This window comes from Natrix helvetica (genome assembly GCF_964273705.1).
Source record: "Natrix helvetica genome assembly, chromosome: 2".
Taxonomy (NCBI): Eukaryota; Metazoa; Chordata; class Lepidosauria; order Squamata; family Natricidae; genus Natrix; species Natrix helvetica.
This window is the reverse complement of record NC_138552.1, coordinates 71468069-71612247: the sequence shown is the minus strand read 5'-3', so window position 1 is coordinate 71612247 and position 144179 is coordinate 71468069. Positions and strand designations below refer to the sequence as shown.

The 144179-nt window shown below is 39.3% G+C and overlaps 3 protein-coding genes across 4 annotated transcripts in view; 1 reads left to right on the top strand and 2 right to left on the bottom strand.

Annotated features, from left to right (window-relative positions):
* TRPM6 (transient receptor potential cation channel subfamily M member 6) overlaps positions 1-30414 on the bottom strand; it is an 86490-nt gene extending 56076 nt beyond the window's left edge. Inside the window, exons 1-19 of one of the 2 annotated variants that reach the window (XM_081942024.1) lie at positions 30202-30414; positions 23487-23566; positions 21388-21435; positions 20391-20429; positions 18488-18668; positions 16797-17010; positions 15982-16106; positions 14667-14838; positions 13415-13589; positions 12660-12783; positions 11611-11683; positions 11405-11505; positions 11102-11236; positions 10056-10109; positions 8770-8910; positions 7578-7712; positions 5434-5714; positions 4053-4281; positions 1350-1505 (exon numbers count right to left, since the gene is read on the bottom strand). In XM_081942024.1, coding sequence (XP_081798150.1) covers positions 1350-1505; positions 4053-4281; positions 5434-5714; positions 7578-7712; positions 8770-8910; positions 10056-10109; positions 11102-11236; positions 11405-11505; positions 11611-11683; positions 12660-12783; positions 13415-13589; positions 14667-14838; positions 15982-16106; positions 16797-17010; positions 18488-18668; positions 20391-20429; positions 21388-21435; positions 23487-23566; positions 30202-30219 — 2481 coding nt within the window. In that variant the 5' untranslated portion in view covers positions 30220-30414. Of the gene's footprint in view, positions 1-1349; positions 1506-4052; positions 4282-5433; positions 5715-7577; positions 7713-8769; positions 8911-10055; positions 10110-11101; positions 11237-11404; positions 11506-11610; positions 11684-12659; positions 12784-13414; positions 13590-14666; positions 14839-15981; positions 16107-16796; positions 17011-18487; positions 18669-20390; positions 20500-21387; positions 21436-23486; positions 23567-30201 lie in introns of those variants that run through there. The other variant, XM_081942025.1, reaches the window with a different exon arrangement.
* A 13882-nt stretch (positions 30415-44296) lies between these two features.
* CARNMT1 (carnosine N-methyltransferase 1) lies at positions 44297-78264 on the bottom strand. Its single transcript, XM_081943832.1, has 16 exons — positions 77961-78264; positions 73915-73957; positions 73202-73292; positions 71909-71957; positions 69597-69765; positions 69448-69519; positions 67713-67819; positions 67240-67320; positions 63525-64053; positions 61516-61711; positions 59796-59959; positions 52058-52198; positions 50972-51150; positions 50083-50196; positions 49181-49284; positions 44297-48015 (listed from the first exon to the last, which is right to left on the bottom strand). Exons 1-16 carry the CDS (start codon positions 78022-78024, stop codon positions 47905-47907), a joined length of 2214 nt encoding a protein of 737 aa, XP_081799958.1. The 5' UTR covers positions 78025-78264; the 3' UTR covers positions 44297-47904.
* A 150-nt stretch (positions 78265-78414) lies between these two features.
* On the top strand, positions 78415-121023 carry OSTF1 (osteoclast stimulating factor 1). The gene is made up of 10 exons (XM_081942030.1): positions 78415-78621; positions 95002-95048; positions 108212-108262; positions 108367-108430; positions 111295-111348; positions 116078-116185; positions 116894-116943; positions 117067-117145; positions 117446-117544; positions 119121-121023. Exons 1-10 carry the CDS (start codon positions 78588-78590, stop codon positions 119177-119179), a joined length of 645 nt encoding a protein of 214 aa, XP_081798156.1. The 5' UTR covers positions 78415-78587; the 3' UTR covers positions 119180-121023.
* The last annotated feature ends 23156 nt before the right edge of the window (positions 121024-144179 follow it).

Here is a 144179-nt window from a genome sequence, read left to right as displayed (position 1 = left end):
GGTCATTATTCGAGGAGCACCTGTATCATGCTATCTGCCTTGTATTTATTTATCACATCTGTAACACACATTATAATTACGGCAATTAGAAAATGCGAAGCATGAGACTGACACTTTTGCTGTTCTTAGTCCAAAATCTCCCATTCAAGAGAAAAGTCACATGTGAACAATCCATAGCCTAGCTAGAAATTAACATAAAGATTTCAAATGGCCACAAACTCTCAAAAGAGCAAAATTCAGATCCTGCTCCGAGGAAATAAGATTTGTTTAAGATCTCATAGTCTGAAGACAGTATGTCAGGGGTGTCCAAACTTGGGAACTTTAAGACTTGTGGACTTCAACTCCCAGAATGCTGGCTGGGGAATTCTGGGAATTGAAGTCCACAAGTCTTAAAGTTCCCAAGTTTGGACACCCCTGCAGTATGTTATCTATAATATGAAAGACCAATTCTCAGTATACTGTTAAGTGGGCATGCACGATTAAAAGAGAGAAAACAGGATAAGAGATGAGAATATACCAAAGGAGAGTGGTAAAGCCTAGTGTAATGATATAGTAAAGATACACAAACCAAGGGGTCCTTGGTGCTGTCTGAGCTTGTTTGTTTTCTAGCAGACATTTCATTAGCCAAATTAGATAACATCAGCAGTGCTAGCAAATCTAATCATGTTACCTAGTTTGGCTAATGAAACGTCTGTAAGAAAACAAGCTCAGAGAGCAACAAGGACCCATCATGTCAACCCTGAGCTACAAATATTCTCCTTTAAGCAGAGAACTCACCCTTCCAACAAAAGTATGTATAGCCAAGGGTTGGACCCTAAGAAAAGCTAAGCACCAAAGAATTGAGGCCTTTGAACTATGGAGCTGGATAAGACTCCTGCAAGTCCCTTGGACTGCAAACCAATCAAACCGGTCAGTCCTAGAGATCAACCTTGACTGCTCTTTAGAAGGCCAGATCCTGAAGATGAAACTCAAATTCTTTGGCCACCTAATGAGAAGGAAAGAGTCTTAGGCTGGAGAAGAGTCTAATGCTGGGAAAGATTGAGGGCAAAAGGAGAAGGGGACGGCAGAGAATGCGATGGCTGGATGGAGTCACTGAAGCAGTAGGCTTGAACTTAAATGGACTCCAGAGGATGGTACAGGGCAGGAACGCCTGGAGGAGTGTTGCCCATGGGGTCGCAATGGACTGGACACGACTTTGCAACGAACAACAACACGACCCTAAAATTTTCTAAGCTTTAGATTTTTCTTGTGACACAATATTTAGACCAGGCATTTTCTAACAAAAAATATATATGCTTTTGCTTTATCCAATAAAAAGAAATCCAAACCTGATTGGTTTACATACTCACCAACGATAAGTTATCTTTTCCACTGGGGGTGTTGGGATCACCATGGTACCACGTGAACTGGTGAGGCTCCTGAGACTGAGGCACGTGGGACATTTCGGCCTTGCTTTTAAAGTCCAGCATCAAAATAGTGGGAGGTAGAAGAATACTTAGAATCACCTAAAAGAGCATCAAATTCTTATTATGAATGGTTTTTTTTTTATTTTTAGTATCAGACAGCAATAGTTATTATTGGACAATAACTACACAACAGCTTCTAAAAAGCAAATCCCATCCTGACATTTGCCAAAGATTAATATTGGCTAGTCTAATCCAATATTTTGCACTGAAACTCATCTGATTACAACTCAGTTGAATTCACCTGAAATAACAAAATAGCATTTAAAATATCAATAGCAGGGATACATCGTTCTGGATTATAGTCATGGTTGGAGGGACTGCAGAGTCTCAACCTTTTGCCCTCCTTGCCTTCCTGATTGGTCTGGAGGCTGGAAATTTCCTCCCAGGGTTGGAGGAAAAGCTTTGTTCATATGACAGTTTTTCTCTTATGGGAACTCTCTCTCCAGTGCAGTGCCCCTCATGCTGCAGTTCCATAAACTGTTTTATCTCAGTGCACTTTGGTTCCAACCAACTGATTCCTGGGTGCCTATCTTGGGCTTCATTTGCTTTATTTATTTAGCAGATTTGTATACCAACCATTAGACTTGCATGCCTCTTTTATGGTCATTTATAGAGAAAGCAATAAAATGATATAAAAACTGCAAGTAAAAACAATTCAAAAACTACATTAAAATATATAATGTATGGGTGTGGGTGGGTGGGTGGGTGTGGGTGTGTTTTGGGTGTGCACATATATGTATGGTTTATCTTTATTTATTGATTTGATTTCTATAGCCATCCATCTCAGCAAGTGACTGACCGGCATGCATCACAAAACATAAAAACAATTAAACTATTACAATAATGCAAAATACAAAAAGACACAAAACCAACTCTTCATGGACGTACAAAAGGCCAACAGGGTTGACGTCATCCTGATACAGAGGTGGGCTGCTACGGGTTCGCCTGGGTTCAGGAGAACCCGTAGCTACGTTATGGCTGGTTTGGAGAACCTCCAAATCCCACCCCTGGCTGATTTCTCTCTGTCTCCCTCCCCGCCTCTTTCAGCCCAACCCACATCACAGGGTTGTTGTTGTGGGGAAAATAGGAGGAGGAAGGTATGTGGATATGTCTGCCACCTTGAGTTATTTGTAAAAATAAAGGTTAGATACAAATAAAACAAACAAACAAATAAATAAATAAAATAAATCTTAGAGAAAGAGGTGAATTTGAATGTATACTTATACCATTGTAAAAGGACACTGTCACTTCTTTATATATATTTTTCTTTCTTTCTGCACTTTTTTCTTTTTTTTAATCTTATTTTTTATTAGTGTTTTCTCCTTTTAATGAAAAAAAATCAATAAAAATTTTCTTATAAAAAGCAAAGTTACTCTGAAACAATCAAATGTAGGACTGTTATAATCTATGTTTATTTTGGCAGCAGAGGCAAAGGGCTTCTGCGAGACTGCGAAACATACCGTAAATGAGTTTTATGTTACAAGAGTACAGAGTCCATTCCTTCCCCACCATAATCCAAGGAGGAAATGCTTTCAAAGAGATAACCAACATTCAGGGCTTGAGAAACAGGAAAGAATGCATTATAAGTTACCATTGAGTTCTCATTTGTTTGTTGTGTTAGAGAAATTATGTGCCGTTTTTCTCCTGCATTTTTTGTCACTTCATCAGACATTGACATTTAAGATACCTGGTGTTACCAGAATCTTAAAAAAGTATGTGTAGGTGTAGACAACTATGGTTCCTTTTACGGCTTGTGGACTTCAACTCCCAGAATTCCTGAGCCAGTATTCCCAGAATTCCAGAGACAAAATTCAAGAATTCTGATAGTTAAAGTTGACGGGTTGTAAAGAGGCTATACTTTTCCACCCCTGGAATAGATGCATGTATAGATGGTTCAGGCAGTTCCTCTGGATACACCTCATGTGGACATCCACTTACTGTTCTCACCTGCTGTCCAGAACTCACAGTTACGCACTGTAGACCTCAATCCAGTAACTGATGAATCATGTACTATTTAGGTATAACAATATCATGTGATGTTGGATTTGTGGTTGTTAATTAAATTACTGACATGATCAGAATTATGAAACTGACAAAAACTTTCCTTATCCTGCATTGGTACAAGCATATCCTGGAATACATTTTCTTTAAATCGTCTCTTTCCCAATGATGTTGCTTGTTTTCATTCAATCCATGAATGAAACAGGTCATCTACAACTGTAGTGGTGTTAAAAAAAATATTTTTCCTCATATTCTGACACTGACCAAGATGTATGAAAAGGATTAAGCTTTAGCAGCTATTACCTTTAGAAGGAGGTTAGGTGATTGATAGTGATTGACAGGGACCAAAAAGAGGATCAAACAGAATAGAAAATGTAATGGCAGCAATGTACTGTTAATTTCTCAATAACAGTAAGTGAACAGTATTATGAAATTACCTCAGCAATGAGGGCTTTCTCTCTTGCAACTAAAACCACTGAACTAAAATGAAGGAATCCTTCATATAATTCCAGTCTAAACACCTCCAATTGTGTAGCCCAAGGCTGGAGAAATGTTTTTGGTTTAGACAAAGAACAAATTGTTTACCTTACACCAGGAATTCTTTCTCATTTTCAGACGCCCCATCCACATATCAGTCAAAAGCATCTGGGTGCATGTGTGAGACACAAAAGGTCTCAAACCCACTGATACAGCCAGTTTCAGACATGTTGAGTTACTCCAGTTCTTCAGCTCATATGTCAACAGCTTCATGGCCATCTGCTCATTTTGTTTGAATGCATTATCTAACACATCTAGAGCAAGCTGCCCAAACTCACTGTAACAGCAAAATAAAATAGGGCAGGAAGAGGAGAGTTGTGATTGTTAGAATTGAATTAATCATAGTAGCCAAGGCTTTGCATACATCTCTGTATTATATGTGCAACATGACTCTAAACATTTTCTTGAATGAGAATTATGCCAAGTGCAATTAAGAGAGCAGTCATATACAACATTGTTGATTTTCTACATTTTTAAATTAAGCTATTTATTTCAGAAAATCCAAAATCCTTTTATAATTTATTCTGAAAATCACAGGCTCAGATTATTATTATTTTTTACTTTTTACTAGTATCAAATACATGTATGAAATCTACAGGGGAACTACGGTAGTTAAGGGAGGGCCATGGTGTCTCAGAATTTAAAATTTTGCTTTTAAAATAGGTTTTATGTTTTCTGCTTCAAAATGTCAGGAAAACAGCCTTGGTAATCTTGGCCAAAGGAGGGAAATTAAAAAGGGCTCAAGACTTTTATATATTCCTTAGATGCTTATTCCTGATTTATGGTAAAAGTCTCATCAGATTTAATAGATTCCAGCTATATTTTTAAACCTATTTTACTACACTCATACACATAATTGCTCTAGCTATTAATCCCATTATGTCTAACAAGACATAATCTTTCACACTTCCTATCAGACTCTATTAATCAGATAAAGTGAAGGAGAATCAGAGATAGGAACAGTAAGAGTAAGAGATAAGCTTCACGCTAATACTATGAGATAATAACTGATTTTAGGGATAATACCAACATTTCAATATATTTTAACCTAGGCATCATTCAGATACACGAAATAAAGCATCTCAAATAATGAAATTAAACATCAGCTTAAACATAGTTCATAAAAATATAGTTCATAAATAAACCAGAATTTGTATTCATCATTTTTTATATAACGTGATTTACTGCAGCATCATAAAAAATAAAGAATGCACGTAAGACATGAGAATTCCAGACAAAAATGTGAATTGGTGTTTAGAGATGATTACATATATTTCAAGCCAGCTCTTTACACGCAGAGCCAAAATATTTTTCAGATCAGATTTCACCTGCCTTAATATAAAACTGTAATAAGCAACCAAGAGAAAAGTGTCTAATCGTTGTAAGTCTTGCAGATCATTATTATCTGAAATGAAAGGCAAGTTCTTACTTTGAATACTTCTTCAGTTCCTCTGCTGTATCATCCTCCATGTTGCATTGTTTGGCTTCACGTGCCATGGCTCTATACAGTTTGCAAGCTACCACAGCCTTGACCATTGCTTCCTTTCCATGCTGCCAAAAGAACATAGCCATCTTCTGCCTTTTCATCAAAACCGCCCAAACCAAGAGATCATTGTAGGGGTAAATAAAACCAACTGACTCTTGGTCATCAAATACTGTGAATTCATCTTTGACTTTCTTCTTGGATTTATGGAGATTTGTTGATTTTTCCTATAAGTTAATGAATAAAAAGTCAATATAAGACATTAAACTTTTAGCCTTTTGTTCCTATCTTTTTTCCCCCTCCGTTAAGCTTTGCTTTGTGTCTTGGAGCTACAAAGTTAGAAGCAGAAGTAGGAATGTGTAATATTTAAAAGATTAAAAACATTGTATGGAGAATTGTAAGTTCACAAATGGAGCTGCAATATATGAAACAACTATCAGAAAACTGTATGCAATAATTAATATTAATGTTTTTTGTAGTTGGCTTGTATCTAGGCAATTAAACACACATAAGGTGTATTTGAAACATGTACAAGTACAGATAAATACAAAGTCCACAACCCAGACCACAATTTCAACAGCTACAATTAAAAACTAGGGAAACCTGTCAAGTGGTAAGTACTAACAGCTTTATTTTGTTGCCTTATTCTGCTTCAGTTATGAGGCCAGTGAATACTGATATCCTTATATATTTAACCTAAAACAGATTAAGGAAAACAATTGGTGGATTTTCTGTCAATGATTTTTTTTTTAAACCCACAATCACTCTCTTTAACATGTGATGCGGCAGGAATGGGAGAATATAGGGAAATGCTTGAATGGAAAATGGACAGATGCTGGAACATGTTTATGCTTTAGGCATCTGTCACATTGCCTGACTAATAGGTTGCAAGCCCAAAATACTCTAGATGTGTGGTAGTTGCAGGCACAGAGAAGGGAATGCATGAAACATCATGGTGCTGAGTCGCACGTCACCCTCTGCACTTTCTACCATATCTGTGACCCACCAGTTGGACTAATGGATGAAACGGATGGATGTGGGATAAGGAATAATTGATCAAGAGACTGAATGCTAAAAATATGCCAAAGGTTTCATAAGGAGTCCATGTAAGACATGACTAGCGCTTTGGAAAGATATTAGATGGGCTGATGCTTCTGCAGAATCCAGGTATCTAGTCTCCTCTGCAGCCAAAGTCAAAATGGCCATGGAGAGCAGTGCAGAGGGAATGGAGAAGAAGGCTTGTTCTTACAGCAGCTAAGGAACAGGGCATGACTTACGCTCTGTCAATTATATCAATAAAATAGGCTAGATCATGACCCTGACAAAAAAAATGTGTTGGGAGCAGTGAGTAAGCACCACTTTAATAACTGGACCAGTTTTACAGTTCCGGTAATGATGATTTTAACCTGCTCCGGTAGTGAGCTGTCAATGAGATGAAAGCAATGTCATAAAAAATATTGCTGGAACATGTTTATGCTTCAGTTTTTGTATTAGGATATGAGGATCAGCAATCAGATAGAAACTGTCTAAAGAAATATTTATTTTGCATTAGAAAATACATCAGGGGTCAAGCAATAAATAATGAGCCATAATTCTAATTCTATAATTTAATTCTGTAATTGGCAATATTTCTAATTCTATCATCAGACATGCCTAGCAGGGGGGAAAATGAATGAAGAGCTTCCCAAAGACTTAGGCGAGCTGAGAATTATTCGTTCTCTTAGCAAAATCCCATAATAACAAGAACTGTTGAAGACAGTCAAGTCTTGAGTTATAGCTGCTCAGTCTATTCCATAGCTTAAGTTAGCTCAGGCAGGTTAAAGTGTTTCCCAATGATCTCTGTCTCTTATCTGACTTCAGCAAATAGCTGAAATCTCTCTCTACCTCTCACTGCACAGACTAAAACAAGAGAAGTATTGAAAGCCAATAGTACTTCTAGCTCTTATCTGATTCAACCTTGTTTCAATGTACTAAAGAAAGAAAAATTTAAGCCAGTATGCCTGCCTCTTTCATCTTCTCAAGTGAACAAACAGGATGTCCAGTCTAATGCCCTTTTAACAAACTGCACAGGTAAACAAGATTCACAGTACTTTGTATTTGTATGGCTGAGCTGTTCTGATAAACTGGGAATGCAAAGTATTTTCAGCAGTTCCACTTCGACTCCCAGTCTGATTAACCTGATGAAGTGAGAGGTTCGGGGCCAGCCTGGAGACAACTTCCTGATTCTAAAGATTCATAATGAAATAAAGAGAAAGAGTTTAGTTAAGACTAGGTTACACAAGCAATATATCCTGGTCATGACAATGCTGATTAATGCATAAAGGTAAATGTAAAGGTTTCCCTCGCACATATGTGCTAGTTGTTCCCGACTCTAGGGAATGGTACTCATCTCCATTTCAAAGCCAAAGAGCCAGCGCTGTCTGAAGACATCTCTGTGGTCATGTGGCTGGCATGACTAAATGCCCAAGGTGCACAGAACGCTGTTACCTTCCCACCAAAGGTGGTTCCTATTTTTCTACTTGCATTTGTACATGCTTTTGAACTGCTAGGTTGGCAGAAGCTGGGACAAGTAACGGGAGCTCACTCCGTTACATGGTGCTAGAAATTCAAACCGCTGAACTACTGACCTTTCTGATCGACAAGCTTAGCGTCTTAGCCACTGCATTCTTCAGATTAATGCATGCATGTATGAAAAATGGTCCTTTCCCACCCACTAAATGAAATGATGTGCTTATAAAACTATACAGAGTTTAGTTTGCTTTACAAAAAAGCAAGCTAAGCAAAAAAAAATCAGTACAGCAATTCTTCAACATTTCTTGGATATCAAGGAAGTACATTGTAAGCTAAACTCAATGTTTACAACTAGCTTTTGAAAATAGCCCTGCTTTATTTCTTCATTAGATTTATATCTCAGTTTTTGTACAGGAGTTCAAAGCAGCATTCTTAGTGCTCCCTCCTATTTACTGCACAGCTGCAACTTTGTGGTATAGATTGGGTCATATTATAAAAGAAATAGTCACACATCTGAAATATTACACTGATTGTGTGCTGATCTAATCAGGATCATATGTTTATTGTCTATGTCAAATTTGCACTTAAAACAAGAGTAGAAATTTTGTGATTCTTCCGTCTCTCACCACATTAGTTGAGCTTCCTATGGCAAGAATTACAAAATCAGCATAAGGAAAACATAAAGGAGATAAGAAATAATGATGATCTGTGAACGAGGGTGCTCCCCATACAATGTAAGAAAATATGGCATGGAATAATGCGCTTGTTTACCTTATGTTTCCTGTAAATATTATTGTATAAAATTCTGAAATGTTTTCTTGTGTAGCTGCTCTGATAAGCTCCACCAATCAAGTATTCTATAACCAATCCAATATCAATCAATGATATTTTATTGTCCACTGGAAGAGTACTCTGTAACAGAAATATTTAACATCTTACATTGCAACAAATACTTGTTTTGTAACTTATTTAAGAATTTGTATCATATTTAAGAAATCCCAGAAAAATCTTTCAACAGAATTATTCTTCCCATCTTGTAGTGAATTTAAGACATTAGTTTTGTTAAAATTTTCTCTCATCTTCTTGATTAAACTGTGATTAATATAAAACCTTTCTAGCCCGTAGTTTATCCATTCATTTTTATTTCCTGGGCCAAAATTGAAGCAAGTTAGCCAGTGGTAGGCTGCTAACTGGTTTACTACAGGTTCACTCGTGCACGCACACACGCTTGTGCAACACTTCTGCGCATGTGCCGAAGCATCCAGGTGGGTGGGCGGAGCCTCCCGCCGCTGCCACTACTGCTGCCACTAACCGGGCCGAACCAGCAGCAGCCCACTTCTGAAATTAGCTATGAAACGCTGTAATTTAAACAATTATTTGACAAGATTTTAAAATAGAGTAAACTGCCAAACAAATAAAATAAAGATATAAAAGTCAAATTATCTATCTGATGGCCAAATAGAGTCCCTGAAATAAAATAAAATATTTACTATATAACTTCATGCTTTTACAGAAAGTTAACTTGAATATTGAATATAAGAATCAACTTTGCTGTTACTTTACCCACTGAAGAACACTTAATTAGAACAAAGTTCCACAATTCACATATACATTCATTGAAGTAATAACTTATGGGCAGTTAATAGCTTTTACCATTTTAGTCAATACCATAGTCCTGAAATGTTTACATCTTTAATTAGAAAATACCCAGATATCTTCCACAGTAACAATAGTTCAAGACAAAAAGGAATGGAGAACATTTCATGGAGGAGTTTTCAATTAGAAAATTTTATTTAGTACCACATTGTTTTATTACAGCAATTGCTATGGACCAATAGAATTATAGCACATCTAATAAAGATTATATGTACCAAGGATGTCCAACATTGGCAATTGTTAGACTTGCATGGCTGGCTGGGGAATTCTGTGAGTTGAAATCCATATGTCTTAAAGTTGCCAAGGTTGGCACTCCTGATATACACATTTGTTAATAACAAATAGGGATAAACTATTGCCTATAAAAGCCCTTGTTCTTCGTATTTAAGAAGGGAATTTACCTGTTTCACGTCACAAAGAAGATGATGCAAAAGTAGATTTGTTGGCCCTTGTTTCTGGAATGAAATTAAAAAAATAGATGAATAGCATGAATAAATACCACTAAAAATAATATTTAATTACAGCATTTCTGTAATTGTTCATGAGCTTTCAAAAGCTTTTGAGAGACTTTCATGAAGAAATTGTGTGAAAAGTTCAGAATCTCACAAGACATCAAATTTCTTTTACAAGAATTTGCAAAATCTCAGTTTGTGATAGTCAAAAAGTATTCTTCAAAACAGAAAGCAATTATTCGGACTGAGATCACATTCTGGACCTCAGAATCTAAAAAAATGGCCAGTCAGAATGAATTCAGGAAGACTATTTGACTTTGGTTTTCAACTCAAGAGAGGACAGTGTAAAAATTGGGAGTTTTCTTGTTTCTTTTTTATTTAAAAATAACCAGCATCCATCTTAATCTCTTTTTAAATATGTTGTTTATTTATATCCTGCGTTATTATTTTTCAAGGATTTCTAAAATTATTGCTGTGGGTTTCACAATCCGAGTCGCTTCCAAATGCTGAAAAGAATAGAGATTGTTAACATTGCAGTCTTTTATTAGTTTTGCCCAATTCCCTCTACCATTTTATATAACATGGGGGTATAGATGTCACACAAAACAAAATAGAGCTGTTCATTAGAACAAAATTGGCAATGGAACAAAATTACTCTTAAGGCTAAATCAGAAGTCACAATATAACAAGCCAATTTTGGGGATTTCCCCCCTCTATTTTATAATAACATAATATTTAAAAACCCTAGTGATTACTATACATTTAATATAAGTTTTAGCTATTTAGTGCATGTTTTTACTTCCCCCTTAGTTAAAGAAATATTTTTCCCTAGGAATATGTACATTTCAAGGACCTAATATTTTTATGGGTCTTTGTATCCTGCAATCTATTTATACAGTAGTGACGAAAGCTGTGGTACTGTTTTGTTTCTTTGATTCTATTGTTTAAAAGCCATTTGTCATTATTAAAAGCAAATCAGAATTTCAGGCACTCACAGTATTGTAAAGCTCTTCCAGCCGTGATATTGTAAGGAACCGGTGTAGATTCACACCATGTTCTATTAGCAGTTTCACAAATTCTACCCGATCCATTATGAGGGCATCCTGCATTGCTTGTTCAAGGGAGCCAACCTTCATACACAATATGGGGAATGCAAATTTTTGTTAATGTCATCACAGTGCTGATGGCAATTCATATACAAGATGCACCATAGGTAAGGTAAGACAAGTAAAGCATTGCATAAAAGCAGAACTGATGGTAGCCGTATGCAACAGAAAGAAATTAAATATGAAATTTACCTTCCAGTGTTGCCCATAAACCAATATATGTTTTTTAGCAATGTCCAATCTGTTCCAAGCCAGAGCCAGATTGAGCTGATCTGGAGCAGACATATGTGTGCCTACGAATAAACACATTCTGTGTTAAGTTTTATACCTGGAATAATGTAACTTCTACTTCCTGATTTGATTTTGGAAGTACATGAGGAAAAAATGATATAAAGTACCTTTCAAGAGTGCAGTCAGGATTGCGAGATCCATGTCCTGATGCTCCTCTGATTCAGCATCAAATATTGTTATCTGCCAAAGAATAACATAAGTTACCAGAGGAAAGAAAAGTGAACACCATTAGATGATTTCTAAGATCACCTAAGTTATAGAGAAAAAGATTGACAGGAAGGAAGGGAATCAGTGCCTTGAAAAATATGACAATAAGATCAGAAAGAATAAGCTCAAGTTGGCATGGCAGAGATATCTAAGACAGGGGTGTACAGCTGTGTGAAGAATAGGAAGCGAATGCTGAAGACAGATGGAGTCTGCATATATAAAGGAAGACTTCAAATCATTTCATAATGCATCCATGGAAAGAATGATGGGCACTTAGTCATTTCATATTTTAAGCCACATTATCATAATTTGTGATTCCAATATCAATATGCAAACTAATATACAAATTGTAGCAATCAAAGGATTTTCCCAAAGTACCCCAACCAAGGAAAAAGTATAAGAGTATTGCTATGCAAGTATAACAATGGGTATTACCACAAAAGTGCATAATATTAGGGAGATATGGTGCATAAAAATGTGCATATTAGAAATGTACAAAAATGTACTTCATTGCAGAATGAATTTATTATGAACACTGTATTGAAAAATGCTGTAAAATTTGGGCACAAACAAGCAAACTGAAACAAAATGGCATAGGATCTATGACTGACTAAATGATGAAGGAAGACATATTGAATTCAATAGATTTCTTCATAGGTGTTCCAGATAAATATCCTAATGCAATTGATCAAAATGTATTGTGAAACTACTTTTCTTCGTGGAAAATGAGAGAAAGAAGAATGTTAGGGTTACTGGTTTGTATCATTGGTGCAAAAATGTCTAACCTTATCTTGAAGTATATAATAATAATTATGACGTATTAATAATTATTAATTCTTATTTTTCCATTAATAATATTAATTAAACAGTATGTTGGTATGAATAATAATTCAGTGACAGAGAAGAGGATGGGATTAATAAAGAGATACCATGAAATCAAGATACTTACAGAATCCCTATGTTCCATACATTCCATCAAAATTTTCAACAAATGATGGGACTGCTTTTGCCCAAAACTGAAGCTGTTCTGAATCTTTAATAATATCTTTTCCTTAAGTTGAGCATTCCAGTTTCTGAGAGGAAAATGAATGGTCAAACAGATATTAGTTCATTACATGCATTTTGCCTTATTTCCTACAAGCGTAAACATTTTCCAATAGCTCCAGCAATGCTTGTTACACTGTACTTCTCCTAAACAGACTTTGTCTTGCAACCATTCATTTAATAGCCTTTCAACACTACAATGGCACTGAAAAAAGTGGCTTATGGTTCTTTTGCACACTTATGACCATGGAAGCATCCCCATGTGATCAAAATTCAGATGTTTGGCAAAGGCATTTGTGAAGGTTGGACTGTATGATTTGTACCCTTGAAGCAGGTTTCCAGCAAGCAATTTTGATGGGGGAAGCTGAATTTGCTTAACAACAGTGTGAGTCACTTAATGGCTGCAGTGATTTGCTTAACAACAAGGGCAAAAAAGATCATAAAATGGGGCAAAACTCACTTAACAACTGTCTCCCTTAGCAAAAGAAAGTTTGAGCTCCATCATGCTCATAAGTCAAGGACTACTTACAACCAAATATGTTTTAGACAGAGGTTGTCTTATGAAACACTATTTCAAGAATTATTTAAAGATTTGAGCTGTTTATTTTGGTGCACTATTTTTTCATTTGATATTTGCAGGAATGTCTTGCAAATACTCACGTGTCATCTGTGGTGTGTTTATAGGTAAATGCAAGCAGGTCAGCTGCTCTTCCGGTTCCTTCACATATTACTACCGGAACAGCAGGTGTATCCCTGACATATTCCCAGACTGTCAGGATTTCATTGGGACCGCCTTCTACCAGTAGACCAACTAAGGGCACACCTTGTCCCATTCCTGTTTCAAATCACACATAAATTTTAACCATTAATTTAGGGCACTCAGTACTTATTGAAATATGTTCCTGTGACAGGATTGAAATAATAACGTTTTCTCATGTTACAAAATGTTAGAACTGTAAACTTGAGAAGAGCCTAATGTGGGAAAGATTGAGAAAGAAGAGAATGAGGTGACTGGATGGAGTAACTGAAGCAGTCGGTGTGAGCTTAAATGGACTCTGGGGGATGGTAGAGGACAGGAAGGCCTGGAGGAATGTTGTCCATGGGATCGCAATGGGTTGGACACGACTTTGCAACTTAAACAGTAAACTGAAGACTTCTGTCTTGATAAAAATGGCACATTTTAATAAGTGACCCGTTTCCTTTGTTCAGTGGGATGAATGTGGGTATGAATAACAGCTACTTTCAGAATCAAGAATTATATTTCCTTTTTGTTTAATAAAGAGTATCTGCCCTATGATAAGCTTTTCATCAGAAGATGCTTTTTCTTCCAGCATGAAATAAAAAGAAGAAAAACTTTAAATGCGTGTTTTAATGACTACATTGACAATTATATACATAGTAACTATATGTTAATTTAAAAAGAACAGAAATATTAAGACATTATTAATAAAAAAATGTTGTAAGACCAATAAAACAAACCACTTCATTAAAAGGATTAGAATTAGAGTTGAGGTGGGGTTGTGGTTGTGGTTAGGGTTGGGCTTTGGGGTTGGAGTTAGGGGTAGGGTTGTGGTTAGGGTTGGGCTTTGGGGTTGGAGTTAGGGGTAGGGTTGTGGTTAGGGTTGGGGTTCAGGTTTGGATTAGGGTAGGGGATAAACATCTCTACCCCTAGGGTAGAGTAGGGTAGGAGTATTGGTAGGGGTAGAGATAGGGTAGGAGTAGGGGTAGTGTAGGGGTAGGGGTAGGGGTAGGAGTAGAGATAGGGTAGGAGTAGGAGTAGTGTGGGAGTAGGTGTAGGGGTAGGGGTAGAGTTGCCAAAATACATAATCTCTCTATCCCCAAAAGATCAATTAGAAAAGTGCACCACTAAAAGAGGTTCTCACAGAAGTAATAAAGAATAAGGATTTCTTACGGGTATGTATTTTTTGAAGTGATAGATACTTTTCCAGACTTCTCCTGAGTTTCATCTCACTGCCGTACTTTCCCACTGTGCCATCATCAACCAGTATGAAATGGGAATGCATGCTGTTGAGGGCGCTCAGCTTGCTAAGAGGATTGCCAAGTGTCTGATACAGGCAGACTACCTAATGAGACACAAACATTAAAAAAACAGTACTTCCAAAGCAATATTTCACAGCCATTAAGATGGTCTGCAAACAAACATTTGTAGTTCAGGAAGACCATGGAATATTGTCCGTGCTTAATATCAGTGCCCTGATACCTAGCAGAGAAACAAAAGTTATCCTGCTTCAATTATGATCCTTAATGCAATTCTGTGCTCATCCTCATAAGAAGCTACTTAGTTTGTGAGGTTTATCATGATTGATTAATTTTCAATGCAGAAATATAAAAACTCAAATGGTATCTTACATTGCACAATGAAAACAAAAACGATGTACTTACATAAAATCTGAAATGAATCATTCATAAATAGTTCCAAATATTTTTCGTATACTTTGAGACACCTTATCATTATACATTCCACAATAAATCATACAAAAATAAACAAAGTATATTTTTCTATATGGAAACATACAGTATTTCCTCACAAATGTAAAAGATAAAACCCTCAATGGAGTATAGAAATAAAAAGACAAATCTCACCTGATATTCCCCTATCTTTAAAATATATTATAATTATTTTTTTTAAAAAAATTGCTGTTTGAAAATTGTTCAAATGTAATGAAGAAAGGACTCTCCATCCTATAATATTAACATCTTTGTTATACAAACTTTAAAAACCCAAGTTTCATTTCTAAAAGAAGTATTTTTACAGCTTCAGGGAAACAATATAACAGGTATAATTGTGAGTTTCTAGGTTGTAATAGACTAGCACTCTAATTAGATGACAATCTGTGTAATATAAGGGATGGAGTGAATTTGGATCAAAACCAGGGGGCTTCTCAGCCATATTTCTCTGTCCAAACTATTTCACAATGGGAGGTTAAAATAGAGATATAGTTTTAGAAGTTGAAGATGCATATGATAAAGAAATAATAGGATATTTTAAATGACTAGTAAATGACCAGTAATATACAGGATAAATGTCTAGACATTAAAATTTGCAGCTACATAAAGAAGTAAATAGAAATATTTATCCTCATGTATACTATAAGTAGGAAATTAGTGGTGTTCTCCAATCTCCTTGTCTCTGATACTTACACAGTGCAACAGTACAAAGAGTTCATTAAGAAAAAAATAATTTAAAAAACCACTTGGGAACTCACATCTTTGCCAATAAGTTCTTTCTGATTTTCAATGATGCCCCAAGGGGAAATTCCAATAGCACAGATCTTTCTTAAATATTGAGAGGCATGGAATTTCAATGCATTTCCCACATGTTTAGATATTCCTAGACAATTACATTGAAATAGGTGACACATTATCATCATTATACATTTATAATATGATCAGATTACAGAAATGAAATATATTGTAACCCTCCCAAATATAAACAAGAATCAGAGCAATGTCGAACCTGATGGAATTACTACATCTTAATTATGTACATCTGTAAAACAACTACACAATAATGTGGATTGGTTCCTCACTTATAATACATGGTATTTTTTCTGAAGAGTGAGATGGCACAATATTTTCCTGCATGCTTTATGTTAAATATGATTGAGAATGCTATGTGGAGCATAGATGCACATTTAAGTTTAGTAGTAGTATTGAGCTAAGAAAATGACCAGCTTAAGGCAGGTCTAGAACTCACAGTCTCCTGGTTTCTGGACCAGTTCTTTTACTCCTACACGAAACTTTAACAAAACTTTATTTCCATAAGTTAATATTGTCCTCCAAGAGTGCTTGGAAAAAAAATGCTACAAGGAGGTAAACAATATATTTGGGGAGAGTACAACCCTTTAAATCAGCTCTGTTGCATGCTTATGATAGACACAAGCAGCTCTTGTTGCTACCAGGTATAGTCTTAATATGCTTAATATGTAATTTTAACAAACAGAGTGATAGCAAGACTATTCTAGTGTTCACAGATCCCAGAAACGTTTGCCAACCAAATATTAAAGAGAGATAAGTTTACCAGTGTTAATGCCTTCTGTTAATATCCAAGCACCCGTAGTTTCAGCAGCTTTGACCAGTCCTTTGCTGAAAAGTTGTACCAGTTTAGATGGAAGTTTGAAATTTTGGATGCCACCATGAACCGAAATGACCAATCTGGGAAATTCCATCTGCCATTCTTTAATCATGAGCTGCAACAGCTGATCTAGCTTTATGTCGTAAGAGGTTCTGATATACTGTGGAATTTAAAAAAAAAAAAACATCTGTAGTTGCCCAAATGCAAAAGCAACAGGGATAACTACAAGTTTACAGAAATAATATAAATACTTAATTCTAACTTCCTCAAGCTGTTGTGAGTTCTAATCATTGTCTTGCTTTTCTGTCAGCCCTATGAGGTAGGCCCTAGGTCAGGGCTGTCAAGCTTGCAGATGCATCACACATTGGCCATGCCCACACCTGGGGGGGAAAGTGTCGGAAGAAGGGGGGGAAAGTTATGATATATGACGACACCATAATGATGCGAGTTTGAGACCCCTGCCCTAGGTCGAAGAAAGACACTCTACAAGTTTGACTGGAACTATACTCCATTAATATAGGCTGTGCTGAAAGAATTTTGAGAATTTATTTTCCCTTCTCTCTTTTAATACCCCAGAGAATTATAGTGGAACCAGTTTTAGCACTATCTCATGTTACCTCTTAACAAAGCTTTTGTCTTCATAATCATTTCTGCATATTTTGCAGCAAGGTCATTTCTATAGCTCGCCAAGCTTCAAGACTTCTTCAACCCTGTAACATTGCCTACAGTTTTCAGTTTCATGCTTCAAATCATGCTTCACTTCCTTAATTGTCTACATGAAGTCTTTTCCTTTCCCAGTACCACATCGACAAGAACAGAAATCCACTGATTGATATGATTTAGCTGATGTTTTCCAAATTCCTGGTTGGAAAGGTGTACATTCATCATAAAGGGAGTGAATGTCTTCCCTGCTTTGATTAAATTATTTTCTAGCCTATTAGATGAACCAGACCAGGAAATCAACTCAACAAGAAGGCTAAAACTAGTCTCATTAAGACTGGCTATTATAACAGAATCTTGCAAGTCTGATTGTGTAAATGTCTATGGAGATTCTCAATCATCCAGATCATGGTTGTGCCAAAGGTGTTTTTTTTTCCAAAAAGCAACTGGATCTTCTTGGGTTTTTTTTTCCTTTGAAAACATTTTACTTCTCAAAAGCAAAACATTTTCAAAGGAAAAAACCCAAGAAGGTCATGTTGCCTTTGGGTCTGATTGTGCATTGCCTCCTGCTTCTTATATTTCAGTAAATTAGGAAGATGTCTATCTGAGTTACTTCTGAATGTTATGTGGCTGCTCTGAACTTTAAAAAAATGCTTGGTACCTTATGCCTAGGCAATAGCTCCTTAATATCTCCATCAAGGTCATGTTCCTTATTTTCTACAATTATTACAATTGAGGTGTTGACTGCTATTTCCATCGTGCTTCATATGAATTTTTTCCTGATATTCAGCTTGGCAAGTTGGGACAAAACATTTAAATAAAAGCACATTTATATATTTAGATTCTCTTTATTCCATCTCACAGCAGTTTTATGTTTAGCACTAATATTTGTTTTCTAGAGTTTCACAGCCGTACTTCTACAGAATTCTGGAATAAACTCAACAGTGTTACAAATCCAGATTTAAAATTGTACAAACCTTGGCATGGTACGTGTGATCACTGTCTTGAAAATTGATTGTACCAAATGCATCAGTTGGACTCATCTTTGTATCTTTTTCAACAGACCATTCCACATTATATTTTTCTTTTTCAGACTGAAATACAGGGTAACCATAATCTATCCCGTGGTGGTCACCAATTAGCCGACCACAATAACATCTCAAATAGAAAGATAAAGTTTCTATTAGTATTAATTCAATCAATGTTGGTGCTCTTTTTTAACCTTAAATCACCAGACTAGCTACTTCAGCTTAGAGTTTAATATTAAAAATATGTGCATGATTCTCGTGTGTTTCTGGTGCTTAAAACCAGAAATATATTTCAATGTATGAAAAACATGGCAAAATCATAAAAGATGTTCATGAAAAGACCTAAGTTTTTATTTTATTTTAAAGTTATCTTTTGTAAAACAGAAGTCTCTCTCCCCCTCATAAATTGTCAGTTCGACCTTGTTTAATTGAGTCTAGATGAATTCAGTTATTGATTGTTAAAAAAAAACTGATGACAAGCCACAGGTAAATAACTAATTTGGTATAATTTTTTAAAAATATTTCTAGTACAGAAACATAATAGCCATATTGGAAAAAGGAATTGCCAAGATTGTATTGTTAGTGCTCAGTATATCTTTGATTACATAGAAGTTAACCATAAAACCATTAAATTCCATTTTATTGTTACGTTACATTATTTTAATAATGTCATTGAGCTAAGAGCCAAAATTGCCTCTATTTGTTAAGAACACAAAAGAAAAGGAAATGAAAAGACAAAAAAAACTACTTAGAACACTAGATAAATATCAGTTCCTAACTTCTCCTTTGTTGTACTCAATTAGTATCCCATTTATTACACTTATTACAATTATTATTAAGACATTTATTTTTTTCTGTATCCTTGATTTCAATTCTTATTCAAGAATTGAAGTTTCAAAGATAGAGTACCAAAGGTAAGGGTATTAAAACCATATTCCAGATATTTATGTTTGGCTTGTTGCATAATATAAAATATGCATTGGAGCCATTTTTGCTTCAATTTAGTTAAACTTCTGTTGTGCATATATGCTGCTAGTTTTCCAAATTTGAGTTCCCAGTCTGATATCTTCAGTAACAACTTTCTTTTCTAAAAATTAATTAATGCTAAATTAATGCTTGCCTCTGTCAACATGTATCTTAGTAAAATGATATTTGCGAGTAACTTTTTTTTTTTTAGAGAAGTGGTGGACAATCTCACTCTCTACTCACCCTTTACTCACCATTAAAGTAATATCTGGGATTCAAAATTTTGTTTTCTCATTAGGTTGATCTAAACAATCTTGCCCATTTTGACTGCAATGTTTTACTTCTTTCCACATTAACTTCCTAGACAAAGCAATGAATTTACAACTACGTAAGCTAGTTGTTACCCTAATCTTTAATATATTTTAGAGATCCCTTTAATAGCAATTCAGATCTTGCACAATGATCATGACCTGTGCCTAGCATAAAAAAAGTTGCCATTGGAAACTTGGCAGACTTTTTTAATGCTATTTTTTCTTTCTTGCAATAGCTAGTTTTCCCAGGACTGTTTTCTTTTTCAAAGAAGTTGAGGGGAACACAGTTACATCATTTCTCTGAAATATTTTTGTTGTATTCCATTTCTAAGACAAAAGTAATTAATATCTTTGGAATTCAATTTGTAAATCATTACTATAACATGCTCACTGGCAAATAAGTTATTCCTTCCTTCCTTCCTTCCTTCCTTCCTTCCTTCCTTCCTTCCTTCCTTCCTTCCTTCCTTCCTTCTTTCTTTCTTTCTTTCGAAGAATGCTTAAATAGTAATTGCATCATCTGTTAAAAATACTCCATTCTTTGTTTTTGCAGATGTTGAGATTTTAGATGGTCTTACCGAATTAGATTCTGGCATACTTGACATCCTGCAGAACCTCTGAAAAAGAGTTTCCATAAAATTGCTGGTACATGCACAAAACATTTAAATCAGTTAACATGAACAGTTTTGTAGTACTTAAAAGACTTGACACATTGAATGTGGCATAGGGTTCCAGGGACTTGATTTCATAAGGTTTTTGTTTTTGTTGTTGTTGCAACAAGAGACTAACACAACTACCCTGTTGGAATTATTATGCATGATTTCAACATGGTAGTTGTGTTAGTCTCCCAATGCAATAATTATAAAATATACATTCTGTTTAATAAATACGCCTAAAACTGTACATTATTGTGCATGCCATTCCTTAGGATTTAGATCCCATTCTTCAAATATTAGACTATAAAGAGACAAGCATCATAAAAACTTTGATAACGAATTGCTAAGTAATAGACTGAAGATAATAGCAAAATGAAGTAGAGTTTAAAATATGAACCCACCACATGAAATATTGGCATAAAAGAAAAAAAGAAGGCTGAGCAGAAAATGTTCAGCATTATGTTAAACATTTCTTTATGTATCCAATATTATCCTTGGATTACAAACAGTATGAACTACGTGTTATTAGGCACAAAGTCAAGTATGATATAAGCAATATCATTATTATTATGTATGACTGGTCACTTCCCAAGGACCAGGGATGTAATATGTTGTAATATGCCAACTGACTGAATGAATTTGTCAGTGCCAAGCTCCAGATGTTTTGAGATTGTATTCAAGGTGCCTATTGCTATCAGTATTGTTCTATTTTTATTCCCTCTTATACACACACACACACACACAAACACCACAGAGCAATGAATTTACTTAATATTCCTCTACAAGAATTATAGAAGAATTATAGAAACATGGAAGGAACCACAATAACACATTTTTTTGGCTTGATTGGTACATATTGTTGGATAAAATGGGCAACTCAAGAGAATAAAAGATTATTGTACATCAAGAATAAACTTACCTGTACAGTGGTCCACTGGACTGATGGTAACGTGAATGTTGAAAACATCTGGGTTAAAATAAAAGGATAGGTTAATAGAAAGGATATCTAACTACGAGTCTGCTATAGTTGACTTAACGAGGCAAAGGGGGGAGATGTAGATTTATTAAAATAGTTTGCTTAAGTCTAAAAGAGTCCTGAAGTCATTGTGACTCTAAATAAGGATGTATATTAGGAATATAAGGAAGGGTTAACAGCCAAGGAAGTTTACAGAGCTCAAAAATGCAACAATGAGGTCAGAAAGGCAAAGATAGAAAATCAGCTAGCTAGAGAGACATATAAATAATGTCAATATTATTGATATGTCTCTCTTGCCAGCTGATTTTAACCAATAAAACAGTTTCCTTGAAGATGTCATTAGTAAGGGAAACAGACGTTTTGTACTCAGTGCTTATTCCAAACTGGTCAATCTTAACAGATGACCAAGAAAGCAGAGAGAATGCCAATGTTCCTTCTGCCTTTAGAAAGGACATGGTGATTTTCCGTAGTGTAGACTGAGAAAATATAATAGGGTTGGATGCCAGCCAGTAAAGATGTAGTAAAGGATATCATAGTTAATGTGGATGTTTTCAAACCCCAGGCCCCAAAGAAATACACCCTCCAGTATTGAAGAGATTGGTTGAAGAGCTGTTGGGATGTCTGCCAACAACGTAAAGAACAAATGTGGTCTATTATTCAAGAAAGGGGAAGAAAAATATCTCAGGAGTGATTAACCATTGAACCTAACAAAACCTAAAACTATATTACAGCATATAATGAAGCAGGCCTTTAATAAACCTCTTGAAGATAATACTTCAGTTTGTCCAAACAAGTAATATGAGATAAATCTCATTTCTATTTTTGACAAAATTTCTACGTGAGCAGACAAGAACAATGTTTTGGATATAATCGCCCTTCATTTCAGCCAAATTTTTGTCATGGTTTCATATGACATCCTGCCTTGTTCCTGTCCTCCACACTTACTCTCACCCAGAACCAAAATCAGCTCTTTCTTTCTATTGAAGAGGAGCTTCACTGCAGGGTACAGCTGACCTCCTGCCGCCTTCCCCACCCCCAGCTATAGTATCTGTGAGTTTCTTTATACACATCCAGCCTGCTAGACAGGTCACGTCCCACAGCAAATAAGCAGGTTCACTGCAGCAATGTCCCATACGGGAAGATTCATTTTCTATTGCCAAAATATCAGGGGTCCTCATATCCTATATCAGGGGTCCCCCAACTATGGCCCGTGGGCCGCCCCCCAACAGTCTGAGGAACCGTGAATTGGCCCCGTTTAAATTATTTCAGGACCCCTGTCCTATATGCTGATTTTCCAGGTGTAAATTCCAGCAGAAAAGCAATGTCACGGTTGCCTGATTTTCATTTAGCTACCAGTTCACTTAACAGAGTCACCAAAGCCAGTTGTGGTTGCTAAACAAGGACTACCTGTATCTAATGATTCAATGCTCTTTATGCTAACTTTATTCCAGCTCAGGCAAATAAACCTAGTTTATAGTTGTTGTTCGTTACAATAACTGAATTAGCATATTGGACACCGATCTATCATCTCTCATGCTGCATTTTATTTTTATTCATTTGTATTAATTCCTTTGAGTGAATATAAGCCAATCTAAATGTGCAGAACACTGAAGTACCGTAATATGTGAAGAGTGTTTAATCCATGATAAATGTATTTCTTCAAGTGCCATCTAGTTTGTAGAAATATCACTTATAAGGGAAACAGTCAGAAATGGTGAGTTAAACTATAGCTGCATCTTTAATTATTTACAGAAATGAAAATGATAGTATTTAATTGTGTGGTTTAAATATCAGGTCCCTCACACAGGCCACTGTTTCATTTACAATCTTGACTATTGAAGAGCTCTGTCTGAAAAACATACATATTTTTATTATTTGGCATTAACGTAATGGTGCTAATAAGATTTGGGATTTGTCTTATGTCATCATGTCTAACGTTTCTCTTTATGCAATGAATACTGACACTGTTCAGTATATATTTATACAAAATACACTAAATTCCTTGTACGGGTCAAATGAAAAAACAAGAAGAAGCAAAGTACCTGTGAGAATCTTTTGAGCTGGGTACAATTTTTGCACATTCTCTTTTACTGAAGGCACCTTCAATCCAAGATTTCTGGGACTGAACAGAAATATTACATCTCAGAGATTTTCTAGAAATCTTTGATGTACAAAAATAAGCAACAATTCTATAAGATCATAGAGAAGTTAATACTATGGTATATTGCAAATATTAAAACAGAACTGAAAAAAGTGTAGAAGCTGTGCCTAAGACCATTACTTTACACAATTCTTGCCCTCGCAACCCTTTTTAAAACTCACTCAGGCCTAAGGATAGAAGCAATCTTGCAGATCATTGAATAAAATAAGAAGTAATGATAGAGAAATCTTACGTCTCCAAGATGAAAAAACATTAAGGTCCAGCATATTTCAGCAATGAGAAAACCCTTTATTGAAAGCAATATTCTGCTCTAAATGACTAGCACTCTGCTAGTACGGCTTTATAAATAATGACCATATAAAGAAATGTTTAGAAGAAATGCTGATTTATAAAGATTTTAGCAAGCCCACGGATTCTTCTTGTATCCATTAGATAAGTTGCATTGCTTATTTGCAAGGGTGGCTCTGTGGCTAAGATGCTGAGCTTGTTGATCAGAAAAGTTGGCAGTTCAGCGGTTCGAATCCCTAGTGCTGTGTAACAGAGTGAGCTCTTGTTACTTTTCCCAGCTTCTGCCAACCTTGCAGTTCAAAAGCATGTAAAAAATGCAAGTAGAAAAATAGGGGACTACCTTTGGTGGGAAGGTAATAGCATTCCATGCACCTACGGAGTTTAATCTTGCCGGCCACATGACCATGTAGATGTCTTCAGACAGCCCTGGCTCTTTGGCTTTGAAACGGAGATGAGCACTGTCCCCTAGAGTCAGGAAGACTAGCACACATGTGCGAGAGAAAACTTTACCTTTATTACTTATTTTAATATAGGACAAATGGGGAGCATCCTAAAATCTAGGAGTCTAGGGCTTGGTGAGCAACAGCTTTACCAGGTTGCTTTGTGATAAATGGCTGTTTGGTGGCAAATAGTAAAATAGGTGATAGCAATAACTTTGTGACTATATAGGTCTATCCATCTCTGTGATAGCCAGTTTTTTTAAAGCATTTGTGCCATATAATAAAGTTTCAGATGTATCTACCAGTTCAAAAAGTTTTGAAATGCTTAATGTAGGCATTTATTTAAATTAACATTTGTGTTCTATGGGTGACACTTTTAAAAATCCACAGGTAATTCATAGGAATCTCCCAATGAATCTCTGGAAATTCTTAATAAATGGCTATTGACAATTTACCAGAAGGGCAAATCATTTATTGCAAAAGTTGCTGTCTAGTGGAATCAGTATCTAACTAGTGAATTGTGAAATCATGATGTATTATGCTAGAATCCTCTATAAAACTATTCTTTCAATCAAGCTATTGAACTGAGCTAGAACAGGGAAAAGAGCAAAATTCCAATGACTTGGTTCTTTGCAATGAATTTATCCATCCAAAATTGTTCTAGAATACAGTTGGTTGAACCTGTAGTTCTGTAGATGTTGCTATGCAGCCCCTGTTGGAAGCGCAGGAGTTGTGTACAAAACCACCTAAAAGATCACAACTTCTCACACTGTTACTCCAAAAGGTTTGAACCCTCCAGCAATTAGAACTCCATGGTTGGAAAAGGATAATGGCAATGAGCTTAAGACATTTGACTGTGACAAGGAGCCTTGTTGCTGGGCTGACAAAGTATGCCTGAGGCAATGCAGTTAATGATAAGCTGGCAAGTAATACCCATTGAAAACTATGTTAAAGATCCTGCTCTTGCTCCCAGTGGGTTTCTGAATACAACTGAAGCTGCTAGTTATAAAGCTCCATGTGGCTTGGTCCCTGGCTATCTTAAGGACTGTTGCCTTCAAGTGGAATTGATCCATCAGACTAAGTTGATAAATGTCTATGGAGATTCTCAGTCATCCAGGACATGGTTGTCCCAAAGGTGCTTTTCCCAAGAGGCAACTGGACTTTCTGGTATTATTCTGAAGACGTTTCGCTTCTCATCCAAGAAGCTTCTTCAGCTTCTTGATAGTAGTTGAGAATTGATAGTAGTTCTCAATTTTCCAATGCGTAGAACTGAGGTTCACTTACATTAGCAACATCCCAGGTTCACACGAGCACCATTTGCAACCTTCCCAGCTAGCTTCCAATAAGCATGGTCAGTTGGGGAAACTGGATTCACTTAATGACCGTATGCTTTACTTAACAACTGATGTGATTCGCTTAATGATCCCAACAAAATGGGTCTCAAAATTGGGCACAATTTATTTAACGACTGCCTTACTAGGGATGGGAGTTCTTGTCCCAATTGTGGTTGTAATAATAAAATAATAATAATTTAAATTTATTAGCCGCTCCCTTTCCGAAAAGGACTCGGGGCGGCGTACACTGGAGTAAAAAACATATAACATTTACATAAATCCATGACATACATAAGTACAAAGACACACATGTTCGGAGGAGGTTAACAGATACAATACATAGACAATTAAAAACCATTAAAATACCCTAATTATAAAACCCCATGTACAATCCAAATTCAAAATGTTAAAAACAGACAGTCAGGAGGGGTACGAGCAAATTACGGTTGAGCCAGGCCAGATAGTTGGAAGAGGTGGGTTTTCAGTTGTACACGGAAGGAGCGGAGATCGGAAGTAATCCTGATGTCCCGGGGGAGGTCATTCCACAGGGCTGGGCCCATCACAGAGAAGGCTCTGCTCCTGGGTGTCGCCCCCCGACACTGTTTGGCGGTCGGCACCCGGAGAAGTCCCTCTCTGTGAGAGCGGATTGGTCGTAGGGATGTGTGGGGCAGGATGCGATCCTGCATGTAACTAGGCCCTGTGCCATGAAGCGCTTTAAAGATCATAATCAAGACCTTGAAACGCACTCGGAAGACCACAGGAAGCCAGTGCAGCTCGCGCAGGAGAGGTGTTACAGGGGAGAATCTAGTCCTCCCCATGATCACCCGCGCGGCCGCGTTCTGGACCAACTGTAGTCTCCGAGTGTAAGTTGAGGACCTCCTGTATTTTCTTTCATAATGGCCACTGTTTTATGGAATAGTCTCCCCTCCAGAGACTAGGTCGGTGTCGCTTTCCATTTTCCAGGAATTCAGTTACAAGTTCAATTTTCTGAAGAAAGAGATGCCGACAGCTGTTGTTATATTGTTTGTATTATGAGATTTTTATGTTTTTGTTATATGTTCTTATGGTGTTATTCAATCTGTTGTTGACTATCATGATACATTTACACAAGTAATTAAAGTAATCTCCAGTCTAAAAAGGCAAGTTTGACTTATCCTTAAGTCACACTTGTTTGTAAGTCAGAACAGTATTATTGTTTAATACTGTATAAGTAGCATTGTGGAATGAACTTGAGCCATTGTGTATTCTTTCCCTTTTTTCTTGTGAAGAGATGGCGAGTAACTTAATATCATTCAGTGAGAGTCGTAGCTATATGCAGAATTGAGTCTCCATGGCTTAACACTGCCACAATCACAATGTTTCTTATATCATACAAGTTACGAGATAAAGAAAGCATCCCTCCATGATATCAGAATATTGTAATTTTCATGTTTTAACAGTTTTCCCATTTCCAACTCTTGTGCAGATTCTTTTATTGGTCTTTTCACCAACTGCATGGGACATCATGGCACTCCCCTGGAAAAACTGTCTCTCATTCTATTTCCTTCTAGCAGGATAGGAGCTAATTCTCGCAAATAAAGGATACTAATATCCCTCTTCTTTCAAAAATTGCTGACTGAGGTTCCTGAGAAGGCAGTAAAGTCAAACTGCTTTGTAAGTATGTGCCTTGCTACACCCATCGCTCCACTTTCACTGTTGTATTTCAGTTGTACTTCTTTCTTACCATGTAAAGACTCAAGAATACATAGAACGTAAAAAAGAAAAATATTCTTTCCCTCCCCCCCGGCAGCTTTTTTTTAATTAAATTTTTAAATAAGTTTTACAATTATTACCCCTTACCCTTCCCTCTTCCCCCATCCCTACCCCTCTTCCCTCCCTTCCTCCCCCCGACCTCCCAGAGCAAAATACAGGGTATAAACATTTAACAACCATACGCTAACAGAAGCTAACATAATTTTAACATGTTACTATTCTTGTGCTTTACCTCCCCCTTTATTAAACTTTATTTAAAAAATATGTTTTGTTTTTTTTTGAAACAGAGAAGGAAAAGGATCAAGAAATGATATTCAACGATTTTTGGGCTTGCAGAAATACCACCCCAAGAAAATATAAATTAAGAGCTGGAAGAGACACCTGCAACAATAGAAAAAGAAAGGAAGAGAGAAGGAGAGGAAATGAGAGGGAAAGGAGGGAAGAAAGAGAGAGGTGAGGAGGGGAAGATGGAAGGGAAAAGGAGAGAGGCTAGGAAGGGGAAGGGGTAAAGAGAAGAAGGGGAGAAGGAAGGGAAGAAGGAAGAGAAAGGAGAGGAGGAAAGAAGAAAGTAGAGAAAGTAGGGAGGGAGAGAAAGGAAGAGAGGAGAGGAGAGGAGAGGAGAGGAAGAGGAGGGAAGGAAGATAGAGAGGAGAGGAAGATGGAAGGGAGAAGGAGAAAAGGAGAGGAGAGAGGGTAGGAAGGGGAAGAGGAAGAGAGGAGGAGGGGAGAGGTAAGGGAAGAAGGAAGGGAAAGAAGGAAAGAAGGAAGTAGAGAAGGGAGGGAGGGAGAAAAGAAAGGGAGAAGAAGGTGGTGTCAAAACAAGCGAGGGATAGTAAATAAAGCAACCCAAATGGAATAGTATCATTCTATAAATGGAATGACAAATGTATAAGAACCATGAATGTAAAAAAAAAGAATAATAACCATGTGAATGTATACCTATAATTGTATATAGAAAACAAAAAAGAATACATAGAATAATATATAAAAAAAGAATACATAGAATAATATTTTTCTGTTTTAAGGTTTAGCTTTCAGCATTTCCAGACCTTGTTCTTGATCTACTATACAACCAATTAGAGTGGATATTATGTTTGCATAACCACTCTGAAAGACAGATTCAAAACATTCAATGGAGATTTGGCTGAGAAAGGAAACCAATATTTTCCAGTTTACATGTTTATCATCTCAACTGTTGATTATGTGAATGTTTATTTCCCAAGAGTTGCCATGGCAGAAGAAAAATTAAAGTTGATCTTGGTAGACTTCTTAATGAAAGATACACATAAATGCTGATAACAAGTTTGTAGGTCCTCCAGAATTAATATTGCTCAATTCAAGTTATTGCACATGTACAGTATAAGCGTAACCATCCAGAAATTGGTGAATTGGAAAAAACCTAAGTTCCAAAATATTTATATTAATACACACACATATACACATGCAATGAGTAGGTTCACTAACTGACTGGCTTTAAAGTCAGCCCTATCTGGATTTCTTAGTTACAGATGAGTTTATTTTACATGTTCTCTTGTCTATGGGAAAATAAAAAAGTATGTACATGGTGAAAATTAAATATTCTCTTGCCATCTATAACACAATGTGTTACTGTGTCTTAGTTAGTGCGGGATACACCAAGTTCACCACAGCAAATAAACTATTATTCTTAACCAGGAAGTCTGTCCTTTCATATATACAAATATTGGTATACACACATATTTGACTACACAAACACACTATGGATAGGGAGAGTGACACGTAACAGGTATAAATAATGTTCAATATAAAGAAAATGATCATTTACACATATACAATTTGGACAATTCTACAGTAGAGTTATATTGCTTGGTAAGTTACGATTTATTGGCTTCACATTTGTCTCTTTCTAGAATTCCCTTTTATAAGAATAGAAAAGTTCAGGTCACTGGTAAAAAGCTATGTGTTTTTTGGAAGAGTGATATATAAAGTTTGATCTGAAGAACCATGAATGAGCCCCGGGTGTTCAAACTAATGTAATTAATATCATATAATATCCATAGAGCTGGCATTTGAAGTTATGACAGTGATAATTTTTTGTGTGTTTAGCAGTCTTAAAATACTAGCTGGCCTATATGAAAGGAACCTATAGAGAGAGTACCTTTAATCTCTGGCAGTCATATTGCTGAACGACATTTCCTAGCTTTCCTAAGAAAATTTGTGAATAGCAATGAATGCTAAGCATCTTCTCTTCGTTGAAGATATGAAGAGCTTCATAAGGTCCGGTCACTTTGTCTCCTGCATACCCAGAACTAAGAATCCCAAGTACAAATCTGAATTTGTCCTTTTTGCAAATATCCCTCCCTCCCCCCACAATGATTATATCTTCATACAAGACTGTATCTTATTTTCCTAACATAGAAGTCTGAAAACACCTGAACATACTTCTAAGGCCTGATCTGCATTCTGTCTCTCCACACTTATAGCTACAAAAAGGACATGCCTTCTGAAAAGAAGAGCCAAGTAAATAACAACTTATCTAGTCCAAACATAATAATACCCATGTTCATACACATATGCTACATAGCTTTTCTTCCAGCTCTTCTTCTTGAAAACAAGATCATCTAAATACATGAAGCAGTGTGCAAAAAAAGTATCTGCCATGGAAGAAGCAAGTTTGAGACATACTTTGAGTTAGAAAGATTACCAGCTGCCTAAATGTACTGCATTAAAATGACTAGCAAAAAACCTCAGTCCAAACTTGTCCATCTGTCCAATTCTGGTAGATTGGGTGTTTTTCTTTTACCTTCACTTGAACTTTCATCCTGTCTGGTGTTTCTTCCTTACTTCATAAATTGGAGCTTCACAAGCTGGAGTTGAACTCATAAATCAGTGCCGCACTCTCTCTTTTCCAGTCCCTGAAAGCTGCTTCAAGTATCGCAGACACAGAAAGAAAGTCCATTCAAAACTCAAAAGAACTTTGCTTGATCCTTGGACTACACCATTGGTTAATGTTCCACTTTCTTCTATCAGAGCCTGGCAGCTGACTTTATGACCCAAGTTCTTTTGAGGATTCTTGAAGTTACATACTAAGGCTATCTTGCAAAATACATAAACAACAGACAGGCCAAGGGGCAGGGTCAAACTATCCAGTTTGGTCTGTTATGAAATCCAGCATGTACTTCTCCACCTCAGATGAAACACTGCATGGTTCCTCCCTGCCCATAAGTTAAAATAATATATGTGAAGGAGTAGAGTTTCAAACTTTTTGGAGCTTTCCTACTTTTGGGAGGAACTGATCAGACACCGCAAGTAGCTAAACCTGATTTTTCAAGAGTAGGGTAAGATAGAATAACTGCAATCACATTGATAGGATCCTCTGAAGCAAACCCTGGAAGCCAAAATAATTTTCTTTTGATATCAAAGTAAAACAGTGGTTAGGCTTATACCATACAAAGTTAAGATCTCTCTCTCTCTCTCTCTCTCTCTCTCTGTGTGTGTGTGTGTGTGTGTGTGTAAAAACCTGAATATCATAAGTGCCTTTGGCACTATCACACATTCCACAAAGGAAAAAAATAGCTAATACTTGAATTTTTGACCTTAAATTCTTTGCACAAAGAAAACAGATCAACTCAGATTATCACACCTTCTGAATGTAACTCAATATAATCCTTTAGTCTATTTTCTTGACATTTTAACAAGGGATGCACAAAATTAAAAAGAAAGCTGTATTTTGAACGCTGAGCAAAACTTTCTCATATTGTTATACAAAAAATAGAAAATTGAGACAAGTTGGGGGTTCCTCTGTTTGTTTGTTTTTTGTCACAGAGGCAGGCAGGCAGGCAGGGTCAAGGCACATCAATAATCCATATATTATGTAATGGCCTCAGAGATGACACTAAAGAGAATATGCATCAACAGTCACAAAAACAAAAACTTGCATTCATTCCAGGATATAGAGGTATGAGAAAACTCAGACAGGATCCACTCTAATTCACTGACATGTAGAGGAGGGACTAGAAAACACAGCCCTTTCAGATTCTGTTATTATAGCCTGGATTAATTCAATATTTGTTCAATATTTTTCCCTGGTCTATCTTAAAGGGATGATACTCAATTTACAGAAAAATAGCCACAAAAATAATATCTATCTATCAATCTATCATCTATCTATCATCTATCTATCTATCTATCTATCTATCTATCTATCTATCTATCTATCATCTATCTATCTATCATCTATCTATCTATCTATCTATCTATCATCTATCATCTATACACACACACACACACACACATATCTTAGCCTGGCCTTGTACAAATAATCAGACTTTGTGCTCAGATTAAGCACAGCAAATAATGGTTAATTAAAAAAAGCAAGTCTATGGGAGAAGAAAAGCTTAGGGCTAATACACATACACCTTGCACGTTTAGCTTTCATCTTTAATCAACAAATCCTTACTGTTTTGTATCTGAAAATCCAAAAACTCAACAGGGCAAAAGTATCTTCAATATGCATACATCATGTACTTCTGCTTTTGGCAGACTTCCAAAAAGTGTTACTCACACAACCCATTGACTAAACTGCAGCAGAGTGATGGATTTAAGGACAACAAAAGAACCAGTTAACGATCTTTTTAGTCAAGAGCTCTATGATGCATTTCACCAATTCAGCTTCACTCCCACTTTCATTTTTCAAGTAGTAAGGGCAGAACCTATTCCTACTCTTTTATTAGCCATTCAGAACATCCCCATAGCTCGAAAATTAAAGTTATTCATGGGATAGCTGAACACTTTAGAATAGTGGACAAGTTCTGCTTTTTCGAGCTCTGGACCAAACTCTGGAACAGAGAGATTTATTTGGAGCATGGAATATTTTGCACACCTGTATTCTTTAAAAAAAAATAAAAAGCAAAAGCAAAGAAGCCATTTTATTCTCTCCCTGCAAAGTCAAGTTTTCAGAAGGTGGTTTAATGGCAAAACAGAATTTGGCAGATCCTCAAAATTCTACTAGAAATTCAGGACCACCATACTGTGCTTCAGAAGCAAGTGTCAGATTCAGTCAGAATCACAAGAATCTGGTCTGAAAGAGGTTTAATTCAACAAAGATTTCTAATGGCAAATATTTGCAATAATCCACCTTTAAAGTAAAGCTGCTTCTTCTTGCTATTATTAATCCATAGATTTGAGATAGCAGATCTAAAATACTATTGAATAGTAGTCTAATCTGACCAACATATTCATTACGTATTTTTACTTTCTTAAAAATATGGAACATTACAAATTCAACTACCTAAAACCCCAATTTTTTTCCCATTCAAAAATTTATTTGGCTCAAGCACCTGACACAAAACTAGGGAGCACAGCTGGTTTTCACCTGCATATTCATTACTTCAGAAGTTTAAGAGGTTTCTACCTAGAAGCTAAGATACAAACTAAAATAGAAGCATAGAGTATTGTTCAAATGCAGACTATAGCTGGCATGAGAATTGAAGCATAAAACAACCAACTCTTCCCAAAATAATTGACTTGGCCACTAACTCATTTTTGTTTCATATATTTCATGATATGTAAAGCTATTCTATCATTATTTGTCCTTTGTACAACATTGAGCATTCCAAAGGTAAATCCTCTGAATCATGAAATACTCATTTTTTCCCCCCCCCAGAATATACCCAGCTCTGTATTTGTGCATCACTAGTGGAAAAAGGACTTGTAATTGTTTGATGTACTGGTGACGTATGTAAGAAATATATATTGCATTTTTCCACTTTAAATATTATTCCTTACACAGTAAGAAGTAACATTCCTTCCCCCTCCTCAAAAATCAGTGATCACAATTCTCTGAAGTGTTCACAGGACAACCTACATGTCTGTTATAGACAAGACAGAAGTAAAACTTAAAAGAGCTCAAGAATGCAAAACTCATTTGACATAATTTAAATCCCAGAAATAATTTTATTTACACTTTTATCGATCCTTATACATACAAATCAGTAATATGTTAAAGTCCTAACATAAGTGATTGACACAGCTGGACTAGTCCGAGAACTCAGGTAACTTTTCTTCACACGTGGTTTTATCCAGTGTTGTCTTTTTCTGAGAGGTATGTGCCAAAACACCAACAATAGGTAAGAGGGGGGAAATCAGTGCTAGTTTTCAATCTTTCTCTGGTTCTTAATTTTTCCACATGCTGAAAACATTTATTCATTCGACATTGAACTCAATAAAAACTTTACATAATTTTATTCAATGTTTTTCCATATTGAAGATGCATACATCACAATAGAAAAGTCAGCTTACTTACCTTCTTCATTCTCATCACTAAAATGAACTTTCTGTAGGCTTAAGCCACTGGATTTCATACTGAATTTTCCATCTACGTCACAATCAGATAAAACCTGCTTTGCCCTAACAGCTAATGGAAACAATGCTGAAAGTAATGATTACAATTGTCCATGTGCTTGCAATTAAAAGTTTTAATGGGAACAGGGAAAAAGATGAACTCTGAAAAATCTGGTGACATACTTGTACTGCAATTAAACTGAAGAGACTACAACTTAAACTCAAAAACATGTGACAATCTGGTTTCAAGTTTATATACATTAAGGAAATGATTAACATTCAGAACGTTTCTTGTTTATTGTTTTAGGTAGCAGCTTAGTGCAGAATAGAAGTTTTCCAATGGAAAAATATCCAACAGTTCATTGTGGATCTCTTTTACTAAAATAAGCTCTGCCTTGTTCACTCTGAGATAACCAAAAAGCATTTTTACTATTTTTCTTGCTAACCTAAATGCTACTAAAATATTGATAGAACAATTATCATTAAAAAGCTTGTTGTTTGTATATAGGCGAGTGGGTCCTTACAAATATATTTTTGTTCAAGTAGAATGTATGTACTGCAGAAAGCAAGAAAAAAGTCAAATATCTGATTTACAATGCGTGTTTTAATTATTAAAATACAATATCAACTTATGGCTATCAAAGAATGTGTTTCTAAGTGACCTTATGCATTTTTCAGATAGTAGTTCTTTTACAATGGTAACTTCTTTTGGTAATTTGTTCCTCGACTTATTCTCCCAATTTAGTCCATGACTCAAAATAATGAAATAACGCTGGTAAAGGAACAGGAATGTTTAGGCTGATGAAATCTTGTAAGAGTAACTTTCTGTCATTCCATAGCAAACAGAAAAATGGAGAAGAATGGAGGAGAAAGGAAACGATATTTGCTTTTTCTTCTGCATTGAAGAGTTCGATAGTGAATTCTAACGAAATACAGCAACCCAAATTTAAGTACAAAATAAAAAGAGGCTGCTATACAGCATTTGTATTTTTAAGAGGAGAAAAAATCTGCAATTGCTAACCAAAACTTAAGCATCTTAGTACAAAGACTAATGTTCAGTAGCCTTATTTTTGAATAAGCATGCAAAACTAACATTATAGCTTATATGCAGTTACCAGTATCATTTAACATAAAAATAAATTGCATAACTATTAGAAAAAATATGGAAAGTCAGTGAAATGTCTTATTATAAGTCTTATACTAAGACTTATTAGGTAAGTCTTATTATATATTACTTTCTACAAGGGAAATTATTTCAACACACCTTATTTTAAAAAGTCTGCAAACATTGCCTATGCTTGTTTATCGACATGTAAGTTTACTGAAATGGCAAAGTGAAAATACCATTATAAATAAGAAATCATTTATGTGAATTATTTTCATTGTATAAACAGTAATTCTTTTGTTTTTAAGAAGTCAGTAGAAATTTTATTAGACAGTGAAGATAATTTTAATATGCTCAAGTTATGGTGTATATTTTTTAAAGCCTTGTAATCTGAATAAAAACTAACAATTGTCAGAATTCTACTGAAGATATCGAACAACCATCATTAAGAAAATGATAGCAAAGACAGTATTTAAAAAATAATCAAACTTTTATAGTATGCACGTTTTTAACTATACAGTATGGTTATGCAAAATATTCAGTGCATGGGACAGTTCTGAATATTCTATGCCAGACTAAAACTCCTATGTTTGGTCTGTGTACAGATCTGGAATCAGTGTTTGGTGTGAATAAAGAACACATGCTCTAGGTTGTGTTGGGTGGCAGTTGAATGATCAGGAAACCACTGATGGCAACAGGCATCTAAGGGAAAGTGTGAGGCAAACTACGTGAACACAGGCAGCATGCAGCTGAAGAACACAATGGGAAAGGAAGCACAAAGTGGAGGAGGAGTGGACCAGTTGAATATGCACTGAAGGGGTGACTCAAGAGAAAGTATAGCAAGACTGGGGTAATGGAGAACACTGACTTGTATCTGAGCATGATGGTAGTAGTGTGCAAAACAGAGCAGGTAGAGTAAATAAAAATAGGGCAGCCATGGGGACTACATGGATAGGAAGAGAAAGGAGATTTAAGTGTACTAGCTTTACTTTATTCATCCTTTAAGACTCTTCTAGATTTGTTTCAGTCTAAATCTGTTAAAAATTAAGACATTCCAAGCTGACTGCAACTTCCCTCCTGGTACAATCCAGTTTCAAGCCACCTTCTGTAAATATGGCCAGAACCTACATCAGTTCATGTAGGTTTCCTATCATCTTCCATCATGATTCTTCAAGTTGCCTGAAAATTGCTAGAACTTCTTAACATTATTACCCAAGTAACCAGTTATAATAAAAACAACTGATTTAAATTACACTCAGCAACAAAATGTATTACTATGGAAATTCTTGGAAGAAAGTGTTGGCTATAGAGATTTCAGTTTTGCAGAGATTTGGAATTTTAGTTTGCTGTTAATCTTTTCTAGCCATAACTAAAACACACATATAACTTGTACTCTTTTCCATGGCAGTATAATAGCACATACCCCTTTTTAGAACGTTGCACACTTTTCATTTATACTGGCAATGAGCTAAAGCAATTTTGTTCATATGTATCAGTTTTTGTAAACTTTTTTAATCCTCTAAATTTCACAAGCTACTGGTTTACATTGATAACTTCTCTAGTTGAGTCTTTGATGAATTCTATAGTATACGATGCCTTCATTTTAGAAGAATTTAGAAGTTATCCTTTATTCAAAATATATTTAATACCTTTGTAGTTTCAACTCTGCTTACACTTTCAAGAAACAACAGTGCAAAACAGTAACCATACTCCATAATCTATACCAACAGATTACTCTTCAGGTTTCCATTTCTGATAGTGAGGTGTTACTGGAGGATCTTGTTTCTGTTATGGAGCCTTTTTCTAATTCTTGAATATCAGACAAATCAATGGTAGGTAATGGTAACTTCCAGAACTGGAAGGAGTTGTAGTGCCAAACGTCATCTTCAGGCTATGAAAACAAAATGTTCAAACAGATTTAACTGTAATGAAAAACAAAACTCACCACCAACAAAATCTAATTAAAATAATGCTAGAAATTAAGACCTCATAGACAAAGAAAGAACATAGTATGGAGAAATAGTCACACAAATATTCAAGAGTTCTCTTAGTTTCCATCATTGTAGCAGCTCAATCAAATTAAAATTGATTTACAACAATGGAAACAACTGCATTTTTCTGTGAGCACTTTCTTTTAAAGACTCTTACTTGTATTTGAATGTGATGTTTTTATGTGTTATATAGCAATCAAAGACAGAAGTTGCTCAACACAGAACTTAGAAAATTTAACTTGTATCACCCTCTGGTGGCTTGAAGTAGCAAAATAATATTAAATACTATTTTGCATTCTGAATAGTTCATAGTTCGCCAAAAATTGTGGTTGCCTAGAATTAATATTATGCCTCTTCATTAAATGTATATCTAATTTTTGAATCTGGGAAGACACAAAAATATTATGCATATGAAAAAAAAATCATTATGTGGTAACCAGAACCTGGCAGATCATTCACCATTAAAAAGGAATTAAATGTTTCTATTTCTCTCCTTCATTCTGTCTCTTTGAGCGATTGACATTGTACATTGTATAACAATCTGATCAGGAGTGAACAATGAGGCTTTAAATTTGTTTATAGACAAGCTATGGGATGAAATCATTTATTGCATTTTAAGAGAAGGGGATAAATTACTAAAATAATTTAAATTTGTTGTGTTGAAGGGCATTCATTTCTTTATATATTTCTTTTCTTTTTCTTTACTATATACTAAAAGACCGAACAGTCTTTTAAAAAAATTAAATGGTCTGAATTAAGTGGTTAATCTTTGGTTGGGAAACCATTAGGTGATCCAGCCTACAACAAGCAGCCCCAAAGAAATTTATAGTCAATTCACTTCCTAATTAGCAACATCACAGTCACCTCCACAAGAAGTAAGGGTATATTCAACAAATGAGTTTGTTGCAAAGATTAGTTTATGTATCAAGTCTATACCAGTCACCCATCTCACAAATGTAACTTTGGATGATATACAGTGAAACAGTTATCAAAAAGCAGGCTTCTCTATGGAGGTTCTCAATCATCCAAATAAGTCATGGTTGTTTCTCGGGTGCTTTTACCAAAAGGCAAGTGGACTTTCTTGGTTTTTTCTTTTAAACATTTTGCAGCAAAACCAGTTGCCTTTTTAGAAAAAACATCTTTGGGGTAAGAAGAGGATTTATTCACAGAGAATTGTGGACTCCTTTCCAAGCGTAGTCTTTTAATAACTTTGTGACAGCCAAAGCCTCAATAGGGCTCTACCACCTTCATTTTTATCCAGCCAATTTAGGGAGGTTTTTTTTTTAAAAAAATCCTCAGATGCCCTTAATAAACTAGTATAGGCAGTCCTTTACTTCGTGTCTGTTCAAAGTTACAACAGCACTGGAAAAAGTTACCTATGACCGTTTTTCACACTTAAAACTGTTGCAGTGATCCCCACAATCACGTGATCAAAATTCAGGTGCTTGGCAACGGATTCATATTTATGGCGGTCGCAGTATCCTGGGGTCATGTGATGTCCCCATTTGCGACCTTCTGACAAGCAAAGTCAATGGGGAAACCAGATTCACTTAACAACTGTGCCATTAGTTTACCAACTGCAGTGATTCGCTCAACAATAGTGGCTAGAAAGGTCGTAAAGTGGGGCCAAACTCATTTAACAGATGTCTCGCTTAGCAACAGAACATTCTGGGCTCAATTGTGGTTGAAAGCTGAGGACTACCTGTATTCCCTTTCTGCTTTTGGGCCACAACGTCCCTTCCCTGGCCAAGGCTGTGCCTCACCGTTATTCCTTTATTTGTTAATCACCAATAGTTTTCCAACCAAGGAATCAAACCAGAGATACCGCAAACCATAAAGATTCCGAGTCGCCAAAGTCAAAAGGAATCCCAAGGGCGTTCTCAGCGACCGTCCCTTCTCAAGCAGCCCAGACAGAAGAGCCCAAACGGATTTTTTACTCCTCGAGGCCATCGCCGTCCTCCACTACAGGAGCTTTCCCGCCTGACGCTGTGGCTCGCCCGCGCGCACATCCCTGGAAGCAACAGACGGACCGCTAAACTAGTTTCCCAGAAGCCCCCCCCCCAAGCACAGCTGGCTTTCTTCACCTTCTCGGGCCCTCCCTGATTGCTCGTTGCATCTCCTCCGGCGAGAGCCGCCGCTTCGGTCGCCATAGCCGCGGCTACAGGACGTCGTTGCTCAGGTTCCCGCCGCGCCGTTCCTTCCGCGAGCCTCTTGCCGCCGGCGCCCGCATCGTCGCCTCCCTCCGCGACAACGGTCCATTTGCGCTTCTTCTCCCCGCCGTTTTCCCGCCAGAGCGCTGCGCCTCGCGGCTCCCGCCGTTCGAGATCGCTCCGCGAGCGCTTGGAAGGAGGCGCGCGCGGAAAGGAGCGCGGCTGGCAAGGCGCGCGACAGGCCACCGCCTCCGCTCTGCGCTTAGCCATCAAGGCCGTCTTTGGCCGAGCTAATTAAGCTTCACTGCGCAGGCGTCACTGCTGAAAACGGGGGCGGGGCTACTGGAAGAGCGCACAGGACAGCGTGATACTTTTGGTTTGTACTCCGGTCGCGTGCGCCCTCTGTCGGGGACGTAATAAATAGCCGTGTATGTCCGGCTTCCTTGTATTCTTGATGGCTTGAAAATGAACTAAGAGACTGATTGTCCTTGCTAAGCTTGAGGTGGTTTGTTGTTGTTGTTGTAAACGTTTCATTACCGAACTAGGTCACATCATCAGTGCTACTGGAGTTTGTTCTGAAGGTTTGTCCTGTCAGTGTGGGTGGGAGTGGTTTTGGTAATTCCTTGGTTGGGCTGTTTACTGTCAGCTTGCTTGGGGCATTGTTTTTTTATTAATGCCTAATGCTAATCTTTGTATTGCTCTCTGCTCATCTGGGTGTTAGATTGCTATTAAGGAGGTGTTTAGTCCTCTTGTTCCCTTTTTGGGGTTGTTGATTGCCTCTTTTGAATGGTTTGTAGGTGTAGCTCATATCTGTGTGCCTGTTGATGGCCGATTTGTCAGAGGGCCACGTTTCCAGGAATTATCTATGCATTGAGGACTGTTTAAAAGAAAAACTGGCATTTTAAACCCAAACTCTTTGTTCAAATGGTTACCCAAGCCGCTTCATCAACAGGCACAGCAAAACAAGAGACCCAAAACCAACAGTTTCAACTGCCAGTAAAAAGAAAGTATATATTGAGCTTCCGTTTAAGGGGGATCAAATATTGTGCCTGATAACCGGACGTTTAAAAACCTTGATTGAAACAATGTTCAGTATGGCCGAGCTTTACATACTGCATCAAATCCAGAGGCTACTACTACCATCAATCAAGAAAGCACAACCCATCAGCACCAAAGCCCATTGTATTTACCAATGTGTTTGTACTGGAGATAATTACATCAGCAGAATCAGTAGGTGCCTGGCATGGAATGAAGGAGCACTTTCCATAATGGGTTCAAACAGATAGTAGTCCAACCACAAACCAGGGCTACAAAATGCCGCCTTCTGCTATCACAAGACATATACTAGCTGGTCATCAAGTCGATTCAAACACTGCATTCCAGGTTTTGCTGCGCCACAGGAACTCTAGTTTTCTCCATTTCATGGAAGCAATTCAATTAATTGAAGCCTCTTTTCTGTGTGCAGAAACACCTGTACGTCAATCTATGCCAGTGATGGCGAACCTATGGCACGCGTGCCACAGGTGGCACACGGAGCCATTTGTCAGGGCATGCGAGGCGCTACTTTGTCAGCTGGCCAGCTGAATTCACCCTTTTTTAAAGCCATTTTTCGCCCTCTCCAGGCTCCAGAGGCTTTATAGGAGCCTGGGGAGGGTGAAAAGAGCCTGCCCCGCTCCCATCCGGAGGCTTCATGAGCTTCTCTGAAGCCTCCGGAGCGCAAAAAACAGCCCTATGGGCAAACCGGAAGTTCGGGAATGGACTTCCTGTTTGCTCGGAGGGTCGTTTTGACTGCCCCGGAGGCTTCAGAAGGCTTCCCTGAAGCCTTCGGAGTGCTTAAAACGACCCTCCGAGCAAACCGGAAGTCACTTCCGGTTTGCTCGGAGGGTCATTTTGACTGCTTCGGAGGCTTCAGGGAAGCCTCCTGAAGGTCCCAGAGGGCCCCCGGGGGGGCGGGGGGGCTCTTTTCACCCTCCCCATGCTCCTATAAAGCCTCTGGAGCCTGGGGAGGGCAAAAGAAGCATGAAAAACGGGGGGGTCACACCTGTAGTGCGCGCATGCACACTGGGGGGATCGCGCATTGCATTATGGATGTGGCATGCCTGCATACGACCCCCCTATGCTCCCACTTATGGCATGCGAGCCAAAAAAGGTCCGCCATCGCTGATCTACGCCTTCCGTGGACGTAAGGTGTCATGGGCTGGTTTTCTGCATGTCACGTTTAACTAACACTCTTGCTAGACCCTATGTTCTATGTTGCTTTTAACCGTGTTATTGTAAGTTTGATACTGACAAGTGAATACAAAATGCTTGCATGTACTGCTGTTCATTTTTTAACTGCATTGCTTAAATTATTAAAGGGGGGTGTTTTAAATTTCTAACTCAGCGATGGCGAAGCTTTTTTGGCTCGTGTGCCATAAGTGGGGGAAGCGCAGGGGGGTCATGTGCGGGCGTGCCACACCCATGATGCAATTCTCAATCCCCCGTGCGCATGAGCGCACTACACGCACGACCCCCCAAAGTGACTTCCAGTTTGCTCAGAGGGTCGTTTTAAGCGCTCCGAAGGCTTCAGGGACCTTCAAGAGGCTTCCCTGAAGCCTCCGGGGCAGTCAAAACAACCCTCTGAGCAAACAGGAAGTCCGTTCCCGAACTTCTGGTTTGCCCGTAGGGCTGGTTTTTTGCGCTCCGGATGCTTCGGGGGAAGCTCATGAAGCTTCTGGAGGGGGGCGGGGGAGGCTGTTTTCACCCTCCCCAGGCTCCTATAAAGCCTCTGGAGCCTGGGGAGGGTGAAAAATGACTTTAAAAAAAGGTGAACTGCTGGCCAGCTAACAGGGCAGCGCTTTGTGTGCCCTGACAAATGGCTCCGTGTGCCACCTGTGGCACACATGCCATAGGTTTGCCATCACTCAGATCCGGAGCGGATGGGCCCCCTCCAGTGGACCGGACGAGCCGTCAACAGTGAGTCTTGTGAGACCATTCTGGGAGGAGTTTGACTCTGTTGCCCCCGAGGATTTGGACAGGTTGCGTGGACGGCTGCAACCCACCACATGTTCAATGGACCCGTGTCCCTCCTGGCTGGTACTGGCATCCTGGGAGGTGACACGAGGCTGGCTTCTGGGCCTGGTGAACGCCTCATTGGGTGAGGGATCCTAACCAACTGCCTTGAAAGAGGCGGTGGTGAGGCCCTTACTCAAGAAGCCTTCACTGGACCCAATGGAGCTGGCTAATTATCGTCCAGTCTCCAACCTTCCCTTTTTAGCGAAGGTTGTTGAGAATGTGGTGGCACAGCAATTTCCACGACACCTTGACGAATCCGAATATCTAAACCCACGCCAGTCCGGCTTCCGACCCGGGCACAGCACAGAGACAGCCTTGGTTGCGCTGGTTGATGATCTCTGGAGGGCCAGAGATAGAGGTTGTTCCTCTATCCTGGTCCTATTAGACCTCTCAGCGGCTTTTGATACCATCGACCATGGTATCCTATTGCGCCGGCTGGAGGGGATGGGAGTCGGAGGCACCGTTTTACAGTGGTTCGGCTCCTACCTCTCCGACCGGTTGCAATGTGTGTTGACAGGGGGGCAGAGGTCGACCCTGAGGCCACTCACTTGCGGGGTGCCGCAGGGGTCGGTCCTCTCGCCCCTCCTGTTCAACGCATATGTGAAGCCACTGGGCGAGATCATCCGTGGTTTTGGGGTTGAATACCATCTGTACGCTGATGATACTCAGCTGTACGTTTCAACCCCAAACCACCCCAGCGAGGCTGTCGAAGTGATGTCCCAGTGTTTGGAAGCCGTTGGGGTCTGGATGGCGAACAGACTCAAACTCAACCCCTCCAAGACTGAGTGGCTGTGGCTACCGGCACCTCGGTTCAGTCAGCTGACTCCAACGCTGGCCATAGGGGGCGAACAACTGCCCCCTGTGGAACAGGCGTGCAATTTGGCGTCCTCCTAGATGCCCGGCTGTCAATGGACGACCATGTGGCAGCCGTGGCAAGGGGGGCGTTCCACCAGGTTCGCCTGGTGCGCCAATTGCGCCCCCTTCTGGACTGGGATGCCCTACGCACGGTCACTCATGCACTGGTGACGTCTCGCCTAGACTACTGTAATGCTCTCTATATGGGGCTTCCCTTGGGACGCGCCCGAAGACTGCAGCTAGTCCAGAACGCAGCCGCGCGGGTAGTCATGGGGAGTACTCCCACGTAACACCGCTTCTGCGCGAGCTGCACTGGCTACCAGTCATGGGGAGTACTCCCACGTAACACCGCTCCTGCGTGAGCTGCACTGGCTACCTGTGGTCTTTCGGGTGCGTTTCAAGGTTCTGACCACCATCTTTAAATCGCTCCATGGCTTAGGGCCTAGCTACCTGCGGGATCGCATCCTCCCACACACATCCCTGCGGCCAATTCGCTCTCACAGGGAGGGGCTTCTCCTGGTGCCGTCCACTAGGCAATGCCAACGGGCGACACCAAGGAGTAGGGCCTTCTCTGTGATGGGCCCAACCCTCTGGAATAACCTCCCCCCCCCCCGACATTAGAACCACCACTGACTTCCGCTCCTTCCGACAGAAATTGAAGACACACCTGTTCCGACTGGCTGGCCTGGCATAATGATAACGTCTACCTCCTGGCATACATATTTCTTACTGGTTTTTTAGGGGGATTGTTCTTTTAAACTTAATTTTATAGGATATTGGGGTTTTAAATTCTGTACATTTTAAATTATTTACTTAGCAGTACAGTTCTGTATATCTTTTTATCCTCCTCTTATTTATGTATCTATCCACTTAATAATTTTAATTGTTTAAATTTTACAGTTATTTATGATGTATTTTGATATGGACTGTACACCGCCCCGAGTCCCTTTCGGGAGAGGGGGCGGTCTATAAGCGCTAAGAAATAATAAATAATAATAATAATCACTGTTCTGCTAGTTGTTGTGCATGGAAGTGCTCGTTTAGTCTTCTGCCTTAGTTACTGTTGTGTAGGTCAGAGGTCTCCAATTTGTCTGGCTTTACGGACCAGAAGGGGGGTGGGGAAGGGATGGTTCTGAGTAAGTGGTAGGCGAGCGTACACATACACAACTCCATTTGCGCAAGCAGCAGGCATGCAAGCATATACCATTACACTTATGGAACTAAAATTTATGCAGGTGCATTTGTATGTATGTATTGAGGAATGGAAACAAGACTACTGAATGCTGCCAGAATTTTTCACAAATATAGGAAGTGGTGGCAGGTATATCAAAACACTTTTTAATTTTCTTGAATAAAGAATAAAGATGTGGAGAAAAAATAATAAAAATCAGTGAAAAAACATTTAAGAAAATCTTTTAATGTATTCTTCCCTTCCTTCCCATTTATTTCCAAACTGCTAAATACAACTTAAACATTTGCACTTTACATTGAACATTGATAATGGCTAATAGGTAATTTCATTATTATTTTTGATTCCATTCCTAGAAACCTAAATTTTGTTTGCTGTAGTTTATTATAGAACCTTTCCTGCTGGAATTTAAATTTTAATTATGCATATGCACAACCCTATCAATTTTGCATTATTGCATATTCCAATTTCTCCTAATCTCATATTATCAGCAAAGTTTTTTTCCTGAATTGTTGGGTTTTTAAAAATTTTTGCAGCTATTAACATGTAGCTTAACGAATTGTGCTATATTTCATTTAGGTCTTTTCGAATTATCTAGTAATACAATATGGGGGTTTGATTAAAGTTTTGTCTGTAGACTTTTGCAGTGTTTTGATATATTTCTTTCTACTTGCATTTTTTTTTCTTTTACATGACCACAAGTGGTAAAATATTCCTATTTTACTGAAGCATTTCCAACATTGAATGATTTGTCTATTTTAAAAACTGTTGGATTCTTATACCCTGTATACAACATTTTACATTATTTTTCCCTTGAATTATATATTGGAGTAATTGCTAATGATTTTTTTCTATAGCTCGCCTCATTGTTTTACTCCAATTCGTCTTAAAATTTTGGAAACAAACATTTTCTTTAGTTTTCTCCCCCCCCCCCCCCCAAAATCATTCAAAAATGATTTTTCAAGGCCTTTGGGGGATATTGTGTTGTTTACCAAATAGTGGCACTATCAATTTTTTGGGGTTTTTTTTTTTAGATCCTCCAAAATCTCTCTTGTTTAATCCATAACACACCTGCATTGTGAAAATCTAGCTTTGATACTAAATACCCAGGATTTTGTTATTTAAATGAGCCAGGATTCACAAGCTTTCAAGGACCACGATATGTCATTTTCAGCTAATAAAAAGATGACAAAAAGATATTCAGAGATAATTTACACGATGGAAGCAAGGTCAGCACTACTGAAAAAATAGAATAGTGGTCAAAATTCCATTATAGATCAATAGAAAAAAATAAAATTTTACTTGCATTATTTGGAAGTAATATTCCAGATGGTTGTGACATTACTTGGAAGTAATATTCGCAGATGGTTGCACTATTTGAAATAAAGGATATTTTACATTTTTAAATTTACTTTCATTTAATGGGGCTGCATACATACCTTTTAATGCTATATATCACATGATCATAAAATGATCACAACTGGTAGCCTCCTTTGATCAAAATAGATAATTTTCTCTTGTGTGCAAATATACAAAAAGTATGCAAACATACATACAAGAATTTTAAAAAATTAACCCATTATAATTCTATTGTAAGATACAGAATATGAATTCTACATATCAGTATTGGAAAATGAATCCTAATTCCCAATTTTCAGTAATCTTTGCCATATTTGTATTCTGAAAGTATTGAACACATGTAGAAGAAGAAAAATGTAATATTCCTCAAAAATTAGAATTTCAAAGTATACACAGAAGTACTTTTCATGAAAACTGAATGTCAAATTGGGAATGGAAAAAAATAGGAAAGAAAATGTTAATTTAATGACTTAAAAGGATTAATACCTGCAATTTTAACAAAAAAATGTAAAAAGCAAATAAATTTAATGAACTTAAGACACTTGATGTACAATAAAAATTATTTGAGCATTGATGCATAAATTACATTAGTTCCAAAGTAGTTTCATACAGTTTTAAGCTATAAAAGAACATTTTCTAGGGTAGAAGTAGACACAGTAGTTGTGTCCTGCATTTAGCAAAGATAGGAGAAAAATATCAATAGAACAATCCAATATCCACAGAGAAATTAACCCCACCTACTTCAATGAACTTACTTCTCAGGTAAGTCTGCATTGAAAGGCAACTTTGAACATATATCTACATGAGTTATTGGGGGTAACAGAAGGGCTACAACTTGCTCTAATATGGGAATTCAGTTTTCCTTAAAAGATCTATTTAAAAAGCACAAAGGTTTCATATTCTGCAGTTTATATTGAGCCAAGGAAGTTAACAAGTCAATTTGAATTTTGACTTTTTGCACTAAGACTTTAAATAACTAACAACATTGCTCATAGAGCAATATATTCTATTTCTAGTTCAAGTACAGCAGGAAGCAAAATTATTCTTTAACCTTTTGACTTGAAAAAGGACACATAATAGTTAGCTAGGCCTTACGAGCCTAAGAGAAAACATAAACCTTGATTCGCTTGCATTATTGGTATCTCAAAAGCCAGTCATGTGTCCTAGATTATATCTTCTTAGCTCAATTCACTGGAAGCATCTTGGACTAGTATATTTGCAAGCTAAATCAATATATTAAGTGTAAAGAAGAATGCCTAACTTCTTTGTTTTGAGATGGTATATTAATTCCCGTAAATTTACATAGGATCAATTTTAAAGAGATCTTGCATAAATTGTACTTAAATAACTAGAATTCATGGCAGTGAGTGATGCATAAATCTGAACAGAGCTGGTGCTCAAGTTATGCATTGTAAAGGCATCGTATGGTAATTAGTTCAGAATTATGACAGATTCCAATAAATTACATCATGAGATCTAAGATTGATAGTACATTTCTTAAAACATAATTATCCAGTTCGTTCGGGTACATGTGTCAGTATATCATAATGTGGGGCAGTTCAGGACAATTACCAATAGCACTGTCCTAAAATAATTTGTTTTTTACCACGTATGAACTTGTTCTATGAAAAAATAATGCCTCCAATGACAGTATGAATCAATGCCAGACATCTTTTAGGAATACTTCCAGATCTTCATTGTGGGATTTGTGACAAAATATTACAAAACTTACCTACAGTCTCATTTAGACAAGTAGTACATTTATATTAATAGCTTCCATATGTCAGTGTTTCAAACTATTTATCCATATGTTCAACATGGTATGAGCAAAACCAATATTGATTGCAGCTCTATGTATCAATCAGTTTTGTGTATAAAATTCTTTTGAGGACAAATGTGAGGGTTTTTTTTTTTACAAAAGTTTTCTTACTATTTCTAAAGTTTTGAGATGTAAACAGCCACATTCACATGATGCTTTTTTAGGTATTTGCAATTCTTTGGGGGAGGGGACCCTTTTAGAAAAATCACTAAAATACTGATCAAAATACTTTGAGATTTGTATTTGTTTTCTAAGCAATATGTCTGTGGGCAGGGCGTTCAATTTTGTATCCAGGAGTGTTTCTTTCATACAAATGTAGTAGACATTTCTGTATATTACAGAGAACCATGAATGTCAATAATGTATTAAAATATCAATCTTTCCAAAATTACATTAAATAAAACGGAAAGAGCAGATACATAAATATTTGAATTCCACATTAATAACCCAAATATAAATAATGCAGAAATGCATGTTTGGATATTGTTAAGTAGTGTAGAAAATAAAGAGAGTTACATTCTGTTAGGAATAAAAAGGCACCACTAATAAGAGGCTGGGTCCAGTCATCCCTTACAGGCCACTTCATGTTCTGCTAACATTGTTAACAAAAATGCCAGCAATTTTCTTTTTGGACAGTCTGTTTCAGATACTGCTTTCTGGTTTCCTAACCACAAACATCACACATTCATAATAGTATTTCATCATAGATAATTCATTCACAGTGTATGTTGTCAAAACAGATTCATTCTCCATCTGAAAAATAAACAGTATTTTCTTTAGTTATCTGCATTTCATTTCAAACATGAAATGATACTGTAATGCTACACAACTGAAACTTGTCAGCAGGTCAGTATAGGACAGCGATGGCGAACCTTTTTTGGCTCACGTGCCATAAGGGGGGGAGCGTGGAGGGGTCATGAGCGGGCGTGCCGCCCCCACAATGCAATGTGCGACCCCCCCAGTGTGCATGCGCACATGAAAGGCGCTCCCTCCCATTTTTCCATGCTTTTTTTTTTGCCCTCCCCAGACTCCAGAGGCTTTATATGGGCCTGGGGAGGGCGAAAACTCTGGAGGCTTCAGGGAAGCCTCCGGAGGGCTTAAACCAACCCTCCAAGCAAACCGGAAGTCACTTCCGGTTTGCTCGTAGGGTCCTTTCTAGTCCTCCAGAGGCTTCAGGGAAACCTCCTGAAGGTCCCTGAAGCCTCCGGAGGGCTTAAATCAACCCTCTGAGCAAACTAAACTGGAAGTCCATTCCCAAACTTCCTGTTTGCCCATAGGGCTGATTTTTTGCGCTCCAGAGGCTTCAGGGAAGCTCCTCAAGCATCCAGAGGGCCTCCGGGGGGGGGGAGCTCTTTTCACCCTCCCCAGGGTCCTATAAAGCTTTTGGAGCCTGGGGAGGATGAAAAATGGCTTTAAAAAAGGGTGAACTCAGCCTCCCGTGCCCCGACAAATGGCTCTGCATGCTACCTGTAGCACGCGTACCATAGGTTCGCCATCCCTGATATAAGATGAACAATTATTTAATCTTGTGTTCTTCCCAATTGCCCTTCTCTTCCTTAAGTTAGAGAATGTCTGTAAACAATTAAGAATCATTCACTATGCCTCTCCTGCCCCCCATCATGAACATTTACTTCCCCCTTCTCTCCACTAACACTTGCATGTTCCACTTATCCTGGGAGTTGACAAGTTCTTTTATTCTATTTTGTTTTTATTCATAGTCCCAATCCATCCATCTTTGCATGTTTAGGCAGCTCTAAATATGCAAAAAACATATTCTTTGATTTTTTTAAAAAATGGAATATTGACAAATTAATCACCTTGTTACTATCATAGTAACTAATCACGCGATGAAGAACGAACAGAATGAGGAATTATCTATTAACATTAATATTGGTATGTGAAAATCAACATTTCTTACCTCAATATGGAATCCATATTGTAATATTACATTTTTTATATCCTCATAGCTCAATTCAATAGATAATTCATTTGCTAAATTTTCAAAATGATAAAGAAGAGGACCTAGGACATATTAGAAAAAGCAGTAACTTTATCAAATCCTTTTGAGATCAAAAATAATTTATTAATTCTTTTTTAAAAAGAATTTGCTTAGTAGCTGAAACCCATCAGACAGTTTACAATAAAGCACACTAAAAATACAGTCTGAATAAAAAATATAAAATATAATGCAAAACAAACACACCATATAAATTAAGACAACTCTACTGTGCTCAAAGATAATGCAAAGATAGACAATATAAAAATCCTGGCAAAATAGAAAGGTCTTCATTTAGCACTGAAATGCTGCTAGTATGGTCATCAATCAAGCCTCTTTGGGGAAGGAATTCCATGAATGGGATCCCACCACAAAGATTTTCCCTCTGACCTTACTTCCTCTAAGGAAAGGAGTTGGAGGAGGGACTCAGTAGATGATCTGAAGGCCTGGGTAAATACACAGGTAAGTAAAGTCTGAAGCACATTTGCTACCAATTTAAAGGTAGATTCTGTTGTTCTAAAATGTTTTATAAGATGCATCTGGCAATCTACTTTGAATTGCAATGTCTGAAATGGTATACCGTTTCCTGCTGGAGCAGGGAGTTGGACTAGAAGACCTCCAAGGTCCCTTCCAGTTCTATTCTGGTTGATTTAACCCCAAAATGAATTGAATTACAAGACTATCAAAAGCTTTAACCTATAAACTGACAATGCTCTTAATTCAAAGGGCTTAGATCAAGCTGGAATTCCCTTGTATCATACTTAAATTAAAATGTACAAATACTACAGTCCTTTCTAGTGAACTCAAAAGATCTAGTAAATTACCTAAATTGATCCATATTCCTCCCGGTTTAAGTATTTTCCATATTGTATCAATGTAATCAATGACATTGTGTGCCGTGTCTATGAAGAAACAGGTTGCTATGCAGTCCCATATATCTGTATATAGAAAGAGGAACAGAGAATAGTCTAGCTGTGTAGTGAAGCTTGCAGTTTGCCATCATAAAGAAGATTTAAGAGTAATAGTTATCCGCGCTCAGTTCAGTGCCTTAATTTTCACCCATTTCTTTGGCTGCAACTATGTATAGTAAATGGTAAATTCCAAAGAGTATACTTATGCAGAACAATCTAATACATTTATAATTTGTAGAATTGAACCATTTGAACTAGCAGAGAAGCTTATAGACAGGCGAGAATGTAATGAGGCACTGCTATTAATAAAGTGTGAGCAGATCACAATCATATGATCACAGGAGTGCTGGGATGGCCAGAACTCCGAAGCCTGCTTGTAACCATCATTTGTTAATCATCATCATAATTTTGAATGGTCGCTGAATAAATGGTCATAAGTTGAGAACTGTCTGTATTTATTTTCTATCTGGGTGAAAAGGAATAAGAAGCTGATCAAATCTTATTATTTTGCACAAAGACCTTCCTGCTCTCTATTGTAATGCTAAAGCATGATCAAGTCTTATTTGCTAACTGACAAAACAACCCCCCCAAAAAATGAGATCAGAGAGCCTTCTAACTACTAAATATCTTTCAGTAAAATTATAAGACACTTTAATAGAAAAACAGAGATCCATTGTTTTTTTTAACTTAAGGCTTTTTAAATTATTTACAAAAAATAATTTTAATTATCTAATATTGCCTTGATTTTGAGGATTTGACAAATTTCATTTTCCAAGTCTAATTCCTGCCCCTCCCCACTTACTACTCTCAGAGTAGATTTCTCGAAAATCGCCTGCTGTCATAGAAAAGTTGGCACCAGGAGGAAGACTGTGAGGGTCAACATCTGGGAAATAAATTGGCTGTATTTGATCAGCAGATCTCTTGTTATTGCTAAACTGGTGAATCCAGGGATATAATTTACATGAATTAGTTTCACAGCATCTGTAACATAATTATCAAAAAGTTATTTATTATTAAACAATGCAAAGTTTAATATTTTATTTTGTGTTCTTTCAAACACAACTTGATAATTAACATCAACATTTCTTTCTTAAAATGCAAGGTTTCACTTATTATCTGTAACCTACTACAAAGAAGCAACTACAAAAACATTTGCTTTTTAAAAGTTTAAGAAGACTAAGAAACGGAGTTTAGTTTTAAGCAACTTTGAACAACTTTTAAACAACTTTATTCATTGCTTAAAATTAATCTTTATTTAATCTTTAAAATTAAAACAGATTGCAGACAACTCAAATGTCTAACCTCTTGTAGGTGATCTAGAAAGGGCAGGCCCATTTTTTTCCTCTTCAGGGTATTCAGGAACTTAAAAGTAAGACCAGTTTGCCTTTCTAGAGTTTTCCACTTTTATTTATAAAAAAGAACTCTGGAATCAGGCAAAGACAGGGCAATTTAGTGATGATTGTTGGGGTTTAAGGTTGGAAGAAACACTTTAACCATTTTGAAGATGAATTTTGATAGCAGAATCTTGATGTGCTGAGAAGCACCATGCAACCCATGGACTGCCCACCATTACTATATCATTTCCTATTATATACAACTGAAAAATGATTTAACCAATTTGAACACTGTTTGTCACCCTGAAAAATGGCATCTGAAATCAGTAAGCGTAGCCGATTAAATGAGCACATATGAAATACAATAAATTTCCCCCCATATAACACCCATAAGGCCTATTAGTTTAGCATTTAAATAATTTAAAGAAGCATATGAAATATCAAACACCCAAACATTTAACACTCAGAACCTGAGTTTCATGAAATAAGAGTGTCATTGCTGGCCCGTTGAAAAACACAAGCGTAGAACTACATGTACAAGATGGTATATATACCTGTTCAGTACAAAATTAGAAGAAAAGAGCATAAAGAGGCTCCATTCATTTCCTTGGCAAGTGTAACCAAGCATAGCTATTTCCCAGGCCAATCTACCTAGCCCAGCACCAGGGACCAGGACATTTATTCTGGAGAGATCCCTGAAACAAGAAAAAGGGTTAATCTTTAATTAAATATATTTGAGAGAAATAATGCCAATTCATTTTGGATCATGTCTTCTAGTTCCCAAGCTTGCTTTATTCTAGCAAAAAGTCATCATCAACATGTCTACTTATTCTACACACAGAAAAGTATTCATTATTTTTATTTAAATTTGCTAAACTTACGTTTTTACATTGTATTTTTTTTGGTCTGAGTCCTGCAAGTGGCCTGACTCTTTTAAATGCTGTAAAGCTACTACAGCAATATAAGTTAGAGAAAAGAAAGTAGCTTTTTAAAAGCTACTGGTTTCATTCTTCAGGTTGCACTGAAGAATATTTTGATTTTTGTTTGCATTTTGCACAAACTTAAAATGTAAAGCCTGTCCTTGTCTTGTAACATTTTAATTCCACTTTATTTAAAGGGATTTCCTCCCAGGTAAATTTGTAAATAAATAAATGAACAATGGTAAGATTATGATCTACTCAGCCTTCCATCCAGTGGTGGGTTTCAATTTTTTTTAGAACCTCTTCTGTAGGTGTGACCTGCTTTGTGGGAGTGGCTTGCTGGCCATGTGACCGTGCGAGAGTGGCTTGCCAGCCATGTGACTGAGTGGGAGTGGATTGGCAGTCACGTGACTGGGTAGGCGTGGCCAACTTGTAAAATGTGGTGAAATTCACTTAACGCTCTTGCTTAGCAACCAAAATGTTGGTTCAGAAACTCTGGCATTTGAAGCACGCAAGTCTTAAAGCTGTCAAGTTACAAGACCCTTGCACCCCTAACCCTTTAGGAAAAAAAACCCGGGGTTATTCATTGACTGCTTTAAGATTTGTGGACTTCAACTCCCAGAATTCCTCCTCTTGCTCTTCATCTTGATGATGTGCGGATGGGCGGGGGGGGGGGAGCTGGAACCGGTTCTAAACAGCACTATAGATTTGTGGAACCTCTTCTGTAGAAGAGGTTAGAACTATCAGGAACCCACCCCTGCTTCCATCCTTCCGAGGTGGGTAAAATTTATTTATTTATTTATTTATTTATTTATTCACATTTCTAAACCGCCCCCTCTCCCAAAAAGGGACTCGGGGCGGTGTACAGTCCACAAAATGAGAACCCAAATTGTTGGGGGCAATATGCTGACTCTGTAAACTGCTTAGAGAGGGCTGTAAAGCAATGTGAAGCAGTATATAAGTCTGAGTGCTATTGCTAGTACTATCTAGACTGGTGTGTCCAACCTTGGCAACTTCCAAGACCTGTGGACTTCCAGCTCCCAGAATCCCCTAGTCAGCTATGTTATACTTTGTACTTAAGACAGTGATTTATTTTCAAGTTTACAAATACAGCACTGAATAATTAGCTTGGTGAATTTTTGAAAGTCTGTAACATACCAGAGACCAGTTACAACCATATCCTTAACCAAAATGTTCTATTCTACTACTCTGACATCCATACCATTCTATGAAACACTATCTTACTACTTGGTGATTTAGATGGATCCCAACAAATATAGCACTGCTATTCAAATTCTGCATGCATGTTTAATTTTGCATTACATTCTATTAAGAGCCGTGGTAGCGCAGTGGTTAGAATACAGTATTGCACACTAATTCACTGCTAAGTCAGGAATTCAATCTGACTGGCTTAAGGTTGATTCAGCTTTCCATCCTTCTGAAGTCGGTAAAATGGGAACCTCAGATTGTTAGGGACAATATGCTGACTCTGTAAACCGCTTAGAGAGGGGCTATAAAGCACCAGGAAGCGGTATGTTAGTCTAACTGCTGCTGCTATTAACGGAATGAAGCCGGTTTTACGATCCTCCATCTGTCATGCTTTAGGAAAAACTTCAAATACAAATCTTGACAATACTGTAGACAGCCCATTGTACAAAATGATTCTTTTCTTTCTACAATGGTACATATTAAACTCCCAGTCTTAAGCATTACCATGTGTTTTGAGGCATGTTTGGAATCAGCCTTTCCCAGCTTCTGCGCTGTCCAGATGTGTGGAGTTAGTTTCCAAAATTCTCAACAATAGTTATGTTGTCTAAGAGCTGAAGGTCAGATATATACACTATCTACCGTGTTTCCCCAAAAATACGACATGTCCTCGTAATACAGCCAGGCCACATTTTTCTGATGGGCAAAAATATAACCCCCACCCTGCATATAAGCCCCCTGGATAACCCCCCACCTCCGGCCAGGCAGAGCACCGCTCAGCAACCTAGCAGTATCCCAAAGGTGACAAGTCACGGGAACCCAGGGGGAGGCAAAGGTGATCATGTTGCTTGGCACCTTCGGGATACCGCTAGGTTGGTGAGCAGCAATGTGCCCAGCTGAAGAGGGGCATTGCCGGGCGGCTGCTCTCTTGCTTGCGGGCTCCCAAAGAGCCGGGCACAGCCTCATGGGCGAATGGCTATGTTGCGCTGTCGCAGCAGCGCAACACAACAGCCATGAAGCGACCACGCTCATGAGCAGCCACCAGACAAACCCCCTTTGCAGCCCGGCACAGTGCCATTCATTGACCTAGGGGTATCGCTAGACCGCATGAGCGCCTGTTCGCCGCCGCCCGGCTCCTGCGGCTTGGCGCCTTTCAAATGCCAGTGATTGGCGCTCTGCACGGCTGGAGAGGGGGGTTGCGCGAGCGGCTGTTTTGCTCTCGCTCACCCACCTCCCAATGCATGGTCCAGCTTTCATTGCAGAGCCAGAGCACCTCTACCGCTGCCGCCATCCCAGCCTGGCTTTTTCTGCGGCTTCCAACCCGAGACTTTTGGCAGTGGCCGCTCTGGGCACATGTTCTATGATTGTACGCTCTGCAATCAGCTGGCCCACAAACATAGAGCATGGGCCCAGAGCGGCCGCTACTGAAAGACTCGGGTTGGAAGCCGTGGAAAAAGCCAGACTGGGATGGCGGCGGCAGCAGAGGTGCCCTGGCTCCATAATGAGAGATGGGCCATGCATCGTGAGACTGGGAGGCGGGTGAGCGAGAGCAGAACAGCCGCTCGTGCAATCCCCCTCTCCAGCCGTACAATGCGCCATACACTGGCATTTGAAAGGCGCCAAGCCGTGGGATCTGGGCAGCGGCAAACAGGCGCTCACGCAGCTTGGTGATACCTCTAGGTCAGTGAATGGCACTGAGTGTGGGTGCTTCATGGCTGTTGTGTTGCGCTGTTGTGACAGGCTGGAGAGGGGGGTTGCACGAGCAGCTGTTCCGCTCTTGGAACATGAGGCTGTGCCCAGCTCTTTGGGAGCCCACTTGCAAGAGAGCAGCCGCTCGGCAACCCCAAAACAATAAACCCTCCCCCCCACATAATAAAGCCCAAGCCATATTTTGTAGGTAAAAAGAAAATAAGACCCTGTCGTATTTTCGGGGAAACACGGTAATTTAGGAACGTTATTCTAAGCCAAATACAGACATCAAGCCAGAATTATTTCAAGAATTAAAACAGTCAGTTGACTATTCTCCAGCAAAATAACTTCCTTTCCCTGCATATGAAAAATATGCTCTGTAAGCTTAAATAAACTTTAGACAATTGCTAACAGTTCTGAAATGACTATGTAAAAATTACAATAAGTTTTAAAATATAAAATGATACAACTATGAATTTATGGGAAATGCCTTGGAATCTGAAAACTTGATACTGGACAAAAATGAACATTCTAAAAAATAAAATAAAAATCAATTGGACTTATGGTCATCAATTAACTTGTATCCCAGTTAACTCATTAAAAAACTCAATGGTTGTGTCTTGATTCATTTGAATGTTACATGAAAGGTATTAGAACTTTTATCATTATTGTTCCTAACAAATTTCTTTCAGTACAAAAACAGGGACCAATTTGTTTATATTGCTCTTTGCCCATCTTCAGGAAAAATCTCTATACACATCTGAATAAGGCAAGCATACTAGGAAAGACTTAGTAAAACCAAATGACTAAATAGTGACTCAATCTTTAATCAAGTGAAATGTATAATATAAACAATCAGGAGATGCTGACATTTTTTTAGACACATAGCACTAAGCTATATAGGCTCATCAGTATTTTAAAGAACTCTTTTATATATTATTTTTTAATACTGCCTTATTACTTTATAAGTAACTCAAGATGGAAAACACATCATGTATATCAGTCAGACAGTCATCTCCCTTCATTCCAACAAGTCTAAGCAATTTTAGGAACTTACCACTTTCTGTTAAAATAAAACAAATGATCTCTTTTTTCCATGTCCCATATCTTATCAATAAACAAAACTTTAACTGCCTCCTCATTTCAGTCCTAATCAGCAAAATGTCTATGAAGAGTTACCAGAAATAGCAGCATATCTATTTTAACCTTGGTCAAAGAAATCAATTTTAGAATTCTTCCTTTTTTTGTTAACAATCTTGATCCCTTCAAATAATGTACTAGGCTTTATTATATTTCATTTCTTTGATCCTTCTCTTAAAAGCTTTAACAAGCCTCTTTTGTAAATCCAATATAAGAAACCGGGCCACTCTTGCTTTATTATTTGTATATCTTTTTAATTATAATTAAAATATAATAATTATAGGAGCATTAATAGAGCAGCTTTTTCATATCATTCTTGTAGCCTGTCATTTTTAAATAATTATAACTTACATAACTTCCCATTTTGTAACAAATAAAAAATAATTTTAATTTTAAAGTTTTTTAAAAATCTAAAAATTAATTTGACTCCATTGTCCAAAAACAGTCTTCAATATATCCAATGTGAAATATTTTGCTTCATTCTGTATTAATAAATCAAATTTAAGTATTAATCTCCTCTAATTATAATCTTTAGTTCCTTCTGGTTCTCTCTCAACCTTCCCAATCTAATCCTTTTTTAAAGAATTGAAACCAAAGCATTTTCCCGCAAAAAATATTCTTAATTCAAATCCATCTGGACCCTTCTTTGTAACTTTCAAAAATCAAAGTTATAATCACCCTTTTGCTGCTTCTTCTAAAAAATAAGGTATTTTTGTAAGTCCGTAAACTTGCATTTAAAACTTATTTTGCTAAGGATTGAAGAAAACTCACCCAATGCTGTAAAACTTGTCATTGCAAAGATTCTTAATAGCTGAAAAGCAGTTAACAAGCAATAGCCAAAATTGATTTGAAAAGTATGTGAGCCCAGTGTCCTTTTTAAAGGGACAAAGCACAATTTCAGCAATGGTTGTTCCATTGTCTCCCAGAACTCACAGGTTCTGCAAGGAGTTATCTGTATAGAGCACTTGTGGACAATCTCAAGTCCTCTCCTTGTCCAGAGAATAATTACAAAGAGCCAGTGTACTTGCCTAGGTTGTTGCCTCCACTTTTGCTCAATTTAAATCCTAATATTAATACACAAGAATAATATTTACTGTATTTCTTTTGCAAAACCCCCAACCAGTTTGAATTTCACCAAAGTTTATTATGACTATGGGTATCCACCAATATTGTACTGGATCCAGTATCATTCCACTGAAAGATTCTATTTCGGTCAGTATATAGGATTATTAATCTTAGCCTATATTTCTGTGTAGAGGTTCAAGCATGTTCCAGGACTAAGACCGTCTGTAACAGATTTGGAGCAGGTAATCCTGTATAAACAGAAATCTGCTCTTGGAATATTGAATATAATCCAATATTCAGCTTTCCTAAATTCCTGATTGAGCAGAAAAGTTAAATATAAATTGAATAAATTTGCCCTTGAAAAATCGAAGTCTTTTTCCAACTGAACAAACGATTACACTTATTTAGACTAGTCAAATTCTTTAAGAAAGAGGTTTTCAAAATGTGGAGCATAAAGAAATCTGAGAGGATTTTAAATGGAGGAGGGAAGGCTCATTCTCCCTGGACAACTGTCAGATTTTCTACAGTTGTTTTGAAACTCGATTCAAAATAAATGTGAGACAAGAAGTTAAATTAGCTTCCTCAAAAATAAAACCCATATCTTAAAAATTATTCAAAACTAAGGAACACATTCTTCCCATTAAAAATATACTTTTTGATTCTTCCAAGGAAAATAATAAATGTGAAATGTGAACTTTTATAAAGTCACAATATTCTATCATTTTATTTGCTATGGAGCATGGGTGTCAAACTCCTGTCACGGGCAGGATTGTGACATTTTTTGCCTTTGCAGAGCTGCGTTGGGCATGGCCTGTGCATGATATATCCCGCCAATGGGCCACCAGTTTGAAAGGCTTTCTATAGAGGTTCTTAATTAAAAAAATAAGTGGTTTAGTTTATTGCCCAACCCTCACCACAGTATTTATCACTAATTATAGCATTTAAAAATTTTCATCTGACTGTGGTGTTTTGATATTGTTTAGACAAAGAAGTAAACATTTAGAACATTCTGCTTCAATATGTGTGCTAAGAAATGACAATGTATTCCTTAACTTTCCAGATGAATAAACCACATTACATTCAAAGAACATACTTCTTTAAATAAAGACATATCCACATAGAATGTTTCTATTTTGTTGGTTCTTGAGATTTAACATTGTTGTCTTTGACTTTTATTGTGCAGAAAACATGCCAATGTGGCTAATGATTTGGCTAGCCACACTATTAACTTTGCTGAGACTTTGCTATATTTTGTCTATAGGACACAATATTTCAAAATAGATCGCAGATGATCAACCCCACTACCTAGTTAAAAATATATATTTTAAAAAAACTTACGGTATGTACCGAAGGGGGGGAAAAACCCTCTATATTTCAAAAGAAGGAAAAAAGAAAAATGCTAATCCTTAACTACAGTTAAAAATTCACACACACATATCCCTTTTTCCACAACGCTAAGTGGGAAAGTGGGGGTTCTTGAGAAAGTCAAACCCTTTTATTTAAATATATAAAAACTTACCGTATTTTTTCTATATTTGAAGACATTCTTGAATGCCTTGAATCTAACAAGGGAAGGGTATTCATGTTATATTATGAATGAGCTTTTTAGCTTTTTTTCTTCAGTAATGCAGTAGCAATTACAAGCTGTGTTAAAGTAAGATTAAAACAGACTTCGTTTTTCCACCTTAGTCCACCAGTTATCAAAGGAATTCTCTCAACACAGACAAGGGAAACATTGGACTGTGACTCAAGACTGCTATGCTATGTCCTTTTAATAAAGAATCTCAAATCTCACCTATAAAGAGATCACTAATACTACTGCTATTCCCTTCCAATGATTTATTTGCTCTCTGCTTGAGATAAAATATGATTGTTAGGTCTCACAAAAGAACTGTGGTAACGAGAGCTTTTAGTTCCTTTCATCTCTGGCTCTTAAAAAAAATTAAAAGGAAGATATATCCAAGTCATCTTGTGGTCTTCTCAACATATCTTTCCAAATTATAAAATGCTGTTATAGCTAATAAAAGAGCTATCTTATCAAAGTTAAGTGGTATGTTATTCTTGTAACTATAAACTTTACTCTCTTTGCTGATCTGTTTAGTAATAAAAATTACATTTTAAGCAAAGCCATTTAAAAAGACGGCCGACATTCATGATGGTTTTTTTCCTTATGGTCTAAACCCATTTTCAAAGACCAGTTCCAGTAACCTTTACCAGAAATGCATTATTGTGCATATCTTCTCTTTAAATAAATATTTTAAAAGGTATTTACCATCTGTCTTTTGGAAAGTTCTTTACAATTTCATTAATGATAGGCTGATAGCAAGAATCTCTCTCAGGTTTCCCAGTTTCACTCCAATCTCTTACAAATTGTTTCAGAGTGGATTTTAATTTATCCATGTCAAAAGTTGAAGCTGGTGTAATCTTTCCATTTCCCTAATTTAAAAAAAGTTAGCTACAGATTAATCTGATACATTATCATAACATCTTGGTTAATATAAAAATGTAGGGCTAATAACTAGAACCTAAATTAAGACTGATATCCTAAATCAACTCTTCCCATATGTTACATGATACTGTCACACAATATATATAACACATCAAAAAGTTGACATTCATTGTTCGGAATAGAAGTTGTCTGGTGAGCCTTTTCTCAGCAATAGCTTCTCATTGCTACTTCATGTGTCCCTATGTATATCCAAAAATAAGTCAATACTTGCTTTGTTGATAAGGTGCTGAGAGTACATATTATATTAGTTTATATTTAATAAGAGGACTGATAAACATGGACTAGCAAAGAGGTAATTAAGGAGACTGAGAAGGTTAGAAATGGAGGTCACAACTGGCAAGTAAATGGTGAACATGTGTACTTAGATATGTCTAGTAGCTGCTAAAAACAGCTATTAGTTTAAAACCAGAGAAAAAGGACTAGTGATCCTAAAATGAATCAGGCAGTATTTGTGCTGCTGAAAGTCTATTAGATCATGAATCATCTCAAGTCCATTAAGTGATCCAGGAGATAATTCAAAGTAATGAAGAGGAAGAGGACTGGCACAGAGATCTTATTTCACAGACATCTTATTTACTCTTTAAATAGGATCTAAAATGATGGAAAAGAAAAAGATAAAAAAGATTTTATTAATCAAAACATCTCCAGTTAGATCAAGACCAATTAATAATAGATGTACCTGTGATTAAATTTGGGAAAAAAATCCACTAATATTTGTAAGGTCTTTCTTAATTCTAAAATTAAGTAGAATTAGGATAGAGCACACATAAGTAAAACTGGACAATAAGCATATATATATCCATGCTTTGTTCTAACTAGAGCTGAAAATGGGTGTTAAAAAATCTTCCTTATACTACTAAAACATGATCTTATCTGAAAAGGGGAATTGAACAATTCATATTGATATGAAGAGCATTTGGAGCCTGTTAATCACACTTGAAAAGTTTAAGACTAAAGAAAAGAACCATTGTTTATGTCTTGAAGAGTAGTTTAAATGTAAAAGGAAAAATAAAAACTGGAATACTGTTTTGCACTATAAGCCTTCAGTAATTCCCAGGACATAGAGATAAACTGAAAATAATAGTGGGCACCTGTGGAAAGTAAGAATCAGCTTCAAGCAAAAAATCAGGGTAGAATTGGAAAAGATCTAATTACCTTTATTTCAAAAGACAAGATCAAATTTGAATGAGTGGGCATAGCTTTGTAGAAATATAAATTATATATCTTCTATTTGTGGGAACATTTCTCCTTATCACTAATGAAAAAGAATAATGGTTTACTGGAATGGACTAGAAAGGTATTTCATTTGTAAAATCCAAGAAAGTGTTTATCTATTTTCCTAGAACTGTCTTAATTTAACCCAAGTAATTTGAAAAATATTCCATGTGTAAAAAAGCCCATCTATGAATCACTAAAAGAAATAAAATTAAAATAAGTTTAATACAGCACAATTGCTCTTTTAGAAATAAAATGCTAAACATACATCACCATCATATTCTCTATTTTCAAACATTCGGGTACAGTCATTCACAATAGACTGCAAGATCCCTTGATTGTGGTCAACACATTTTCGAATCTTGTCAAGATGTGGGAGAAACTGAGGTAACAATTTCTGTTGAATGGCTGGAAGTGATCTAAATTGTCTCTCCGCACGAGTCACTCTTTCATGCATATTAATTCTAGAAATTAAAAAAAAACAAGTATCAAAAATAAAGAATAAAACAAAGTTCTCTTGGTATCAGTCTTACAAATTTTCAGTAGATGCCCATTTGGAAACATTTTTAATCACATATATAAATTTATCAGATATAATTTCACTCCAAAGTCAATATGCCAATACATGAGAACTTAGTTAGAATCCTGTCAAAATTAACAATTTGGGATCCCATGAATTTCATTGCTAGACAGAACAATGTTCCAAAATCTATTTTATATTAATAACAAATATGTTTCAGTTACTTGGATCACATTGTTTTAGATTAGAAGAAATGACAAATGAATATGGCCTGTCACCAGTAGCCATTTAGATTTACAAACTTTGTAAAACAGCACACAGATGTTGTTTCAGAAAACGTTTAAAGCAGAAGATAAATATATATTTAAAACTTTTGCTGAATTGTTGATTTTATTTAAATGAGTTTATTCTGTGGCTGTTTCAAATTGTTCTAACATATGGAGAGACAATGTATTTTATAATTTAAATTCTAGATATTCCAATGTAGAAATGCAATTAATAAACATAACATTTTTTATTAAAAATGCAATTAAAAATCACCAATAATCTATACTAAGATGAGCTGCAGATTTGGCAGTTCCATTACCTTCACAGACAGAATTGGTACAGGCTGAAAAGTGTTAAAAAGACGATCCTGTTGAAATTCATCTTGATGGATTACTAACACTAACCATAAACTGAAACAATAAATCAGTGAATATGGACATGGCAATGCATTTGGAAGTGGTAATTTAGAAAACTTAATATGCTGTGCAATTGACACTGCTTCATCTAACTATGATTTTGGAAAAAGAAATGAAATGATAAGCATTTAAACAATCCTGTCCAAAACTACTCCGAATTTTGCTATATTCAATAGGTCTTACTGCCAGGAATCCTTAGCGTGTGTGTTTGCATTAAAATATAATTTAGTTGCATACAACTTTCAAAGGTTTATCGCCTCCAATAAACATTACATAAACTGTTTGATTTATTGATAAATATGTTCTTTATGTAATCCAAGATATGCTCAACAATTTTTCTGGTGGAACAACTCGAAGAGATCAACCCTAAGAGTTAGGCTTCAAAACTTCTGGATAGTGCTAGATTGGCATGTTACTTCAGAGTGAGTCCCAGTGTACTCAGCAGGGAGAATTTCTGAGTAAAGATTTATTAAATGGGTATCCCAGCTTTTTCCCTGGAGCTTAAGGTTGATTGTGATGCAAATTGGGCTGAAAGAAAGTGAACTGGTCAAGTCCCTCAATGTGTTTCCATGATTGAGGCCAGGCTTGAAATGGGTGCAGGTAGTTCTTGACTCACAATTGAGCCCAGGATTTATGTGGCTAAGCGAGAAATTTGTTAAGCATGTTTTAATACCATTTTACCACTTTTCTTGCCACATTTGTTAAGCGAATCACTGCAGTTGTTAAATTAGTAACACGGTTGTTAAGTGAATCTGTCTTCACTTATCAGAAGGTCGCAAAGGATGCGTCATAAATATGAACCAGTTGTCAAGCTCCAAACGCAAATCACATGACCATAAGAGTGAACAATAGTCCCAAGTCCCTTTCTTCAGTGCCATTGCAACTCAAAGGGTCAATAAAGGAACTGTTGTAAATCGAGAACTACCTGTTATTTCTAGCCCTTGTTCACTGAACCCCCCACCACCACCCCATCCTCCTGAGTAGATATTGCAATGAACTGGTGGATCCGAGTTAGAGGGTCCTATACTGCACAGAGAGTAAGGTATCAGAGTAAGAGGGGAGTGAATCGGTTACCCATAGTAACGGAAGGCATTGATAATTCTCCGGAAGTGCTCCCGTTCCTGCTTCTCCTCCTCTTTCCCGTCCAACTTCGTGGTCGCCAACTGCGGCAGAGAGTCACACTCGCACAGGGTGTTCCCTGCCGCTGCTTCTCCATCCCGTCTGGGCGGCTCCGCCTGTTCTTCGTCTTCTTCGCTCTCCCGGCTGTCCCCGTGCATCGCCTTGACCCGCGGTGGCGGCGGCAGCGGCAGCGGCGGCTCCTGCCTCCCTAACCGCGACAGAGCGCACGCGGTGGGCACCGACATCTGGGCGGCTTTTCTCCGACGCCGAAAGCGAACGGCCGCTCGGGCTCCACGCGCCCTTTTCCGCGCATGCTGACGCGCTTCCGGATTCATAGAGAAACAGCTGTTAAGGCGGCGGCTCAGCCAACCGCCTTTTCCCGAATACGACTCTGCCGCTCTCCCCCGGCCACGGCTACCCGATGCGCAAGCGCGTGACACTAGGGGAAAAGGGGGAAAAAAGCGGCCGACCCTACACGCATGCGCGTTTCAGAGCCCGCGACTGGTTTGAGGTGGTGAAGGATGGAGGAAATCTTCCGTTTCGTTCAGAAAAAACGAGCCGAATGAAGGTTGAAGCTCTGCTGGCTATAGCTGTGGATTGCTTCCCGTTGATGGCCCGTGCGATTTGTTTCCGACCTGGCTCAGCATTTCGTATCCATTGTTCCTAAGTCAGACACGAGAGGACGGAGTTCTGCATTTCCAAATCCTACATAAAAGATAGGACTCTCACGTTAAATATGGGTGTGATTGAGCTATTCGCCATGAGCTCATCCTGTTTTGAATATCTGCAGAGGTTCCTCTAAAGTTGCGATTCTTAGCCTACGATGTACCTCGAATTGCCGTCAGGGGCGCTTTGATAACAAAGGATTACTATCCCCCTGGAAGAAAACAATAGACTGGTGTAAATTTGCATGGTATACCTATCGGGAAAAGAACTCCTTTTGAAATGGTACTATAGGGTCTCCTGCCTGTGCAGGGGGCTGAAGACCTCCAAGATCCCTTCCAACTCTATTCTGATTGAATTGATTGAATTTCATGATAGGGGTTTGCTCAGAAATCTGCATGGATCAAGTCACAGGAAAAATATTCTTAAATTAAGGACTGAAATTACTACTACTCAAGGATACAAAGATGCATTAATAAATGCTTTTTCTTCTTCCCAAAATGTGAATTGAAAAGACAAGTTTCCATTTTTTTCTCTTAGAAAAACCAAGCAAAAATGTAAGCAATAGCAAGGACATATTAGAAAATCTTAGCCAAAGTATTTCTTCCTTGAGATCGCAATGTATTCTGTAACCTAGTGACAAAATTAGATTTCTTAATAGTGTACATAATGGTAATTATAATATGACAGAGACAATATTGATGGAGTAATGTTAGAGCTACTACGGTATGTAATAATTTCTCTTTAGCCCCCTTTTTATATATGCTGCTGTTTCAAATGATTTAAGTACTTTTTACATACGTATAAATCTTTTAATGGTCAACTACTGTCATTTAAGAAAATAGGCACTTTAGAACTTGCCTAAAACAGTAATTCATTTTTCAAGGATGATTCTCACAGTCCCTTACATATATATCTATAATAGAAAGCTTTATTAAATTTCAAAAAAATACAAACGAATATATAGGGAAAGGAGGAATGGGATAAAAGGGAAAAGTTAACAAGTGACCAAAAAAAATACATAAACAAATATATACAAAAAGTGACCTCCAACTTTATTTAGTACAGAGACAATTATAAAATATAACAACCTCTTAAGTTTTTGACAATATTTATTAAGAAGAAATGAATGGAGTTACAGGAATTGTAGCAACTGATTTGGTACTGAACCACAAACAATATATCCCATAGTACAAAAGAGCCAATCTTCATTTAATTTTTACTGTTTTTCTGTCAACTGGCACTGGTGGCCTGGGATGTTCTTCAGTGATTCATTAAGGAAGTTACTCCCCAGGCTGGGAACCAGTTTTATGCATGCATAATAATGCCTTGCTCACCTATAGAAAAAAGAACAAAGCATACATTAGTTCAAAGATGTGCTGTAGCTTTTCCTAGTCAATCTGTTTCCAAGGTTAACATATCCTTAAATTATTTTTTAAAATTTTAGAATGAACTATGAAAAATGTATTTATCGTAGTACCAGGCTTCATGCCTAAAGTAGAAATTTATGCAAAGGGGTTTATTTTATGTAACCTTGCAAATTTAATAAACCCAATTTTGGTATAACTTGTTAATCAAATATATGCACATAAGATTTTGGAAACTATAATTTTACACAAATAATAATGCAGTCATTTTCCTCATAAGTAACATTAAAAACGTATAAATTAAATTGGAATGCTCACTTAAGTTTTAGCTGTAAAAGGGAAAATTTAGTGCTCTCGGAGATCACAATAAACCTGTGTTTAAGAGGCATTTTCTTTTTCAAAACCACAATACAATGATATTAGGAGTACCAGACACAACTAGAGAAAGATAAGGATAAGGACTGTGCTTCTGGCACAATAATGATACGTTTCTGAATAATGATGGGCTTTTTCCAGCGACTTTACTAATACCTGTATGCAACACATGGAGATTACTGGATATATTTATTACCTGAATGACCTAATATTCTGGGCATTGGATTTTTTTTAAAAGGTGAACATTTAATAGCTGCCCCCAATCTGCCTATACCTGCAGTAGGATTTAGTGGGGAAAAATGATCTTAGACAAGGCAGTGAAACACTGAAGGCCTAGCAGCTGTCCAAGGAAACCAAGAGTTGAACTATACTTCTGTGGGACCAGCTTATGTTTTTCAGATATAATGGGAAACACACACACACACAAACATAAAAATCTAATGATGTAGATAGCATTATTTGCAATTTTCTTGATGCAAATGATCCTAGGCCAGCGATGGCGAACCTTTTTTGGCTCGCGTGCCATAAGGGGGGGGGGCACGGGGGGATGCGCGGGTGTGCCGCACCCATAATGCAACCCGTGACCCCTCCAGTGCGCATGCAGCATGAGAGGCGCTCCCACCCATTTTTCTATGCTTTTTGCGCCCTCCCCAGGCTCCAGAGGCTTTATAGGAGCCTGGGGAGGGCGAGAACAGCCTCCGGAGGCTTCAGGGACCTTCAGGTCACTTCCAGTTTGCTCGGAGGGTCGGTTTAAGCCCTCCGGAGGCTTCAGAGACCTTCAGGAGGCTTCCCTGAAGCCTCCGGAGGACTAAAAAAGACCCTACAAGCAAACCGGAAGTCCGTTCCCGAACTTTCGGTTTGCCCATAGAGACGGTTTTTTACGCTCTGGAGGCTTCAGGGAAGCTCCTGAAGCCTCCGGAGGGGTGGGGTGGGGTCAGGGAGGCTCTTTTCGCCCTCCCCAGGCTCCTATAAATCCTCTGGAGCCTAGGGAGGGCGAAAAATGTCTTTAAAAAAGGCTGGACTTAGCTGGCCAGCGCATGCATACGCGCTGGCCAGCTGACAAGGCAACGCTTTGCGTGCCCTGACAATACAATACAATACAATAGTAGAGTTGGAAGTGACCTTGGAGGTCTTCTAGTCCAACCCCCTGCCTAGGCAGGAAACCCTATACCGTTTCAGACAAATAGCTATCCAAATGGCTCCACGTGCCACCTGTGACACGCGTGCCATAGGTTTGCCATCCCAGTCCTAGGCTAACTACTTACTTGTCTTTTCCAATTCCTGCATTATATCATTATATATCCTTGAACAGAGGTCTTCCTGTGGTTTTGTTCCATCTAAATAAACTGCAAAAGGTGGAATACAAATGCAAATTACTTTCAGGAGAGGAAAAATTTCAGAGTCAGTTTACTGCTGAGAAGTGTGGTATATGTATACATTTAATAAATATAAATATAATCTAAGCACTAGCACAGTTCATGCAAAGAGATATAATTTAAGGTCCCATGAAATCTGAACAGGTTGACCATTAACAGTGTGAGCTTGTAAATCATACATTAAGAAAACATTTGGGAACTAGAGACCCTCTTATCACACTCGTAGCTATTCACCTTTCACATAAATGCAAAGAAGTATTGAGAATTTTTTTTAAAAAAATACAGGAAGTACATAATTAGCTATGCAATATTTATGGAAATATCACAGACACCTGACAGAACTAGAAGAATGTTAGCTGTACCGATGCTTGCTTCATTTTCTTCCATTTCTCTCCTGTGTTTCTGATACATAGGCCACACGTGTCCATCAAAGTAACCAGGTGGGTCTGGTGGATTGTATATTCTGCTGCTACATTAAACAAAAATAAAACCCAAAGTAGTTCTTATTAGTTTGATAATCTTTAAATGGTTTCTTCTTTCCGTATTTCACTCCTAGATTTTATAGTCACACATTTGATATTGTTCAATACTACTACTTTTAAGCCATTTTCATAATTTTTGTCACAGTCCCTCAAGCCTAGTGGGACATTTAAAGAAATTTAACATGTTTCCAAGTATTGATTCTTCAAACCTTTGTAGCTTTAGGGCAGGGGTGTCCAAACTTGGGAACTTTAAGACTTGTGGACTTCAACTCCCAGAATTCCCCAGCCAGCCATGCTGGCTGGGGAATTCTATGAGTTGAAGTCCACAAGTCTTAAAGTTCCCAAGTTTGGACACCCCTGCTTTAGGGGAATGAGTTGACCACTTAGGACTTTTTCAATATAGCTAAACTACAAGTGCCTAAAAGGCCCAACTATCATATATTGAATTCTACCATCAAGAACGTAGGAAGGGTCACAAATTAACCATCCTCAAATAAAACCTTTATTATAGCTATAAAGCCAGCAGCTGCCACACCCTGTGTTCAGAGATAATCCTCATAATGATGTGCCTCCAGTTTCACTAGCAAATAACAAATAATAGAACTGTCATAAGAAAAGATCAGTCATGCTGATCTAAGTAGATTCCATGGTGTTTTGGATTCTATTAAAAGATCTGTGCCAAATGTCTACTGTTTCCTGAAGCTCTGTCTAGATTTTCTTCAATGAAAAAAATACTGGAAATGATCACCCTCCATTGAGAAAAACATCCTGTCAGTTCTGACTCAGCTTGCCTCCCTGAGTAAAAATGACCCTTGGCTTCATTTCTTGCAAAAGGTACAGTTTTATTAGAAGGCAAGTGAACTGCAGTAAAGCAAAAGCCAGAGACCTGTGCCAAATCCCCAAGTGTAATTCCCCCCCCCTTAGGCATTTTCCACTACTGCCCCCCCCCACCTCCATCATCCAATCAGTTTTGAACAATACGTTTTCGAAACAATCTTGGTATAGGCTGGTTTCCATTACTTTCACTTTCCCCCTAAGCCATGGGTACCCAACCCCAGGTCTGTGGATTGGCACCAGTCCGTGGCATGGCAGAAGCCGGGTCGCACAAACACCAAATCCATGAGATGCCGGCGGCACACGAAAACACGCCCCCTCTGATCCACGGAAAAACCTCTCCAAGGAACCAGCCCCTGGTGCCAAAAAGGTTGGGGCACTACCCTAAGCACTCCCCCTCCCCCTTTTCACCCTCCCCCCAGGATCCATGGCAGACTGGCACCTAGCGACAGCAGGAGCTCAGAGGTGAGGTGGCAATTCTGACACATTCTTCTGCTGTGAAGAAAAGCTTTCTTTTTCAGAAAAAAAGTAAAGAGGAGACAATCAGGAGATGAGAGGAGACTTTATCTTTCTGAATGAAGGACAGCATCAATTCCAAATGCCGCCTGACCAAAGAGAAATATGGTCCATGGGCTGAATATAGTCCTCCTAATACACAGACAGTCTAAAAGTGGAACTTATTTTGACGTATGTATTAAGAAGAGATGCAGTTTTACAGAGAAAGAAACAATGGACAAAGAACAAAAGTTTTATATTAAGCATTGCTTTTAGTATACCATACCTTCTTCGCCTTTTACATTCTTCATAGGGAATTGTTAAGAAATATTTTTTATCCCATATATCACTAAGAGGCCTGCAAGAGTAAAACGACAAGTAAGGCATGCTGGCTTGCCCTATTGCAGTTCTTGTAAATGTTAAACAACTGCTTACTTGTAGTTAAACAGAAGGAAACCTTCAATAATTAAGACCCGAATATCTTTTGCTCCTGTCTGATCATCATGTGTATTATTGGGTGGTCTTGGCAATGCAGAGTCTTCTGGTTTTGTCATCCAAGAACGTATGCTTGCCACCATTGTCTCCATGTACAAGGCATCAAATACTAAAAGAGACACTTAAATCTTAAAATGTAAGGCAATATTCCCAGTCTTCACTCATTCTGTTCATGAGACACTCAAGAGCCAAAGCTTGAAGTATATACTGAACAGAATGGGAGGGTTAGGAATTACTTTAAATGTTAGAAGATTTTGCTATTTTGAGGATTCAGCACTATCTGAGAAAATGCAAAGTATGTTTAGTGTTGATTAATCAGGACTGGAAGCAGGAAAGTTTACAAAGTGATAGCAAAGTATAGGAGCAACAAATCCAGTGATCTCACTGTAGTTCTCAAGTCTATGAAATTCTATGCAAATAGCAGACAAATGGATTGTAATGAATTAAGGATAAATTAAAAAGAAATGGCAGATTAATCATTTCTAAACATTAGCAAGCAAAAAAAAAGATGCTTTCAGTTTCTCATACATAGTATGGCTTATACCAAATTTTAAATCTTTACCATTTAGTATATAAAGTGAAACATTATGTCCTCTTTAAGCAAAATGAATTAAAATAAGTATATGAATTCTTTTAAGGCAGTGGAATGTCATACTTAGTTGATTACACTTCATTATTCAAAACTATATGAAGGAAGTAAACTAACAGATTTATTTATATAATCAAAATGTATTACTGGGGGGTTCCCTAACTTTAAAATGGCAAAAAAAAAGTCTGGGCAAGTTTCTCTGTTTGGCAAAAGTGTGGAGTCAAAGTATTATTTTTCTAAGTTTGAGATGAACATCCTACAGTTTAAGCAGTCAAACTGGGGCAGAGTGTTACTAATTTCATTAATGCTATCTGTAAAGTTGCTTACTGTATTTTCATGATTAACTGGTTTCCATTTAGCTACTGAATGAAAATATTTATATTCCAACAATAAACTGAATTTTGAAGGCACCCAAAGTCTTTTCGAAATCCACACAGCTTTAAGAGAACCCTAAAGGTTTTATGTAAAATATTATCTTTATCCTAGAAAGAGTTTAATTCCTTTGTCTTTTCTTTTCTCATATCTATTTCTTTCTGCTAGTTCAGATCTATGAAGGAGGTGAAAATGGGATGCATCTCATTCATATGCGATGACGTTCCACAATCCCCCAAAAGCTGATTATGCTTTCCTAAGCCAATTCAATTTATGGTGAATTCTTATTATGTTGCAATTCAAAAATGTAATAATTGCCTGCACTGCACAACAATCGGCGCTGTCTGAACCTGAACAAGTTGATCATGTACACAGTTATTGACAACTATCTTATTTATATTAACAGCTTTTAAAACCAACTAGTTGTTTTTGTAGGCAAAGGTAGCACATTTGCATTCCAAGAACAGGATATTTCCATAACAGAACAAGCTTTATAAGTCGTTAAACAAAGTAAAGGGCAGATTTCCTCTCAACACTTGGTGCCGATACAGGACATCTAGGAAAGGGGAACCAGATTTAGCAGAGAAGATCTTCACTGGCTAGAAACAAAAAGGGTCTTTCTTCTCATTTATAAATAGGATGCCTTTGTGCTGTGGTACAAATATTGAGATCATTGAAATATCTATTGAAAACTGTATTTTACAATATTACAGTTTTTAATTTATTTATACATTTGCAGGTACACATATACAATTTAGAAGCCACTGAACTCCTGATTGCTCTTATGTGGCTTACAGATGAAAACTAAGAGCAATACAAAAAACAGAAGAGAAATTATGACTGGGCCAAGAAGTCCATCCAAAAGGGGTACAACCATCATTCTGCCCAAAACCTTGGGGAAATATCAAGGCCTTTTAATAGCTTTTTGAATGCCATCAGAGTTTTCAAAATATATACAGTGTGTGTGGCTCGAAGGACAGAAAGAGGGAGTAGTGAGCTTCCTCCCATATTTGGGCATACCCAGGGGTTGTAACACAAATACATACTATTTCCCTGGCTCAGCTGATAAAGGAGGAGAGCCTGTGGCTTAGTGGCTAAGACTCCTGCCTAATATGTAATACAGCCCAAGTTCAAATACCAGTAAGGGTATGGCTAGCTGATGAGAGCTAAATAGCTTGAAATGGATCTATGCTAGTCTCCCTTTATTTATTTATCAGCACAAATACAACACACACATACACACACACACACACACACATATAATTTAAAAAACCCAACCCAGAGTATTTACCATCGTACTGCAGAAATCCACGATCATCTTTGGCCACCTCAGATTCAGGCTAAAGAAAACCCAAACATATTAACGTTATGGAGAGTATGGTAGAAATCTACAGGATACGTGGTTGCAAATTAATGTGCATTAATTAAAAATATAATAATAACACCTCCCACGAACCACATTCTTTTATTTAAAAACTGGTATTTGCCAAGTAAATGTCCAGAACAAGAAAAAGCATAGATTGTAATGTTAGGCAAACAATACAACAAAACAAGTGAAGGATGCAGTCTTTTCCATAATTTTTGAGATAATTATTTTAGTAATTTTGAGATAAGGTCAATTTGGCTAATTTTCTAGAAACTTAAGAGTTACACGATCACCTTTTGGGCACTTCACACCCAATGGGCATATATATGTATGTGTGTTTGCATGTATGTATGGTCCTGTTGGAAGAAATGTCCTTCTGGGTTCGGCTCCAAGTGGGGAAAAAGACACTGGAGACATGGAGGCTGCTTGGAAAGATGGTTTTAATGGTGGACAGGACCTCATGGCTTGAGTCCTGAACAGAAAAGGTGATCACATGCTTAAATGTTGGTGGAGAAGAAGAGAAGGGAAGAGAAGAGCAGAGAAGAAGGGCTTGCGGGGCTTTTTATAATCTGTTCTGCCCCACCTATCTGTTTCCTGTTCCTGTGTAAGAAATGTATTCTGATTGGTTGCCAGACTCCCATGGGCCCGGGCAAGGGCAACCCTCTAGGCTGAGTTTTGAATCCAGGTTTGGTTGAGTTCTCAGATGCCATGTGGTCAGTTGAGTAAAAGGCAATATTATCCTGCCTTAATCCCATCACTCTGGAGTTGAAGAGGAGAACTCTTTATTATGTAAAGTGGACTAGTTGGCCTTCTTAATGGCCCAATGACAAAGTGGGGATGGGCAGGAAGCTGCAGGAATTTACTTTGTGTTTAAAATGTGTTTTTTTCACATCCAGGGAAATACAATATTCTGCCTTTTCAATATTTCCTAGGATATTTCATTTTTCTGGGAGAGGGCTGGGTGATAACTTCCAACAGTCCCAATTGGGTCAGTAAACAAGGATTACATGTAAAATTGCTGAAACTAAGAAGCATTGTTCTATTTGATTGAGAACTCTCGGATCATACTAGGTGAGTCATATTAACTTCTGATGATCATCACTGCATAGACTTACTGTAGGGCAGAGAGAAGCTTTGTGGACATTGGAACCAACAAACTTAAATCCATTTCTGCAACAGAGCAAAATATCAACATGTACATTTTAAAAAACTTATTACCTTAAAAAAGTTATCTTGGGAAATTATAGTACAACTGGGAAGCAGTTCCTTCAGCTTTCCTGCCAGAGTTGTTTTGCCTCCATTTGTTACACTGAATTGGAAATAGGAAAAAAAAGTGTTGAGAAGAACAAACTGTACAACAGATAGCACCATTAATAGTTTTGTTTACTCTGCAATTGCTTTGTATCCAGTTAAATGTAATGATTTTTTAAAAAACCTAAGTAGCAGAAGGTTATTTATTATGGCTGCATAAGGGCTTTCCCTGTCAATTATCTTCTACAGAATAAATGCACAATGATCATTCAGTGTTTGTCTTTTTCCTTCCTGAGAGCAGGGTTCTTAAAAGTATTTGTATGGTTGCAACAGCAAAAATATTAGGCCTAGGATTGCAACAATAGTGGAAACCACAATTTCATATACACTGAATGTTTTCGCAGTACATTATAGATAGAACATAGCTTTAGAAAGATGGCAAACTTATTACATAAAGTGTCGTAACTTTTAAATGTATTTTATTGGTATTGTATACCGACAATAGCCAAAGCTGAATAGGGCAGCCTTTATACATGCAAATTATAAATAAAAATTATAAATACTGTACATATACAATGAAAATAACCCATAATGAGCACGTGGTCATTAAATGTGGACCATCTGTATTTAAATACTTGGGATATAAGAAAAGAGGATTTCAAATTCCTGTTCATACTTACCCTCCAAGTCCAATGACCAATGTTTTCATTGTTCCTTTACAACCTAAACATTAAATTGAAAGGATAAAATCAAGAGCATATCAATTAGCATTTTTTTCCCCTAGCTTATGGAACCTTTATATATTTTTAAATTGAGCTATGCCAGCGAGGGACTCTAAAACTGGATTAGGCTGGCCACTGTTTGAAAAAACACATAAGAAAGAGCAAAACCTACCTAGCTCAACAGTGAGAGCAATCAATGAAACCACAGCTGAGACAAAAATTAAAAGAACTATAAAAAGGAGAATTGGACAGGGATCAGGTGGGGAGACATGCAATCATCATCTTTGTTACGCCCCTATGATTTAGTGACCACGAGAGAATATAAAGTGTATGCAGGAGACAGTTGACTTCGAATCCCACCTTAGACATGGAAGCTCTTTGGACCAGTCCCTCAGCCTAACCCAGCTCACAGAGTTGTAGACAAAACAGAAGGAGGAGTTCTGCATGTTCACCACCTTGAGTTACTTATAAAGCAATAAAGGGGGCCTAAAATAAACTTAATAAATAATAAAGCTAAATAATAACAAAAGAAGCAGTTGTGTGTTGTGTGTCATTTAGTGAGAATCATTTGTCTATCCAAATATCCTGGAAGAGTTAATAGTTTTTTGAGCCAAACATACAGGATCTCTTCTCCTGACACTTGGTTTCTAATCCCTTTATTATTTCATGGCTCTTACTCACACTTCCAGACTCTCTGAACCCTTTATGAAATGTGATACATAGAAATATACAGTGTTCTGTGCATGGCACAGAGCCTGATTACTTGAGGGTCCATTTATCTCTCATGGTATCTCCCCAGCCAGTTTGTTCCAGTAAATGGGCAATCCCTTGGTTCCTTCAGTTAATCTCAGGAAGTATGTCTTCTCTGCCACAGCACCTCCCCTCTTGAATGAGGTTCTCCCTGAGACCTGGATGCCCCTGGATGGCCATTTATATTATCTAAATTACCCAGAGTCAGTGATAATCACGGGTTTAATATTTTAATAAATAATGATATTATATGAACAATCCAAAACAAGTTAAATGATTACTTTCTGTCATTTGGACACTATTCTACTGATGTGGCATAAAATGTATTGTACTTTTTAATATTTATGTTACACTGCAGAAGCAGAATCAGCTTGGGTTCATCAACAGTTCCAAGGTTCTTTCCATAGTATTAAACTAGATATCCTCCTTTTTATAGCTATACCATTCGAAACATCTTTTTGGAATGGACTCAAAATACTGGCTAGCCTTAATGCACATGAATATAAAATAGGCTATTTTGTTAAACTCAAACACTTCACGATGTTTTTTTTTCCAGGTTTTAGTGCTTTTATAAAATAGCACTAAACTTATGACTACAAATACTGATAACCATGAATGTACCTGGATTATATGCTGCTAATTAACTACTATGCTACAATTGCTTCAATGGTGGGTTGTTAATTTTTTTACTACCGGTTCAGGTGTGCATGCACAGAAGCGTCCGGGAGGGTAGGCGGAGCCTCCCCCCTCCGCCCCTACTGGTTCGCCCGATCCGGGCCGAACCAGGAGCAACCCACTTCTGAATTGCTTCCAAGTCATTTATCAGTTACGTAAGGGTGAAGGGCTTTGAACCCTTTGGGATGCAAACACAATTTCAAAAGAGTAGTACACAGTTCCAAAATAAACTATAAAGAGCCATGTTGCATAGACAGAAGGGATGCACTATCACTTGCAGAACAAAATATTTGTTCCAATCGTCACTAAATCCAGCAAAAATAAGACTTATGTTTATATCAAACTGTCGGTAAGACACAGACCTATTCAAATTACACCGTTTGTAAACAAAAGCTCTATTGTTGTTTAATAAGACTGCAGTTCCTAATACAAGTAAACTTAAATGGAACAAGAAAGTAAGTTACAGTCAGGTTGGAACATGGTGTAATGGACTTTTTCCAAGTCTGTAAAGGAGACTCCTTGTTTTCTTATTTATTAATTGAAGGAGACTAGATTAGAAAATGCTCTTGATTTTTAAATTGGAGGAAGAGAACTGTGCCATGCTGACACCACTACTCTGAAAGCTGAAAATGTAAATTATCTACTAGCTCTATTACTGAAAGTCCAAAAGCCAAGTGAAAAAACCCAATCTGATTAAACATAAATACGGGTAAATTAATAGCAAACAAATACATCAAACAGCCTCAGACTTGCCAAAGAACATACTGAAGTAATGGATAGCTCCTGTTTTGTATGACTGAATACAGTTCATTTAGTGACTGTTCAAAGTTACAACATCACTGAAAAAAGTGACTTATGACTATTTTTCACCATTGCAGCATCCACAGAGCCATGTAATCAAAATTCAGACAGTTGGCAACTGAGTCATATTTATGATAGCTGCAGTATCCTGGGATCATGTGATCACCTTTTGTGATCTTCTGACAAGCAAAGTCAATGGGAAAACCAGATTCACTTAGCAACCATGTTACTAGCTCAGCAACTGCAACTATTCACTTAACAACTGCAGCAAGGAAGGTTGTAACATGGGGCAAAATTCACTTAATTCGCTTAGCAACATAAAATTCACTTAATTCGCTAAGCATCATAAATGTTGGGCTCAATTGTGGTCATATGTCGAGAATTATCTGTATAAACAGTAAGGAACCCAGAATTACATCTTAGACTGGGACTTAGTAGGGTAGCAGCAAAAGCTTTGGAAGAAATCAATTACTGTGATAGGTCTACACCATAAAAGTTCAGGAGCTGAAACCCTTCAGCAGGAAGGAATCTGAAATTTAAACAGGATATTCAACAACAGAATGGAGACTCAGAATAGTAAGGTAAGGAGTGCAAGGTGCTTTGGGGATGGGGAGGCCCTGGGAGGCCAGGTGAAGCTTCGGCACAATTATCTCTCTGCTCAGGCTAAAAATCTTGCTTGGATTTTAGCAGGAAGTATTTCACCTTATAAAAGGAGAAACACTTGTGTGTGGTCATTGCTGGCCTTCTCACCTCTAAACTCCCAGTGTCCTTTACCTTCTATCTATCTTACCTTCTATTCCTTCCCGTCTTAATCCACAATTGCACTCATTGAGCGGAAACAGTCACGTGACATCCGGCTTAATTACTGCTTTGTTCCAACTACAAGAAGATTCCAGCTCAATTGGGATTGGAAGTCGAGGACTACCTGTATTTGGGACACATTACGTGAAGACTTAGTCCTGTAAAGAAGTCTACAATGCTAGGAAAGGTGGGGACAAACAGGAAGGTGAATGGAAATTACAGTGACAATGGGTGTCCTATTGTGCAACATGAAGTGCCAGGCTGGGGTTAGATCACCCTGGAAAAAGATTATATGGTCACCAAGAGTCAACACTGACTTAATGGCACATGATCCATGAGTTACATGGGACAAGTGCAGTGTGGATTTATCCAATTTATCTTCTCATTTACAGTGTATTATCTCTCCTTATTTCATTCCCAGCCTCTTCTTATAACTATCCAGTCTCCTCATTCATTCATCCAATTCATGAACAATCAGTACAACTGAGTAATTACAAATGGTTTTTGATGGGCGATGTTAAAACCCTTTAACATCACAGAAATTTAAATTGTTATCAATAGGATTTTTACCCCATGCCATAGTCGCTCGGATTTCTAAACTTAATTTCAATTAATGTTTGTTACTTTCCTTTCCTTCCCCAACTTATTCCATCTTTTTCTTACTAGTTTGCTAGTTTGAAAGCAGCCCCAGAAACAAAGCCATTAAGGAAGACCACCAGCATAGCACTCCAGTTACTCACTCGAGAAAAGACCACGACGCTCATTCAAAACACACACGCATCGTTATGGAGCCAAGTACATATTATTGCCCAAGAACGTCTGCCAGTCTGCCATGACTCACTTAAGTGCTCGCAATCACACACTGCAGAGAACAAGGTCAGATTTTGTTTTTGTTTAGGAAAATGAATTCTACAAGGGCTTCTGTTCAGAGTCCCTTTGTGTCGACAAGCAAAAGCAACGTAACAAACGCAACTCACACTTTTCCTCTTCGGAGCAAAGCGCGTGAACGACGCCCGCAAGAAAGCAAAGCGAAGCCTGCATTCAGCCCGCAAACAGAGGCGGGGCCGTCTCCAAGCCCCTCCTACTTCTATCACCCCATTAGAAGCCGTAACCACAGAAAAGGGCAGAGGCTTCACCGTGCTTGCACACCAAGAACGCGGACCGGGAGGTCCCGCTGCTGCGTTCCGATTGGTCAACCCTCGCAGCTGTCCGGGAGGCTTAGGAACCGCCCCTCCCCTATTTGGAGTTGCGCGCGCTGTGATTCGTCGGTCTGTGGTCGGCCCTTCCTTCCCGCGCGGAACGCCCCCTCCTGGGATGATTCCGCCTCGCCTGCTTCCCTTCGCTCTTCCTGCCGTGCGCTTCCTTGGTCTCTAGGGGGAGCCAGTCTGCGACGAGCCGCACTTCCTCGTCGTTGCAAAAGCACCTTTCGTGCCTTCGCGGAGCGCTCAGCTGGGACTCTCCGGCTTCGTCGGTCGCTCCCGAGCCGCGCCGCTCCAGAGATCCTCCGCTGGGGAAGGGCTGCGGCGATCTGAAGGTGGCGAGCGAGCCGGCTCAGCGCTAGGATCGGCGGTCGCGGAGATTGGCTTTGCAACTTGGACGCAGCGATGTCCAAGCCGCCGCCTAAGCCAGCTAAGCCAGGTAAGGGAGGCGCTGCTCTCCCAAACCGCCTCCTTCTCTTCCTGGAAGCCGTCATCTTGATCTTGCTGCTGCCGCCGCCTCCCTTCTTATTGGAAGCGGGAGGGTCCCGCTGGGGTTGGGGGCAAGAGAAGGGGGTCCTTCCTGACACGTGGATCGGCGCTGGCTACGACTCAGCCGGGACAGCCCTGCAGGACGTGGTGCATTTAGCGTCCTAAACTGAGAGTTCACCCACCCACTTCCCTACTGTAGCTCTGGCAGCCTTGGATCTGGCTGGCAGACTCTCCTGCCCCTTCTCGATGCTGGAGTTGGCGAGGAAGAGGCTCGTTTGGAGAAGAGAAAGAGCTGCTCCCTGGGTCGGGTGGGGCCGGGAGGGAGGCTGTCAAAAAGTCAGGCCAGGAAGTTGAGTTTTGCTGAGCCCAGCCAGGCTCCCGCCGGAGCCATCTGGGGGCGAGTGGCGGCTGCGGCTCCGAGAGAGCGGAAGCTCGACCAAAAAGGATTGATCGCTTGAAATCTTATTGCAACCGGGGCTGCAAATAAGAAAGCCAGGCGGGCCGGATCGGGCCGAGCTCTGGTGCTTGTTGCGAAATCGGCAGCAACATTAAAAAAAAAAACTTCCGCACCCTCATCTGCAGACATGTGTAAAAGGAGCAGTTTTCCTCCGGATCAGGGAGGTGGGAAGAGAAAATTGTCCTGACACGCAGACTGCTTAGCAAAAAAAAGTGCTTGATGTTCATTAAGATACCAGATTAAGCAAACCCTGGCAAAATAAGCCGTTTGTCATTGGGGAAAAAGAAAGAATTGGGTAGCATAACCTCATGCATAAAATCAATTATTTTGCACTGTTCGGTTCTACAAGTCAGGCCATTCCCAAATCATTCATTTGCTCCAGAGAAGGGATTGGGATTTAATGAAAGGATACTAAACTGCTGGGATCTATAGCACGGATATGTCCTGATAGGTAATATATACAATCCAACACAGCATTTTTCTGATGCAAGAGAATGTGTGAGAGAAGGAAGTTATAAAAATGGTGAAATACTTGGGGGTTTCTTTCTGCAAAGAGGTGGAATTGATTGTGGGGGGTCACTGAGGAATGGGGCAGAGCAGAACCCCAAACTTTAAACTCTAACAGGAATTCCAAAGTGAAATTAGTTTCCCAGGGATTGCTCCCAAGGATTGAAAGTGTCTAAAAGAAAGATAAAAGACCATATTACAATATTTAAAACTTAGATTAATTCCGACAGCAGGAAGTCACGTAATGTTCAACCACATTACAAAATATGGTAAGATCCAAAACGGTAATTTTTAAAAAATTTAACCCAGCAAATGCACATTATTTCTTAAATTAGAAGAATAAAAGAAGCATCGTATATCTTCATAAAAATAATGCACCCTAAATAGATTCTGAGTCATGTTATATTGGCACCAGTGCTAATATGAATTAAATACCAGTATGACGATTAAAAAAAAATAATGAAAGTGGAGAACCATTAAGAATACTGAAGGCAATAATGCAGTGGTGGGATTCAAAAATTATTACTGCTGGTTCTGTGGGCATGACGTGGTGGGTGTGGCATAGCTTGGTGGGTGTGGCTTGGTGGGCGTGGGAGGGGAAGGATTTCCTCCCAATCAGCTGGGAGAATAGATGGGGCGGGGGAAGTCAGAGGTGGTATTTATTGGTTTTCGGAACTACTCAAAATTTCTGCTACCTGTTCTCCAGAACTGGTCAGAACCTGCTGAATACCACCTGTGCAATAGTGAAAGATTCATGCCATATCAGCTGTGGCTTCCCCCAAATCTTAATCTTTTCCTGAAAGCCATAAGAAATGTATGGAGGTGGGGAGAATTAAAGACGATTGGTCTGGGATGAAAGGGTTGTTTCATATCTTAGCCATCTATAATTTTTAGACAGCGGGGCTGAACAAGGCATACAAGAAAGTTTCAGAGGATGGCAAAACAACCTCACGAAATCAAGAATACTTTATGCGCTTTACATGAGCCTTCCTCAATCCACAACCCTTCCCATTTCTTGAACTACATTTCTTCCCCAGCCTGGACATTTATGTCTCTGAATAATAAAAAGCAGAGGTTTTATTTTAATTTTCTGAATCAGTTTCAATTTTTGTATTTCCCTTTGAAATATACTGTATATACAGAAACAGGCTAGGTAGTATGATGGAATCAGGATCTCCCTTCTCTTTCCAAGAATTATGTCTCAATGTAGCCACTTACTTTTGGGAAGAAAATGTAGCAAAATTTGTTTCTTCCTGGGGCAGTTTTGACAGCATTTCAATATATGTTCAAAGAACAATACTGTAGGGAAGAGTTTTTATGCAGCAGAATCCTGATCTCAGTCAAAACATACCATTTAATTTTTTAAAATGCAACCATATTTTTTGGACTATAAGATGCACCAGACTATAGGACACACCAAGATTTTGAAGAGGTAAATTTTTTTAAAAAGGTTTTTGTACTCTGCAGGACTCCCAAACCCTCTGCACGCCTCGTTTTTTGTGAAGAATGGGGCATGCAGAGTTTGAGAAGCCTGCAAAATGCTCCTTGGGGCTGGGGAGGGGGGAACGAGTAAAAAATGCCCTGTTTTTTATAAAAACGGGCCCATTTGCTGCAAAAAACAGGGCATGCGTGGTCCGTTTTTTTTTTTTTGCTCGTTTTTGCCCTTTCCAGCCCCAGGAGAACTTTGCAGGCCTCCCAAATCCTCTGTATGTCCATTTTTGTGAAGGGGGCAGGGTTTCAGAGGCGAAAAATGCTGTATTCAGTGTATAAGACGCACCCAGATTTTGTCCCTCTTTTTTGGGGGGAAAAGGTCCGTCTTATACTCTGAAAAAAACAGTACATAAATCTGGGGACCCTTCCATACAACCTTTATGCAACATCTACCTTGGCCCAAGAATCCAAGTGAAGTTTAAACTTTCATTTTAAAATTTGTTTTATATATTGTTACTTAATAAATCCATGACCACATTTCAGTTGTTTTGCAGAACACTTATTTTCCACAAAACATATGTACAGTAGCTCTTATTTTTAAGTTAAGGACTTCAATGGAAATATTGAGGCTAATTTAGAATAGTCCAGTCCTTGGTAATAGCCTAGTCTCAGAGCCTTATATCTTAGGAGCCTTACAACATTAACAAGTGTTTTACATTATTCACATAAGCAAGGGAATTTACAATAAAAGTACATTGTGGAGGCAGGGAGAATCAAAAACAGCAATTAATTTAAAAGCTGCTGACAGAGCAACATGTATGGCAACCTTGGAAACTGATGTCCCATATTCTCCCAATCAAAATGGGACTTGGCAAGAGTATCGTACGTACTAGTTGCATGCAACTGAGAAAGGCTGTTACTGAACCTTGCCTCTAAAATAATATTTATTGTTAGCCATCTTGAGCAATAGTTTGTCAGAAAAGTGGGATATAATAATATTTTGTTGTTTTGCTCTCTCAGAACCAGTGTGTGTCCTAGTGACTGTCTGGATTGGTCCCTGCGGGTTTTTTGGCAATATTTCAGAAGCAGCTTACCCTTGCTTCTTCCTAGGTCTGAGAGAGAGTGACTGGCCCGAGGTCACCCAGGTGGCTCTGTGCCTGAGGAGGGAAGAGAATTAATAGTCTCTGGTTTTTAGTATGATGCGTTAGTCACCGAAATAACAAGCTTTCCGATAATAAAAATATTCCGCTTGTGCCTGAAACTGAACTGCCAAGACACCAACATGCTTTCTTTCACCTGTCTTTCCAAAGTGAGGATCCCATGATGAAGCCTATCTCTGGTGCCTAATCACTTTTTTAGTCTTCCTGAAATGCAGTACCACTATCAGTTTCCTTTCTCTGAGTGGAATCCGCGGCCCCACTTCAAAGTTAGTTTCAGATCAGTTTCAAGATTCAGACTGTGAGTGTGACTAAAATAACAATTATTTCTGCTTCATCTGTGCTGACTAAGTTCATTTCTGTAAAACATAAAGATCTATTTTCAACTGTGGCATTCTGCCCAGTTCATAAGACCTTTGTTAACAGAACACAAGATTGATATGGGTGGGGTATAGACAGATAGCCAACACTGTAGCTATGCAGTATACCCGTCATTTGCTATAACATGAACGTATCTTGTTCAGTTAGTCCTTGATTTACAGCAGTTGGTTTAATGACCATTCAAAGTTATAATGGCATTGAAAAAAGGGACATGGCCATTTTTCACATAACCACTGCAGCATCTCTATGTCATGTAATTAAAATTCAGACACTTAGCAATTGACACATATTTATGACAGCTGTACTGTTATGAGGACACGTGATCAACCTTAGCAAGACTTTCTGACAAGAAAAGTCAATGGGGAAGCCACATTCATTAGTAACAACCATGTTTCTAACTTAACTGCAGTGATTGACAACACTGTGGCAAGAAAGCAGTGGTGGGATTCAAACTTTTTCACTACCAGTTCTGTGAGCGAGGCTTGGTGGGCATGGCTTGGTGGGCGTGGCAGGGGAAGGATACTGTAAATTCTCCATTCCCTCCCCACTCGAAGGGAAGATTACTACAAAATCCCCATTTCCTCCTGATCAGCTGGGTCTCGGGAGGAAGAAAATAGATGGGGGCAGGGCCAGTCAGAGGTGGCATTTACTGGTTCTCTGAACTATTCAAAATCTCTGCTACCGGTTCTCCAGAACTTGTCAGAACCTGCAAGAAAGATCTTAAAATGGAGCAAAACTCACTTACCAAACTTCTCATTCAGCAACAGAATTGCTTACAATTATAGTTGTAAGTCCAAAACTGCCTGTACTACTATAAATGTTGGTTCTGCCCACTGAGCACTGTATAACAACTGATTCTTCATGAAAAGTTAATTCCATTGTATTCCCTCCTTAAATAGAACTCTAAGAACAAAAGGAAATCTAAGTTTCCATTCCTGGAAGGAAGATCTTTCCAAACTGGCTTATGATGTACAATATAGTTTCTACATATTCCTTATATTCCTTTAAGAATATAAGGAAAGAATGATAAAACTGTGGTCCTTTCCCCTTCCTTTTTCCTTTCCTTCTCCTTCCTCCTGTGAATGCAGGGAAGTCTGAAGTTCAGAGGAAGGTGGGAGAAACCCATACAAAAGGTCCTCCTGAAAGCTATTGGAGAGCAAAGCAGTTGGCACTTGCTTGGCCTGGCACAGGTGGAAAGTAAAAACACAAGAGAATCCACTACTTCTTGTGCTTAGCAAATGCAGAACCCCAGGCTATATCCCAATGATGTAAGGGGAGGAAGGGGTTGAAATCTGGAAAAGCATTTCTTAGGCTTGGCATCCTTTCCAGCCAGTTTGCACATGTGCGTTCAACAGCAGAAGCTTGTGAGGCAGCAGTTCCCTGCACGGCCACAACTGGTTCCCAAATTTCTGTCGTTAAGCAAGACCAGTGTTCAATGAATTGTGCCCCATTTTACCACCTTTCCTGCCACAGTTGTTTGGCGAATCACTGCAGTTGTTAAGTTAATAACACGGTTGTTAAATGAATCTGGCTTCCCCATTGACTTTGCTGGTCAGAAGGTTGCAAAAGGTGATCACGTGACCAGAGGTGGGCTGCTCCCAGTTTTACTACTAGTTCGCTTCCCGTGCACATGTGCAGAACGATTTACAGTGAACTGCGCAAACGCATGCACTACTAAACAACATGCCGGCAGCGGTGATCAGGGAACCGGTTTGGGGGCTTGACCAGTCAGGGTCGCTGCCAGTTCTGCAACCCAGGCCAAAATACCACTACCGGTTTGGGAGCAAACCGGGAGCAACCCACCTTTGCCCGTGACCCCTGGGAACACTGCAACCATCATAAATACATTCCAGTTGCCAAGCACACAAATTTCGATGCTGCAATGTTCCTAAGCGTGAAAACCCGTCATAGGTCACTTTTTTCAGTGCCATTGTAACTTCAAATGGCTGTAAATCGAGGGCTATCTGTATTGCAAACAGAAGTGACAAGAATAATATTTTAAGAACCTGAAAAAGCCTCATAACAGGGTCTTTACAAATGTCATTAAAAAAAAAATCACATCAGCTCTGCATATTCCAATTAGGCCGTTCCATAGGGTGGCCTGAGGACATTTTGAATTGCACCCTTTGAACTCTGAATGCAGTCTTGTTTTCGGGAACCAATGCTGTGTGCGTGGTGCCCGGCTACAATGCAGCAAGAATAGGACTGTGCTATTTCTCCTTCTGAAGTCTGTGCAGCAAGCACACTTATCTGTAGAGGGAAGATCTATGCTGGAGTAGTACTACCGGTTTCTCCTTTGAGAAAAAGGAAATGAATGTGGGATTTTTTTTTCTGCCCTGCAGCTGGAAGGCTATGTGTCGAAGGAGACACATTTGAAATAGAAAACTGAAACACCCTCCAGGTGTCCCCTTTGTGTTCTTTCCCGAATGCAAACATCTGGCCTTAAATGATTGCTCTCTTTTTCAAATGGAATCATTGTTGTTCTTAACTTATTTTGGACTCTTTTAAACCTTTCCTTCAGTCTGCCATTTTAAGGATGGCTTTATTATCGCTACTGCAGTTTTTATTTTTTCCCCCCCCAACCAATATTTTTAACATTTATGGCAGAAAAGCACAGTATGAACTCTCACCGAAATGGAACCCTTAAAAACATCTAGGCAGATTCTTCCCCGTCCATCAGGGTTTCCCCACCTTAGCCATTTTAAGATGCATGGACTTCAACTCCCAGAATACCTCAGCCAGCAACTTTTGAACCCAAAAGTTCTCTTGCTAAGGGAGATAGTTGTTAAGAGAGTTTTGTGGAGGTTTATTATTTTACAATTGGAGACTGTGAATTTTGGGGAGAAATTTGTAAATATGGTGGAAAAAATATACACAACCCAAATAGCCAAAGTAGTAATAAATGGTGATACCACCGAAAAATGTAACATTAGGAAGGGGGTAAGACAAGGATATCCGCTATCACCTTTATTATTCATATTAACCTTGGAGGTACTGCTAATAAAAATCAGAGGGGACCAGGAAATAAAGGGCCTGAAAATAATAAGAAAAGAAAGCCCAAGCCTTTGTGGATGACTTAGTATTTATATTGGAACAGCCGTTAGAGACAGGACCTGAACTGGTGCAACATATAGAAGAATGCGGTAGAGTGGCCAGACTTAAAATTAACAAAAAATAAAACAAAGGCAACAACGAAAAATCTTACCAAAAAACAGGAAAGAGAATTGGAAGAAAGTATGGGCATACAGCTGACCAAAAAGTAAAATATGTGGGAATTTGGCTATCAGCCAGATACTTTTCAATTAAAAAAGATAATTATAGCAAATTAATACAATAGATTAAAAAAAATGATTTTGAAACATGAAAAAAAAATACAATTGTCCCTTATAGGAAGGATAGCTGCCATCAAAATGAACACTTTTCCAAGAATATTGTTCCTTTTTCAAGTAGTGCCAATAAATTTATATCCTTGCGTGTCACAGTTGTTAAGCGAATCGTGAATGTTGCAGTATCCTAGGATCCTTCTGAGACCTTCTGACCAGCAAAGTCAAATGGGCAGCCAGATTCACGTAACAGCCATGTTACTAATTTAACAACGGTGAATCGCTGCAGTTGTTAAGTTAGTAACATGGTTGATAAGTGAATCTGGCTTCCCAATTGCTGGTCAGAAGGTCTCAGAAGGATCCCAGGATACTGCAAGCATCATAAATATGAGTCAGTTGCCAACCATTGTATTTTGTTCATGTGACTATGGAGATGCTGCCACAGTCACAAGCGTGAAAAGCGATCATAAGTCACTTTTCTGAGTGGTGTTCAAACAGTCACTAAAGGAACTGTTGTAATTCAAGGACTACTTGGACATAAGCTTTATGTACACAACAATACTGCAGCACAACTTTGTGGTGGTCAGAACTCCACAAGTAAAATGCATACTAAATACCATATATAAACAAAAACAAAATAGGTCCAGTTCCATTACTACTGCAATCAAGTCCTAGCGAGTTCCATGAATAATAAAATAGGATTTTGCTATATTGAAAGAAAGAGAATTGTACCCCAACAGCTGTACATAAAATAAATCTCAATCCTTATTTTATAGGAGCTTATAAAGGATATTTCATAACTTTATAAAAGAAAAACAGTACATCTAAATATGGGCCCCAGATTCATCAGTTACTTTGCCACAACAGAGGCTTGCCACGTATGGGACTGCCACATCTCCTCGTTGTATTCAGTTGAACGATCATGTTACCAATTACAGTACTATAGTTCAAATATATTTCTGAAATGAAAATGCATTCTTCACAATGAGGTTTGTTTTCTTTTAAACCCCCTTTTTAAACTTATAACAGAAAGGCAATTTCAGGTCCACTTATTTAGTATTGGAAACATGTCCTCCTTAGAAGTTAAACATGTGTAAGCAGGAAACTGAATAAGTGGCAGTAGCATTTTAATAAATGGAAACAATATAAAATGCCACCTTAGCATAAAAATAGAAAATAAAATATATAAAGTATATTTAGTTTACTAACTACACTTTGTATAGATGTGACATTGGTGGAGGAATAGAATAGAACAGAACAGAACAGGAATTAGAAGGGACCTTGGAGGTCTTCTAACACAACCCCCTGCTCAGGCAGGAAACCTTATACCATTTCAGGCAAATGGTTGTCCAATCTCTTCTTAAAACCTTCAGATGTTGGAGAATTCACAACTTCTGGAGGCAGGGTGTTCTACAGATTAATTATTCTAACTGTCAGGAAATTTCTCTTTAGTTCTAAGTGGCTTCTCTCCTTGATTAGTTTCCACCCATTGCTTCTTGTCCTGCCCTCAAGTGCTTTGGAGAATAGCTTGACCCCCTCTTCCTTGTAGCAGCCCCTTAGATATCAAAACACTGCTATCATGTCACCCCTAGTCCTTCTTTTCGTAAAGAAGGAGTAGCAGTCCAGTAAATCTGCTCAAGAATGAGGTTTTTTTTAATAATGAATAAGTTATCATAAAGGGCAGGGTTGAAGAAAATGAGTAAGTTGAAAAAAAGCTCTAGTGTTCAAGAACAATGGCCTCTTATTCAGAAAGCTTTAGTGTTTAGCTGAAAGCAGTCAACATAAAATTCTTCCCCCACATAATCTCAGATCATCTTAAAGGGCTATTTCCCCTTATATTATGATTAAAATATTATATTATGATAAAAAATAAATTATTTAGTTTTGGCCAAAATTGTTTGAGAGAACATAAAAAATGATTTTGGAGGAGTAGAGGCTAATTGCAATGATCCCATTTCTGCTGGTGATTTCCAAATGCTGTTTTTTTAAATTAAAAGTTTTTTTATCTTAAATTTTCAAAACAAACACAACACAAAGAATCCTCCTTCTTTACATACTGTAGAAAGTGTATCGGTTGGTTACAAAAAGCTTTCGTGCGTCTCTTCCACTGTCGTCACAAAATTAACTCAAGTATTTTAAATCAGATATTTTTATACATATTGCCATCACCATACCTCCATTTTCATTTGACTATAATTGTTTAAACCTCCATCATAAAATGTACCAAGATTTAAAACCTGACCACATGCTGGCATTTCATTTGTTATTTCTAATATCCTCCAATAACACTATATCCTTATGGCCTATTCTGACTAAACATCAACAATATTTAGTAACAAAAATTTCTAATCCTCCTTTCCAAATTACTGTTTACAATTTACATCCAATTTCCTTATGTTGTACCCATGCATATATATATATATATTTATCATTATCCCTCCTTCATTTAACTCTATCCAGTGACGTGCAGTCAGGTGAGGCAAGTGAGGCACAGCCTCACCGCTCTCATCATGAAAAGAAAAAAAATGTAAAAGGAAAAAGCTGAGCTAGTTGCTGCCTCACCGTGGATGACTCTGCTTAACTGTTAAAAAAAGCCTCTAAAAAAGCGCCCTCTACTATGAGGCAGGAGAACTGCATGCCTCCTCTAGTCTGACTTTAGGTGTTTTATGATCACTCGAGCAGAGTTAAGCAAAGGTTAAAAGCCTAAAAATTCCTGACATAGGTGAGGCATGCAGTTCTCCTGCCTCATAGTAGAGGGCGCTTTTTAGAGGCTTTTTTTAACAGTGAAACAGAGTCATCCACGGAAGCCAGGCAAAGAGCCATGCTGTAGCGCACACACTTTCCTCCAGCCTCTTTCTTTTGGAAGGCTCGGATCGGCTCCCCTCCGGCTTCTCTGCCTCTCCTCTCACCCCAGGCTGCCAGCAGGAGGTGAGTGGGTGGGCTTTATTGCGTTCCAGCATTTCCCACCCAGACAGCAGGCTGCATTTGCAATGGTGGAGGTGTTTGGGGAAAGCAGCAGGGGAATGGGAGGGATGGCAGAGGAGCTGCTTTCAAGCCACTGGAAAAGATATCCAATCCAACTTTTGTGTCTGTGTGTGTGTTTGTTTGAGAGTGAGTGAGAGAGCGAAGGGGGTAGTAGAGATAGTCCAATCCAACTTGTGTGTGTGTGTGTGTGTGTGTGTGTTTGAGAGAGGGGGAGGAAGGGAGAGAGGGAGGAAGGAGGGGAAGGGAGAAGAAAAAGAAAATGAAAAAAGGAAATTTATTTTGCAAAGGAGAAAAACAAATGCTGTCGTTTTAAATCGGAACTGAGCATGCCTGGCTGTGGAATTCTGGAAGTTGAAGTCCACAAGTCTAAAAATATTTGAAACCCACCACTGTGTCAGTGCCTCACCAGCCATAAACCACACCGCACGTCACTGACTCTATCCATTATCATAGCTTCCCCCCCCCAATAATCAAAACTTAGCTAAATTCAACTTAGTTCTTTTTCATTAACCTTTATATATAACCAGTAATTTCTAATCTTCATTTCATAGTTACCATTCAATATTCATATCCAATTACTACTTGTCATACCAATACATATGCATACATTATTATCATCATCAGTTGTTTATTTAACCATATCTATTGTCACTAATAAAATTTCTCTCTTTAAATCCATAAATTCTTTTGTTTTTCTCTTCTTCTGTATCTTGCCATCTGGGGTAGAGTTCTCCATTTAATTCCTCTTTCCGTATTCCACTCTTTCCATTTCCAGACACCAACCAATCACCATAGATATCAGCAGATTTGCTTTCTTTGTGGTCATTTTTCTCTTCAGTTTTTAGGACTCTAACCTTCACTTTTTCCACTTGATAAACATCTCCAACTTCATCATCATATTTTACCGTTAGATGCTCTAGATTTTCCAACTTCTTCTCCGTCCTCTCAAATGTGTTTGATAATTTCTGAATTTCAAACATTATCTTTTGCAAACTTAACGCTTCTTTCTGGTGTTGAAATTGTGCCGTAATTTCCAGCTGACAAATAGTGCTACTCTGGCTTGAAGGAATTTTACAAGGTTAAACATAAATTCACAGTAAAATCTTCTTTTCACTTTCTCTGGTTAGAGATATAATTCAAAAGGACACCTGTATAAACAATTTGTCCTTTGGTTCTTATCACTCTCTATAAACAAACTGTGAGACTTTGAATTGCCAAGCCAGACTGTTCAGTGAGGAAAGTGAAAGTGCTTTGTTTCCAATACACAAGCCTCCAGCCTCCAATCAGCAGCACTAACTTTGTTGTTAGAATTCTCTGTTTCTTCCTTTTCTTTTTTTCTTCATATTCCAAGTTAAAAAAAATAAAAATCAAATTCTTGAATAAAATAGAGGAGAAAAAGAGGAAAACACACGTAGTAATGAGGAAGGAGAATTTTAGTCCATAGGTTGCAATAATAATAATAATAAAAGATAGAAGAAGAAAGCTTAATCCATTCATTTTAAAAGGCTTGCATAAATTTCATCCATAAAAATAGCATTTAAGAGCAAGATAACGCACTGACAAAAACCATTCAAAGCTTAATTCTGCCGCTTATTTCTTCTGTTCTCAGATTTAAATTAATTTTAAGTTTTTTGTAGGCAGTCTCTTTTAAAACAGTAAAAAATTCCTCACCAGCTGTAAACACTTTCTCTTTCCATTTCTTTCCATTCGGAGCCATCCCAACTTCATCAGCCTAGGGGCTGTGCTTTTATCGCCAGCTAGAAAATTTTCTCCTGGGTCGATCAGGGACTTTGTGGTGTCCCTGCGATCAGCAGGAGGTATTCTTCCTGTTCGCCACCTCTACGGGATGGTTTAGGTCCGATTGGACCACCCAGCGATAAAAGTTTCGGCAGCGATCTCAGAACATTGAGATTGCATGTCCGTCTCGTAGCGACATTGGCTCCTCCTCCCCCAAGTGCTGTTTTTTTTTTTTTTTTTGATGGATTTTTTATGAACTTCATGCAGGAGTTAACATTTTTAAAGCAAGCTATAAAGAAATGGATTGAAAATCCGTATAATCACTTTTTGCCTGGACATGTCCTTTTAAGAAATCTGCACTGCAGCAAAATCCCAAAGAAAACAGTCTACATCATTTGTGGTTCCTGTTGACATAAGCAGAAGAAAACGCAAAAATAATTGGAGTGCAATTTTCTCCCTCATGAGATTTCTATGTTGATGAAAGGAGTGAAAATAAATAATAGCACACATTACAGATTAACACTTGATCACACTTGTACTAATATTTCAAGATATTTAGTGCCAGTTAATAGGGGCTTCCTTGTTCTGATGTTGCATGGTGCCTCTTGATGGCTTATTCTCTATACCATTTTTTTACTTTCTCTAATGTTGTTTCACTATGGGAAGAACTAATACTAAAACCTAATTGTTAGATGTTATACCATCTCAACTGGGTAAAATGGCCCAGACAGATGCTGTCCATCTTTTGGTGATTTGAGTAGACTAGTACTCCATCCAGTACAAATTAGTTATAATTAGAAGCTAAAGCAATTGGGGCAGTTATATTTGTCATCCAAGAATGCAGATAGAGGAAATAAAAGGACAGAAAATGCATTTATTTGACATATTGTTGCTATTTTTTTAAAATCAAATATTGTTCTTGCAGTCCACTATTATTATTTTTTTGCAGTAACACAACTCAAAAACACAATTTTTTCTTTCTAGTGGTCCAGCTTTCACAGCCATATGTGGCAAGTGAGAAAATCATAACCTGGACAACATTTACCCTGTATAATCTCATATAACTCCATCTACAACAAGCCACCTCTTGAATTTTCAACCAAAATACTATTAAAAATGAAACTAAACCTCAAAATGTTTTATGTTGTAATTTTCACAATTGACTTATCCGTGGTAATGTAAAATTATATATGTTTCATAGTAATGAGGATCAGCTAAACTGCAGATGGGCTTATACATGCCCATCAATGGGATATATGGATATTTTAAAAGAGTATAACCGTGTGTGTGTGTGTGTGTGTGTGTGTGTGTGTGTATGTGTGTATGTGTGTGTATGTGTGTGTATGTGTGTGTGTATACATACATACATACATACATACATACATACATACATACATATATACGGTCTTGTTGTATTCGGGTCTTTTCTTGTGTAAGATTGAGATTGTCTTGGCAATGTTTCAGCAAGGTCTCACTCGCCATCTTCAGGCTGGGTTTTGGGCTTAAAGTGTGATCGGAGCTGCCGTCTTTCTATAAATATTGGTGGGTGGGTGTGGAATGCTGGCTCTGTTTCAGTAAGTGGAATGATTGGTTGTGTGGTTGTATCATGATTGGTAGATTGGTGCTGATTGGTGCTGTCTGTGTGTCCGTTGTTTCATGTTGTAATTGTCTGGGTGGTGGGTGGGGCTAGTTTGTTGAGTAGGGCTGGTTTCCAGATGTCTGGTAGGCAGGAGGTATCGTCACGTTTATTCGTGTTGTGGGGGGTGTTTTTCTATTTCAATAGCTTCCATAATTATTCTCTTGTTGAAGTGGTCTGTTTTGGAGATTAACCTGGTTCCTTCAAAATTAATTTCATGTCCTGTAGCTTTAAGGTGCTGGAAAAGGGAGGAAGTTTTTTCTTTTTTTCTTACTGTGTTCTTGTGTTCCGTGATGCATGCATTTACTCTCCTGTTTGTTTGTCCTTTGTATGTTGCAAGGCAGATTTTGCATAGTATTTCATAGACTCCTTGGTTTTCTAGCTGGATTTTGTCTTTGGGGTTTCTTAAGATGTTGGCTGTTTTTTGGTCAGTGTTGAAGGCTATTTTGATATTGTGTTTGTGGAGAATTTTGCTGATTTTATCTGTGGTGCCTTTAATGTAAGGGAGGAGGGCAGTGTCGTTGTCCTGTTCTGTGTCTTGGTTTTTGGGAGAGTCTCCCTTTGGATTAGGTTGCTAGTCGTTTTTCTTTGGAATCCGTTGGAGATTAATACATTTGTGAGAGTGTGTAATTCAGTTTTCAGGTGGCTAGGCGTTTGGTTTTGGAGATGAGGGTCTTGGCTACAGAGTTGATCTGTGCAGGGTGGTGATAGGATTGTGCATCTAAGTAGCAGTTGGTGTGTGTTTTTTTCTGGTAGATGGTGTGTCCAAGGGAGACATTGGGTTTTTTGTAGATTAGGACGTCCAGAAAGGGAAGTTGGTTGTTTGCTTCTATTTCCATGGTGAATTGTATTTTGGGGTGTAGGTTGTTGAGATGTGTGAGGAAGTTGTCCAGTTTTTCTTTCCCATGTGGCCAAATCACAAAAGTGTCATCAACATATCTAAGCCAGAGTTTAGGTTTGTGTTCAGATTTATCTAAGGCGTTAGTTTCAAAATGTTCCATGTATAAGTTTGCATCCAGCTAGAAAACTGAGGAGTCTACGAAATACCATGCAAAATCTGCCCTGCAAAATACAAAGGACAAACGAACAGAAAAATAAATGCACACATTGCAGGACACAAGAATGCAGTAAGAAAAAAAGAAAAAAAAACTTCCTCCCTTTTCCAGCACCTTAAAGCTACAGGACTTGAAATTAATTTTGAAGGAACCAGGTTAATCTCCAAAACAGAACACTTCAACAAGAGAATAATTATGGAAGTTATCGAAATAGGGAAACACCCCCACAACATGAATAAACGTGATGATACCTCCCACCTACCAGACATCTGGAAACCAGTCCTAGTCAACAAACGAGCCCCACCCACCACCCAGGACGTTATAATATGAAACAACAACGGACACACAGCCAGCACCAATCAGTACCAATCTACCAATCATGATACAACCACACAACCAATCATTCCACTTACTGAAACAGAGCCAGCACTCCACACACACACACACACACACACCAAGATTTATAGAAAGACGGCAGCTCTAATCACACTTTAAGCCCAAAACCCAGCCTGAAGATCGCGAATGAGACCTTGCTAAAACATTGCCAAGACAATCTCAATCTTACATGGGAAAAGACCTGAATACAACAAGACCAGCATACCTACACCCATGAAAATCTACAAAAAACGTGTGTGTGTGTGTGTGTGTTTTGTAGATTTTCACGGGTATGTGTATATGTGTATGTACATATGTATGTATGTATATGTATATATACATACATACACATATACTCATACATACATACACATACATACATACATACATACATATACACATATACATACATATTCATCCATCATATATATATGATTTTTTCACTTGTCACATGTATGTATGTATGTATGTGTGTATGTATTCATAGAGAAGCCCATCCACAGATAAACCAAAGCCAATTTTTAGGGTGTATTTTGGTACCTGAAATTCCCAGTTTCTCAAATTCTGCAAGTACGGTATATATATAGTACCCTTACTGTCTGTTTGATGCCTCTATATTTTAATATTTGTGTAGATCTGTCATATTCTTTCTTCTAAATAGCTTATGTGCATTGAGTTAATTTTGTTTTTTGACATAAAAGTAAGTTTTTATATCTATTTCTTGTTTTCTAGCATTTCTTAGGATATATTTTGCATAGGTTAAATACATAAGGGAACCATATGAGATTCTGTTATATACTTTCCCAAATTTCCCAATTTTTAAATAGGTCCTTAATCCATTCTAACTGTTGCTTCCTGGTCACCATACAGATTTGTAAGTTGGCAGATAAAATGGCCAATACACCCCTGTTTTTAACATGATGATGATGAGCTACTGGGTCAGTGTTGACTTGTAGATTTTGTCATCTACAAATGCCTCTAATATTATACCATACTGAATAACCATTCAGAATTCCTGCAGTTAAACTGGTATCGTTGTTTGCTTGAGGGCCATATTGATCAGTCCAAATTGCTCAATCATATATCATATTTAGTAGCAAATTAATGAGCATTCTTCTAGAGACTAGAAGAAATGAAAGTCATGTAAGTTTTCATGCAGCTTAATACTAGAAGGAAAAAGGAAGAAAATAAATATTTTAAAAAAAGAGGAATCCAGACTCCATCTACTTCAACTCTGTCAAGGAGAAATATTCTCTGGTTAATACTTATTTCTTTCTGTACTTTAGGGCAGGTGAAAGTTTTTCGAGCCCTATATACATTTGAACCCAGAACAGTAAGTATATTTCTGCTTTTTAAAAGATACGTAAAAAAGGAAAAATGGAATATTAAAGGATAACTTGGTCCAATCTATTTTTTGTGAACATGAAACATGGGAAGGCATGTGTGTGTTTCCCCTGCGGAGATGAAATATCATTCCATTTTTCCAGTAGTGTGGAGGGAGGGGTCACGGCAGGGTTATCGCAGCCTGATTGGTCCATTTGACTGAGAGAAAGCTTCTTAACCTTCGGCTTCTCCCGTTGGTTCCCAGTTTCCTCTCAGTCAAGGTCCAAGACTCAGGTTTGGTTCCTAGTTAGAGAGTTTTTATAGTATTTTAGTATTGGATTTGGTAAAAAAATTGAACATTCTAAATTTAAAGTTTTTTGCTAGTTGGTCTGCCTTGCAGGGCTGTTGTTACTGCCCTCGGAAGGCTGAGAGACGGGGGGGGGGGGGCGTTCCGTGCCTTTCCTCTCCCAGGGGATCGCCCGGACTGATGCCTGGAGTCTCGGGCGTGCTGGGCGATCCTATAACCTCTTTTGCTGCCTAGTTTGCAGCGACACGTTCAAATTGACTGGAGCCGCAGCGCGCTGGGGTTTTTCGGCGCGAAAGCGGCAGATCGGCTTCCTTTCCAGTCGCCTTGATCCCGGGGCCGGTTGCGGCTCGCGGCAGAGGCGCGGGGGCATTTTTTCTTGCCTACGGGGGTTTTTAGGCTCCCCCAGTGAGTGCAGGCTTGGATCGGGGCGGCGAGCTTGCGAGCGGTCGCCCAGAGGCTCGGGAAGCGTCAGCCAAGGTCGGCGGCCATTTTTGGGCGCGCTTTGTCGGAGGACCGCCCACAGAAGCCGGCGGCCATTTTTACCACACGTGGCTGGGCCTGCAGCACGTAGAGGCCGGAGGATCGTGCTGGTGCGAGTAGCAGCATCGCAGGCAGCCCAGAGCAGGCGTCTTCTCACCAGCTAAAGGGCTGTGGCTGCTGATTTTCCCTGTTTTTCGGCTGTTTACCACCTGGAGCACGTGAGTGGGGCGATGGCGGAGAGATCAGAGTCCCAGCAGGCCGCGCCACCCCAGGCGGGCGAAGATAGGGCGGATCCCACCCCCACAGTTAGGCCTCGAGCTCCTCGGCCTTGCGCAGAGGAAAGGCCTTCAAGAGCTCTGCAGAGAGATGAGCTCAGGCGATCAAGGGCCATTGAAAAAGTTATTGAAAGGGCCGAGAAAAGGCAGGCTCGGGATCCTGGGCCTAGATCCGGATCCCCACGTGCTTTGGCTTCCTGTCCTTCTCCTCCTGTGGCCAGGGGGTTTAGCCCTTCATCTTCATCTGACTCCTCAGGTAGATCTGATAGGAGTCAGGGGCGGGGGGATCCTCGCTCTCCTTCTCCTTCCCGGGGGACTAGAGGGGCAGATAGGGAGGACCCATTGGAGGGTACCTCTGCAGGCCCGAGTAGGGGCAGTAAACGTAGCAGGGCCCATGTGGCACCAGATTATGATTCAGAGGGCGATGAGGAGGATCTGGAACACCTTCCTGAGAACCTCAAAAGGCTTATTTCTGTGGCCATCTCTAGGGGCATAGCCCAAAGGGACAGGCCGTATCATCACAGTAGGCTTACTCCTTTTGGTAGATCTAGGTCTAGGGCTTCTTCCCCCTCCCTCATGAGTGAGGTCTCCTCAAGGGGGGAGGCGAGGAGGGATGATTGGGGGTTTTCGGAGGAGGAGGATGCGGCCCCCGAGCCGCCTCGTTCCTCAAACCTGTTCCTTCAGGCCATGTTCAAGCCTTTACTTAAGAAGGCTAGGAGGACTACCAAGGTGGGCACTGGGGACCCCACAGTCCCCCCGCCCACTGATCCGGACATGGTCATGTTCTCAGCGACAGCCACCAATAAGGAGGAGATCCCTGCTCCTCCCCTGTTTTTGGAGGTAGCTACTAGTCAGTGGGCCCGTCCTTCTAACTTTTCTCCGCCTGGCAGCAACGACCGTCGCGCCTATAACATGGAAAAGTCGTTTGTGCAGGCTATTCAGCTTCCGAGTATAGATCAGCCCATAGCAGCTCTAGTCTCATCCTCCCCAGTGGTCTCGGGGGACGCGGCAGACAAGCTTAAACCAGAGGACAAGAGGGCGGAGCTCACTTTACGTAAAAATTTCAAGGCCTCAGCATGGGCGGTGCGGGCGGCAGCTGCCGCCTCGTACTTCAACCGTACAACGGTTATGTGGCTTCGCCAGCTTCAGGACCGTATCCCGATCCAAGATGAGCGGGTACACCAGGATTTGGCTAAAATAATGGCAGCGTGTCAGTATTCGGCTGATGCGACCCTAGACGCTGTTAGATTTGGGTCAAGTGCCTTGGCCACCTCTGTGGCCTCTCGTAGGCTCCTGTGGCTCAGGAACTGGCAGATGGACTATAAAGCCAAGTGGGATCTAGTAGCTGCCCCCTTTGAGGGTCCAAATTTGTTCGGGGCTTCTTTAGACCCGATTTTGGTGGAAAATAAAGATAAGAAGAAAGTTATGCCCACATCCACCAAGAAGGCGGAGTCCCGTAGTCATCCCTATCGCAGACCCCAGTTTAGGTCTTATGACAGGGATCAGGACCAGCGATACCAACCGTATAGACAGGACAGGTCTTTCAATAGGCAGAGTTTTCAGGACCGTTCTAGATATCAGCCGCAGGCCAAGCGGCCCTTTCGTGGGGGGGGCGGCCGCCCCTTCCGCAGAGGGAAATGACTCAAACCCAAGTCATCCCATCGGAGGCCGCCTGGCACTGTATGCGGACGAGTGGGATCGGATCACGTCAGACGGTTGGGTCAGGGCGACCGTTCGCCACGGCCTAAGATTAGAATTCCTTTCCAAACCCCCAAGTTTTTTCAAAGTTTTTCCCCCGGCTCGGGACCCGAGGCGACGTCGCCTCATGGACCTCGCGGTCGCCCATCTTCTAGAAATCAGGGCAGTGGAGGTCGTTCCGGAGCCAGAGAGGGGGCGGGGCTTCTATTCCCACCTGTTTGTAGTTCCAAAATCCTCGGGGGGTTGGAGGGCGATCCTCAACCTGAAACGCCTGAACCGCTACCTAGTATACAGGCGGTTCAAGATGGCGTCCCTGAAATCCATTCTGCAGGGCATTCGGAAGGGGGATTACATGGCCTCAGTAGATTTGACGGAGGCCTATCTCCACGTCCCCATCCTTCAGTCTCACCGGCGTTATCTCAGGTTCTCTCACCGGGGCGGGCATTACCAGTACCGGGCCCTCCCGTTTGGTCTGGCCTCAGCTCCACGGACGTTCACCAAAGTCCTGGCAGCACTGGCAGCTTACCTGCGTTCCGTCCCGGTGAGACTTCAGTGTTACTTGGACGACGTCCTTGTTCAGGCAGGGTCCTTATCCAGAGCCAAGTCGGATCTTCGGCTGACGATCCGTTGGCTTCAGGTGTTGGGGTTTTCCGTGAACTTTCCCAAGAGCCACCTGTCCCCATCCAGGCAGATCCTACACCTAGGGACAGTGATAGACTCAGAGTCAGGGAGGGTCCGCCTGTCTCCAGAACGTTTGTCCAGCTTACGCCAGCTGGTCTCTTCCGTGCGAAAAAGAAGGTCTGTTTCCATCCTGACCTTGTCTCAGCTCCTGGGGAAGATGGTCTCTTGCATAGGGATAGTGCCCTGGGCCCGGCTCCACCTGCGACCTCTCCAGTGGGCCTTGATCCCAGTCCAGAGAAGGATGATGAGCAATTCCTTGCGGCCAGTCCCTCTACCAGCGGAGGTGAGACTCTCTCTTCGGTGGTGGCTGTCCCCAGCGCTGCAACAGGGGGCTGGCTTTTGGGAGCCCGAGAGAGTCACAGTGACGACGGATGCCAGCCTTTTCGGCTGGGGGGCCGTGATGGACTCCGACATGACCCAGGGGCGTTGGTCTGCCTTGGATCTCCGCCACAACATCAATTGGCTGGAGCTGAAAGCCGCCAGACTTGCCCTCAGGACTTTTCGTCATCACCTGCGGGGGCAACATGTTCTCTTGCTCACGGACAATGTGGCGGCGAAGGCCCATGTCAATCGCCAAGGGGGCACCCGCTCCCGCGCTCTCTGGCGGGAGGCACAGTTGTTGGGACTATGGGCGGAGAGGCATTTGGCCTCGATCGTAGCGGAGCACATCTCGGGAGTGTCGAATCTCCAGGCGGATTGGCTCAGCCGCACGACTCTGGACGAGGGCGAGTGGCAACTGGGCACGGAGCTGTTCCGGAAGATCTGCATCAGATTCGGCTTGCCGCTGGTGGACCTGTTTGCCTCACCCGAGAACGCCCAGCTGCCGCGTTTCTTCACCCGGTTCCAGACTCCCTCGGCGGAAGGAGCGGACGCCCTCAGGAGCCGGTGGCCTCCGGGCCTTCTTTATGCCTTTCCTCCCCTTCCCCTCATTCCCCGAACGATAAGGAAGGTAGTCACAGAGAGGGCTCTCGTGGTCATGCTAGCCCCGTACTGGCCGAGGAGACCGTGGTTCGCGGACCTGGTCCAGCTGTCGGTAGTAGATCCATGGAGGATTCCCCCAGGGGAGGTCGTTCTGCGTCAGGGTACCGTGGATCACCCAGAGCCACAGTGGCTTCATCTGACCGCTTGGCTCTTGAACGGGGGATTTTGAGGGGGCGGAGGCTCTCGTCAGGGGTCATTGCCACCTTAGAGGCGTCTAGGAGGCCTTCCACGGTTAGGATTTACAACGCCACGTGGAGGGCGTTCGCAAAATGGTGTATCCCCCTGGGGTTGGATCCCTCTAGGGCTACCGTCCCGGATGTGTTGGAATTCCTCCAGAAGGGGTTGGAGGACGGCTTGTCGCATAATACTCTCCGGCGACAGGTGGCGGCCTTGGCCACCATTTTGGGGGGGGAGGGTTCTCCGACTCTTTCCCGTTCCCCCCTGATTAAGCGTTTTCTGAAGGGGGCGGCTAATATCCGTCCGCCTCCGGTTCATAGATTTCCGACCTGGGATCTGACCCTGGTTCTCCAGGCTCTGACGGGCTCCCCGTTCGAGCCGCTTAGAACGATACATATGCGTCTGCTTACCCTTAAGGTGGTGTTTTTAGTGGCCATTACATCGGCCAGGCGCATTTCAGAGTTGGGGGCCCTGTCTTCCCGTAGTGACCTGTGTGTAATTCACCAGGACAGGGTGGTCCTTCGTTTAGATCCTTCGTTCATTCCGAAAGTGAATTCACAGTTTCACAGGGCCCAGGAAGTTGTGCTCCCGAATTTCTGTCCCAATCCTTCGAGGGAGCAGGAGTTAGTGTGGCATAAGCTAGATGTCCGCCGGGCGGTTCGCATTTACCTAAAGCGAACGGAGAGCATTAGGAGGACCGAGGCGTTGTTTGTTTCTTTTCACCCAGGCTCGTTAGGACGCAAGGTGTCGTCTTCCACCATAGGACGGTGGATAAGGTTGGCCATAGTTGAGGCTTATGGAGCTTCCGGGAAGCCTCCCCCATCAGGGATCACTGCTCACTCCACCCGCAGTGCCGCTACTTCTGCGGCCTGGGCCACCAGGGCGCCCTTAGGGGATATTTGTAGGGCGGCTGCCTGGGCTTCCCCCACGCCTTTTATTAGGCATTATCGTTTGGATGTTTATGCCTCGGCTGAGGCATCGTTTGGCCGGAGGGTCCTTCAGAGGGTGGTGTCCGATTCTTCACCTGGGACCCAGTCTGCCCGCCCAGGGACGTAGCGTGGGTATGTCCCTGCCGTGACCCCTCCCTCCACACTACTGGAAAAAGAACGTTGGTCTTACCTGAACGTTTTTTTCTGGAGATGTGGAGGGAGGGGTCACATTCCCGCCCTAGTTAGTTAGACAGGGTCCGGGAGGTGTAGAATCGGGAGGCCCCGGGGGGGCTTGCCCTTGTTTGTGTTTGATTTACAGGTGCTGACCGTGACATTGCGGAAACTGGGAACCAACGGGAGAAGCTGAAGGTTAAGAAGCTTTCTCTCAGTCAAATGGACCAATCAGGCTGCGATAACCCTGCCGTGACCCCTCCCTCCACATCTCCAGAAAAAAACGTTCAGGTAAGACCAACGTTCTTTTTATTTTTTAGATTAAAATTGTTTGTTTGTTTTTTCATCCTTCATATTTACCGAGAGCTTCGTCATAGGGCCTGCAGATTGTGCTTTGGCTTCCAAATAAAAAAGGGATGCCATGTTGTGTAGTTTAAAGTGAACAGTTCAGGCGTTTCATTGCTAAATCATACTCTGGTATGCGGTTCAGACCTTGATTGTGCAAATCCCGCCAACTGATCCAGTCATTCCTGAGCAAACGATTCAAAACGGCTGAGAGAAGTATAACAGGAAGTGGCTCATGATTGCAAGTGGCATTTGTAACCACTAAGAATTAAGAAGAAATTCTTTTTAAACAATGTTTGTGTCCACCTCCTCCTTCTGCATTTATCTTCTGATTCTATACACAGTTCTGAAGTATGCTTTCCTGGGTTATTTTAGCCTAACTGTTTTCATGATTTGAATTCTAGGGTAACCTTGCTGAAATTGTGCAATGGTGAATGGTATGCTAATGTTTTAAATCAAACAATTTCTGTAACCTTACAGAAATTGCTAGTCTGCTATCGTGCGGAGTTACATCATGTCTTGGATTTTCTTTTTCCCAATGTCTGCCTTTCCTCTATGTCATTGAGCTTAACCCGTGACATTTAAAAATCTGGAATTTAGAGGATTACAAAAGAATCTAAGCCTCATCGCTCACTTCTGATGCACCATAGAGAGACCAGGAATAGATTAGGCTTCTGCTTGTTTGCTCCGATCAATTACATAAAAGTGTTGGGATAAAAGATTCAACTCTTGCTTGCAAGATGTTTGGATCTTTTATTACACTGTCTTGTGCACATTTTCTGAGCCTTTGTTGTGACTGGGGTAAATTGCAGAAGTGATATTCTCTTAGCTGTTATTGTATCATTTCATCTCAGCAGGGCCATCATTCAGCTGATATTGTCTGGAATTGGAAGCTAAGTAGGATTAGGCTTGGTTAGTACTTGGATGGGAGCCTCTCAATACTGCCAGGCCTGAACCTTTACCAGGAATAAAACTAAAAATTTGACCACATCAGATGATAGAATGGGCATTGCAACCAATGGTCCCGCCCTTCCATATTTGTGTGTGACATCACAACACCTATACAAAAGGAGCAGAGTTTGCAGTGTGAGAGCACAATTGTTTTATTGTTTTTTCTCTGCTGCTTTCTCTGACAAAAGTATCCATGCTGATTCTGGGTATCAAGTTTGACCCAAAAGAGATTTTATTCTTTTGTAAGAATAAAATGGGCAGAATTTCTAATTAAGGTTGTGAATAAATGATATTTTTCCCCAAATAAGTTTAAAGTAAACTTATAAAGGCTTTTATTAAGCTTTAAGCTGAGCAAGTGATCTTGTTCCTAAGTTCCCCATTTCTTCATTACACTGTCTGTATGTGCACTAGCCTACCCTTACATCTTTTCTGTACCCAGAAAGGGATAGTAATGCAAAGACTATAGCTTTCAGTAGAAGGCAATGAGTGAGCTTTTTCTCAGATCCTCAAGTTAGGATCTGAGATAAAGCCCACCCATTACCTTCTCTTGAAGGCTACAACCTTTGCATTACTACATCTTTCTGAATTTCTGCCAGTATCATGAATACATGCTGTACCACTGGTACATTAAAATGTAAACTCCCACTTCATTTTTTTCCCCTATTTTACTTCTCTAAAATACCCACCTACACACTCACATGCACCAAAATCTGATCAAGTAGCTGTATAGAAAGACATAGGATTTTACAAGTTCTCCATTAAGCTTTCGCTAAACTTTAGGCTAACATAGAAATAAGATAGCAGATGTTGAATACTAAACTGTTCGGTAAGGTCCCGGTTTGAAGTAAATTTTTAAATAAGATCATTTGGGTGATTGCCTATCTTATTGACCATTAGATTACTCTGCCCATGCTCTCTTTTATTTTCCTTTTTCACATACTTAACAAGGAACAAATGCATTTTTTTTAAAAAAAAATTGCATGTATGCTCAAAACCATATTTCTATACTGCCTTTATTTTTACTCCTTACAATACTTCTGATTCATTAATCTGGTATTTGCATGCAGATCTTCGTTTTGTCTAAGATCCTGAGGGAGAACTACAAAACCAATGAGCATTTTTTACTTCTCTCTCAGCACAAAAACCAGGGAACTAGTTCCTAGTCTAGGAAAATGCAGATATTCCCTGATCCTTATAAATCCCTTTCCCATGTACTGTATTTTTCGGAGTATAAGATGCACCAAGATTTTGAAGAGGCAATTTTTTAAAACAAGTTTTTGCACTCTGCCTGATTTCCCCAAGACAGCCAATTTTTCATGAAAATGGGCCCAATTTTTGTCAAAAAGGGGGCATGCTTAGCCTTTAGGAGGCTTGTAGAGTGCTCCTTGGGGCTGAGGGGGCCAAAAACGAGAAAAAAATGGCCCATTTTTGTGAAAACGGGCCCATTTTTTGGGAAAAAAGGGCATGCATAGCCTTTAGGAGGCTTGTAGAGTGTTCCTGGCAGCTGAGGGGGACAAAAACAAGCACAAAATGGCCCAGTTTTCGCTCATTTTTGCCCTTCCCAGCCCCTAGGAGCACTCTGGAAGACTCCTAAAAGTATGCACAGCCATTTTTGCAAAGGGGGTGGGGGTTCGGAAGGCAAAAAATGCTGTATTCAATATATAAGACGTACCCAGATTTTCACCCTCTTTTTGGGGGGGGGAGGTGTGTCTTATTCTCTGAAAAATATGGTATCTATAATTAGAGAGACTCACAGATGCTTCTAAACTACAGCAGATCGCAATTAGTGTTGGAGAGCCATTAGCCACTTCTGTGATCTCATTATATGACTGCTTTGGGGTTTGTTACTGGTTGTATGTGGATGATGGTGGAGAGAGGGATGGTGGAAGAATGGCTGGGGATGGCTCAAAGGCAGACTGGGAATGTACTTGGCAGCCCAACTCTCAAAATGTTTTCACTCAGACAGATATGAGAGTTTGCAGACTGATTAGCACATGACACAAATCTGTGGCCTCTTATTCTGATTACAAAAGCAGTGTGGATGTTCAATTCTTTAGTATGAATCCATGCTCTAGAGTAACTGAGTTTGAAGGGACTTTGGAGGTTTTCTAGTCCAAACTCTTGCTCAAGCAGGAAACCTTATGCCTGTTCAATCTCTTCTTAAAAACCTACAGTGATGAAGCACCCACAACTTCTGAAGCAACCCATTCCCTTGATTAATGGATTTCACCGTCGGGAAATTTCTCCTTATTTCTAGGTTGGTTCTCTCCTTGATCAACTTCCATCCATTAGTTCTTGTCCTGCCCTTAGAAGCTTTGGAGAATAGGTTGACTTCTCTCTGACAGCTCTTCAAATATTGGAAGACTGCTATCATATCATCCCTACTCTTTTGTTTTTGGATTTGGATTTTCTTAGCGCTTATAGACCGCCCCCTCTCCCGCAAGGGACTCGGGGCGGTGTACAGTCCATATCAGAAATACATCATGAACAGTGACGTGCGGTGAGGGTTATGGCTGGGGAGGCTGGTGACGTCATCAGGAAGGCGGGGAATGGGACCACGTGTGCAGACCACGTGTGCAGACCACGTGTGCAGACCACGTGGTCTCGTTCTCCGCCTTCCTGAGTGAACATTAAGGGGACCGCGGCGTAGCATTACTTCCTCCACCGGCACCAGTCCCTTTCACCCCGCTCAAGCCTTGCCGCCTGCAGCCACCGCCCGCCCTCGCTGCTCCTTTCGTTGCTTGCCCGCCCGCCTCTAAGGCACGCCAAAGCCTCCTTTGTCCCCCCCAGCGCGCGCCCTTTTTATTTCCCGCGACACCCCCCCCCATTTCGGGAAAGCTTTCCCCATTGCCTGGGGAGTGAGGGGGGCGGCTCCTCTCCCCCCACTCCCTCCGTCCCTGCCTCTCTCCTCAGCCCCAAAGCTCCGTCCGCGCGACTCACTTCCAAGGCGATGGCTGCTCCATCCCGCTCCGGCTCTGGAAGCAACCGAAGATCAGGCTGCGTCGCTCGCTCGCTCGCCGGACTGCTTCGGCGCCATTCTGGCTACCTTCGTCCATCTGCACCCGGGAGATGCGGAAGCAGTCCGGTGGACGAGTGACCGAAGATCTCGCTGCCTCGCTCGCTCGCTCGCCGGACTGCTTCGGCGCCATTCTGGCTCCCTTCGTCCATCCGCGCCCGGGAGACGCGGAGGGAGAAATGTTGTCGGCGCCTCCAGATGGCGAACCAGTCGCTTGCTTTTGTCATCAGGAGGCCGATAACATTTCTGCCTCCATGTCTCCCGGGCGCGGATGGACGAAGGTAGCCAGAATGGCGCCGAAGCAGTCCGGCGAGCGAGCGAGCGAGGCAGCGAGATCTTCGGTCACTCGTCCACCGGACTGCTTCCGCATCTCCCGGGCGCGGATGGATGAAGGTAGCCAGAATGGCGCCGAAGCAGTCCGGCGAGCGAGCGAGCGAGGCAGCGAGATCTTCGGTCACTCGTCCACCGGACTGCTTCCGCATCTCCCGGGCGCGGATGGACGAAGGTAGCCAGAATGGCGCCGAAGCAGTCCGGCGAGCGAGCGAGGCAGCGAGATCTTCGGTCACTCGTCCACCGGACTGCTTCCGCATCTCCCGGGCGCGGATGGACGAAGGTAGCCAGAATGGCGCCGAAGCAGTCCGGCGAGCGAGCGAGCGAGTCAGCGAGATCTTCGGTCACTCGTCCACCGGACTGCTTCCGCATCTCCCGGGCGCGGATGGACGAAGGTAGCCAGAATGGCGCCAAGACAGTCCGGTGGACGAGTGACCGAAGATCTCGCTGCCTCGCTCGCTCGCTCGCCGGACTGCTTCGGCGCCATTCTGGCTACCTTCGTCCATCCGCGCCCGGGAGATGCGGAAGCAGTCCGGTGGACGAGTGACCGAAGATCTCGCTGCCTCGCTCGCTCGCTCGCCGGACTGCTTCGGCGCCCGGGAGACGTGGAGGCAGAAATGTTGTCGGCCTCCCGATGACGAAAGCAAGCGACTGGTTCGTCATCCGGAGGCGCCGACAACATTGCTCCCTCCGCGTCTCCCGGGCGCGGCCGGACGGATGTATATAATATTATATATAGTATATAATATTATATACTATTATTCCATGAAGAGAGGTGAGGCCCTGCCTCCCCTGCCTCTACTGACCGCACGTCACTGATCATGAATAGCTATAAAATTTAGACAATTAAAATTATTAAGTAGATAGATAAATAAATAAATAAGAGGAGGATAAAAAGATTTACAGAACTGTACTGCTAAGTAAATAATTTAAAATTTAAAAATTTAAAACCCCAACAAATATCCTATAAAATTAAATTTAAAAGAACAATCCCCCTAAAAAACCAGTAAGAAATATGTTTGCCAGGAGGTAGACGTTATAATTATGCCAGGCCAGCCAGTCGGAACAGGTGTGTCTTCAATTTCTGTCGGAAGGAGCGGAAGTCGGTGGTGGTTCTAATGTCGGGGGGGAGGTCATTCCAGAGGGTTGGGCCCATCACAGAGAAGGCCCTACTCCTTGGTGTCGCCCGTTGGCATTGCCTAGTGGAGAAGCCACTAGGCACCAGGAGAAGCCCCTCCCTGTGAGAGCGAATTGGCGGCAGGGATGTGTGTGGGAGGATGCGATCCCGCAGGTAGCTAGGTCCTGTGCTTGATTAGACACAGCCAGTTGCTGCAAATGTTCATTGTATGTTTTTACTCCAGTCCCCTAATCATCTTTGTTGCTCTTTTCTGCACTCTTTCTAGAGTTTCAACATCTTTTTTGTCTTGTACTGGATGGATTATTCCAAGTATGATCTTACCAGTGTAGTATAAAGCAGTGCTAGCATTTTACATTACCTTCTTGCTCTTAGCTGTGCAGCAAAATCTGCATCATCAACATTCATTCTTGTACTTGATTCCAGCTTCAACACAATGACATAGCCATTTTTCAGCATCAATAGATCAATAAAAATAAGGAACCTTTGCTATTTCAGTTTGATTCATCTGCAGTTTTACTCTTCTGTTGCACTGTATTTTTCCATCAATAATCAGTAGGTGGCAGCAGGAGACAACAGAATTCTCATTTTGTTGCTGTATCCCAAGTGGAAGGCCAGTAATTACAATATGAATACAATAAATATCCATCTTGCCTCAATATGTGAGGTGTGTGGGCATCTATGTTGCTGAAAATATGATATTGGATTGGGTACATAGGTATTACGTAGGTGTGGGTGTGCACATTTGGAATCAAAGGGCAAAGAGATTTTTACAATTATTTTGTATTTTTATTGTACATTGCTATGAGTTCATGTGAAATGTACACGACTTAAAAAATTAACATGATAAAATAAAATGTCATCGCTCTGGGTTTAATGAAAAGAAGAACTAGGAGTGGTGATCTAGCATTATTTTAAGGTATTGCCTCAAGAAAAAAAGGGGGTCAACCTATTCTCCAAAGCACTTGAAGGCAGGACAAAATGGATGGAAACTGATCAAGGAGAGAACCAACCTAGAAATAAGGAGAAATTTCCTGACAATAGAATCAGTTCATCAGTGGAATGGCTTTCCTTCAGAAGTTGTGAGTGCTCCATCACTGGATGTTTTAATAAGAGATTGGACAGACATTTGTCTGAAATGGTATAGGATTTCCTGCTTGAGGGGGGGGGGGTTGGTCTAGAAGACCTAAAGGCCTCCTCCAACTCTTGTATTATGTATTTTGATCAAATCTGCTTTGTAGATAGGAGGGAGGAATGATAACATTTTAGAATGAACTTGCGTCCAACAATTGGCTGGAGGTTTTTTTCTCTTCCCCCAGCCAGATTTAAGCTTTTTTGGAACTCAGTATTTCGTTTGTTAGCTTGTCCCCATCCCCCCCCCACCCCACCCAATATAATTTAGTTCTATTTAGTTTTTCAATAAAAATTCTGATGTGATAAGTGGAATCTGAAGGCCTTTTTGCACAATTTCTTTCCAGGAAAAAACTCAAAGAGGACGTACTAGCCAATGGATAGATTGCGGGGATATTGTTCTCTGAAAGGACAGGGCTAAACCACACAAGCCACCGAATCTCTTAACCATGCTTACTACGATGCACAATTGCAATTTTGATTTGGGATGCAAGGATTTGTCATTGAAAAAACGTCATGTAGTTTGAGTTGATTTTTTAACTAATGCAATGTATTTATTGCTCCAGCCAGATGAACTGTATTTTGAAGAAGGAGACATTATCTACATTTCTGATATGGTAAGTTGATAAAGCCACTAAACCACTCTCTCCTTAAGAGAATAAAGTGACCATTGAACTCCTAGTTAGTTGCCTTTTTCAGCACTGATTTCTTTTTCCTCCAGAGTGACACAAATTGGTGGAAAGGAACCTGTAAAGGAAGAACTGGACTAATCCCCAGCAATTACGGTAATTTTGTGAATTGTGTTCCCAGAGATAGCTGTGAAGCAAAATAAAGTAATGATCCTTTAACACCATCAGACAACACCTGCCTATCCCAGGTCCTTGGGAAGGACCCAATAGGTGAATAAAAGTGCCAAAGTCAGTCTAAACATCTGGCTAACTATCCAGCCAACCATAAGAATAATAGCGCGCTTTTCAGGTACATCTGTGAGTAGAATTAAAACTGGGATTCTGAACAAGAAGATACATTAGGAATGTTATACTCTTGTTGGCCAAGTTTCTTGGCCCTTGCTTTGCTTAGCTTTTCCCTTGAATTTAGATTATTGAACTTTTTTTAGTTCAACAATTTATCTTTAAAAGATTTGTTTTCTGATTGTAATAGCCATTTTCTCATAGCACCCTTGACGTTATAGAAATCTGTGCTATAATTTCAAAGTCTTGTTAAGGATGTCCTATGCAATATTAAAAGTTAGGATTCAGAGACCAGAAAGGGGAGCGGTTGAAAAGTTAAAAATAGAGACATTTTGTTTTGAGATTACCAGTCCGGGATGACTTTGTATATATGCTTAAGCTCTGAACAAGTTAACAGTGATTCTCAAAAAAGGCCTGGTAGACTACAGCTCTGAATGAAAATTTCTGAGAAATCAAGATGCCTGCACTGTTCACAGCCCATTGAATCCTTTGGCCGGGATCCAAATGTTAGATGATGAATTATGCTTGTGCCGCAAAGATACTCATATTCCTCTTATCCTCAGCAACCACAAACCATTTCCTAGATTCAAAAGATGTTCAGAAACAAGCCTGAACAGATTATGAAGAGCTGCTTCAAGAATGACTCTGTTGTGTCATTCACAATATCCAAGCTCTCTTTGTTGATTTGACTCTTAAAACTATCATAACTAAGCAAGTTTGAGTAAAGGATATAGTTGCTGCTATGCTTCTGAACTCATACAAGCATTAAATTATAATATGATATTGTTTCTTACTAGAAACAGTCTAAGAATTGTTACTTGAAATGCTTTAACCTTCAAAAATCAAACTGCTCTTAATTTTAGGAACTTAGAAAGTAAGGCCTATTATTACCAGCACTCTAGATCTGGAAAGCTTTCTGTGTGGCAATTCTTTAGGTACCTGAAAACTGCTATAACATCTCCACTTCAGTTATCTTATTTTAAAAGCTAAACATACACACTACTCTCAGTCTCAGTTTACAAAACTCAGGTTTCTAACCCTGGGATCATTCCTACGGTTGATATTGGCCCTTCTGATTTCTCTAAAATTTTTGTTGGAATATAGTGCAGAAAATTGTATGCAGTACTCATTCGTGGTCTGACTAGTGCAGACCACGTGAAAGAAGTGATTTCCTTTGATTTGGAAATTCTGTTTGATGTCATCTGAACATGCATTTGCCTTCTAAGGAGTTACATTGCCCTTCTGACTCATATTCAGCTTGAACTGAGCTCCGGTTGCAAAAAAAGTTTTTATAACCAATCATTACCAAGTAACTGTCTCATAGCTTATGCCTCCTTGTATGAAGAATTTAGCATTGGTGTCTTGTTAAAATTCGCAATCATTTTCTAGCCCATTTCTCTAATCCATCTTGAAAGTTTTGAATATCTTCTGCAACATCAGCTGTCCTACTCTGTTTTGTGTCATTTTCAAATTTGGCAAGAGATGGGGCAAGGAGAAAGCCTTCTGCATTTTGTAATGTTCTTATCTGGTATCAGAAAAATATGTATTTTTCTTATTTTGCTACAAAAGGGCAGAGTGTGTAAAACGCCATATCAATCCATCCCATGCAGATTCCCATAGGATATGCATAAACTTCATGCTTTCAATCCCATTTCTGCATTCAATAGCTAGAAATACTCTCATCCTTTTGAGGTATAGAAATGCTCAAAATATGGGACTTATTTTCCAAATTGTGAACCGTAATTGAACTGAATCTCATGCTGTTATTTTTGTGTTCTTATTATTATAGTATTTTAGTTAAATGCCTATTGTAGGATCAAGAGAAGTCCTAAATGAGGCCCCAAAGCCTTGGATATCAGCCCCACAAAATCCCAAAATTGTTATCCAGATGCAGTGTGAAGGTGACAACAAGGGAACATTCTCAAATGATAAAGGATGAAGAATTCATATTATATAGTGAATTTAAACTAAATGTGAATTAAATCAAATCAAATTTGATATTTTTCCCAGCTTTATTCATTTTCTTTTTTTAGAATGGGGGAATGTCATTCCTGGCACAACACTCAAAAACTGCAAGGCTGGCTAGAGAATTCTGGGAGTTGAAGTCCATGGGTCTTAAAATTGCCAAGGTTGGGAAACCCTGACATAGACCATTAGTTCAAAGGAAGCTTCACACCCCTGCGTTAAAAACAAGTGTATTCACTTTTATTGCAGTATACTGCAACCACTTATTTTTTTAAATCAAATAACAATTTAAACTATATTCCAGAATATTTAGAGAGAACAGTACAATTGTGTATTTTTAATTTTTTAGCAAATTGTGTGTTCTTAGATAAATCAATAAGCTACAGACCAGCATTTTCTGTATGCACTGAACATGTTATTATATACCCAGGGTTTTGGTTTGGACCTTCCCAGGTTTTTCAATATCAGAGAAACTTTGGGTGTGTAGTTCTACTGCAGGTATAGTTCATTTTTCTCTCATTGAAATGAATAATTTTTGCTTACAAGGAACTCCATTAAAGATATCCAAATTCAGCAGAGCTTTGAGGCATAATGTTAGAAGTTTCAAATTTATTGATGGACTTTTAAAATATTAGTGCTATTGTCTTCAGCCCATTAAGAGACAGATTAATACAACTGGCTACATTGGCATGTATTTTTTCATTTTGTTTTAGTGGCTGAACAAGCAGAATCCATTGACAATCCATTACACGAAGCTGCCAAGAGAGGTAGGTGTAGGGTCAATATTGATGAAAGACTTCATCTGATTTCTGGGCTGAAACAGATCAATTTGTTGGGGATTGTTAAAATCACAAATTCTGCTGCTGAGCTTCCTTTCAACAACACAAGTTTTTGCTTCTTTCTGCTCAATCTGCTTTAGAGGGGGGCTGAGTTGAAACAAATGTGTGCATTATTTCCCCTATAACTTATGCTATAATAATGCTGGGCTTGTCGACCAGAAGATTGGCAGCTCAAGTCCCAAGTACTACCTGATGGGGTGAGCTCCCATTCCTGCCCCAGTTCCTGCAAAACCCATCAGTTCAAAAGCATGCAAGTGCAAGTAGATAAATAGGTACCACTTCAGTGAGAAAATAACAGCATCTGTGTGCCTCGGCATATAGTCATGCCAGCCACATAACCACAGAAGCATCTTCAGACAACTCTAGCTCCCTCAACTAGGAAATAGAGATAAGCGACACCCCTAGAGCTGGACACAACTGGACAGGGGAAACCTTTATACCTTTATGGCAGATAAACAATGGTGGATAGTATGAGAATGAGAAGTGTTTGATGTGGGAGGTGGAAGAGAGATTGGATTATCTGACTTACTTTAACCTTTTTCTGTGTTCAAAAGAAAAACATGAGATCTTTTTTGTTATTTCTGTATTTTGGGGCAGATAATTTGGCCCCCATGATTATGATGCACATTTGTCCAACCTGATGCTGTGCAGCTGTGTGGGATTATAACTTCTTTCATGAACATCTGGAAATATGTCCAGGATTGGAGATGTTTGTGTAAATGATCAAAAAACAGTGTCATGCATCACAATTTATATGTCACCTCTCTTGTCCATACGCATGGTATCATGATCAGAGGTGATATTCAGCAGGTTCTGACCAGTTCCGGTAGCGGAAATTTTGAGTAGTTCGGAGAACCGGTAAATACCACCTCTGGCTGTCCTCGTCCCCATCTATTCTCTGCCTCCCGAGCCCCAGCTGATTGGGAGGAAATGGGGATTTTGCAGTAACCTTCCCCTGTCATGCCGACCACACCCATCAAGCCACACACACAGAATCGGTAGTAAAAAAAATTGTATGCTACCACTGATCATGATGTACTTACAAAAGAGGTGGTACTTGTGTTGCAGGAGTGCAATGTAGCTTTGGATGTTTGATATAAGTATCCATTCCAGGGATGTCTTTGGCCTACTATAGTCAAAGGTTAGGGGAATATATTCTGTAGCTTTATTTTATCCAATTAATTTTATTTTTCTGTTTTTATAAACATATTGATTGAAACAAGTACTATTCTGATATTAATGTATAGTATTGAATAATTCATTATTTTAATGAATTGATGTGGTAGCTGATGAGATATAATCTCATCAGTAATTTGACTTAATAGTTTTTTTTAGCATGGACACACACATATCTAATAAAAATAAACTAGTGAAACCAAACAAGGGCTATGTTAGTTATTGCATTTAAAATGCATTTAAAGTCTTATCAATTGAATTAATTTGAAAGTCCCAATGCATCAGTTTTATTTAGAACAAACTCCCAGAAACTTATATCCAGATACCTTTGTAGAGAAGTTGATTAATACTGTAATGCTTGGAATAGATCAGTTTCATACCTCAGTCCATTTCATCTGTTGGAAGATACAGAAGTTCTCTTGTGAAGTCTGCCCTCAGTGGCAACTTTGTTTTGCCATGAAGTAACTTCCTGTTGATAAGAGTCTGAACTTGGGAGGCAGATCAGAAATGCTGCATTTTCCCCTGGCATACACTGTGATGTTTCTAATCATGTATGTTTTAGTCACTGCCATCAAGGGGTAGAAAAACAGCTGCCCTCGGTTTTTTGCCGTGCTGAAATGTGCTTAGAAGGTTATGATTTAGAATGTGCAAGAAGGCTATGCACTTCTTAATTAACATTATTCAAAGCATATACTATTGATTATATGGACAATTCATATACCTGGGTTCCATTAGATACATTCTTTTGTTTTCAAGCATAAAATACTTAATATTTTATCTATGTGGTATGCAGTATGGCCTCCTTTTATGCCCCAAAACATCATCCTTCTAGGAGAGTGAGTGTATGGGTGCGTTATGTGTGCACGCTTGTTTGCTTGTGTAGATAGACGAGAGAGTTTGGGGAGGGAGAAGTATGTATGTATATGTATGTATGTATGTATGTATGTATGTATGTATGTATGTACGTATGTATTTGTGTTAAGGAGGAGAGCCTGTGGCTTAGTGGCTAATACATCTGCCTAATATGTAATACAGCCCAGGTTCGAATCCCAGTAAGGGTATGGCTAGCTGATGAGAGCTAAATAGCTTGAAATAGATCTATACTAGTCTCCCTTTATTTATTTAGCAGCACATATACTATATATATATATGTGTGTGTGTGTGTGTGTGTGTGTGTTACAACCCCTGGTATGCCTAAATATGGGAGGAAGGTCACTACTCCCTCTTTCTGTCCTTCGGCTCATCACAGAAGACCATGCAGGCAGAAAACCATATTTTTATTTTTAATGTTGCCTTTTTTTATTTGTGTTGTATTTGTACTGATAAATAAATAAAGGGAGACTAGTATAGATCTATTGCTAGCTAATGAGAGCTAATTAGCTCAAAATAGATCTATACTAGTCTCCCTTTATTTATTTATCAGTACAAATACAACATATATAGATAGATAGATAGATAGATAGATAGATGGATGGATGGATGGATGGATGGATGGATGGATGGATGGATGGATGGATGGATGGATAGATAGATAGATAGATAGAGATGTAGATGTAGATGTAGATGTAGATATAGATATGTTTTCTGAGGTTTTCGCGGGTGTTTGTATGTACGTCTTTGGTTGTTCGGGTTTTCTCCTGCGTAGAATTGGAAGTATCTTCACGACGTTTCGATGAAGTCTCATTCATCATCTTCAGGCTGGTGCTTCCGGCTTGCTGCTTCCGGCTTGCTGCTTCCAGGAGCAATGTGAGATCTCAGCCGGTTCCTCTTTTTAACTGCCAGTGGGGGTTTGTGCTGATTGGGTGGCAGCTTGGCTGCATTCTGATTGGGTGGAGGTGTATTCTGATTGGTAGGGGGCGTGGCTGTGCTCTGATTGGATGGGAGTTTGGCTGTGCTCTGATTGGATGGGGGCGTGTTCTGTTTGGGTGGGGGCCTGGTTGTGCTTGTGTTAGTCTGAGTTGCAGAGGGATTTGAGCTGGTGAGCTGTGTTACTGTTGTTTGGCTTCGCGTTTGTGGTCGTGCCACATCTCCGTGGTGGGCATCAGTTTGCTTCATGTATGGATTGGAGGGGTTTAAAGTGGCTAATAATGCAGCTGTGGTCTGGCTTCTGGTTTGTGGTCGGGCTTCTGGTTTGTGGTCATTATCGGTGTGGGTTTGGGCTTGCTTTTTGCGTGGATGTGTGATAGTGACATCCTGTGTGGTTTTCGTGAGTGTGGGTCTGGTATCATTCTTAGTGTTAGGGACTCGTTTGTCAGTGAGGGCGGGTTTCCAAATGGCTGGTAGGCGGGAGGTATCATCTCGTTTATTCATGCTGTGTGGTCGTTTTTCTATCTCAATAGCTTCTCTGATTATTCTGTTGTTAAAGTGTTCAATTTTGGCAATAGTTCTGGTCTTTTTAAAGTCTATATCATGTCCTGTGGCTTTGAGGTGTTGGACCAGGGAAGAAGTTGGTTCCTCCTTTCTGACTGAGTTTTTGTGTTCTTCAATGCGTGCCTTTATTCTTCTGTTGGGTTGTCCGATGTATGTGGTGGGGCAGGTGGTGCATGGGATTTCATATACTCCTTGATTTTCTAACTCTATTTTGTCTTTGGGGTTTCTCAGGATGGTGGATATTTTTCGGTTTGTGTAGAATGCTGTCTTGATGTTGTGTTTGTGGAGGATCTTGCTGATTCTGTCTGTGGTGCCTTTTATGTATGGGAGGAGGGCTTTGCCGTTTTCTTGTTCACTGTCTTGGATTTTAGTGGGGTTTTCTTTTTGGATTAGGTTAGTGATATTGTTTCTTTGGAATCCGTTGGATGTTAGTACGTTGGTGAGAATGTGTAGTTCGGTTTTGAGGTGTTTTTCGTCAGCTAAGTGTTTTGTTCTGGAGATGAGTGTCTTGGCTACAGAGTTGATCTGTGCTGGGTGGTGGTGTGAGAGTGCATGCAAATAGCGGTTTGTGTGTGTTTTCTTCTGGTAGATGGTGTGTCCTAGGGATCCATTGGATTTCTTATAGACTAAGACATCCAGGAAGGGGAGTTGGTTATTGGCTTCTGTTTCCATGGTGAACTGTATTTTGGGGTGTAGGCTGTTGAGGTGTGTGAGGAAGTTGTCCAGTTTATCTTTCCTGTGTGGCCAGATTATGAAGGTGTCGTCTACGTATCTGAGCCAGAGTTTGGGTTTGTGATCAGATTTTTCTAGAGCTTGGGTTTCAAAGTGTTCCATGTAGAGGTTAGCAATGACAGGTGAGAGGGGTGATCCCATGGGTGCTCCTTCTATTTGTTTGTACTTTTGTCTGTTATAGATGAAGTATGTGTTGGATAGGCAGTGGTTGGTCAGATCTAGGATATGTTGGGGGGGGTTGTATTTGAATACATACATACATACATACATACATACATACATACATACATACATACATACATGCGGTCTCCAACTGGTTTTGTGCCAGATTTTAGATAAGTTATATTTAATATTTAATACATATTTTCTTCTTTTTCAGGAAACCTGAGCTGGTTGAGAGAATGTTTGGATAACAAAGTTGGTGTCAATGGCTTAGATAAAGCTGGAAGCACGGCCTTGTATTGGGCATCTCATGGTGGACACAAAGGTAGACAATTATTTTTAATTTCTGAGCCTAATTGTTTTCAACATTAAAGCCAATCTTATCCTTCACTTCTCAAAAACAGTTTGCATCTGTATTCTACTTGCATATATATTCTTATCTCTTACACATTTTTTCACATTTATTTCTCTATTCACTGTGGCATGCCACTTTCTATGCTTAGAATTTTCGTTAATGAATATCATAGAGAGAAAAAGAGGGGGAATGGAGAGAAAGAGTGATTGAGAGGGAAAGGGAAAGGAAAAGAGTTTGTGTGTGTGTGTGTGTGTGTGTGTGTGTGTGTGTGTGTGTGTGACAGAGAGAGATTGAGATGGCGGGAGAAAGGGACAGGGAGAAAGAGAGGGAGAGAGAGAGTTTTAATGTGAAATACTACACATTTTGAGGGTGTCTGTTTTGACTAGACTGCATAATTTAGAGAAATGAAAAATGTTCACATATTGGATTGGGATGTACAATTTGACTTTCTTATTTTTGTTTAAAACCGTACATTATACTTTAATTAAATCAAATGGTAATGTTCCTAGATGTTTCATTTATTGAGTTAGTGAGTCCAATTATTATTGGAGTCTTTTCCAGTTAATTTTGCTAAACCTAAAAATGAAACAGTGGGCCTTTTTGCTGTTTAATTTAAAGTCTTGGCTTTCCTAATTTCTCATGAAGTTTTCCCTTTTTTCCCCCCTTCATTTGGTGTAGACATCGTGGAAGTATTATTGACACAGCCAAAGGTAGAACTAAATCAACAGGTAGGGAATGATACACTGAGCGACTTTCAAGAATTGTTTTGCAGTATTGTAGCAGGTTGCAATTGAAATGATCAGAACTGTTCTTGTCCAACGTTTAAGGTTACTTTTGTTCTCCTTTCACAGAATAAACTGGGAGACACAGCCCTGCATGCTGCTGCATGGAAAGGTTATGAAGACATTGTAGAAATTTTGCTAGGAAAAGGTACTGTGTTTCTCAACTTGCCCTCATTTTGGGTTAAATGTCTCCGTTTACCCAGAAATGTGTCCTTTGAAATACAACCTCTGTCCTCATAATGACACCATCCTGAGTCTGAACTTAAGTTAAACAATAAAAATATATTGTCATGCTTCTTTACTGACCTCATTCTATAAATGCCTTTTCACTTCTACGATGAAAGCCATATGTACCTCAGATGTGAGGGGAAGCTAGTTCAGTTTCTAGATAAGAAGTAAGATGAGATGATTTTTGATGAGTGTTGTTCTGTATTTTGTTTTCATCAAGGTGCCAGAACAGACTTAAGAAACAATGAGAAAAAACTGGCTTTGGACATGGCTACCAATGCTGCCTGTGCTTCCTTGCTTAAAAAGAAACAAGGGCAAGGTAAGATTTAACTTTTTATTTTTTGTATTTATTCTCCCAGGACAATTGGACTGCTCCAAGGAACTGAAGGCTTCAGTAGACAGGTGGCTACCCAAAGAGAAGATACACTAAACAATTTCTACTCTTAACTAGAATTAGCATGTCATGACAATACGCAATTCCAGTCAGTAATGCAATAGGAAATAACTAGTCTTGTCCCAAAAGACCCTGAGATTTGAAGTGGGAGTTAAATTACTTTCCCTCAGTCAAGCTCATCATGTGAACCCCCAAACCAGTGAACTGTTAGGCAATTTCCAAACTCCATCCAATCCATTGTCTATCCAAGAAGACCTGGAGACAGTGAGAAGCCTCTCCATTACATCTCTCACTACTCAAGCCTGTAGCACAGAGTCCAATTTCCAAACACAGATGGATATAATTTCCATTTTCCTGAACAATGGGAAAAGAGCCAACAACATAACAACAGAGTGTTAATAATAGCTTGGCACAGAGGCTCATGGGGCACCAAAGAGGATTGGAGAAAGCAAGTGGTGATACTCCATTCCCAAAAATGTAGATTTTTGACTGGTGTGGGTGATTGTGATTGTGTGCTACAACTACTGCCAAGGAGATATGACTGGGTTAGTAGCTGTCCTTGAATACAAGAGTAGTTCATCTTTCTTCCTCCCCACCCCCACCCCTCAAAAATACAAGGCTCCAGGGAGGAAAAAATGTACAACCTGTAAAAGCCTTGATTTACTTCATTCATTCATTCATTCATTCATTCATTCATTCATTCATTCATCCATCCATCCATCCATCCATCCATCCATCATTCATCCATCCATTCTTTCATTTTATACACACACACACACACACATATATACACACGTACATACATACATACATACATACATACATACATACATACATACATACATATATATATATATATATATATATATATATATATATATATGCATATTTGTGCTGATAAATAAATAATATAATATCAATAAATAAATAATATAAATAAATAATATAAAAAGGAAACATTAAAAATATGGTTTTCTGCCTGGATGGTCTCCTGTAGTGAGCCGATAGATAGAAAGGGGGAGTAGTGAGTTCCCTCCCATATTTGGGCATACCAGGGGTTGTAACACAAATGTGTGTGTGTGTGTGTGTGTGTGTATGTAATTGGCATTTATATATGCCCATCTCATGTACATAATTCTGAATGGCTTGCAATTCAAAACAAGCAATAGTGAGGGAGAGTGCTTGAAATATACTGGTAATTATTCTAAGAATATAAAGTTATATTTGAAATGTGAGAAACGTAGCTTAACCCAAAAGAGTGGTTTTCAACCTGTGGGTCAGGACCCCTTTGGGGTAGAATGACCCTTTCACAGGGGTTGCCTAAGACCATCGGAAAACATATATTTTCGATGGTCTTAGGAACAGAGACACCAATTTTATGGTTGGGGGTCACCACAACATGTATTAAAGGATCGCGGCATTGGGAAGGTTGAGAACAACTGTTCTAAAACATCGCTCTACCTCAAAAGTGATCATTTGATATTTGTTTCCTTTTTTATAGACATAATGCGAACATTAAGCAATGCAGAAGACTATCTTGATGATGAAGACTCTGACTGAATTGCCTTAATTTTGCGTTGAAAAATCAATAGCTTCTTCTTTTCATCTTTCTCAGATTCTTTTCCTCTGCTGTGACAAAATATTTTTTATCACAATGTGTGCTACTATAATTTAAGTATGGGGAGACATTCCTCTCTTATAAAAAAAGCTCTCCCCCATTAAGGCTATAAATTCCCTAATTGCTTTTTAAATTATTTGTCTAGAAGAGGGCTATGTTGAAATAGGCTTCACCCTTTAAGAGATGTCAGCCATTTGGAGTGGACAGGAAATATATATTCATCTTAAAATGACATGTTTTGGGCTATTTTATGGAGAACAACATCTCAGGAACTTGGATTCTCCACAGAACATTTTCACCATCATCCCTTATCATCTCTCTTCCCCCTCCATATATATTTATAGGCTGTCTCTCATTAAGTTGATCTACTTTGTGCTAGAACACCTAATGGTAGGTTATGTAAAGAAAACTCAGGCCAAGGAGCTTAAATTAAATGACTCCTTTAATGTTTCCCTTGAGAACTAGCTGTGATTGCAATTACTGAAGGTTCATTCGCATGGGCCAAAAAAAGGTTTAGCACCAGATGAGACAGGGAGGGAATAATCTTGAGGGAAGAGAGAGAAAAGAAAAGGAAGATTGTTTGGTCAGCTAAAAGGAAGCCATTTTGCTTGATAGTTCACATCAGTCTTTTGCAATCTCTCTAGAACAAGGATGGCCAACCTTGGCAACTTTAAGACCTGTTGGACTTCAATTCCCAGGATTCCTCAGCTAGCCATGGAATTCTGGGAGTTGAAGTCCACAGGTCTTAATGTTGTCAAAGTTGGACACCCCTGCTCTAGGAGTCTTGTCACTACAATTGGATCTGGAGGATAAAAGGAGGCCTAATTCTGTCTTTTACAATGACTGAACTGTAGGGAGAATTTGATCCTATGAATAAGGAATGTATGTTTAAGCTCAAACCCGTCTTCCATAATAATAATTTTGGAGATGAAAAGAGGCTGAGCCTTCTTTTTTGCTCTAATTTGTATGTGTGAGATATTTTCCAAATGTCCCTTATTTCACAGAATTGCTGCCCTCTGTGTGTAATTACTGGTATGTATGTACTGTATGTGTAGATGTGCTTGTGTGTGTCCAAGTCCTGAATTTTAAGTGGAGGGAAAACTAGGTAAGATATCCTCCGTTGTCTTGCTTTATGGCTTTATGAGGTAATAAGCCAAAAAAATGTGGCATTTGCCCAACTGAACACATGCAGAAGTCTGTTAATTTATCTGCATCATTTCTTCTTTTTCATCTGAACGTCTCGTCAAAGTTGTTTCTACATATGAATCCAGCATCTGGATTAAGAGAGATCCAATAGGCAATCCGTTTATGTTCTTTATTATCTCTAGATTGCAACATAGAGATGGCAGTAAATCATTTTTGCCAAAGTGTTCCTGGCTGCAATAATGGGAATTGCACTGAAACACATCTAAAATACAGTATATAATATTGGGACCCGCTGCACTTAGTCTTCATGTATTTATAGTAGAATTCATTCACTGAGGCCCATGTTATATAACCTCCTCTTTGTACAGGTTGTCCACTTAATTTGGGGCAAATTTACCTAGAGATACTCATTGTTCCGCTGTAATTTGGAAGATATTTGTGATTGTGTCTGTAACAGGATGATAATGACTCTTTTCACCATATGCTCTTAACTTTCCTGTTTCTTTTCACCTTTAAAGTATTTCATTTTAGAATGGATATGTTTCTGAACTCATGTGGGATGTAAAAAAGCCTACAAACCAAAACTATATTCAGAAAAGTATGAATTCAATATGAATAAATATTTTTAAATGCTTTGAAACTTCATTGTAGTTCTTCCTTAGATTAAACATGACTTTTCCAAGGTCAAAATAAGTAGCAATTGTGTAGACCACCCTGATATTGGATGGAGACTGTGAATTTGGGGGTTCAGAAAAGCAGAACATTATTTACCTTTCCGTTTCCTATTGTTTCCAGAGAGAATAATATTTCTATCTGAAGGGCCCAAGTAACTTCCCTAGTCTTACGTGTTTATTACAATTAGTAGAAAAAGACAGAATTGTTGCTTTGCCTTAAGGACTAGAGCAGAGGTGTCAAACTCAAGGCCCGGGGCTCGGATCCGGTCCACGGGTTGCTTAGATCTGTCCTGTGGGATCACCCAGGAAACAGCGAAAGAGATGCCCGCGGTGCCACTGCCAGCGAAATTGAGCATGCAGCCCTCCCAAGCTCTGTTTTCGCTGGCAGAGGGTTGCAGGAGACCGTCACAGCCAAAAATGGAGCTCCGGAACCCATTGTAGCTGGCACAGTGCTTGGGCCACCACAGGCGCCCCAGGCACGAGTGATATCAAGCTATTCACACACACCCTGGCCACCACCACCCCAAGGTCAACACAATCCTGATGCATTCCTCAATGAAATCGAGTTTGACATCCCTGGACCAGAGTATCATGGCCTGTTACAGAGACTATGCTTCAGAAATGCTTAGAGAATTACTACTGCATTTTAACCAAGTAACACAAATGAGAGTGAAGAAGCTTCAACCATAAATCCATTTTTAAAATGTGCATATATTGTAGATTGGGTGCAGGCTTTACTGCAAAGCTAATTATTGTTTCACATTAATTTACATCCAACACAGTGTCTTGGAATGAACCCTTTCCTCCCTTTTGCACATATAATTAAGTTCTTCAGATGTTTGTCTTATTTTATAGGGCTCTTACAACTCCAGACAAGTTTACAGCACAAATACTTCTGTGGATTAGTAATTTACTTGTGTTTTTATGAGTTTTTCACTTTATGTTCTTGTCCTATCTGCATATAGAAGATAAAGTTTGGAGCAAGAGTTGTAAACAGCTCATACAAGTAATTCCATTTCATTGCACTCAATCTGGTTTACTATTATATAAACTAATAGATCTTTCCTAACGAATATTTATTATATGTTTATTTGCAAAGCATACATTTACCATAAACAAATGTGACTCTCAATAAAAGATTCTACACAAATGAAGGGTACTTTTTATCTGGTTAAAAGTTAACATTTCATTTTGACCATCCTCAGAAAAACTGTTCGTAAGGGAAATGGAGATTTGAGTTACAAATCTCTGCATAATTTCTAATTATAAGACATCCAAGTAAACCTTAAGGCATAATCTACTTTCCATTAAAACCATGGTTTAGAAGTAGAAAACCTATAGCTGTCCAAATGATGGTGAATTCAGAATCCCATCCACAACAACTAGTATGATCAATAATTAGGAATCACGGGAGATTTAATCAATTTCTGAGGTGGTCAGCTTCTTAATCACCATTCAGTAAAAAAAAAAAATAGAGCAATATGCTGAGGAATAGAAATCTCTACAGATTTTAGAAACCAACAGTGTACAGGAGTACATTTGGGAAACAAAATATATGTACCCTAGCTTTTGTTTTGTCTTTTCATTTGGAAATGATGGATCTGCAATGGCTCTGAGAATATCAGTTTGGACTAAGTCAGAATTGGTAGCAAAATCAAATATATGAAATACCACTCTTGAGGAGCATTTTAAAAAATCTTTTAAATTTCTACTATGAAAATTCCCCTGGAGAAATATTATCATAAAATACAATACCTATAAAGCAATGAAAATACTGTTAAAAGCAATTGTAACTCATTTATTGCTCTATAGTCTAAGATTTGTAGAAACTAGGCAAAACTCGTAATGTGAATAATTTACAATCTTCCACAGCTACAATCAGAGGTGGTATTCAGTGGTATTCAGCAGGCCAGTTTTGGAGAACCGGTAGCGGAAATTTTGAGTAGTTCGGAGAACTGGTAAATGCCACCTCTGACTGGCACTGCCCCCATCTGTTCTCTTCCTCCCAAGTACCAACTGATCAGGATTGAATGGGAATTTTGCAGTAACCTTCCCCTGGAGTGGGGACGGAATGGAGATTTTACAGTATCCTTTCCTTGCCATGCCCACCAAGCTATGCCACACCCACCAAGACGCCCACAGAACCGGTAGTAAAACTTTGGAATCCCACCACTGGTTACAATCCCTCTTTCAAGGCTTTATGGTGACTTCAGAGATTTTCCAAAAGTTACTATCAAACTATAATTTTAATAGGTCTGAATGAAACCAGCCTACATATGAAACAATATTTTCATTAATTTAACTGAAGTTATATTTTGTTGCTTTTATAGTCTTTCTACTTTCTAACTGTGAGTACTAAGAAATGTTTTTTTAAAAAAAAACCAAAGGATTTAATGTTACGTTTATAGTACTTAATTAACACTAGGCATAAAATAATTTCATGATTAAAAGCCCAGCAAAAAAGATGCATCCAATTTAAGGAGAGGTCAAACCCAACTTCCAAGGGAATGTGCATTGTAAGCCTAGGAGCAATGCAGAATATTCTCTCATGTTCCAGAGGAACGGACCTTGAGTGCAGCAAAATCCTTAAAAAGGCTTATTCTGCAGATTTTAACTCCCCAACAGGTTTCTTAGCACAAGAAGCAGTCCCTTAACAGCCTTAAGTCATGTAGACTTTTAATCTAAATTAAATAAAATTGCACTAAAGTTAGAAGTTGTCTTGCTTCATCACCATCTAATTTCTTCGTCAAAAAGCCTTCCAATGCTAGAATACTGAATTCCTCCTTGCCCCAAGCCATACAGCATATTAAAGAGAAGCAATAGATTTTTTTTTCAAATTGTGCTTGTCAGTGAGCCATTTCCAGTAAAGATTTCTAAAATCTGATTATATCTCCATCAGCCGATAAAGTAGTGAGCCTGGTTTTAAAAGAACAGTGGTTTCTCAGTCATTTTTCAAAGGTAGATGTACATACATCTCATTGTAACTCAGGAAGTTACTAGTCCATGAAAAATTATCTTCTAGGCCAGGCGTGTTCTACCCATGGCCCGCAAGCTGCATGAGATCCTGGACAACTACGGTGGTAATGTGGCCCCGTAAGACCTCAAAGAATAACGTTTGCTATTTATATAGATTATGCTATATATTTTATATCTGACCCAAGTCAATTCCTCTTCACTCAATGTGGCTCAAGCAAGCCAAAATTTAAGCATACCTGTTCTGGAACTACAGTAGCTTCTTTCATTTAGCCACTAATTCTTTGTGCTATATATAGATTTCTTGGGAATGGTTTCAGAGGTGGTATTCAGCAGGTTCTGAGTAGTTCTGGAGAACCGGTAGCGGATATTTTGAGTAGTTCGGAGAACCGGTAAATACCACCTCTGACTAGCCCCGCCCCCATTTATTCTCTGCCTCCTGAGCCCAATTGATCAGGAAGAAATGGTGATTTCACAGTATTCTTCCCCTGGAGTGGGGTGGGAATGGAGATTTTACAGCATCCTTCCCCTGCCACGCCCACAAAGCCATGCCATGCCCACCAACCCACACCCACAGAACCGGTAGCAAAAAAAAGTTGAATACCACCACTGAATGGTTTAACGAATTCCTGTAGTGAGCAGGATTAAATGGCACAGAAGCCATTTTCTTCCAACATATATATTCGTGTATATATACAGACTGAATGCTATGATCTGTCCTGAAGTGATAAAGCAGCTTTGCTGCGAATAGCTTGTGAATTATCTCAGCCTTATAATTTGGCACCTTCAGCTATGCCTGTATTTAGCCAGGATTAAGCTGAACAAGGAAGGGAAATCTTTTGTTCTTATTAATGCTCCTATATGGTGGAGGAGCACTTGGTAGAACTAGAACAGAAAAATAGATGCGGAGTTTCATTCTTCCTCCGAAAGAGCAGCCTGGATACTGGGCAGTTCTTCTCAGAACACTGATGTGATCTTTTGCGGAGGGACTTTGGAACCAGATTAAAGCAAATACTGCAATGGTACTGATCAACATAGGTAGGAAGTCCCAAGCTATTCTGAGTTTGAAAGTGTTTTCAGTACATTCCATTCATAATTCAGCTACAGTTACTCATGTAATTAGCAGCCCATAAGCTTTTAACTGGAATAACATCCATGGGGCCCATTTCCTTCCAAGTGAAAGGTTATCTACAAGTACACACATACTCGTACACTTACACACTCACCCCCCCCCCCAAATGATATTTAACTTAAATAAACCAAAGGAAAAAAGTTAAAACTTGTGCTTTGCAGGATACAACTTCAAAGCACAAATTTTAACTGGTCAGGGTTTGTTTGTTGTTGTTGTTGTTGTTGTTGTTGTTTGCTTTTTGCTTGTTTTAATCCCCCAAATACAGCATGGCCTAAATATTTGATGTGGGAGATTTGCACTCTTCTGTTAATCAGCTGACCAGTTCACTGGGAATTCTTGGTGTTTTCTAGAAGAGAAATAAAAAATCTGGTACTGAGCCATTTTGAAACTAACTCACATTTGGAAAGTGGAAAAGATGTACTATTCCTCCTTATTGTTAAATAATGCAAAATCTATATGTAAATATTACGCTTAATTAACCTAGGATGAACATAATATGTGAGTACCTCCATGTTTTGCCCTAGGTAGAGCCTAGAAATTTAACATCAGTGTTGTCAATATGGTGTACAATATAAATATTTATTTCTGATGGAAAACTAGGAATTCTTTAAGGCTAGCATTATTGTAACATATCACACATAATTGACACATTAGGTACTTGTGAACTGCCAGAAGAAAAGATTCTGCATATTTCTGCTTTTTCAGCAAGATTTAATTGAAGGATGGAATTATGGAAATCTGTCACGAACTCGAACTAAAGTGTAAATAAACTGCAAATACAAGTCAGAAAGAAAACCATTTTTTTAAATTTTCCATTGTCAGAGATTACTGTTTTTCTTTTTAGTAGGATTTCGTATATCCTAAGGATTGAAATATAGTGAAAGTTGATTTTCCCTCAGAGTTTAGGGTAGGGTGAGTCTATGACCAATAGTTGTGGTTTTCTTTGTATTGAGAAGTGTTAGCGTCAGGGTTCCAAATAGCATCCAAAAGTAAATCAGAGTCCAAGGCAAAGTATTGCTCAAAGTTCCAATTTATTAAGAGAGCCATGTTGGCACATCTGGGAAAACCTGAATCTGAAAGCTTCCCAGTTTCCCCCACCCAGTTGAAAGTTCATGATCTTGCCCCCACACCCACAAGTCCATCACATGGTCCAATCTTCCACTGCCATGTTGGCAGTTCCACACATCCAGTTCCGGTCAGGTGCAGAGGTGCAAAGACGAAGGATGACCTTGGTTTTCTAGAAACAATTTTGTTATGGCTACAGGAGCATCTAACTCCGTACAATCACCCCTCCCATTTTCCCACAATAGAAAATGCATAGTAGAATAATAGAAAGCATGGCAGGCCAAAGATCCAAAAGAAAAGATGGCTGCAGGCCTGACAGTTAGTTTCGTGCCAGGAATTGTTGACATTTATTCTTTGATTTATGAATATTTATTTTTGTTGCTCTAAGTCGTGTAATTATGGTTCATAAGATGGACAGATATACAGGGTGGTGGGTGAGGGAGAGAGAGAGAGAATAAAACAATGGAAATAATTTGAACTATAGTTGTGGGGTAGAGATACTATTCCTTTCAGTGAGACTGAGGCTAGTTAGCCCAAGTTGGTGTTTGTTTAATCAGAATCCATTTTAGTTTCCATATGATTCTCTTCCGGCAGTATTTCTGGTTGAAGAATTCTGGGAATTGAAGTCCACATGTCCTAAAATTGCCAAAGTTGAGAAATACTCTCCATGATATGAATAGTGGCTTTGGAGCATAGGAAAAATATTTTAATTGAGAGTAAGTGACTCTAGGAAGTGCACTATGATAATCATTATTTGGATGATAAAATTACAATTTTCAATGTGTGTAAATGTTTTTTTTAATAAAAACATAGATCAAGAATGATTCTAACCAATAAATCTGTCCCAGGGAAGATAGCTCAAACTAGGAGCCCAATGTCATGTAAGTCAGTACTGCTTCTATTTTAAAGCTAGGAATAGAACCTTGTAAGTCTGAATACACTTCCCACTTCCCTCCTTTTATCTTTCTGACAACTAGGATTTTCTGAGATGTTTATTCAAGTTACATTCTTGCCCTGAACTGAGACTTCTTTTATTGATTATTATTTTTGTAGCAGCTCTTTTTTCCTGCTGCTCAAGGTTTTTCCCTCTTCCCACTACAGAAGGGCATGCTACAGGAGTGGACAATACTTCTTGCTAAAGCTATGTATTCTTCATTTGACAGATATCAGATAGGTGAAGATTTGCCAATCAATAAACATTATTATTTTTGAGGTGGGGAGCTAACTGCTGCAGAAGCCACATTTAGGCAATGAGAGTCTAATACTTCTACAGCCTGTAGGGAAGTTATTATTCATAAGAATCTCAACAGTTTATGGCATTGCATATTCCTCAGAAACACAATTCTTGAGCCAGTCTCATGTCCATGAAAAACCATATGAGCAAGGAAGGAATGTGAGAATGGTGTCTATGAAAAATGTGTAGGAAGAATCCACTCTTGTCTCCTGTGAGCTCCAGCACATCTATTTTTGGCCTTCAGTTCTTGATTGGTTTCTCCAAAGCCAATCCAGCTTTCATGTGTGAACAAGATTCCCTGTTCCTCATCTTAGTCAACACATAACAAAGCATCATTTTAACATAGCTGGCAGCGTTCCCATTGCTCAATAGTATTTAGGCTCTGTAAAGTATTCTTTGTGTAACTCACACATAACCTTTTCCCTCAGAGAAAGCCTTGTCAAAGAAAATGATCCATCTATATAACAAAAATGAACTTTTTTTCTATTTGTTACTTTCCAGGACAAAGTCCAAACATGTTTCTTTTCAAGGAAATAACCTTTCAAACTCAGGTGAATGGAAAATCAATCTGTCTTACCAGCTGAAAAATACACTGACAGAATTTATCACTACCTCATACTTCCTCTACAAGAGGGATACCCAGGGTGAATAGGCATGATATTCTCTTCTGCTGGTGAGCAGAAGTGCCTGAAGAGAAAGACAGATACTAGAATACAGACAGATTGGTACCCTTCACCTGAAATATACCTGAAATGAGAAAGTTTCTTCACACAGCAGCAAAGAAGACTGCATAAAGGAAAAGCCCAAGCAGAAGTGTTTTTAGTTCTGTAGCAGTGTTGGCAAACCTTTTCGACACCTAGTGCCGAAACGGGAGCGCATGTGGGGGAGCACCAAAAACTGGAACAGCAACTCCACAGTGTGCATATGTGCACCGGGAAGCTGAGCTTCCAATTTCCTGTGTGTGCATGCGCTCTGGTCACCTGGTCTTCTGTTTTCTAGTGTGCATGGACATGCAAAGACCAGCTGGCAACTGGAAGCTCAGCTTCCCGGTGCATGCATGCATGCCAGGGAGCTGCTCTTCTGGTTTCCCGCATTCCAGCACATGCAAAGACCAGCTGGTCAGCACGCATATGCATGCCGGAACCCAGAAGAGCAACAGGCAACAGCTGACGTGCCCAGAGAGATGGCTCTGCATGCCACTTCCAACACGCATGCCATAGGTTCACCATCACGGTTCTATAATGTATGGTAGAATTCATTGCAGTCAACTGGGCACTTTCCAGAATCCATACTGGCTGGGTATTTATAGGGATTACAGGAGTCAACATACAACAGGATCTGTTTAAAGCAGGTTTTGTTTACTGTTATTCATCAGAGAAATATCTCTGTCAATCTGTTGCAAGATATCCTCATGGTTGTTGTAAGAATGATTAATTCAACTATTCCTTCACGTGAGACTCTAGTTTTTCCTGGGAAATAGCTGTTGTCAAGAGATTGGCCAAAGATGCTCTAATAATTAGGAATATTGTAAAATCACGCATGTAACACCTAAGTTGAGTTTGCTGGGCTATCTAGTTTGTGGTTCAGTGTTGCATAACTACAAACCATTTTAGTCACAGTCTAGTTATTGTACTGGTTTTGATTTATCTCCTGAAAGTAGTTTTCCCAGCAAACATCAACATTTTCAGAAATGATGAAAATGGCCCCTAAACTCATGCTTTCTAAATATTTATAGACATAGATAATTATTGTAGCCATGACTACTGTTGATTTATCTATCATATTCACCTAAAACACAAGGTAGACAAAACAAATTGTCACTATCATTAAAAATGAAGAGAAAAAACTATCTCTATTCCATCTTCCCTTAATTACATTGGAGATGCAGAGCATGCATAAGTTTTATAGAATATGTTTTATGTAGTTAGGTATACATCTGTTGTTGAGATTTCCGAGGTAGCCCATTAAAATAATGCTATCCGATAATCTGTGATATAGTTTTAAAAGATTGATCTCTACTTAGGCAAACAACTTGATGAAAGGAAGGTAGCTTGATTCCCAACTCTTCAGATATTTGACCCTCCTTTAGTAACTGGCTAACAGCAGAATCTCAATGTAGATTCAACGTAGTTAGAGAAAAACATTATTACTTTAAAAAAATCCTCATATCTACACAGAAAAAACAACCATAACACAGATATAAATTGTTAGGTAAGCTCCTCGTTAGGAGAGCGAATGTGCAGAGAAGCGTAATGAGAGTGATGTGGAAGAACACGCACAAACCAGCATACAGGGACACCAAATAGTAAAAGTAATAGTATTTTACTTATGTGGAAAATAGAGGTATTCAGAGTTCAATTTACACACGGTTCAGTCAGTCAGTTATCAATGTTCTCAGTTAAGGTGTGATCCATTGAACACAGTCCAGGATCATATAATCAGTTCAGCACACAAAGTCGCTAACAGTAGCAAAACCACAGTAACTCACCATACAAGCAGTATTCACTGATCAGCATCTAACAAACAGAGAGCTAACAGTCATTCTGGCTCCATCTTATGGCTGCTTGAGGTAACAGCAACCAATCACATTTTAGCAGTACTTAAAGCTACAGTACTACCATCCTGGTTTATATATTGCTGACCCAACTGTTAGCTTACATTCCTAACATAAATTCATATTCATGCTTGTTTACAGGGACAGCTTTAGACTAAGTCCAAGTAGGCACTGTCCTACGGCACTAACTTCACCCCTTCTTCCAAAAACAAAAGCCACAAGGAAAAAAATGACATTGACTTCTTATTGACTTATTCTCTGTGACACCAGAGAGCAGGACCAGAAGTAATGAGTGGAAACTTTTAAAGGGAGATCCAACCTAGAAATAATGAGAAATTTTCTAATAGTGAGAACAATTAATCAATGGAATAGTTTGCCTCCGGAAGCTGTTGAGTTCCTTCACTGGAAGTTTTCAAAAATAGGCTGGACAATTGTTTGACTGGAATGATATAAGGCTCCTGCCTTGAGCAGAGAGTTGAACTAGATTATCTCCAAGATGTCTTAACCTCTGATAAAATTGTTTACATTTCATCTACTTGTCAAGAATCAATGTTAATGCAGATTTTTTTTTTTGTATTTTCGTTCTGAGGCTCAGCAATTTTCAGTTGACTATGAGTGGCAACTCTGCTCTAGCATAATGATGGAGCAAACTGTGGCTGCCAAAGTCACAACACACAAAACACATTTTGATTGTTTTAAAAATGTCATCTTCACCTCAGTCACAGCCACCTCAGGTGACGTCAAAAGTCAAAATGTAGTCCAGAGACACCATATATCCTTCAGCTGGCACTGCTTGCACATGTGTATGTAAACTTCCTAAGGTTTAAATCCTAAGTGTCATCCTTGCACTCTTCTGTGGTATCACTTTCTACTATTCTTTTCTAAGACTAGAATGTGGAGAATGCTTGTATTATCTTAACATAATGGTCTTGTCTGAGGATCTTTGCTAACTACCTTGCCACCTTCATCCATCCCACTTGTATCCTTCTTTCTCCATTTCCTTTACAGTATTTTACTCATATACTTTGGTTAAATACTCAAATAATTATAGCAAAAGATCACTCTGCTCATACTCATGAGCGTAGACAGTAAAAACAAACAAGCATCAGAAATGAAATATTTCTATACAGGGTCTTTGTGGTAGTTCAGCTCGAGGACTGTTCAACTTCATGATATTTAATTGTAAAATAAAGCTAATGTTTTAAAAGAGGTAAACAAAATGAAAATAGAACTGGCTGATTTGAAAAGTTGGATTGTTTCTAACTTTGCACCAGCCTAATTTGAAACTTAAACAATTTTCAGTTGGCAGTTAATCAGCTTTATGGGGTTCATATTTCTTTTTTTTTCTTTTTTTAAACAAAGTTTTTTATTGGTTTTTTAATGTTTTACATAGGGAAAAGGTAGGGGAAAAGTTACAAATGTTGGCAGCTGCGAAATGCAGTAGGTGCACCCCTCCAAACTCATAGTATACATTTGCATAAAATTCAAATATTACATAATATCATATAGTCAGTGTGGTAAATTCAATTGGTAATTTCGGTCAGTTTATATCATGTGGATTTTCTTACTTATTTGTGTGATCTGAGCTTTCTTGATGTCGCCCCATCTCCCCCAGCTGACAGTGCTCCGGCCCCTCCCGTGTCTTGTACTTCTACTGGAGTGTCTTCTGGTTTTTCTAGAAGTAGTTTGTTTATTTCCATAAGGGCCTGCGCCTCTATGGGTGTATTAATTCTAACTCTTGTCTCCTCCCAGAATATTAGCATACCTTCAGGCAATAACCATCAGAACCACACCCCCTTCTGGTATAGTTTACTCGCCAATTGCGAATAAAATTTTCTTTTCTCCCTCACTTTCTTGGGGATCTGTTTCAGAATGGTTATCTCCTTATCTTTGTATATCAAGGCTTGCCCCCTTTGTGCATTCAGGATTTCATCTCTTGTGCTTTTCCTAAGGAATTTAATGTGTACCTCCCTGGGGACATTATGTGTTCTAGCGTACGCTGAGTTCACTCTATAAGCCAGGTCTATTTCCCACCCCATCTGTTGTTTTTCCTTCTGAATATACTCAGCCAAAATGTTTGTCATGATGTCCCTTATATTTTCATCATCTGTCTCCATCACGTTCTGGAATCTAAGATAAAAAGACATTCTCTCAAACTCTATTTTCATTTGTTGGGTGTCAAGTTCTTTGTTTCCCCTCTGCACACCCTCTATCCCTCCCTTCATCTCAGCCGCCCCATCTTCCAAAAGATCCAGTCTCTGTGAGTTCTTATTAATTTTATCCTGGTTGTCTTTAATTTCTTCTTTCATCTCCTTCAATTGTCTCTTTATTTCCTCTTGTCCCTGTAAAAGTTGTTGTAACATTTGATGAAGCTCCAGGTCCGTAGATTTAGGTTGCTTGAAGGCTATTAACGTTGATTGTGTGCTAGGACTGGAGGTTGCAGATGTTGGGGCTGAGGCAGCAAAGCCTGACTTTCCAGGAGGTGGTCTTTTAGATGCCATTGTTTATAAAATAAAGAGTCCAGTCAGTATAAAGAAGGATCAGTCAGATAGATAGAACAGCCAAGAGAGTCCAGGAGGCAGAGAGTCCAGGCACAGGGGAATTTTCTGATCACCCTGGCAAAAGAGCAGTCGTTTTTCACTCCAGGGGGTTCAGAAGCAAACAATCCACAAGAGAATTATCCAGGTAGCACGGAGACAAAGACCGGAAGCCTGAAGTTAAAAGGTGGAGTCAAGTCTCACATCTCATGAAGACAACGGAAGTGTGCCATCTTGCCCTGCCAGCTTCGGGTATTGAGGCAACAAATAAAGTTTTCAAAGTTCAAAGTTCCCAAGGCTTCCAGATCTCATTGTCTTAAACCTTAAAAGTTTAAATCTGAAAATCCATTTAATAGGGGTGTGACATCTTTAGTTTGGCTCTCCCCCTCCTCCTTCCCTTGGGGCTGAGAGCTCTCTTGTTTCCAGCCGCTTGTCCAAGGGGGGGGGGAAATCCCCCTCTCCTCCAGCCGCACCTCTCCAATTCAAGCCAAAAGTTCAAGTTTGCACAGCAGACTAATTTTTAAGTTGGTAATAGGAATGAAGGGAGTCTACACCTCACCGCTCCACTGCTGCATCCTTCGGCTTTCTTTTTTCATTCCGAACAGCCTGTCAGCGAAGATGCGTCCACACGCCCTCCGATCTGCTCCCCGGTGCCTTGAGCGCACAGGGGACCTCCCACCGGCCGCCGCCGATGCAGGGATCCCCCGCAATGCCGCCCCTCTGGCAGGACACCTCTACGGGGCGTCCTGTGCCCCCCAAGGAGTGGGGAAGCCCACCAGGGAGCCGGAGCGAGCAACGAGTTGCCCGTCGCCGTCAGCCGCCGGAACCAGATATTTCTTATGAACATACATTCTTGCTTTGCCTCTTCTCCTCTTACTATTCTGTCACAGAGGTTCTGCATATTTATTTTCTTCTTTCGCACATTATTTGTTATTTGTTATAACCTGCTATTTCACAGGAATGTTTCCATTGACAAGAGGAAAGGAGTCTTGGCCACATAGCAGCTCCTTCTCATAGCAACCCCTTTTATTTTGGTTTGTTGTGTTTGACCAGACAAATGAGAAGGACATGGATAAAGAAAGTGGATGGGGGAAAATAGAATTCAGCTTTCTGTCTCTATTCTGTGTTGTAGGGAGGAGAGAATTTCATTCCGTATCCAGAGATAACACAAGATGGGGCACTGATACCACTCTTTGCATCTACTGATCAGTCTAAAGCTGAATTTCATGCTAAGTTCATCTTCCAATTTTTCAAGATCTATTGTCTGGAGGTCAACTTTAAACTGTTTTGAGAGAGTGGGAGATCAGAAAGACGACTGGGCAGAGCCCATAGGCTTCTGGAAAGTGCAAATGGTATGTAAGGAAATAATTGTTTTAAAGGAAAGACTGTGGTCTGAAATATTATTTGACTAAATTAAAAAATGGAAACTGAAATTAGAAATTTCCAAATACATACATTATGATTGTCCAAAAATACTTGTGGTAAATTGCAAACAGAAAAAGGCCAATAGATCACCCAGGCTATAATACAATGAAAACAGACAGGTTATAGTTACGCTAAGTTTTCTAGTGCAACATGACCAAATAATCTACCTTAACAAATGACTGTACAGAAAAAGGAATATGAAATTAATTCCAAATGCAAATAGTGCCTGAACATGCTAATCAGAATAGCAAGCTATTCTTGGAAGAAAGCTGTAGTAAATGAAATTACAGAACGACAAAGCTATGCAGAAATTATTGCCATAATAAAGACTGTGGAACAGCTCCTGTGGTGTTGGAGAAGAAAATTATTCAGTGCTTTCATTCATGTTCTAGAAACCAGACCAAAAGCAAATATGATGCTGGATTTGCAGGCCAATTGATGAATATAAATGCAGTAAGCATTCCTCAAGTGTTGGAGAATCAAAATCAAAAATGAAGGTGCAAGCTATGCAAGGCAACATTTTTCAAGGATATTTCCTTGATTCTAGAGTTTGAGTCACTGACAAATGATAAGACATTTTTCACAGATTTAAGTCTGAATGTAAAAATACTCCTTGTCGCTGAAGGAACTGTGTAAGCAGAAGAAATTGGGCATGAATACCCAAATTGCAATGAGGCACAGAGAGATATCTGAGAAATATATTATGCACATATTCTAGTGAGGAAACTTTTTTCTGCCTATTAAATGTATAACCAGTGAATGTTTCACAGATCTGTTCCAGAAAAAGTGATGCATAATTCAGAAACAGAAAGCTTGGGGTGAAGTGGATAAATATCAGCTTATTGTAAAGAGGAACAAGTCAAAACTAACATTCAAGGTCAACACACAGAATGTACTCATTTTTGGCAGAGATTTCTGGGGCACAGACATCTTGAAAGCTTCGAAGAATGAAAAATGGAAGTTGAGTAGATACATTAAACTGTCCATATGCCCAGTTACAATGAACTGTGAATGTTGTATTAAGGCCAAAGCAACAACAGTGAATTTATTAAGAAAAGTCAGCCTAGAGTTTAAAAAACACTTGACCTTGTGAACAACATGTGTGGTCTCATGATCTTAACTACACTTGGAGGCAAGAGCTATTCTATAATGTTTAAAGATGATTATCATAGCATATTCCCATTTACTGTGAAACACAAAGATAAAGTATTAGAGAAATTAAGGCTTCTAATTCTTAATCGGTTTCATTGGAATGACTCATTTATGTTGACAGATAATTGAGGCAAACCACTAACAAAGAGCTAGACTATTTCAGAATTCAAGGAATTGAACCCCAGGGTGAAAAATGAAGCATTTTTTTTCCAAAATGTAAAAAAAAATATGTTTCTCTTTGGATTACATACATTTTGTAGAAATGGGACATTGAAAAGAAAAGCCTGTGATGAAGATAACAAGAGATGTGTGGTTAGATGCAATTTTTTCTAGAAAAAAAGGAGGTTCACTGTTATTTACAGCTAAAATTTAAACAACAGTGGGAAAACACTAAATTTTCATTTCCTTCAAGTAACTTCAACTCTGGTGGCAACATCAATTCCTGGTCCAGTTTTCTTGGCAGCGATATATGTAGAAGTGATTTGTCATGGTTTTATTTCCTATCATTCTTTTTCAGCTTAATCTATGAGCTTTGGTATTCCCTGTTTATTCAGGGAATCAAAAGGCCTAGCCTGAAACCCACACTGCTACAAAACACAGGCCATTTTTACATATATTTTAAAAAATTGTATTGGGCTATAAAACCAAGTAATAGAAGGCTTTTTGGTGTGATACATCAGCATAAGGACTTCTGTTGAAAAAAACTTCAGTTTTCAGTCCAAGTGCTTAACAATCAGGAATATGGATAGAAACTAATCAAGAGAAGCAACCTAGAATAAACAGAAATTTCATGACAGTTATAACAATCAGTGGAACAACTTGCCTCCAAAAGTTGTGAATGCTACAACACCAGCAGTTTTTAAGAAGAGAATGGACAACCATTTATCTGAAATGGTATAGAATTTCTTGCTTGAGCAGGGTATTTGACTAGAAGACATCCAAGGTCCCTTCCAACTCTGTTATTCTGTATTTTGCCATTACTCAATTTTTACTCAACTAATCCATATTCTAAAATCTCTTTCAAAGGTGAAAAGTACAAAGATTAAGAGTGCTGCTACATTTTCCATTAGGATAAAAGTGTGACCCATCATTGGAAAGTCAGTGATGCAATTCATTTTGGCTAAGGGCAGTGTCCAGCTAGGGACAATGGTGTCAAAAGGGTAAGTGAAATGTGTCTAGTTGGCCGAACTCATAGTCATTGCTTGTCAGCACAGGATATGAGCAATGGAATATGTAACAAACTCTGGGGACATAGAATGGAGAGAAACATAATTAGAGAAAAGATTCCTTAGAATCCACCCCTTAGAAGATGGGAGGAATGTGGGAAAGAGACTCAAAGAAACTCCATCTTAATGATGTTAAATATAAGTGGACCTGCAAAATTGCAAAACCTCTCAGGTCTCTGAGGCATTATTCTACAAACAATAAAGATCACTCCAAAAATTGGGGGCATGAAAGGAGCCTCAACAAAGATATCTATGAAATGTAAGCAATTCCTAAGTTTTTTAATGTTTTTCTTTCATAATCAATCCTTTCATTCAGCATGCAATATTGATTCCATATTTAATATGGAATCACTACATGTTGAAGCCTACTCATTTTATCATCGAGTTTATTTGAATCAATAAAAGTATGGTAAACTTTATCACACTCATACACTTCTCAAAAGCATCCTAAATATGTCACAATATGAAGACGTGGGCAACATTATCTAGCATTGCAAGACTTTTATTAACAAGTTTGGGATAAAAGTGAGTTTTGCTTCCCCTTGTGGCATCCTGGCCAAAATGTACCCTTATATTTTGTCCTTACTATGAGTAGAGAAGATTATGTGTGGTTTAGGTATAGGTAAATTTAGTAATCTACTCTTTCTTTAACTTATTAGAAAGCATTATAATTGTATAATTGCTTAAACATTTTCGTATTCTGTTATAATAAATAGTTGCTGCTCTTGGATAACTATTGCTCAATGCAAAGTCTGTTTTCATATTTCAGAATATATTTATATTTTATAGGTTTGGCTCGGATATTTTTAGCTTTAACCTATATCCTATTGTTATCTTTTGTCATATTAATCTGCTACCAAATTCTCTTATTACAGTTGTCTTTATTATGAAAAGTTCTTCGTAGTTGTTGTGACACAGAAGCAGCTGCTCCCTACATGGGCATGGAAGTGTTGGCCTATGAAGTCAAATAAACAGTTGTCAACCATGCCATGAACTGGGCTGAAGATCAATAGGTTGGTCTTTGATCCCTCTACACTTTTTAGACTAAGGAAATCTTGCCAGCTAATCTAATGCTGCAGCTGCAGGGAAGGAGAAAGCTCATTGAATATATCATTTGGGCTTAATCATTTGCTCACTGAAGTCAGTAAATTTCCTACTGATCTGGAAGACTCTGTCACCTTCCTTTTACCATAATAAGTACCCAAATGAAGAAAGAACACTTTGGAGTGGACAAATTTAGCCTTTATTATATGACCTCACTATATACAGATTAATTTCTTTAGTACAATTGATATCAGAATATTTCAATTCATTTTGCTACTGTTGCTTTAATATACAATCCAAAAATGTGGAAATAAACCTTATGGAATTCCATTCTTTTTTAAAATCTAAGGTGATGCATAGAATTACATCAACGCAAGTGATAGAATTAGAGATACAACCTTTGATGGAAATGTGTCATTATTGAACAAAGTTTGCAAAACATACATACCGGTAGGTCCCCATTGTGCTTTCCTTTTGAGGTAAGCAGCGTTATAGAAAGGGCCACAAAGGAATAGAAACTTTTCGCTTTGAAAGTTCCTCTGAAAACAGAGGGAAAAAATGGGCCGGGAAGGTGGGCCAGTAGCATGTGATAGGCTGGAGAATCAATAGTCAGTGTGATTGACAAAAGCTGAGACAAAAAGAAATGCACCAGGAACATCCTATGGGAGCTTCTGAAAAGACAAGGGGAGGGTGGGGCAACAGGCATTGTGTTGCCTATTTACTCTTACAGTGCTTCTCAGCCTTAGTGACTTTTAAGATGGGTGGACTTCAACTCCCAGAATTCTGGAAGCTGAAGTCCACCCATATTAAAGTTGCCAAGGTTGAGAAGCACTGCTCTAAAATCATGCCAGGATCCTGGCAGGATATTTTTTGGCCAAAGGATAGCCTATTCAGAATGATTTGGCAGACTTTTAAAATGTGAAGTCTTTTCCAGATTTGAAGCAAAACAACATTTCCATTTCTTATTACCCCCATAGTGTGGGAAAGTGCTCTTACTGAAAAATTAGCATGACAAAAAAAAACTTGCATAGACAGAGAGATATATTCAAATCTGGCCCCCTTTTTTTCCCTAGGTTTATATTGCTTTTCCTGATGCATTGCTATATAAATGTTTGGGACAGAAATATTAAATGTGAGTGTTGTTGAGTGTTTATATTCTGCTTAAAATCACATACTGTATACAGAACCACATACAGTTACAAACACAAGACACCCTTTTTTATTTTTAATTGTCCTTTTTTTTTCTTTAATTCTATGTATTTATGTTTCTTCCAAACCTACATTTGGAACTGCAGAGGGCTAATAAATATCAACAATTTCCACCACTTGTCAGCTCTTCAAAGTAGTCCAGACAAAACCATGAGTATTAGCATTATTTTTATTGAGGTGCTCTCTGAGCAGTGCTCTGTACCAACCATGTTACCTAGTTTGGATAATGAAACATCTGCGAGAAAAACAACCAAACTCAGAGAGCACCAAGGACTTTTCTTTTCAACCCTAAGGTGCAAACAATCTCTTCATCGGTATAACCTTTATTGTGAGATTAGAGTAACAGAATCTTGTAAATCTGAAAGCAGGTTGTCCCTCCCATTTATTTCCTGGGAACTAGGAATCGTCCTTTTTGAGACTCTTTCTCCACCCACATCCTTTGGATTCAGATTGTTCTTATCAGACTGTTGTCGAGGCTGCCATTCTTTCTCTTCTACCAATAGAAGAGAATATTTACAGCTCAGGGTTGAACTGTGGGGTTCTTGGTAGACTCTGAACTTGGTGGTTTTCTTGCAAACATTTTCCTGTAATAGTGTTTTTCTAGTAATGTTTTTTGAAGACATTTAATTACCCATCAGTACGCTGATGATGTTATCTAACTGAGTAATGAAATGTCTGCAAGAAAACTACCAAGCTCAGAGAGCACCAAGGACCCCACAGTCTTTCTCATGACTCTCAAGGTTATTCTCGCAGCCCATAGCCCTGTCTCCCTTCAAATAAGGAAGCTGTGACCTCAGCAATCCTGGGGCACAGCCATAATTTTATAAATATTGAGCATACCTTTGCATCCAAATAACAGCATTGGGCTGATTTCTTTCTGGAAAAGGAAGGTCAGGATTGAGTTATTAAGATTGGAAGTTTCCTACCATGTTTTCCCCAAAATAAGACAGGGTCTTATTTTATTTTGGCCCCCAGAAATAAGCGCATGGCCTTATTTTCAGGGAGGTCTTATTATTTTTGAGGTGCAGGAGGCGGTGAGCGTGGTCACTTCATGGCTGCTACTGTGTTGCATTATATTCGTGGAGGGCTTATTTTGGGGTGGGAAGGCTTATTTTAGTGCATGCGCTCAAAAGCCAGATTGGGCTTATTATCTGAAGAGGTCTTATTTTCAGGGAAACAGGCTGCTTACTGAATTTTTATTAAAAGAAAGAGAATTGGCTGGTTCAAACTATTTCATTTTCAGAGCTTGTTTAAAGCCTTGTGTAATTATTTATATTTTTTTAATATTCAAAGCAACTCAGAATACAGCCCCTCACAGAAAACAGCAAAAGTAACAATATGACAGCAAAACAAATCGCCAGGATTTTGTTAAAAGCTTCAGAGAGGAGGTAGGTAACTAAGCAAGAAGTCCTTTTTAGGAGAAAAGCCAGCTTGTCGAGAACCAATTTAGATGAGGGATTGTATTAAACATTCAATCTCCCGTTGTGTTTTTCTTCTTCTGAACTGCCATCACTTGAAGCAACTTTGTCTTATAAAAAGCCTTCTTAGGGATTGCTGCATTACATCTTTTAGCCAAATCAAGTGTGCTTGTTAGCTTCAGGGAGGCTTCTTTTTACAAAAGGAATGTTGTAGATTTGCATGAAAATTGTTCTCTCCCTCTCTCTCTTTTTCTCTCCCTCTCTCTCTCTCTTTGTAGTGGTAATGTTTATTAGGAATATACATAATCATTCCCCCTCTATGAAAATGACTATTTTAAGAGATACTTTAAGATTACAGTGTTAACATTTCCAGAAGCAATTATTCCTTCTGGCAGATTATTATTTTTTTAAAGAGCTGCAAGTTTTTCCATGCATGATTTCCTAGGAAATATGAAAAACACTATAATTACATTTATGAGAGTGATAAAATACTCATTGAGCTCAAAAAATTAAAAATCACACAAGGGCTGCATATGAAGCCTGAGCCGTAGAAATATTGCCTTCAGACTGTCACATTTTTTACTTCTGCGTGGATTATAAAAAGATTTATGCATTCCTATTATACTATTTTTCCATATGTTTATGACATCTCAAATCGATTCCTGCAAACGAGTTAGGTGCAGACTGTCAATGGGGCTGCTAACTGGTACAGGGTTAGGATCATGTCCTACCCATACCGAAAAATTGTGGCTCCAAGTGCAATTTGCAGGTTGACATTTCATATTTAAGTGTCACAGCAGATGGTGATCATTTATAGTCCTTGACTGATCTAAAATAATAATAATAAAAAGCAAAGGAGGATTGAACCTGGATGGGAGACCACCCGGAATTCCCAAGGCTGTAAACTAGACCTGGAAGTTGAAAGAAATTCCTGGAGGAAAGCCATGGCAAACGACTTATTTCGGAAGGGAAATATATGGGTCTGCCTATATAATCATCAAAGGTTAAATCTGAGTTTTTAATCTCTTTATTGTTTAATGCCCTAAAAAACGTATGCCCTGCCCTTTTGAGAATTATGCCTATCCAGGACTAAAGGGAGTCCTTTTAAAATAAAGCCAGAGGTACATTCAGCAGATTTGGGTGAGAGGTTTTCTGACTAACTTCCAGAGTGCAAAATGCATATATTAAGACAGCAGTCCCCAACCTTTTGGGCACCAAGGACCAGTTTTGTGGAAGACATTTTAGGATTTAAAAACTTTTACTACTGGTTTCTGTGGGTGTGGCTTGGTGGGAGTGGCAGACGAAGGATACTGCAAAATCCCCATTTCCTCCCAATCAGCTGAGACTCGGGAGGCAGAGAATAGATGGGGGCAGGGGCAGTCACAGGTGGTATTTACCAGTTCTACAAACACCTTAAAATTTCTGCTACCAGTTCTCCAGAACTGCTCAGAACCTGCTGAATACCACCTCTGACCGGGGAGGGGATGGTTTTGGTTTCATTTGCTTGCCCTCCATCACCTCCAGCTGTGCAGCCCATTTCCTAAGAGACTTATATGGGTCTGTGGTCCAGAACCTTGGGACCCCGGCACTAAGGAGATGTGTTCCATTATCCAGTTCTCAGCCTGTGGGAAAGGAACTGAGACATACCTTTTTAGAGAAATATTTTAAACTCTGTTAAAAAACAATTTTGGGTTGTGTTTTAAATATCCTGTTACATTTTTTATCTTTTAAGGTTTTCATGGTGTTCATTTATGGTTCTTGATTATTATTATTATGTTATTATTACTATGTTATAGTGATCTGCCAAATGGCCACACTTCTGGTAAGCTCTTATCGCTGTTTCAGGTTAAGGTCTCTTCGAGTATGCATGCCATGCGAACCACCATTTGCAAAACAATTATTGATCAGCAAGAGGCTGATCAATGTGAGCTGGAGTCCATGTAATCCTGAAGGGAACAAGAAAGGACACTGTGCTTCAGGATGAGTGGATGGATGGGGATCAATATCTTAGATATCTTGACAGTTTTGAAAACATCCCTCTTGATTAATCGTAATCTTCAGAATTGGCGTCATTTGAAGAAACAAGGATAAAAGCATCCCAACATACATTTTAAAACAGCCATTCTCACTGTTATCTTTTCACAGGTCAGAATATGGGAGAGTGTCAAGTAAGTTCATTAAGAAACAAGTACCATATTTTTCAGTGTATAAGACACACTCCCACCAAAAAAGTGGAGATGTCTGGCATCTTATAGAGTGAATGTTGCCAAAGCCCCACCCACCCTTCGACCTCTGCTTCCTAGCAATTTGCCTCCTTTCAGCAAACAGCAAACGGTGGCTATCTCCACCACCTGGAACCGGCCAAAAACAGGATATGCGGAGGTCGAATTTGGGGCATGTGGAGATCGAAAATGGGATGCATGGAGGCTGAAAATGAAGCATGCGGAGGTGGCAGCAATAAGTGGCAGTGATCCCTGCAGCCTGGAACAGCTGATCGGTGGTATTCTGGGAGGCAGATCCAACCACCAATCAGCTGGGAGGCAGAAGCAGAGGCAGATTTTTTTTTCTTGTTGTCCTCCCCAAAAGCTAAGTGCATCTTATACTCCAAAAATACGGAAATGTTAACATACACTGAATGCTCCTCCATGTTCGGATCTCTAGGAGAATGGCCAGTTCTTAGTGTTAAGATCTGTTCTCCCCCCCCCCCCCCCAGAAACTAATCACTCTTCAGCATTCTCTTGTTATTTGGGTCCTTTCCACTCATCTCCCCTGGGAAGATGCAGGACAAGTAACATAATGTAAAAACACTTAGAATAAGGATTTCAATAGATCTTTGAAAAATTGTGCTGCCCAGGAGTAAAAAATGGTTGACGTAATATTAAAGTTACTTTTTAATGCATGTTAGAGCAAATGATTGTATTTTTTATAGCCTATCTCCTTCTCGTTGTAAAACAGGTTTTATCTTTATTTATAATAGCATTCAAGTAGGGGATTATTCATCCATCACCATCAAATAACCAAACTGCATCAGTTATGCAGTCATGTCCAAGCAATCTTAAAAAATATTTTTATCTGGTCTTCTTCTGTTATTCTGTTAGTCCCTAGAGATTAGGAAAAAGATTTTTTACGGTTTATCATCACCAACATTTGGTTGTCTAGAAATCAAAATCAGACTTTCTCAAGGGTGGCAGACTGCTTGTGAAGTTGTTTTCCTCTGCAAATTAGACCAAGATGACTGGTTTTTAATGCCAGGTAAATACAATGATCTTCTCATTTGCTCTGGGATTCAAAACTGGGTTTGAACATCAAAACAAGTTGAGTACAGACTGAGAACTTTTTTTTAGGGAGTCATAGGCTCAAGTGATGCATGAATCATATAATAGTCAATACCCAGTTCAAATGCCATCATGGAATGGCAGATGTGAAGACAATCAGCAACATACAGGTGTCTTAGGACAGGGGTCTCCAACCTTGGCAACTTTAAGACTTGTGGACTTCAACTCCCAGAGTTCCTCATTCTGGAATTTTAGGAGTTGAAGTCCACAAACCTTAAAGATGCCGAGGTTGGAGAGCGCTGTCTTAGGAGTCTGGGGAAGACCAATCAAATAGATTCCTCTTATTTTGTTGTAAGACAGCCCCAAATGCAGTCAGTCTTAGCCTACATAGTATCCATTTTACCAGCAATACATCAAATCACTTTTTTTCCCTGTTCTCCCGCACCATTTATTCATGGCTTTTTTAAAGGAGCTAATGAAGTATCATCTTTTGGTTCTTTCTGATGGAAATAGAGAAGACATAGAGTTGCTATGTCTCATCATGTCTCTGAGATCAGCAAACTAAAGTCTTTCTTCTTGACCAGAAAGAAATAACTAGAATTACCACCATTGGCAGATTATCTATATCTGTGATGGCGAACCTATGGCACATGTGCCAGAGGTGGTACACAGAATCCTCTTCTGGCTTTCCTTGTGCGCATGTGCACTGGAACCAGAAAGAGAGCAGCTGGACAGTGCGCATGGGCACGATGGAATGCAGAAGAGCAGCTGGCCACCATGTGTATGTGTACTGGCCAGCTGCTCTCTACTGGGTTCCGGTGCTCTGGTGCGCCTGCACACATGCTCCAGTTTTGCCACTCGGTGCCAAAAAGATTAAC

What these genes read in the sequence shown, in the direction of transcription:
- OSTF1 (XM_081942030.1), top strand. Translation starts at nt 78,588, where the DNA reads ATGTCCAAGCCGCCGCCTAAGCCAGCTAAGCCAG. An exon ending in ATACATTTGAACCCAGAACA is followed by an intron (nt 95,049 to 108,211) that starts GTAAGTATATTT and finishes TTATTGCTCCAG; the next exon opens with CCAGATGAACTGTATTTTGA. An exon ending in ACACGAAGCTGCCAAGAGAG is followed by an intron (nt 111,349 to 116,077) that starts GTAGGTGTAGGG and finishes CTTCTTTTTCAG; the next exon opens with GAAACCTGAGCTGGTTGAGA.
- CARNMT1 (XM_081943832.1), bottom strand. Translation starts at nt 78,024, where the DNA reads ATGCAGGCTTCGCTTTGCTTTCTTGCGGGCGTCGTTCACGCGCTTTGC. An exon ending in GCAGGAATTGGAAAAGACAA is followed by an intron (nt 64,054 to 67,239) that starts GTAAGTAGTTAG and finishes GGCTCTGAAACG; the next exon opens with CGCATGCGTGTAGGGTCGGC. An exon ending in AGAAATCTACTCTGAGAGTA is followed by an intron (nt 50,197 to 50,971) that starts GTAAGTGGGGAG and finishes TTCTATATACAG; the next exon opens with ATATATGGGACTGCATAGCA.